The sequence below is a fragment of the Crinia signifera genome, chromosome 1 (assembly GCF_055691185.1).
Source record: "Crinia signifera chromosome 1, ASM5569118v1, whole genome shotgun sequence".
NCBI classification, from domain to species: domain Eukaryota; kingdom Metazoa; phylum Chordata; class Amphibia; order Anura; family Myobatrachidae; genus Crinia; species Crinia signifera.
The window spans coordinates 406,016,100-406,160,278 of record NC_139217.1 but is presented as its reverse complement, the minus strand read 5'-3'; the positions used below and the strand labels follow the sequence as shown (position 1 = coordinate 406,160,278).

At 43.8% G+C, this 144,179-nt stretch overlaps 1 protein-coding gene across 1 annotated transcript; it reads right to left on the bottom strand.

The window, feature by feature from the left end:
* Positions 1 to 73,379: 73,379 nt before the first annotated feature.
* SLCO4C1 (solute carrier organic anion transporter family member 4C1) lies at positions 73,380 to 134,591 on the bottom strand. Its single transcript, XM_083158445.1, has 13 exons — positions 134,073 to 134,591; positions 116,840 to 117,103; positions 112,947 to 113,141; positions 106,649 to 106,745; positions 105,107 to 105,228; positions 98,766 to 98,881; positions 95,789 to 95,933; positions 90,601 to 90,796; positions 87,406 to 87,562; positions 85,690 to 85,886; positions 79,862 to 79,926; positions 75,113 to 75,250; positions 73,380 to 73,569 (listed from the first exon to the last, which is right to left on the bottom strand). Exons 1-13 carry the CDS (start codon positions 134,482 to 134,484, stop codon positions 73,445 to 73,447), a joined length of 2,229 nt encoding a protein of 742 aa, XP_083014571.1. The 5' UTR covers positions 134,485 to 134,591; the 3' UTR covers positions 73,380 to 73,444.
* Positions 134,592 to 144,179: the final 9,588 nt, after the last annotated feature.

The window sequence follows — 144,179 nt, the reverse complement described above, 5'->3', positions numbered from 1 at the left end:
CAGAACTCACCGAAGGCATATGTGATAACCCATATAGCGGTTTCTTTTTTTGTCAAGAAGTATTTATTGGACAATTGGCGTACCGTAACTCATATTGGAAGAGTAGTGAAGACTCCTATCAAGGTTTCTTTTAGGGTTTCATCTCTGTTTAAGAATTCCTCATTAGTGGCTCAGGATATGGTGTGTAGGTAAACCAGAGAAAGACAAGAAAAACTCCAATGTGTGGTATTGAATAATATGGAGATCTAATGTTGATACTTCTGTGTCATCAATCACCTTAGGGGTATATCCTATTGTATCCACCGTCAAGTTACAGACTCTTATCAAAACAGCAGTTAACAAAAAAATTATTACTGAAGGAGAAGGGAAATTCCTGCTCAATGAGAGACCCACCCCCCCTATCATGTACAGTATATTCTACCGAAGGTACATAAGAGCCTTATTAACACCCCAGGGAGACCGATCCTTTCGGGGGTAGACTCCATTTCAGCTAACCTCTCAATGTTTATAGACCATCACCTCCAACCACTTGTGATGCTAAATCAGTCACATCTCAAAGATACAGGAGACTTTTTAAATCTTTTGAGCAACATACCATGGAGAGACAATTACTTGCTGGTAACAGCTGACGTTAGCTCTCTATACACAATTATTAACCATGGTGATGGAATTGAGAGCTTAAATAAGGAACAAGGGGTAAATAAATCTGACGAGTATGCTTTTGCATTCATCACAACATATATGGATGAACATAAAAAAGTAGAACAGGTGTTTAAAAAACATTGGAATATTATCCAAAAAGACCCGGTTCTAAATAAACTAATTCTGTCTCAACCCAAATACATTTACCGTAGGGCTCCTAACCTTCGCACAAATCTAGTCTCAAGCAACTTTTCGTCTAAAGCCCCGGCTTCACAAATCCTTTCAAAGGGCTTTTTTTAGATGTTTAGGCCTAAAAATACAAAAAGTACAGGTAACAACAAAATCGAACAATCCACAATCAATGCCTTTGGAAATCATAGCCTTTGGTGGATTAAAAGCCATTAAAAAGAATGCTCGTCTAACGGACTGCTCATTACCATTAGCTAAGGCTGAAATGAATCTCATTTATACATGTAATACCTTGCTCCCTAATGGCAGAAGTAACAACATTAGATCTCCATATTATTCAATACCACACATTGGAGTTTTTCTTGTCTTTCTCCGATTTACCTACACACCATATCCTGAGCCACTAATGAGGAATTCTTAAGGAGAGATGAAACCCTAAAATAAACCTTGATTGGAGTCTTCACTACTCTTTCTATGTGAATTACGTACCGTAATTACGTACCGCCAATTGTCCAACAAATTCATCTTGCCAAAAAAAGAAACCGCTATATGGGTTATCACATATGCCTTCTGTGAATTCGGGGTATGCTTTCTGAGCAACCTCTTTTTTTCTCACATTTATAAAGATACCTTGATATATGTCTCACTACACCTTGATTGGTGAGTGAGGTATGCTGTATTAAAAGGAAATACTGTATCTAAACTGATGCCTTTTCAAACTGTGGAAAAATAATCTACACATTGTTGTTCTTATTTATTTTTTAGTTTGTCGCCGTGCGTCTGAGTCCCCTTAGCGGGGCTTACTTCGCTCGCCCACGATGCGGGCTCGGTGGCACGCTGCGCTCACCACACTGTCTAAAATCAACTCCATGCCAACGTGGATAGTGGGGGTATGAACTATCCATGTTGGCATGGAGTTAAGTTACTTTATTTTAGATAGTTTGCAGAGCGTAGAACCCAGAAGTAGCACGGCACCATGCTGGCGCCGTGAAACTACACAAGTACCATTTTTTATACCACTGGAGTACACTTTGAAGGGTTCAAGTGAACCTGAACTTGAAGAATAGCACACCACCAGGAGGAAAAAGAAACCATTACAGGTTTGAAAACACACCACTTTAGAGTGAGTTGGGTACGCCCATTACTTTATGACACTTTGAATTTATCATCTTATTCTTGTATACATCCATTTATCCACATACTTATTTAATTTCCTATTTTATGTGCATCGTTGATTACCTAACCATTGGGAACCACCATAATACGGAGCACCTTTAATCAAAAGAATTTATTTTCTTTATTGATATTATACATTGTTATTTATTTCATCACTAAGTCATGCGCCTCCTGAAGAGTCACTTCCAAACCTTTTTTTTCTAAATTACATCTCCACCTGTGAGAGGGCACTGTCACATAGGCAAAGCTATCAGGGTGACCAGTTGTACAGGGTTGGAATTATGGCCATCCTGATTCAACCGGCATCAGACCCAGCATACAGAATAAGAATAGCAATGTAACACTGTGCCAAGTATTTAGAAATAGAGAAATTGTATTACAAGGTGCTCCAGTTTCTGTGATGGATTGCATAAATGACAGTTTCACTAATTGTTTGTGCACTGTGCACACATGCACAGAACAGGTCTGTGATTACAGCACAGAAAACAAAATGCCTCTGCCTGACTTACAGGCACAAGAGTTTGGTGGGAGGGATGCAGGCAGGGGCTTATGGAGTTTCTGGAGATGGGGGGGACAACGACAGACCTATCGTCCCCATTTTCCAGGAGTTGCCAGGCTAAGGACTAAGCCTCAAGTTCCTCTAAATTTGTGACTGCATCACAGTTTATTGCAATTTTTAATGCAGGCCCATTGTTCATTTTATTGGAAAAAAACATAGGAGACATTATTACCATAGTTGCCTATCCTCCTGCATTCAGGAGACTCCCTGAAATAACAACAATCTCCCTCTCTCCCTCATTAGTCTAGCAATCTCCCTCATTTCACCGAGCCCACATTACACAGTTACATTTTTTGGAGAAAAAAGGAATGAGAGATAGATACATTTACATTAAATCATCAGCACAGTTTCCCAGCACTTAGTATACACAAGTATAGTAACTCCTACTAACTGCTTTGGGGCTCATCTATATTTGGATATATATCATTTAGCAAGATTCCTCTCAGATGTAGCAGTGCACACCCACACATCTAGGTGCCACGTTCAATCTCTTTTCACAATCTTTCCATATATGGAACTAGACATGTCCTTTTGGGTGGAGCATAACACACCCCCTCAATGGGGCGCTGTGTCAAATTTTACTACCAACTATAATCTCCCTGAAACTAGTTTTCAAAAGTAGGCAAGTATAATTATTACACATCTACTAAGCTAGTACTATTGTACTTTATAGTGCATTATTATACATTTTATAAATATACATATATGCCAATGAAGCTTTTAGTAACTCCTATATCCAGGTTCAGTTTTTAAGTCCATCAAGTGATAAATGTGCGACAGGCCAGAATTTGCATTCCCGGGAAAGACATATACTACCCATCAGATGGTGAATTAAACTGTCACTTTAACATATTATTATAATAATGTTTCAACAGCAGAGCAATGTTTTCCATTTTTGCATAAACCATGTAATGGATTGAATAATCCCATAGAAAGTGATGGTCAGTTATTAAAAAAGTTGACATTGAGTGCCTGTGATGGATTTTCATTATCCTGCAGAAACATTGGCATGCCAATCATAAAGTAATGCAATAATTCAGGCATAAGAATTGGCTGTCTAACAAGCAGGACTTCACTCCAGGATCAGCTGTTAGAATACGATCGATAGAATACAGTATAATCTGTGCTGTAGATGGTATTTGTAACACTGGAGCCACAATTTTTTAATGCATTTTTCTCTATTACAGAAGAATCAGACTCAGCTATATAAATATACTAGACTCAGTCCAGACAGCCAATCATATTAAACTTTTCCTAACCCCTTCAAGGAAATATGTACCTCAATTACAAAGATGATGGACCTGAAGTTTATCTTAACATTCTGGATGGACAGGTAATTTTACTGTATGTATATCCATGCTGTATGTTCTCAGTGCGAGCGAATAGCTATTCTTCTGTATACTGAACTACAATAATCAGGGTTTATGAGTACAGGTAGAGTCTCCCGTATCCGGAGATCTCTTATCCGAAATATTCCAAAAACAGTATTTTTTTAGAATATTTTGGATTTTTTTTCCCACTGCCCCTTTTTCATACTTACCAAGTCCCCCCGATGTCCACGGCGGCCTTCAGGATCTTCTCCAGCGTCTTCAGTGGTCCCAGAAGTGCGATGCGCGGGTGTGCCGTTGATGTCACCGGCGCGCCTGCAAACTTGCGCAATGCACCCCTGGGACCGCTAAAGAAGATCCTGAAGGCCTCTGTGGACGCCGGGAGATGCCGGGTCCTGAGCATTTCAGATAAGGGATACTCAACCTGTATAATGTTTTTGGAAGCAGTGTTCTGGGCCTGCTCAGATCATCTGATGCTTAAAGTCTCCTGCTGGCATGGTTCATTTAGATCTGATCGTAGACCTGGTCATTTTTGGAGTCCTGTGATCAGATTTACGCCACCTCGCCAGAGTGAAAATCCACCCTGTGGAAGTCTGCAAATTGTTTAGCACAGCTTGCAAAAATCAGCTGGATTGGCAATTAGCTGCAAATCTATTCACAATCTGCTCACCATCGAATGATTTTTCCACTGTGTAGCCCAGGACTTTGTGGCTGCAATAGGCATTCAGGTCGGGGCAGCAGCTGAAGTTGCACGCCTTCCCCTTAAATGCCTCGGCACATCTGTGGTTTCCCTGACACTCCCAGAAAACAGCCGGTTATCGCCTTCAAATGCCTTTTTCCTGTCAATCAACTTGCGTGTGGCTAGTGATGGTTTTTTGCGCATGCATACTGCAAGATATGCACAGTCTATTGATAATTACCTGGCCTGCGAATTCGCAGCTGTGCGATCAGGTCTGAATTAGGCCCAATGTTTACACTCTTTTGGGAATAAGTGTGGAGTCCAGAATTGTGTAATACAACAACAGTGGACCTGATTGCCCATCTAGCACCTAGCTTTGCCCATCCTTTCTCATGTTGTGCTTTTCTTCCTGATGTAATGGTCCTGTTTGTTGTGCCAGGGGCTACAAACTGCACCTGCTTCATGTGGTTCTCTGCCGCTGTATCTTTTTACTAAAGGCTGAAGCACTGGAATAATACTTAGCTGGAATAGGAGAGACTAACAGAAGTATCCCTATACAAGTGACCTTATAGGCAGGTTATTGTTTTTAATTATCATATATTAGTGGAAAGGTTTAAACAAAATAGGAGCAAGGAATGTACTGTTCCATATAAATGAATATATTGATGTTATCATACCCTAATAGGGGTTTATCACACTAAAAGATTTTTACAAGTTATTCCCCTGATGAAGTCTCTATGAGACGAAACGCGTTGGAATATTTCTACTCGCCGTTTTATACTTGATATTCCGCTGAAGACAAATAAAGAAGTGTTGGAAGTATTCTCCTTTTGCTTCATTGGATTTGGATTGTGTACAACATATTGTATTTGGACATTAATGTTTGAAACATAGGCGCCATACCACTATTGTGTATCACAGGAGTATGATCTTTATCTCTTCCAAATTGTGTATGTACTAGTGTTTACACTGAAGAGACCCCTGTCTTGAGCAGTTTCTTTGATATTTTAAGCGATACCCGGCAGAATTCCGGGCTTACAGAAGTCCAATATCTCTGCAGGACAGAGGTTTTACCAAGACTGACGTGGTCAGCGATTTTTAAAATTATTTTCTGAAGAATTCTTCTCTATGGTACAGTTCAGATTGGATCCATATCACCCCTGATGAAGTCCTAGCGGACGAAACGTGTAGGTTTTTTTACCAAAGAAAATTGCTCTTTGATGTTGGATCACCTATTGGATCATTTGATATCCACCTGAACAAATTGTACTTTAATGTTGGATTATCCATTGAATTATGTACTAATTCTTTATTGAATGAATTTTGTCTGTGTAAAGAACCTGAACAAATAGAGTTTTTTTATATCTGTATTATTATTGAAAATTAAAAGTGGTGAAACATATAGAGCGCATTTCTATTCCTTCTTCTTTCTATCGTTCTCATTTGGTACCTTAATTAACAGCAGGGTACTATAGAAGTGCTGCCCACACGCTAGCACAGAAAAAGGACCACATCCTCCACTTTTAAGCATGCAACATTTTAAACATGTTAAACAATATACAACAATAGGAATACAGCAAAAATAATAACAAGACAATGTTTATAATGAAGGCTATGGTATTAAGTATTTTAAAATTAAGAATATGGAAGAGTAATATGAATATATTAATATTAAATATATTAATAAAATTTTACACATTTATATAATATATATATACTAGGTGATTCATCGCACCGGCGTAAGGGGCTGCGCCCCCTTAATTTGTGAACGGTTGTATTGTGAGAAATATGGTTAGAATTGTATGAGAGATGCCCTGTATTTCAACTTGAGTTATAGGTGAAATGTGTTAAATAGAGAGCATATGATTTGGAAGGGGGTGTGTATTGTATTGTTTTGTTTAGTTAAAAAGCGGTTACAGAGTAAGATGTACATTGAAAGTGTGGAGGGTACAGTGACATTTGTGGGTGTGGGGGTGTGTGTGTGTGCAATGGTATAGTAGGGTGTTTTTGAGTCAGTGGCTCCACACTGGCGGAGGTCACGACACAGGAAAACAGGAGGCTGGGTACTGATAGGGGTGTGTGGGCATAAGGGGCACTAAAGAGGAGGGTGGGGGACACTGTCTAGCGTGGCAGCACAGGAGTACAGGACGGTGGCCCTGAGTCAGTGTCTCTTCCTACTGGGTGGGAGTTCGGGTGCATGAGAGCAGGAGGCTGGGCTATAAGGCATGATAGGGGTATGTGGGCAACACAGCGTCAGCGAATCCCCAGTGGTGGAAGTTACGGTTCAGGAAATCAGGAAGCTGGGTAGTGATAGGGGTGTGTGGGCATACGGGGGACTAAAGAGGAGAGTGGGGGACACTGCAGCTTCTGTCAGTGGGTGAGGGTCCAGCGTGGCAGCACAGGAGTACAGGATGGTGCCCCTGAGTCAGTGTCTCCTCCTACTGGGTGGGAGTTAGGGTGCATGAGAGCAGGAGGCTGGGTGGTAAAGCATGATAGGGGAATGTGTGCAACACAGGGTGAGCGGGTCCTTACTGGCAGAAGTTACGGGGCAGGAGAACACGAGGCAGGGCAGTGATAGAGGGGTGTGGGCATGAGGGGTATTAAAGGTTTTTGGCTGTTGCTGAGTAGGTATAGGCATTGGTATAGATGCCATCGATGGTTGGCATTGATGGTGATTTTGCACCCTGCCATCGATAGTAGTAACATATTACTTGGATAACCATCGATTGTTGTAGCTATCGATGGTCATCCATTATATCTGACTGAATAGGCCGTGGGTCAATCAGAACTTTGTGGCGGGACTTCCGGGTGTGGGGGCGGAGCTATCCTGGCACCTTAAAAAAATTTGAAACTTGATTGGTTCTCCTTTGCCATCGATGTAGGGAAACCATCTGGTCCTCCCACATCGATGGCAAAAGTATTCAACATCGGCCATAAACCATAGATTATTTGAAATCATTGATGGTCGATGGGCATCCCTAGAACTGGAGGAGGGTGGGGGATAGTATGCAGCTCCTGGCAGTGGGTGAGCATCTCCCCCACTGGGAGGGAGTGAGCGTGCATGAGAGCAGGAGGCTGTATAATAGTGGTATGTAGGCTAGACATTGATAAAAGTTGTGGCGCTGGTGCATAGGACCGTGGGGTCACTTCTGGCAGTGGGGGAACCTGCAGCGCGGCAGCAGGGGGCCGGATTTCCCACCCAGGGGCGGCACCTGCTTGTTGTGGTACAGGATCCCCCATTGTCACGGGGGTACGTGAAATGCGGTGGTAGGGGTCCGCTGGGGGGTGGTATTGCCGGAATGGGGTCAGGGGGGTCTGCAAATTACTGGAGGGGGGTGTGTGGGGATCCACGATTAGCGGGAGGGGGCGGGGTTACGCAAATCGTGGGAGGGGGCGCGGGGGGGCTTGAATCGCGGGAAGGGGGGTCCGCAAATTGCGGGAGGGGGGTTGTCGGGGTCAGTGAATTGCGGGAGGGGGGGTTGTGGAGGTCCGTGAATCGCGGGAGGGGCACGGGGGGTGCCGTGAATCAAGGGAGGGGGGGTGCAGGGGGGTGGTGCGGGGGTCCGTGAATCACGGGAGGGGCATGAATCGCAGGAGGGGGGGTCGTGGGGGCTGCAAATCGCAGGAGGGGGGTGCGGGGGGTTCCGTGAATCGCGTGAAGGGAGGCGTGAATCGCCGGAGGGGGGGTCCGCGAATCGCGGGAGAGGTCTGCAAATTGTGGGAGGGGGCACTGGAGGGGGGGTGTGAATCGCGGGGGGGGTCCACGAAGCACGAGAGGGGGGGCGCGGGAGGTGCCAAGGGGCACTGGAGGGGGTGTGTGAATCGCAGGGGGGTTCCGTGAAACGCGGGAGGGGGCGGGGGTCCGCTAATCGCAGGGGTGGGTGCGAATTGCGGGAGGGGGGGGCGCGAATTGCGAGAGGGGGTGTCGCAAATCGCAGGAGGGGGTGCCGTGAATCGCGGGAGGGGGCAGTGGTCCGCAAATCGCGGGAGGAGGGGGTGTCACGGGGGTCCCGCAAATCGCGGGAGGGGGGGTTGTGGGGGTCCCGCGAATCGTGGGAGGGGGGTCGCGGGGGTCCCGCGAATCACAGGAGGGGGGGCGCGGGGGTCCCACAAATTGCGGGAGGGGGATCGCGGGGGTCCCACGAATCGCGGGAGGGGGGTCGCGGGGGTCCCGCGAATCGTAGGAGGGGTCGCAGGGGTCCGGGGGGGTTGCTAACAGAGTGGGGATGCAGAAGTAATGATGGATGGTGGCTGTGGAGTAATGGTGGATGGTGGGCGTGTACTGTAGCCCTAGCTGGGCGGGGGAGGTGATGTCAAGGGGGTGGAACGTTATACACATGAAAACGTTATACACAGAAAACAATGGTCCTTTACCTAGGGGGGGCGGGTTTGTGTATGCCGCTGGGCGGGAACGTTAGCTACACAGGGGATGAGTGACAGATCTGGATATATATATATATATATATATATATATAATTTGTAATTGATGCAACCATTATAAGTTTTGTTTATACTTTATTTTATTGAGCAGGTATGATTGAGAATATGACTATATAATAAAAATATACTCAATAATAAGAATTATTAATTTAGAAAAAGTGAGAAAAGGGGAGGGTTAAAGTGCTGGATTGTTCTGGAGAACTAAATAATATTATTCAGCTCTACCGGTTCATTTAATCCGTCGGGATAAATGGAGTTCATTTTGAACATCCATAATGTTTCTTGTAGTGGAATCTGTTCGATACCTATTAGTTTTAGATCTTGAGGATCTCCATTATGGAATAGAGAGAAGTGTTTTGAGACACTACACTGTTATTATTTGGTTTTTGTTCTGTGTTGAATAAAATTAAACGTTATGCATTGATTTTTCCCACATTTAAAGCAACCTACAGTTTTTTTCTGGTCTAACCAATTTTTTTTTTCTTTTATTGGGGCATTTTCACTCTTAAGGAAACTAGGAGCTAGAAGATTTTTTAAAGATTTATTTTTTCGGAAAATGAAATGAGGTTTGGGGAGGAGAATCGTGTTCAGTATACGATCCTGTTTTAAAATATTATAATTTTTTTGTAATGATCTTTTTTTATATCTTTTGAGTAGTCATTAAACACTGATATAAAAGGTAGACTTTCCCTTTTCTCAACATTCTGTGAGGGTTTTTCTTTCTTCATTTCTAATAGATCCATCCTATAGTTTGTCTCTGAGGCAGTTTTAGCTTGAGTAACTAAAGAGGTTGGGTGTCCTTTTTCTAAGAATGCTTCTCTCTTGAATGCTGCTTGTGCATTAAAGGAATTTTGATCTCCATCCTGAGATGGAGGAACTGCCCCTTTGGGACGTTATTTATCCATAGGCGATGATGTGCACTTGTGTAGTGTAAATAATTATTAGTGTTAGTGTCTTTGGTGTAATTTCGAGTGGTGATATTGTTGTCTATAATTTGTAGTGTGATGTCCAGAAAATTAATACTGGTGGGGTGATTGGAGTGTGTAAATTTTTAATTATATGTGTTGGAATTTAAATGTATAACGAATGTGTCTATTGATGAATGATCTCCATCCCAAATTACCAATAGGTCTTCTATGTAGCGACCATAGAGGACCAGCTTCACGCCCCACGCCCCCCCCACACACGAGGTGGTCTTCAACTTCCCCCATGTAGAGGTTGGCGTAACTGGGTGTGAATCTGGTCCCCATCGCGGTACCCATTATCTGTAAATATTATTTATCCAAATTGAATTGCTCCACCAGAAAATGTTGATGTAAATCTGAGAGATCATCATCACTAGACAATTTTCGTTTTATTGCTGCCACTCCAAGATTGTGGGGTGTGTTGGAGTACAAACTCTGTACGTCCAGTCTTAAAAAAGAATATGTAGGTTTCCAATTAATATTTTGAATTACACTTAAAACAAGTGTGTTGTGTCCTTTAAATGTGAATGTAACTGTGTGTCAACATAAAATGATAAATTTGAAGTGAGTGATTGAATACCAGATATGATGGGACGGCCGGGGGGGGTGGGGGGGTGATGGATTTATGCATTTTAAGGAGATGGTAGTATATAGGAATTGAGGGGAAAATTGAATAAAGAAATTTGGGTACTTGTTTCCTAGAACGGCCACAATCGGGAGTAATCGTGTACCTTAACTTAAGGTACACGATTAACGTGATGGACCCGATTTCCTTTGAATTCAGGTCCATTTTGCAGGCAAAGGCAAAATCGCGTTGATCGCGTCGGTCGCGTGCATTAACATGGTACGCAACGCGACCGACGCGATGGACCCGATTTTGCCATAGGGTTCAATGTTAAAATATTTTTAACATTGTAATCGTGTTCATCGCGTCGGTCTTGTGCCATTATAATGGCACAAGATGCGATGGACGCGATTAAGCACATTTTACATAGCTAACAATGGGAAATGGGCCAATATGGCCCATTTCTCATTGTATATGCCCCCGTCATGCCTATAAATTAATGCCCCCCCCCATTGTGAGCGGTACCCCATGATTGACGCCAACCCGAAGCGTGGCGAGCGTAGCGAGCCCGCGAGGGGCGGCGGTACGCGTCCTCCGACCTTTTCATACCCCTACTATCCACGTTGGCGTGGAGTTGAGAATATAAAGTGTGGGGAGCGCAGCGAGCCACCGAACCCGAAGCGTGGCGAGCGCAGCGAGCCCCGCAAGGGGACGCATATACCTGTGAAGTAATGCGCGTCCCCTCGCGGGGCTCGCTGCGCTCGCCACACTTTATATTCTCAACTCCACGCCGACGTGGATAGTAGGGGTATGAAAAGGTCGGAGGACGCGTACCGCCACCCCTCGCGGGCTCGCTACGCTCGCCACGCTTCGGGTTGGCGTCAATCGTGGGGTGCCGTTCACAATGGGGCCATTTGAGCCATCAGGGGGGTTAAAATTGGGGTCTGGGGACAATTTTACATTGAATCCAATGTAAAATAGGGTCCCAGGGACCCTATTCACATTTGATTCAATGTAAAAATCGGGTCCATCGCGTCGGTCGCATCGCTTGCGATTTGGTCGCATGCGATGCGATCGACGCGATTTTTCCGACCCAATCAAAATTGGTGTGGCCGTTCTAGGAAACAAGTACCGAAATTTGTATTCCTCGTTGTTTAGTATTCCTTCCATAAGAGCTCTATCTAACATTGATTTAAGTTCTGCCTGAAAAATGGAAGTGGGGTCTCTAAGGATAGGATTATAAAATTTTGGGTCTGTCAATTGTTTTAAGGCCTCCTTGACATAATCCCCTCTATCTTGTATAACTAATCCCCCCCCCCCCCCCCTTGTCTGCTTCCTTGACTACGATAGATTGGTCACTCATAAGGTGCTGAAACTCCTGGATATTTAACTTTTAAATTAAAAAATTCTTGTAATCAATTGAGTTTATTAATATTGTATTGTCTATGTAGACTAATTAAATAAATAATATTGTTATATTATTCAAACGATCCCAAAGTGTTTATAGTACTGCTTTATTATCTGTTGTTTATGTACCTATAAAAAAACCTGTTGCCCCAGTCAGGAGCAGATACATGGGGGAGAGTGGACGATTAGTGTAATTGTAACTGTATGCTGGCTGCTGCCAGCTTCAGGTGTTAAAGGTGGTCCCTCCCTACAGCAAGCCTGGGTAATTAGGGCCTCCCTCACTCCACTGGTCACACAACAGCAGAAGACAAAGGGCCAGATGCACTAAACTTCAAAAGTGATAAACAGCCAGCCAATCAGCTCCTACCTTCCATGTCACAGACTGTGTTTGAAAAATGTCAAGCAGAAGCTGTTTGGTTGGTTGTTTATCACACTCCATGTCATCATTTTTGAAGCTTAGTGTATCTGGCCCAAAGAGACTAAAGAATAAATACATGCGGCAGGGTACACTGGTGCTGCTGTATGGCCTACAGTTTGGCAGGTATGAAGACAGATGGCAGCACTGCATGTCCAAGCAGGGTAGCAGAGAGGCTTTCCTGCTTTGTATACCATTGCTGAGTAATAAGCACTGGGGCCTAGACCCAGAAGAAGTGTTATAGCATTACACTTTGTCACTGCTTGCAGCTCTTCACAAGCTATTATTGGATCACGGCTGCTGGCAAGAGTATAACCAGGGCTATTTTTCTGCAGGCTCCAGCAGGAACTGTGGTCCTTATTCTAGTTCACTCTTTCTGACAAAATACTTCTTAGATGGACAAAACCATGTGCACTGCAGGTGAGGCAGGTGTTAAGGCCCCCATACATTAGTCCGACTTGTCCTAAGGACAAGTCGGACCTGATTCCCCCCTGCAGCTCCCCGGGAGGGGGACACACGATTTGGCACTTGATGTGCCAAGTTTTGCAAATGATACATCGCATGCGATGTATCATTTGCAACTCCAGGGGAGCTGCAATGTGAAGGGAGCAGGGGGCAGGGGGACATTGAGGCGGCTGGGGGGTTGGACGCTGCGGGGGACACAGCTGCGGCAATTACTTACAGCTGAGCCGGGCAGGGGGAGCCGGGAGCTGTCTGTACCGAAGAAAAAAAAAAGCCCATACAATGAATGCTGACTGGCTGAGAGAGCGCTCAGCCAATCACAGGCTGCCCATTCATTGTATGGGCTTTTTTTTTTTTCCTTCCGTACTGACAGCTCCCGCCGGCTCCCCCTGCCCGGCTCTATGCCGCCTGTGTCCCCCGCAGCGTCCCCAGCCCCCCCTGCTCCCTCTACCGCCGCGCCGCCCCACTAGGTCCCAAGTCGGGTGGTCGGACGTGCAGCAGGTCCGACCACCCGACGCAGATCCGATGCGCACGGGACTGCGCATCGGATCTGAGGGGACATCAAAACTAGCCGATTTTGGTCCGATTTCGGCCAGATCCGACTGATCTGGCTGAAATCTGACCAAAATCGGCTAGTGTATGGGGGCCTTTACTTGTGCAGAGATAATTAGATTTGGGTGGGGTTTGGGTGGGGTTTTACACCTGCCTCACCTGCAGTGCACATGGTTTTGTCAATTGAAGTTGAAATTTTTTGTCAGAAAGAGTGAACTAGAATAAGGGCCACAGTTCCTGCTGGAGCCTGCAGAAAAATAGCCCTGAGTATAACTCTTTCATTTTAAAGCCACAGCTCCATCTTTGGTCCAACCACATATTCTGAACATTATCTCCTAGCATCCTGAGCCAACCAATCAGCAGCATTTTAGGCATGACCCTGGAATAACCGGGGTTCTCAGCTCATTGTGAAGGGGTAATTACAATTAGTAAATTTGTGTGAAATGAAATTGTCATTTTGTAAATTGACACAAAGAATTTTTGATGTTTTTGTTGCGATGTTAATATTTATCTCATCTGCATTAAAAATACAGATTGTTAGAAATATAGGAGGTTATTCTGGTTCACTCGCAAAGGCACAATCACTCTATAATGGACAAAACCATATGCACTGCACAGTGAAACCATATGGACTGATGTAACATGTGCAGAGGAACTTACAATTGGGTGGGGGGTGTCCTTCAAACTGATATCTTTATTGCAGTGTAAAAATAATGCAGCCAGTATTTACCCTGCACAGAAACAATAAAACACCCAAATCTAACTCTCTCTGCACATGTTACATCTGCCCCACCTGCAGTGCATATGATTTTGTCCACTAGTGATTGTGCCTTTGCGAGTGAACCAGAATAACCCCCATACTCATATGTTTGTACACCATTTTAATACAAGATGTACAACTTTCTCTTTTGAGACAATGCCATCTAATTACAGGTAAAATAACACTTGCTTCTTTTGCACGGTATTGCAGACACAGAACAGAGCCATTGTATATTCATCAGTTTCACAATTCCAGAGGAACACCGGACACGAAATGCCTAGGTAGATCTGACACAGCAACTCTGAGGGAGGATTATATCTGCGGACATAAATACACATTTTAAGATGAAACAAACATTAGATGAGAAAAATACATTTATTCCTGCAGTATATTGATAATCCACACAGAAGTTGCCAGATACCAGAAGCGAGGAAAGAGTATCTTGAAATAGCAGTAAATGTTATCTCTGGGTCATTAAGCAACAAAGCTAGCCACACTTAATCACATTTACTGAATAATTGAAGTCCAGTCCCTCTTTATATTTCTAATATCCTTTTTACACTACATTGATCTAGTTACAAATTGCTGAGTGGAAACATGGAGCCTGAATATAAGAAAGATAAAAGGCGAAAAGTGACGAAGATTGCAAACTCAATGGTGTTGTAGATAGCAGCACCTCAAATAATGTACATCAAAGTAACAGTATAAACACAAAGCAACAATCCAAATGATACTATCATGGTAGCAAAGGGTTCTGGGGCTTGTGTCTAATAAAAGATTTATTGTTTCATTGTGTTTTCTCATTTGCAATATTGCCTAATTTGCAATTAAATGCCTCAGAAATGTTATTTTTTTTGTCAGGAGGGAAATAAAATATTACTGTGAATGTGTACAGACACTGCATTTATAAAGATGAAGGATATCCATAGCTGCAATCTCATTTGTATGTGGTGTAGGCTGCAAGATGAAGCCAGTGAAGTGTTATGGTTCTGTTGCACAATGTACAGTATCTGGGGCCTGATACAGAATTGATCGCTGATGTGCGAATTTGCATATCGAGTGATAATCAAATGATTGCAGATGTGTACGGATCATAGCGCCCAGGTGTAAGCCCAAACCAGGGCCGTTTCTAGAGGCGGACAAGCTGTGCGACTGCGCGGGGTGCCACATGGCTTACTAGAGGACACGGAGCCATTGAGCTCCTGCTGTAGGGCTGTAGAGCCCACCACTTTCCTTCATCGGTATGTTGTAAGCAGCCCAAGACTGATGTCTGCATCTCTATGCATCCATTATGCTGCATCGTAGACAATTCTCTCATCCGCAGCCTCCTTTCTCCAACTCAGTCCTCCCATTCAATACCAAACGAAGATATGGAAGTGTTCCTCTGGCGCTTATAAATCAAATTGTCTTTTATTCTTCCATATAGGTAGATACCCCAAAAATAGATAAAAAGATACAAATAGTGCAACACTGTATGATGTTACTGTTAAGGTATTATCACAGGTATTTAAAGGATCCGTACCACAGATTGTGGTCTACTTAAGTGGTAGACAAAAGCATTTGATGGGGGGACAAACTTCTGTCACCTGCGGCTTTATATTCCTCCACGTCAGTAATCAATGACTCAGGTAAAAGATATGAGATGAAACACCATCATAGTGCAATACAATTTAATAAAATTTTGATAAAAGCAAAGTGGTACAAAGGGTACAATGGGAATGGACTCTCACCCTGCGTTTTTGTCCACAGGTAAGTGCAGACAAAATTAGCATAGATCAATCTCCACACAGGCGTCCCTGGAAATGCTATGCAGGAGTCTGGAGTCCAAAAGAATGGTCGCTCTGTAATCCACAGTCACCGACCGGTTTTGACAATGTGCAGTGTCTTTTTCAAGGTGTATGGGTAGGTTACACCCAGCTTTATTTATACCTGACCTGAGAAATTCCTATTGCCAGACATGGGTTCACTAGCCATTCTAATTGCTATCTAAATGAATGGGATCCAGCTCCATGTTTCAATATGGTGTGTAACATTAGCATATCAAAAGGGGCTGGAAATCCCATAGCCAACCTATGCTGAGGTGAGGGGGCCGGATGTAACACTTGCGTGTCATTTGCGCTTCAGTGTAAATCCGGATATTACACTTGCGTGTCATTTGCGATTCAGTGTAAATCCAAACATCACCCCCGCCTCGTCAGAGGTGGACACCTAAAAAGAAAGTGTACAATGATCCATTAAAAAACAGTAGAGACAATGTTCTCTCAATGCACAGTACTAGGAGCGGATATGACGTCCGCGTTCCATCTGCATGTCACAACTCGGATATCCGTTTAGATACTCGTCATGTCCATGCGTTCCATTGGCTTTAATTTCCACTATAAATGTAAGTGCAGGACTGCGGCACACTTCGGATGTCCTCAGAAACAAGTATTGCCAATAGATAGTTCCGGATTGGATAAAGGTCATCAGCTCCGATTTTGATATATCTCGGCATATGGTCCATATAGGGTAGTTTAGAAGTGAGTCTATTATATTAATAAAATCCTCAGAAAAAAGGGAAAATAATAATGTAGGTATATAACACATTAAAAAACATATTTAAAAGCAAGCATTATAAAAACCATTTGGTCTCAAAGTCCTTATTGAGCCCGCTAGGTATCAATGTCTGATAATTAAAAATAAAAGACATTTCTTGTTTTGCTAGTTTTTTTTTAAGGTCTCCACCTCTTGTATCAGGGTTTACCTTTTTTTAAATGAAAACATTTTTTAGACCATTAATTTTACACTGATGGTGGGATTTAAAGTGGGCTGAAAGAGCATGGGTCTCCAGACCTTTTTGGATGTTTCTTACATGCTCTCCCAGCCTTACCTTGAAGGGCCTGCTGGTTCTACCAATGTAGAACTTGTCACAGGTACACTCAATTGCATATATAACGCTGAGGGAGTGACATGTGACAAAATCTTTGATTTTATGTCTTTTGCCATTGATGTTTAATTCTAAGATTTTCATTCCAAAATTGTTTGGCACATTCTTGCAACCAGTGCAAGACTCACATCTGTAAAATCCTATGGAGGTTGTAACAGATTTCTTTGGCGATATCGGACATAAACTATGTACAAGTTTGCTTTTTAAGTTAGGGGCCCTTCTGAAAATGATATTCGGTGTATTAGGGATATCATCCCCTATAACTGGGTCTTTTTTCAATAAACCCCAGTGCCTTTTTAATATAGTTCTTACTTCTGAGTGTTGGGATGAGTAATTAGTGGTAAAGGACCATTTGAAGCGTTCATTCTCTTTACTTTTTTTTCTCTTTTGGTTTTAAGAGATCCTTCCGTTCTAATCCAGCAATTTTCTCTGCCGTGGTGTCCAATATCTTGGGATCATAACCACTTTTTAAAAAAACTAGCTTTTCACTGTACCCATCTCTACGAATATTACCAAATCCAAAAAATCTACAGAAGATGTGTTAATATCAAATGTTAATTTGATACCCCTGTCATTGCAGTTGAGGTAGGTACAAAAGCAACTGCAATGACAGGGGTATCAAATTAACATTTGATATTAACACATCTTCTGTAAATTTTTTGGATTTGGTAATTTTCGTAGAGATGGGTACAGTTAAGACCCGTAATTATATCAAGCCAACTGACTCTAGGTCTTACATTGACAAACAAAGTTGTCACCACCAACGGTGGTTGGAAACAATACCGGCAAGCCAATTCCAAAGGCTCCGCCGGAATTGTACCGATATCACCACATATCATAGCCAGGTAACAGAAATGAAAGCTAGTTTTTTAAAAAGTGGTTATGATCCCAAGATATTGGACACCACGGCAGAGAAAATTGCCGGATTAGAACGAAAGGATCTCTTAAAACCAAAAGAGAAAAAAAGTAAAGAGAATGACCGCTTCAAATGGTCCTTCACCACTAATTACTCATCCCAACACTCAGAAGTAAGAACTATATTAAAAAGGCACTGGGGTTTATTGACAAAAAGACCCAGTGATATTGGATGATATCCCTAATACATTGAATATCATTTTCAGAAGGGCCCCTAACTTAAAAAGCAAACTTGTACATAGGTTATGTCCGATATCGCCAAAGAAATCCATTACGACCTCCATAGGATTTTACAGATGTGGGTCTTGCACTGGTTGCAAGAATGTGCCAAACAATTTTGGAATGAAAATCTTAGAATTGAACATCAATAGCAAAAGGGGAGAATAGGGAGAAAAATTAGTTTCTATAGGGGGATATGAATTTAGAGATGTGGATACCTATCTATCAGGTATCCACATCTCTAAATTCGCTTCCCCCTATAGAAACTCATTTTTCTCCCTATTATTCCTCATCTTGCTGCTCTGACTAATTGCCTCCACCTGCATGGGGAATCATTGAAGTGGTATTAGCTCCATAAGTGCCTAAGACGCATGCCTAAATAATTGCTGCTGAAATCCTTGAGTAGGAACTATTCACCCTGTGCGCATGGAAAAATAATTGCCGGTCTAACAAGTTTAAAAGAATCTGCTTACTAACAAAGCTTGCTTGAATGGACGTTTTTTTCTAACCAGAGCCTAACACTAATACATATATTTGTCCGTATGCATACTATTTAAGAGCTGCTAATCATTGTATGTCACTAAAGTGATTATTTTATTCAAATCTTAAATATACCGGCTGGTGTAATTTGTATGTTATGTGTAGTTATGTGTAGTTTGTGATTATTAAATCTTTTTATGCATTTATAAATACAGTCTCATAGCGCTGTCTATTTCCATATTTTTGTCTTGATCCCTGTAGATAGTGCCACGTTACTCCACTCACTTTCCACATCACAGAGGTAATCAGCTGGTCGCAGGAGCAAGCTCCTGCGACCAGCGATTAGAACGGGGCTGAAAATGGGAGCGCGCACCCGGCGATTTATCGCCGGGGCACACTCCAATCACTGGCAATATGGTCGCCAGCGACCATATTTCCAGCGATTTCAGCCCCTATCGCCCCCGTGTGTACACAGCTTAACTCTCTCTGAACATGTTACATCTGCCCCACCTGCAGTGCACATTGCTTTGTCCATTTTGAGAACAAATTTGCACTGCGATCAGATCTGAATAAGGGCCACGGAGCGATCCATGCTAATTTATAAGTTATCTAGTCAGATTGCTTAGAAATAGCCCTCACATCCCCATGTGTATATCCCTTTACACTGCCTTCATTCATGACTCCGTTTGTGGTGGTCCTGATCCCGCCTTCTCCTGATGGACCGCCCTCTGACATATTCACCAGGCTTTTCTTCTGCGTACATATTATTTGTTAGCAAAAGTGCTTATTAATGACATTAAGGTTTTGCAGAAAACTTTAACTTTTTCTGCAAAACCAAATCCCCTCCACGAATGCCTTCCCCTTTTTCATGAGGCCACACCCCTTCTTTATGCGCACAATGGGGGGGGGGGCATTTTCAAATGTTCACACTGGGGCCCTTATTCTGATTGATGCGGACTTTACCGCGTTCTTACGGATCGCGTCTTTACGGCGTCTGCGCATGCGTGGAGAACGCTACGCGCATGTGCCACGCCTTGACTCGGTACCAGTTCGGACAAAGCCCGTCCAAAACTGGTCACCGCAATCAGTCGGGAAATAGGGGCGTATTATGGGCGTCATGCGGAATGACACATGGGCGTAGTTTCAAAGTGGGCAAAACGGGGCGGAAACATGGGCGGACACGGGGGAGTACACTTATGTTGGGGGGCGTACATTCGGAAACCACTCCGAATGCACGCGAGCAAAAAGGGCTGAAATGTGCGGTGTCCACAAGTGTACTATTGCTTTGCGGACACCACTCGTTCATGCGGTAGGCGAACGTACGCCTAATGACTACAACCATTAACACCTGAACCCAATACAATCTACTCCTTTACTCATTACTCACTAATAGGACGCTTGTCAGTGCTTTAATTGAAACCATTGCTGCTTCAAGGAAACCTTAGTAATCCCCCACATATGCTGTACTTGTCCCACACTTAAAAACTGCTAACAATTGACATGACAGAATATTAATACTAGCAATACACATGTGTATTCGACATGTACTCATGAAACCACACATTTTGGGTAAAGTAAACACATTTATTTATATTCATGTCACACTCAATGCCACTGTCATGCAATGACCATAAAATTAAACATCAAAACTATAAACAACATGCCAGGAATGCAGCAAAATAAATAATAATAAAACACAAATATAATAGCACACAGATGGACTCCAGCACCTCCTATGTGCCACTGCACATGTAGCCAGTGGGAAATGAGGAGGCTGCTGGCCCTTCTACAGCAGGGCAAGCTGCACCTGACCATTCTCCAGCAGGGCACCCTACACCTGGCCCTTCTGCAGCAGGCCAACCTGCAGCTGGCTCATATGCACCATCAGCAGACTCATTTGGAACACAACCGGGGACTTCACCAGATAGTACCATGGCCATCACTTCAAGTACAGCTGACAGTAATGCCAGGCACAAGAGGGCAACAGGGGAACCACAAAGGACATATGAAGCAAGGGCTCATCTGGTTCCCCTCAGCACGTGATTGGACACAAGAAGCTGACACACACAGCACAATGGAAGATTTGGGAACACATAACGGTAGAGATTAATGCGGCCACAAGTTCATTTCCGACCACGTTTGGCCTTGGTAGGCTCCTTGGCCTGTGCAGCAGCTCTTCGGGGACGCCCAGATGCTGGGGCAGGTGGAGCAGATGATGTGGAGGGGTTGGCTGGTCTACCCCTCCTGCCAGCAGGGAGTGTTTCCGCTGGTAATGCACCAGAAACGGATGACATTAGGACCCTGTTGCTGGTAACCAGCTCCACCATAAGCTCATTATGGTGGAGGAGGAGATCATTTTGGCGGGTGGCTTGCTCGGCCAGCACCTGAGCACTTGCAGCCATGGCCTGATGTGACTCAGCCATGGCCTGCATGCTCCCAGCGATGGACTGCTGGGTGCTGACCAAGCTCGCCAGGATCTCCTCGGTCCTACGCATCCGTTCTGATGCCAAATCTCCCTGCTGGTTGATGTCCACAAGCACCTGGGCCAAGGTGGCCAAATCGGCTTGGCCCGATGCCTGCTGCTGCACAGGCCTACCTCTGGGGCCAGGTGGCACGGACTCCTCCACCTCCTGAGCAGAGTCCTCACCAAGCGGTGGGGTGTCTGTGGGAAAAGATAAACACAATTAGGAGACATTCTACGATAATTACTTGCACAAGTTTATGGCATGACCAATATTTACCTTCCAGAAAAGACGCAAACACTTCAGCTGGGGCCTCGCTATCCATCGTGCTCACCCCCCTGATCTCCTCAACTGAGATACAGCTCTCCGCCATCTCCTCCAGGGGGGTGAGCTCTAGCCCTGATGGCATGGGGCCGGCCCCAGATGTCTGGCTGTGTTCCCACCGCTTGGTCATCTTCCTCTTCAGGTTGGTTTTGAAGTCCTGCCACCTGCAATGTAAGTTGACATATTAATACATGTCACTCCCAATGTTAGCTGTTGCAGCCATTGCTATGTGCTACATCTTACAACATGTGATTAATGTCCCATATATAATATTACATGCAACTATGATATCAACCGTTACAATACACATTCACAATCACCCTACTCTGACTCTCAAGGAAATAACATGGCAATAATGTATGTGTATCGTAACAACCTCATGTGCCATTTGCAAAATGCATATAAGCATCAATTAAATCATTACTTGGCTATTACTGGGCACATGTATGACAAAACAACTTGCCTCTTCTTCACATGGTCCGTCTCACGAACTTGTGGCGCAACTGCATTAATCTCTGCCGTTATCTGTTCCCAAATCTTCCATCGGCGTGTGTGTGTCAGCTTCTCGGATGGGCACTCTATCCAATCACGTGCTCGGGGAACCAGGATGGCCAGCTCCTGTGCTTCATATGCCTTGTTTTTTTTTGGTGGTTCGGCTGTTGCACTGGCTCGCCCCTTGCTACGTCCCTGGCCACGCCCCCTGGCACCAGTCGCTGCACTTGAAGTGCTGGCCATGGTACTACCTTGTGAAGTCCCCTGTTGTGTTCCAAACAAATCTGCTGATGGTGCAGATGAGCCAGCTGCAGGTTGGGCTGCTGCAGAAGGGCCAGGTGTTGGTTGCTCTGCTGTCGAATGGTCATGTGCAGCTTGGCCTGCTGTAGAAGGGCCAGCAGCCTCCTCATTACCCACTGCCTGCATGTGCAGTGGCACATAGGTGGTGCTGGAGTCCAGCTGGGCAAAAAGTTGCTGGAGCTCTGGGTCTAACTCTGGTTGGGAGCCAGACATGTTAGCAACAACATTGTCACCCTGTAATACACCTTTTTATACTGTTTGAGTATCCTGTTTGGCGGACATCAGCGGCAGCTGCGTTCCGTGCGTGAGCGTACGTCGCTGTTCTTTCGCGCCGCATACGGTGGCGGAAATTCCATTGTGGAAAACCTGGCGAAAGTTCTAAATGAAATACTGGTCACCAATTATAACATTGCATAGAATCTTCGGATACACCTGGGACTATTGCACAATACACATGCTATTTGCTAGCATTACATGACATTTGATTCATGACTACTGGCGTATGATGGCGTTTGATTGCAAGCTAAAAGTAGCCCATTCCCTTAGAGAATCCACGCCACAAGTCAGGCAATACTCATCTCTACTGTTATAGACAACACATGTGAGAGCCCTATAAATAGTGAGTTGCTGGTAGAATCAGTTGTCTCCAGATCACGACTTGTCAGGGTCTAAGGTAAGCTCTTCCATGCTCCTTGTAGATATGATATCCATTCACTATGTAAGTGTATGAAGGTATGCACCATTGCCTCACTGCCTACAGATTGTTGGGCCAGCAAAGTGTGTGTATCATTATTGCAACATGTCACATGTTCACTATTTCACTCACAGGTCTTAAACCTGTGTGGGTTCATCTATTGCAGGACAACATGTCCCAGCAATAGATGAAATGTCTCATAGTACATGAAGTTGGCAAAAAATGCTGACACCTTTATCTGTGTGTTTTGGACGGTGTGTATTGAGTTCATATTATTGTGTCATCATTATAGAGTCAAATGGATCTGCGTGATTACACGGGGCGGCCATCAATTGTACGTATAGAAGGCTACAAATCAGTTTGTAGTGGGATATGGCCATTATGTGCATAGGTGCATCAGTATTTATGTTCATTTCTTTATAGGTTGCAGAAGCTATTCTGCGCTACATGGAGAGGAGGCTAAGGGCACTTGCGGCTCTCCCCACTCGTCGCCCAAGGAGGCCAGGACGTGCTAGAATCTATCGCACACGGGTGACTCTGTTTGCTATGCCCGATGATGAGGTACTTACTAGGTACCGGTTACCCCCAAATGTAATTCTGGATCTGCTCAACCTAATTCAGAGCGATTTGGAACCTCTACACGGGATCACGACAGCAATTCCGCCTCACACACAGCTGCTGGCGGTGTTGCATTTCTGCGCCTCAGGATCGTTCCAACAAGTAGTGGCAGTACTTGCTGGAATATCTCAGCCGGCCTTCTGCCGAATCCTGAGGCGTGTGACGTCGGCCATGTTCAGGCGCAAGGGGCACTTCATGGCCATGACATTTTCCCCCGAGACCCTGCGCAGAAGCCAGCACGCCTTCCAACAAATTGCTGGCTTCCCTAATGTGATAGGGGCTGTGGATGGCACCCATGTACCATTTGTGCCTCCATCTCGAAGTGAGAAGATATATAGGAACCGCAAATTGTTCCACTCACTGAACGTGATGGTGGTATGTGGCCCATCCATGGAAATTCTCGCCTTCAACTCGAAGTTTCCCGGAAGTGCCCATGACTCGCATGTCATCCGACAAACCGGGATATGGCAAAGACTACAAGAGCTGGAAGGCCGTGATGCGTGGGTTCTGGGTGACTCCGGTTACCCATGTACGCCCTGGCTACTTACGCCGTACAGCTACCCAGCACCGGGCCCACAGGAGGCATTCAATGTGGCGCATGTTGCCACCAGGCAAGTGGTGGAGCGCTCAATTGGCCTTTTAAAAGGTCGATTTAGAGTGCTCCACCGCACTGGTGGTGACTTGCAATATGCGCCTGAAATGGTGTCGAGGATCGTGGGCCTGTGTGTATTTTTGCATAACATTGCTGTGCGGCGTGAGATACCCTTTGAGGAGTGGGAGGTACCATCTGAGCCGCAAGATCCGCCCATGCGCCCATCCCGCGCCCCTGAATGCCGGAGGGGATACCAGCTGCGGGACTCTGTGGCGCAAAGATATTTCAGGTACATGTTATTGAGTTGACATAACACACCCATTTTAGTCACAATCACCCCTTCAAATAAGTCCAGTGTGTTAGTTGTCAGTGTTACAAACCGACCATTAGCCAGCCTGCCCTCCTAATGCCAAAGAAATAGGAGATATTTAGCATATGTGTTTGGTTTTGGGGGAAGTTCAATATAGGTGGGAATTATTATACCTTGGACAAGGCATCTAATGTGTTTGTTATATCTTCATTATTGTAGTTGATACTATCCCTGATGACTGGTGAGTACATTGATTTATTCTATAATGTGTAGGGGATTATTTCCTGTGTTGATGTATGATTTGTTTGCATATATATATATATATATATATATGATGTTGGAATTTATGCACATGTTTCAACATTTCAAGGAGCATGCAGCCAGGCAGCCAGGCAGGCAGGCAGGCAGGCAGGCAGGCAGGCAGGGCTGCTGTATAATGCTGGTTTCCGGATACCTGCAAGTGTGTGTATGTGTCTTTTACACATAAATGTACGCATACACATATATGCATAGAGTAAGTAATGCTAACTACAGCTATGCGTTGCTAAGCTATAGCACGCGTTGCTTGGCGGAGCGCGGGCTCATTGGATTTGCTAAGTGCATACACACTGTGTTTTATATATATCAGATTTGTTCATTGCCATACATCAACACTACGGTTTTGAAGGCATGCGAATTTGTCACCATTTGTGTTGGCGCAGAGACGCTGTTAATGTAAAAATGAACAATAAAGTTATTAACACAAATAACTGTGATCAACCAATGCCACCACCTGATTGGTTGATAGATGCCATTGTCAACATGGCGGAGACACGGAGGGCAGAACCCTTCACGCATGAGGAGCTGCGAGTTCTTGTCTCCGTCATGGAGACAAGGCTGGGCCGTGCGGGGCCCTTCATAACCAACCGCCATAAGCGGAGGGCCTACGCTGCGGCAGGGCGCCGGATTTACGCCCGCACTCGGGTGCGTAGGTCCCTCGGGCAGCTGGAGAGGCGGTGGTCCGACCTCCGCAGGCGCCAGCCCCAGCTGCTCACACAACTAAGGGGCGAAATTGCGGAATGTGAGTATTTTAGCTATGAAATTTCGCACTTACAACATAGCATATATAAGCAATAAAATGTGTCTCATGATAAGTGGGTGTCCATGGGTTTAAAAGTCCATAGACTGTTATGTGTGCTTCTTCCTGGTTAACATGCAGTCATGAGGCTTTTATATGTAATGCCATAGCATTGAGGATTCTGATGCATACAATGTGCCCGATCTAATATGTGTTACACATTGATAAATGCCTGGGTTGTAATGTGGGAACAAATTACTAACCATCACATAATAATTTGAATGACACACTTTGGAGTCCATTAACAGTAAGGAGCTACTTTCCTGCATCGTTTGCCATCATTATCACCCTTCCATGTATGTCTTGTTTTGGATTAATAAATGTGCCCCAATGAGCCAACATTGACCATGATGTTTTTTTCTACCACACAGCACGAGCCCGAGCCCGACAGGCCCGTGAACAGGCGGAGGCAGGCCTGGCCCAGGACGAGGGCCAACACCCCGAGGAGGAGGTGCCGGCAAGGGTGGAGGAGGAGGAAGTTGGCCAGGAGCAAATGGTGGAGGAGGAGGTGGAGGAGGAGTTTGTGGCGGAGGAGGAGGTGTTGGTGGCGGAGGAGGAGGAGGAGGAGGAGGAGGTGGTGGTGGTGGTGGAGGAGGAGTTGGAGGAGGAGGTGGAGGAGGAGGTGGAGGAGGAGGTGGAGGAGGAGGTGGAGGAGGAGGTGGAGGAGGAGTTGCAGGAGGAGGATGTTGTGCCCGAGGAGATGGCGGAGGAGGGGGCTGAGGATGCCACAGTTGCCCCGGACACCTCCAATTCAGAGGGGGAGGAGGCGTGCCAGGCACCGGAGTCGGCGCAGATCGGTATGTTGACATAATGCATAATTCATGAAGTAGTTGTACTGGTATTTGTTTTTTAGCACTGTTGATTACAAATTTTGGGCCCATACTAATCATATAGACCCCAAAGTGGGTAGCTACAGATACAGGTACGGGTTAGATGGGGTGTCCAAGGCATCCCTTTCATCCAGGACACCTCTGAATTACACAGGTTTGTGGGATGGGTTGGAGGTCCATTTTGACTGCCACATAACCGTTGTAGTTAAACAGGATCCTGGAGTAAAGGGATGAGTGGATCATTTGTGGCTTAAATTCACCTGCTGCAAGCGTGGATTATGACCCATCAAATAGTGGAATCTATATTGTTGGTGAATGTTATTTATAAACTCTAGGATGTATGCTATAAATGGAGTATGGCCCGGCCTACCTTGGAATGGAGTCAGAAGTTGCCAGTGTCCCAGGAGCCTCCTCTACCTAAACACCCCCTGTACTTCAGTTTTTTTTTTGCCCGTCACAGAATTGTAGGTTGGTTTAGACAGAATTATGATTTTGAGGATGTGTACTGTGCATTCCTTACATTTGCATAACTCCCATGCCACGAACCATCACTGAACTTATAGACTGAGCAGATTGTGACAAGTTCTTATTGACGGAGCCCATGACCTGCTTGTCATTGGTTAGTCATGGGTGGGTTGTGACTGAGAAGAAACAATATGACTGTTATGTCTTCTGCAGAGTAAAGTGTATAGGCCACAAAATACAGTATGTAGTAAATAACTTAGCATGTATGTATATATGTGTCATATCTATTTATCTATGTGTGTCTCTATCTCTCTACATCATGGGTCCTCAAAGTGCGGCCCTCCAGATGTTGTGAAACTACAAATCCCGCCATGCCTTGCCACAGTTTTAACACTTCCTTATAGCCAAACTGTGGCAAGGCATGCTGGGATTTGTAGTTTCCCAACATCTGGAGGGCCGCAGTTTGAGGACCCATGCTCTACATAGATATATATATATATATATATACACACATGTCACCTAGCATTTGTGCAATTTATGTCGCAGTATGTGAAATGTATGCAAGAATAACATGACTAATTGTTGCCCCTTTGACATGCCCACAGATGACACCACACCGGCAGATGAGGGTGTGCATGGGGCCCTCCGGCGACTTGAGCACCATCTGCGGCTGGCGCAAGCCGACCTGCAGGACCTCAAGGACCAGCTTCTTTAATTTTGATTTTTATATTTTTTAAATTATGTTAATTGTGGCATTAATAAAATTGTTTATGCAAGTTCACAGTTGTTGGTTTTATTTGCACTTTAAATAGTATATGTGTAGATTGATTATAATCTTTTACACAGGGTGTAATACAAAGCATTGCACTTACATTGCTGTAAGGGTTAATGTGTGCTATGCATGTGTTAGGCATGCTTGTAAGGATATATTGGAATCTAATTGATTCCAATTCCAAATAAGCAGTTTTTTATGAGGATAGGTAATTGAATAAGTGGGTCATGTGATGTCTTGCAGAAGATACTTCATAGTGGGTTGTTTGGCGTAAATCCTCCGCTTACGTGCGGTAGCACCGCTTGGCTCCCGTTCGGATGCGGTATTCCCGAGCATACTCTGTAATACTCTGTAATACCGTGCCGAATCGGAGTGTTTCTCCCGCACACGCATGGTTTGTATGTCGTCCGTAAACACGCCCTGTTCTTAAAGAGTGAGTCCGTCCGAATGCGGAGGACACGTGGGCGTTTCTACGGACGATGGCCGCATGCGGCAAAACACCGTGGCGTGCGGACCGCTCCGTAAGAATGCGGGAATATCCGCACAGATCAGAATAAGGGCCTGGGAGCCAAATAGTCTAGAATCAGCCCTGGCCCAAACTGTGACATAAATAGTGTATGGATCTTCATTGGAATCACCCACACAATTAGACTGACAGGAAGTCGGCATTTGGGGGTGGTAACTGGGCATTTTCTGGGAGTGTGCAAAAAAATGCTGGTGTTTCCAAGCGTTTTAAGGAAGGGTGTGAGAAATCAGTGCCAGCCTTGGTCAGCCTGTCTGTGGCAGATGACCGGTATGGTCAGACGTACTCACATTTGCAATGACTGGAAAAATTATTTGATGGTTTGTGAATTGCATATGGATGTTCTATAGGATAGCGACTAGAGATATTTTTGCAATTTATTTGCAGATTTTCATAGGGCGAGAGGGTAGGACAAAGCGGTAGAGGGGAGGAGGAAATGGGGAGGAATGTGTTAAGTGAGAGTTGAAGGTGCAGAGTTGGTCACAGAGTAGAGACCAGCCCATAGTAACTAGCTCCTTCCCAGACATAGGAGAAGGGGAGCTGTGGGGACGGCAGCGGTGGAGAAACTGGAAAGGGTCTTATGTCCTCTGTGGCATTGCCCATAGTAATTCTACAGTGACCACACTGCACCCTGCAATCCAGTATATTAACTTTCACCACTGTTTGGGTGGGGTAAGGGGGCATGCCGACTAACACCCCATTCTGGCACTATAACTAAATAAATCTACTGTAGTAATGTTTTTTTATCACTGCTCTAAACTGGATTGCCTGGAGATATAATTTGATCTATCCAGGAAATTGGGTATACAGACATAAATAAGGAAGTGCTCTTTCAAAACCACTTACATTGGCTCAATACCAAATACGTGTCGAAATACCAAGATTATACTGTAGCTCTTGCACGCTTTTCCTTTCTAGTGGAATTACAGTATCTTCCTATCCGATTCTTGTGGACAGATACTTTCTAGTACAGGTTAGACGGGGATGGTCCACTGCACAAGACTGGGAATTATATAGTAGTTGTAGTACCAAGTGCGGCCCCCTCTTGATTGATTAACTGCTACTGTAACGAGTAGTTTAGTAAACATTCAGGGGTGTGCTGCCACAGACAAAAGGTTCAGACTGTATTGCAGAAGAGAAAGAGTAGCTTGTCTTATGGTGGTGCACCATTTATAATAATGAAACATAAAAAATAGCTTTTATTAATTGGTTAGGTTAAAAGTCTGCGAGATATAACGAACAAACATAAAACATAAATACAAGTGAGACACAAGTGTGATTTTAAAACGGCTCGTGCGGCTTCTCACTCTATTGATCTTTATCTATGTAATTCCTGACACAATTAGGTAATCCCTCTGTTGTCCAAATAGGTCTAAAGGGGACTGTGTCTTTATTTCAGATAGTTAATTGTGAACTGTAACAGTAAACATGCAACTCTGCTAGTTTTTTAATTCATTAGTGAAGGGAGTAGATACTCGTATCACTGGGGTAGTTATATGCACGGTTTCCCAGCACCGCAAATGGCAGATGTGATGCAGGTAACTTGCAGGGTGGCTATGTGCCTACCGAGTGCAATTCCTGTATACTGCGATTTGCCGGAATGAGAAAGAATTTTACTGTTTTAAACCAGCGTCTCTATACGGCGTTGCCGCTGCCGCTAATCACAGACTCTCCCGTGGGGACGAGTTCATGTAATGCCGGCTAGCGTGCATCCACCTCACACCCAGCGCCGTTGGTATTACACGCAGCGGTTGGCTGGGGTGAAAGGCAATCTGGTATCTAGGTACATTAGAGTCCTGAAAAGGACTAATAAATACAGTCACAATAATTCACAGAGTTTTAGTGAGAGCACGTCCGCACGGCCTGGTCAGCCGGCGTACGCTTCGCAGGTCAGTCCAGTCTCCAATCATTCAATTTTAAAATGAAATCATGGATTACAAATAAAAAAACTGTCTGTCACGTCTATTTCTGACTTTGGCGTCAATTCAGACCTGCTCGCATTTGGCCCCTCTGTCGTTGGCGGGGGTCTGTGCATGTGCATAGGTGCTAATGCACAAGTGCAGACCCCCACAGTGAGCATCTAATCAGCATTTCATGGGCGTGCCCACAAAAACAGTGTGCGCACCCATAGCTGGGAATTCGTGGACCATGCAGCCGGAGAGTTAGTCCTGGGCTGAATTTCAGCTGCAAGCAGCGGAAAACATCATTTGATGGTAAGTCACCATTGAAGGATTTTTCCTCTGTGCAGGAGCTTGCGAGGAGATTTGTAAGTGTACACATCCACTCACAGCATAGCGAGCAGATTCAGGTGGCAGGGGGATGTTGGTTCAACGTGGTGGTGGTAACCTGCTCACTAGGCTCTTAATAAATGTAGCGTAGCGAGCAGGCGAGCAATTAAAAAAAATGAGACAATGTAACAGAATGGGGAAATTTACTATGATACTAAAATATGACCGATGTCCGGTACAGTTTTATACAACTGGCATTGGTCGTATTTTCGGAAAAATACAATTCGTAAATATGCCGTTAGGCCTACCCTCTAGCTAATCATCAGTGTAGAATTCCGGATGCCCGCTCATGATTGGCTGGTGGGCGGGCCTAAAAACCCCCGGTCTGTGGGCGGACTGTGGGCGGGGCTAAGGATTTAAACACAGGCTTTGCTTGTGTCTACAGCATTGGTGTGGATCCGGAGAAGCACAGAAGACGGCGGGTTAATATAATTTATTTCCACAGGAACCCATATTGGATACTACATGAAGAAGAGGACAGGCCAACGAGGGATTCCATAGGTGAGTATGAGTGGATGTTTGTAGTGTGAAATAAAGCTTTACTTTTCATATGTGTCAGTGTTTTATTTAACTATTTCTACGGTTTTGGAACTGGTGGGCCCTTTAATGCCTCGCATGCTGGGACTTGTGGTTCTCCAATGTGCATTCCCATGCTGTATATAATTGAATAAAATACCTTTAAATTACAATAGTAGCCTAAGGGGTATCATAAAACAGCCATTTTTTTCTTTTACACATCTGTTTGTTTTGTAAATCGGATATCCTATTGTTTTACCTGATAAAAAAAAAGCCCCTCTTTGGCCGAAAACACATACGTTTGGTGAAACCTGTGTGCTTTTCACAAAGCAGCAGCCCTGTTTTCACTGCAGCAGGGGAAGTACAGTAGGGTGGTGCGGGCATGGTGTCACCAGAATGAGGGGTGAGACCTAAAAGCGGGCTGCACCACCTGCACCCCGCTAGTGACACCACTGTGTGATAACTCCAGTCAGTGGCGGATCCACCACAGGGTGACAGGGTTGGTCGCCCTGGGGCCCCCACACATCAGGGGCCCCCACACTCCAGGTTGCGGTGGTGGTGGCAGGCAGTGGGGTCAGGGCAGCATAGGGCAGACAGGGGGTACCTGGGGTGGCTGGACAGTCACCGGCGGGGTCCCTACGGTGGATGGGAACTAGTTCCCATCCGCCGCAGGGACCCAGCCAATGCCCATATGCCGCAGGGATCCTGCTGCCTCCCCAGCACTGGACCATGCTGCCCAACGAGCACAGCACCTCGCAGCTGCACTGTTAGGAGCGGCTGGCCCTCTGTCTACCTGCCCGGCCCGGACCCAGAGCTGCCTGATACATTACTATCTTTGATTGCTGGGAAAATGCACATGCACGGGACATGTTTTGCACATGTGACCACAGTGCAGAAATGTGAAGCCTCCACCTTATTGACATGTGGAGGTGTTCGCATGGAAGAACGATGGTGGGGTGGCTGGCATTTATGAAAATGGGGTGTTGCCCCATATGCAGGATGTGGTGAGGCCATGGTCTGCATTACAAATGCAGTTTCCTTGCTAGCAAGGCCCCTGTGACAGAGACAGAGTAGGAAGGTTGACACAAGCATTAAGTCAACAATGGGAAGGTCGGCAGTGAAAAGGTCATGAGTTCCTCATGTTTTTTTAATTTTTTGTGCCAACAGGTCTTTCATGCCCTACCATCCACTGCGGCGTGGTGGGAGAATAAAATAGCGCCCGTAGCATGGCGAGCGCATCATGACATGCGAGGGGAGGCTGTATACTTAGACAGTGTCCATTCAGGACAAAAACATGTGAAAAACTCATGTTGACCTTTTGACTCTCAACCTATTCATTGTATCCTATTTCTGGTGTAAATCTAATCCCTGCCGACCTACATTGGTCAACCCAATGACCCATACCCATCTGAGTACTACTTCTTCATCTACAAATAAAAACCCATAAATACACACACACACATACACACACACACACACACAAGCAGCAATATGAATATGAAGTGCCCACATTGTATTTCGGAAACTACATTTGTGCCCAATGATTCATTGATTGTACAGTTACATTTTCCTTATACTGTTCTAAGCTTAAAAAAGTTTTTGTAGGATTTGAAACATTTTACAAATTACTTTAGTTCAAACTATAAATAGCATATAGTTAAAATGTACTGTATAAAATGGAGGTCACAGTAATTTCCTAACCATTTCTCAAGCTGTCATCATTTGCATATCATTCTCATTCCTCATTATTCCTTCATATGTATTTTTAGTCTACACTCTGTCATATTCTACATCATAATTGAGGATAAATGGGAAATTATGTACAACTGTACTGTATATGTAATACGGTGCTTATGTCAAGTGTGATGCTTAATATTATTGTTATATCTTTTATCATATCTTATATCTTTATAATATCTTTTATCATTAAGGTCCATTTCAGACCCGCTTTGCAGCAGGCAGATACAGTATTCAGTGTTAGGGCGGGATGTACTGCATATTGCATTATGGATGTGATATTTCCCTCCACATATCGGGTGCTTACTAAGTGGCATTTATAACAATGGGATGCATCTAGAACTGAGTTTACAATTGCAATGGACAGTTTTTCGAAAAAGAGCTGACCTTTGTGCAGTGGCGTAGGGTACAGCCAGGGCACTCGGAGCAAGTTCATTTTACGGCGCCCGCCTCCCCCTGCTACCCCCCATAAATACACAAACACATAAAGGCAGTGGCTAAAGGTAGCTACTTCTTACCAATGGGCCACATTGCTGCTGGGCAGGTTAGTGATGCTTTTGGTGTGTGGGGATGATGTGCTGTTGCTGGCGCTGCTGCCCACTGAGGATTAGAAGGAGAAACAGTGTCCCTTTGAGCTGCTGTCTGTTGGGGTGGGAGGAGAGTCAGCTGCCATTGCGGCCGGCGGAGAGTGGCTGTTGACCCGGCTTACCCGCTTCCAGCTGGGGAGGATACAGAGGCAGTGTCCTGTCGCTGCCGCCTTTTAGATCGAAACTGCTGTCGGCGGGGGTGGACCGTGGGAGAAGAGGCAGGCAGCTACCTGTTGCATACAGCGGGGAGCGACTGCTGTCTCTGCTTTTGCGCCGTCCACTGGGGAGTACATGGGAGAAGCAGTGTCCGGTTCCTGCATTCTGCTGGCTCGGAGCTGCTGCCGGCGGGGGTGAGAGGAGAGGAAGGCAGCTGCCCTGCCCGTGTTTACGGTGGGAAGCGGCTGATGCCTCTGCATTCCTGCTGCCTGCTAGGGAGGGAGAAGTAGAGGCAGTCCCCACTCCATGCTCTCCCTGACTGTCTCCCTGACCGCACAGGACACAGTAGGGGGGCGCCCTGCAAACAATTGGCGCCCGGAGCACAAGCTCCGCCGGCGCTACCCTAGCTACGCCTCTGCCTTTGTGATGATAGGACTTCTGGCTTTATGACCCAGGTGTGCTTCTTTGCACACCCTGAATGGTACATGTGAACACTCTGCATATAAGCCAGTTAGATTCTGTAGATGTGTTACCTAACAGATCTAAGCACAGGAGCTTGGTACATGCAGCGATGCAGGCAAGGTGCAGCGGCAGCAGATCCGGCATCTACCCTCACCTGTACCCACTGGCCAGCAGCTCTGCTCTGCCTCCCTTCCTCCCAGTAAGTAAAAACCAGGGTCCTTAACCTGCCACAGTGCTGCTGCACTGTTACTTTAAAGTAAAAGAAAGCAAATTCCAAAGTGTGCAAGGGATTTCTGCTAGACCTTGCCCCCTCCCCCCCCCCAATAAGCTCCCGGGCCCTATAGCAGCTGCATCCCCTGCACCCTCTATAGTTACACCACTGCTTAGGTCAGTGGGCATCTTGGTACAGGGAATGAAGCCTCCTTAGTTGAACAACAGTCTGTGCAGTAACATTCACCATCTTCAGCACCTAGAACCAGCACCACCAGTTCAAACAACAATGTGATCCTTCAAACCTAATTCTGTCATGCAAATGCCTGTTAGCAGCCACATTCCTTTGTACACATCTTGGACTTGGCTCTGTGGGTCTGATTCAGCATGGATTACTAATTACAGAATTCGCAATCAGTTTGATTATCAAACAACATGCACGGCCACAGATAAAGATCCATATGCATTGCAGCTGCATAGCAGTCACAGTTTGATATGGCGTTTTTTGGAAAGAAGGTCAATGATGTCAGCAATGGCCACTTCCAGCTTGGTTCTTTAGCCGATTAGTGGAAGTCCTAAACTTACTCAGGTGGAAATAAACCTGTTTGATGGATCGGTTTTTTACTACTGGATCTGCACACACATCGCTGTTTTGCAAGAGGCGGCTATTCTTTCTGTCTGGCCTATAGCCACCCATGCACAGAAGGACACCTGAGTCATAAACCCAGAAGTCCTCTCATCGCATGGTACAGCTCTTTTCAGAAGAGTTTAACTGAAAAGTGTTTTTCATCTAGATCTGTTCCAAAACACCACCCTTCAGTGTTTTGTGTTTCGTGTTTTGGATCTGAACATAAATTATTTATTTTTGCTCCTACGCTATTATTAACCTCAATAACATTAATTTCCACTCATTTACAGTCTATTCTGAACACCTCACACCTCACAATTTTAATTTCAGGCCAAAAGGTTGCATTGGGGTAGCAGGAAAGACTATCCTAAGTGACAAAAGTGGGCGGCACAAACACACACACATGGCAAAGCCTGAAAAAATTATACGGATTTAAAATAACCCTTTCATTTTTTTTATAGTGTACACTAGACAAGCTGAGAACAAATGGTAGCAATGTTCATCAAGATATTTTCAGGCTCACTGAAATCCATGAAGTAATAGCCACTCAAGAGATCTGAAAAGAAAAGCTTCATTAATTAGCTTCTGTGACTATAATTGTAATCTATCTTTAAGATTGTGATGCAATCATTCTGTTCATAACAAATAACTTTTGATTGGGTGAGGCAAGGATGGAGGACTGAACAGAAGTTGTCTGACTGGAGGCAAAGGCCTAATGACTGTAGGTGTAGGGAGTACAGCTGCTATGGGGCCCTGAGCTGAGGCCTTTCTCTCCTGTGTAATATAAATTGGTTGGTACATAGGGGCCCTTACAAACTTTTGCTATGGGGCCTACAAATATCTTGTTACTCTTGGCTGGAAGTCTCTTAATTTTTTTCCCCTGGCATGTAAGCAGTAACAACAGTAAGGGATTACAATTAGGGATGGCCATCGTTGCAATTGCCATCGATGTTTGCCATCGATGGCAATTCTGCAACTGCCCATCGATAGTGCTAAACTATGCAATGGCTGACCATCGATATTTTTACATATCGATGGTCAGCCATTGTGTTTGATTGTGCCAATCAAAAACACGGGGGCAGGGCTTCGCGGGTGTCGGGGGGCTGAGCTATGCTCCGTGTCCCGGCACTTTGAAAAAAACACAACCAAAACATCGTTTTGCTGATCCATCGATGGGGGGAAACCATCTGGTTCTCCCCCCATTGATGGCAAACGTTTTTGACATCGGCCATGAACCATCGATGATTTAAAATCATCGATGGTCAATGGCCATCCCTAATTACAATCATACTCACCCCTCTCTCCTCTGCTCATATTGGACAGCGAAGGATAAGAGAGAAGATGCAAAGATGATTTAATTTAAACTTTTTCTTTCTTAATAAAATGTGTCAATATTCATTGAGACATCCCATGCTAATACTGTAACTACAATTAAGCAGAGTGACTTCTCATGCTCAAATAGATCTGACATGTGTGGTGAAACAGGGTTAGTTTCACCAGAGAGTGGTGTTTTTCTATGGTCACAACTGCCCTGTAAAGGGTTAAGGAGCCATCCAGCCTCAAAGAGAGTGCTTTGCAGCCAGGTAACAGAACCTGGTTCACTGCAAAGCCAGGAATGGGTCTCAGAGGTGTACCTGGAGCAGGGTGCCGGGTGACTGCCCAACAATCGGGATCCCGACAGTCGGATCATTCCATGGTAACTCACGTTACAAATTGACTCAGAAGTGTATGCCCATTTGGATGTTACAGAAAAAGTACAATGAAATAAATTACTTTTATTTTGTATTATAATTAACATTAAGGCACACTCCAAATGTAGCATAATTTTTTTTCAAACCTTATAGTAGTTTTTAAGAGATTACTGACTTTCATGTGTTTGTCCATGGTTTTTAACATACACAAATATGAAATCTCTGCTCTCCTATGTAGCATATGTTTTGAGTAACTAAATTAAAAATATGAAAGATGATGTTCCAAGGCATGGAATATGAAAAAGAACCCAAAAAAATGAAAGAACAAATCTACAGCAAAAATTTTTTTTTTTTATGATGGTAACTCACGTTACATTAAGGTAACTCGCGTTACGCTTTGCTTATATTTATACAAATAGATGTATTAAACAAATCAAAATAGAAATATTAAATAAGTTATAACTACTTTTTCACAGCTGTACAATTGTTGGTGCTCAAAAATTTTCTCAGCGCATTTTTTTGGTAACAAATTTCATCTTTGACTGATGGCCATTTCCAGTATTTCCCATCTCTTATCATGATGTTAACATGATATTCCCCTTTTCCTATATTTGTAACAATTACTGACAATACATTCCCATCATATAGTACTTCCACCCAGTCATCTAGCTTTGGGGGGTTATTCTGGTTGATTTGCTTTGATGCGAATTTGCATTCTTGCGAGTCAACTAGATCCCGCCTTGCGAATGGTGGTACGCAGGCCCACCATTCGCATGGCGTGTATGTTTGCACGGCATGCGAATGGATGTTTTACATAAATATCCATTCGCAGCCTGCAAGGGAACACCCACATCATGTGCGTGTGGAAGGCACACGCACATCTGAGGTTCCTCTGAGGGAAGTGGGTGGGGGAATCTGGTGATGTCAGCTGCCCGCCCCCCGCACCATCGGCCATTAGCATGAGAACACCCAGCATTCTCATGGGAATACCCATAAAATGCTGGGTGTTCCCGTATGCTAATGGACCGCCCCACCCCCACCCTCAAGGATGGGTATGTGCAGCTAGTGAACAGTTTGTTCGCCATGGGCGTGTGCACACTGCGTCTGCACATGGTCAGAAATGACCCTGCGCATGTGCAGACACAAAGCATTGCGAACAAAGGGGTCTGTACGAACGGACCTGAATAAGGTTCTTGGTACAAATTCATCAGTTTCTATGAAGGCAGGGACATAGGACTGAAGGGAACTTTCAGCTTTTTCAGTTGTTAGAAAGCCAGTAATTTCATTATTTAATGGTTGAGCATTTGTATTAATGGATTCAAAATCCAGTTGGTTGTTGATCTCATCTTGGTTCATTAAAAAAACTTTGACCTTTGAGGATCCATCGACAGCTTTAGCCAAGTCTGAAGCACATTGTACTTCCTATTTTTCACATTTTCCCACACTTGTTTTTTGCTACATGTTTCATAGCTTCCGCTATATATCTGTTTTTAAACTAAGAGCTCAGACTGTCTGACCAGATGTTTACATTTGTAACTGTTGAAGGCAATGCTTGCAACAAGGTGTACATGTATGGAACTACAATTTCTTTGGTGTGGACAAAGTAATCTGATACTGTTACAGATGAATGCAATTCTCCACAATGCCAAACTGCTACTGTTATTAGCTCACTTGATATTATAATTTGGAAGTTAAGGGGGAAATTTACTAATATGAAAAACCTAGTTTTTCGTATTAGTATTTTCCCTACGACTGCATACGACTGTTTCAGTCGTATGCAAAGTCGTGTTCCGGAGGGTCATTTACAAAGCAATCATATACGCTTTGTAACCCTCCGATGTCGTATTAATTCATATTAGTGGCACATATATATAACCCTCTGCTTTGTAACCCTCCGATGTCGTATTAATTCATATTAGTGGCACATATATACGGCCGCTAATACAAATTATTTGTAGCAGTCTGCACGGATCAGTCAGATCCGTGCAGGCTGCAATGTGTAAAAAAAAATAGAAAAATAAATAAATATTTAAAAAAAACAGCGTGGGGTCCCCCCCACAGCCGAAACCAGCACCAGGCTGACAGAGCCTGGAGCCGGTAATTAAAAATCAGGGAACCCGACAAATAGGGGTTCCCTGATTTTTAACAACCAGCCCCAGGCTCCTGCTCTGGGGCTGGTTCCCAAAATACGGGGGTCAAAATGAGTAGGGGTCCCCCGTATTTTAAGAACCAGCCCCAGGCAAAACCAGCCAGCAGGGTAATGCCACAGCCGGGGGGAGACTTTTTATGCAAGTCCCCCCGGCCAAAGCATTCATCCCTACCGACCAGTCAGCCTGGCCAGGGGCCCTGGGGGAGTGGGGACCCCCCCCAATAAAGGGGTCCCCCCCTCCAGGACTTACCTGACCAGGCTGAAGCCTGGTGCTGTCCCCGATGCCCCTGGGCAGTGGGCATCGGGCTGATTCAAGTGTAAAAAAAAGATTAAACTATTGTTTTTTACTGTGGCACTACAAGTGCCAGCAAGCCTCCCCAGCAAGCTGGGACTTGGAGAACCACAAGTCCCAGCCTGCTGGGCATTAAAGGGCCCGCTGGCACTTGTAGTTCCACAGAACACAAAACACACTGACACAAATTTTAAATAACAGTTTAATACACACATCACACACACACTGATACTTACCTATCTTGATCCCGTCAGTAGGTCGCTGGCTCCGGTGTCGGCGGCTCCGGTGTCAGCGGCTCCGGGGTCGGCGTCCTGTCTGAAGAAAATCCATGGTGGACCTGTGGAAGGAAATCCTACTCACCAGGTCCTCCATGGATGGTCTTGTGTCTTGTGTCTTCTTTTCCAGGGCTTATTTATTTATCTTCTTTCTTCTTCTTTACGCTGCCGGGACTTTCAGAGCTTCAGAGATGTTTCCTCCTCGACGTCTGGACTAAGAATGAATTCTAGCCAATCAGGAGCCGACTTTACTGGCTCCTGATTGGCCGCTAGGCGGCTCCTGATTGGCTAGAATTCATTCTTAGTCCAGACGTCGAAGAGGAAACATCTCTGAAGCTCTGAAAGTCCCGGCAGCCTGGCAGCGTAAAGAAGAAGAAAGAAGATAAAGAAATAAGCCCTGGAAAAGAAGACAGAAGACACAAGACCATCCATGGAGGACCTGGTGAGTAGGATTTCCTTCCACAGGTCCACCATGGATTTTCTTCAGACAGGACGCCGACACCGGAGCCGCCGACACCGGAGCCGCCGACACCGGAGCCGCCGACACCGGAGCCAGCGACCTACCGACGGGATCAAGATAGGTAAGTATCAGTGTGTGTGTGATGTGTGTATTAAACTTTTAGTTAAAATTTGTGTCACTGTGTTTTGTGTACTATTTTTTTAACTGTGGAACTACAAGTGCCAGCGGGCCCTTTAATGCCCAGCAGGCTGGAACTTGTGGTTCTCCAAGTCCCAGCTTGCTGGGGAGGCTTGCTGGCACTTGTAGTGCCACAGTAAAAAACAATAGTTTAATCTTTTTTTAACACTTGAATCAGCCCGATGCCCACCGCCCAGGGGCATCGGGGACAGCACCAGGCTTCATCCTGGTCAGGTAAGTCCTGGAGGGGGGGGACCCCTTTATTGGGGGGGTCCCCACTCCCCCAGGGCCCCTGGCCAGGCTGACTGGTCGGTAGGGATGAATGCTTTGGCCGGGGGGACTTGCATAAAAAGTCTCCCCCCTGGCTGTGGCATTACCCTGCTGGCTGGTTTTGCCCGGGGCTGGTTCTTAAAATACGGGGGACCCCTACTCATTTTGTCCCCCGTATTTTGGGAACCAGCCCCAGAGCAGGAGCCTGGGGCTGGTTGTTAAAAATCAGGGAACCCCTATTTGTCGGGTTCCCTGATTTTTAATTACCGTCTCCAGGCTCTGTCAGCCTGGTGCTGGTTTCGGCTGTGGGGGGGACCCCACGCCGTTTTTTTATTTATTTATTTTATTTTATTTATTTTTACACCGCAGCCTGCATGGATCTGACTGATCCGTGCAGGCTAAAACGAGAATACGACAGGAAAATGGTGTTCAATTTTTCTGCCGTATTTTCGTGGACAAAAGCAGCCGTATTTTCTATACGGCTGCTTAGTAAATCAGGAACCACCATTCTTTTGAATGGTGATTTCTGTCGTATTCTATCGATGGTGTAGACATTCGTATTTGTAAATACAAATACGAATGTTCCATCCCTAGGACTACGAATTGTTGTATTTTGGGAATAGAAAATCCCGAAAATACAAATTTGTAAAAAAAAGGTGTATTTCTCCCTACGAATACACCTTTTTTCTACGAATCCATATTAGTAAATTTCCCCCTAAGATGCTACAAAACAAAGATAGACAGATGGAAACCCACATTACAACATTAAGATCAATTACAGAGTCCAGAGAATATAAAACATACACCATTAAATCTATTGATGGTAACCCACATTACACATATGTTTTATTAATTTATTTGGTAATGCTAATGCATTGAATAAATGTTTAGTGGTTTTGGACTAAGTATGGTCTAATGTTAGGAAAATATGAAATCATTTTTTTTCCCAACAATCTGGCAAGATTAAACGAAAAGATAAACTTTTAGGTAACTCACGTTACACAGTTGAGGTTATGCTCATTAGGAATGTTAGAAGTCTTAATGTATTTTGAATATGGATAGTATTGTTTACTAAAAATGATTTCCAGATTGTGATCTTCAAATGCAGTTTAAAATTAGAAAATATACTTTGAATTCTGGTGTTTTCTTTCTTTCTCCATCTGAAGCAAGCCTAAAGCAACATGGTTGCCATAGCAACAATGATGCTACTAGTTAAAACAAAAAACTCTTAAAGGGAAAACTCACATTGTTGTACTATAATAATTTTCACAAATAAAAGTGTTGCTGTGAAAAAAAAACTGCACAAATTTCCATAGTTACATGGTGCACCGACAGGGGGGATCCCGACTGACAGGGGCTATTCTCCCATAGAGGGAGAATTCTCCCATTCTCCCATAGCTTTCAGCTCAAAAGCAGCCAAGTGTGTACGGGGCAGTGATGAGCGGTGAGCGCTGATGCCCGCTTCCGCATCATCGCTGACTCAGCCGCTCATCTGCTGGTATTAACAGCAGAGGAGCAATGGGGTGGACAGCTTTCCACAGTATCCTGCTATGGAAAGCCCTCCACCCTCGGGAAAATCGCTAGGATGGGTGAAAGTTGCTCAGTGTGTATGCACTAAGCAATTTTCAGCCCAGTGATTTTCCCCATCATCGCTCTGCATACACGCAAAGCAAAATCGCCCAATTGCACCTTTAGTGCACACATCATTCCAACTCCAGATGTTCTTGCAAATGTATTTGTTTGATAACTGAACAAGTCTCTGTGAAATGTACTTTGCTAGCTGGAATAGGATTACAGATTTGTTGCAATCTATTTGAAAAACGTCTATATTTGGTCAGCAATTTAGGGGGCATTTTCATCTTCAGCATGGCTCAGTTTCAGACATCATGTGTAATGCATATTTATTAGCTGCTATTCCCGAACATAATTCAGGGTCTTCTTTCTAGGTCATATTGGAACACTAGTTTCTCTGCTGGAACTTTTCCCCACTCCTAGTTTTCTTTTCATATGAAAGTAAATAAAAGTAAAGCCCCATATACACTAGCCGATATGCTCTATCTGCAGTATACCCGCAGTGTCTGCCTGTCAGCTCACGTGCAAAGGATATTAAGCATACACACTGGTCCTTATTCTGGTTGACTCGCAGGCTGCAAACTTTGCAGTCTTGCGAGTCCCCCAGATGCCGCCAGCACCCGCCTCATTGCTGGGCATTCCCAAAGGCAAATTCCCCACGACCCTCTGCATCAATGGCGTTTTTTTCCTATGGGCTGCAGGGCTGCAGCCCCCCCAGGTAAAATCCGCCACGGTATCTGCCTATAGTGAAGCCAGATGCTTGGCTTTGGCTTCAATGTGACTGGCAGTGACTTCCTATTGGAAGGTAGACCTGCCAGTCACTCAAGGCAGTCCCATTGGGAGGTGTTCCCTCCTTCCGGTATGCCTCTCTGTGCACAAATGCACAGCAGCCCCCAAAACAAGTTCTGCGCATGCGCAGTCCCGTGGACTATAGTGCGCATGTGCCGGACCCAGGAACCTAATTAAGCCTCTGGGGGCTGCAGCAAAGGCAGCCCATGGAGGGTTTTGCCAGAGCATGCACAGTATGTATGAAGTTACTGCGCATGCGCTGGCCCCGTGCAGGCACTGGTGGCCGGGGAATGTGGCGGTGGCAGCGGCAGCGGAGGGGGGCCCACTTCTCCAAAATGGTAAGAGCCACCACTGCTCTGCATCCCCCTGCCCAGACTTTTGTGTGCGAGCGCTGTGGGCACTTGCACACATCAGCTGCACATGTGCATAAAAACGGATTCAGCATGAAAAGCCGGCGGTCGGGATCCCGGCGTACAAAATCCCGATGCCGGAATCCCGAACGCCGAAATCCCGACAAGGGGGGGACGTGGATCGCCCCCCCCCCCCCTTGCGGGCTCGCTGCGCTCGCCACGCAGCGGGCCCGGTGCCTCGCTACGCTCGGCACACTAATTTATTCTCCCTCAGAGGGTGTCGTGGACACCCACGGGGGGAGAAACTGTTGGGATTTCGGCGTTCGGGATTCCGGCATCGGGATTTTGAACGCCGGGATCCCGACCACCGGGATTTAAACTGCATCCCCATAAACACCTATGCGCATGCGCAGTCACAAGGACGAGACCCGTTACATCTGTATTTATTATTGTTAGTTAATATAGTAAGTGCAGAGCCCCTGTGATATATATAATCCATGAGTAATGCAGAACAAACATATCATCAATTTATGGACATACTGTAATTAGTTTTTAAATATAGCTGCCCAAGCCTTAATCCATACTTGCCTGCTTCTTTAGAACACAGTAGAAGAGAAACTTTAGACCACTTTGGAGGCGGGGCTGAACTGGCTCATCAGTAGCCAGTAACTGTCTTAACACAGAGAAACACCCATAATTCATGGGTCCACTTAGAGAAGACTGGACTAAATTGCATGATTTGTCAATTAGTCCCACCCCCCTTCAAAAGGCCTCTGCGGCTTCACTAGGAAATGGGCAAGATACGGAAGAGCCAACTACTCTTCCTGGGCTGCAGGGAGCTTTCCCAATAATTGGGTGTCACCTACAGTTTCTGGCAGGGTAGGCAAGTATGGCTTAACCATGTGGCCAGGTGCACCAGGAGATCTACAACCCAAAAAAAGCCACATTCATGGAGTGGTAATTATGTTTAAAAAAAATTATGTTTATATATACAATACATATACAATACAGGTCCAGCTCCACAGCGTTCTCCCCGGTCTATAGCCTACAGTATATAGATAACATATCTCAACCTCAAAAGGTGCTGCGGTTGGCTATACTTATATAAAAGTCTGCGGCACCACCGCAGATTGCTTGAGGGGTAAACATCTTGGGAAAAGTACTAGTGCGTCCCAGAAATTTTCAAAGTACATAGAAGATCCTGCCTGAGGAAGGAGATGGTTTTTCCAAAACGTGTTGTTTGGATATTGCACCTTTAATATCAGCACGGACTTCTGATGTATTTTGAATACTCCTTGTCACATCCACCATGGCGTGTTTCTTAAACCCCTGTGTAGTGCTCAGCCCTAGACCCTCTGGGTACACTAAAACCATGGCGCTCACCTCTGCTCATGTCTCTAGCTTCACAGGGGTACATATGGCCACGCTGTCATCGCGTGGTGACACCGGCGTGTTGTGCTCCGGTGTCATGCAGGATATGGGTAGCATACCGCCATGTGTGTTTGTGCCTGGTCGGCGTCTGTGTAAAGGCCGGTGCTTGCGCAGCTGCGTATCATCAGGGCCGGCTGGTATCTGTCGCCCTCTCTGGCGGGTGCCATCTTCTTGGTTTCCCCTGCCTCTCCTGCACAGCTCCACCTCACTCCCTGATTGCCTGACCAATCCCGGCATAGCTCACCTGGTAAGTACTGACTGCTCAGGCTAGTCCGGCAGTCAGTACAATGATGTCCACCCCGCAGCATCATTGCTCTCATCTGGCTCTGTAGTACTCGCTACGCTCCTGAGCTTACTCACTTCTACCTGGCTCTGTAGTCCTCACTACGATCCGAGCTTCTCCCTGAAGAGATCCTGCTGGCCGTTCGCTGTTTCACGTACCATCGGACTCTGCTTACCGCCAATGTTAACCATGCAAGGTCAGGCTCTCTAAGGGGTCTCATCTTGCTACATTCCCGATGGTTACTTCCACACTTACCTCTGGCAGCAGCCACGGTCTCATACAGCAAAGGACAACTCTTCTTCACTCATCTTTCTTCATTTATTACCATTCTTCAATCAACCATCCAGTCCTTCAATCATCCAATTCTCCAATCTTCCACTAATCATCCAATCCTTCAATCTTCAACCAACCATCCAATTCTCCAATCTTCAACTGATCATCCAATCCTTCAATCTTCAACCAACCATCCAATCCTCCAATCATCCAATTCTCCAATCTTCAACTAATCATCCAATCCTTCAATCTACAACCAACCATCCAGTTCTCCAATCATCCAATCTTCCAATCTCCAAACAATCATCCAATCTCTCAATCTTCAACCAGTCATTCAATCTGCCAATCTTCAATCAATTATCCAATCTTCAATCATTCATCCAATCTTCTAATCTGCAATACAATCTTCATTCGTTCTTCGACCCATCCAATCTTCAATTCCTTCTACAACCTTTAAGTATTTAACTTCAGTTATATTCTAATTCCACTCTTCAATTATATTGCAATATTCTTCAAGTACCAAGCTTCATCATCTATTACAATAACTTACTGGAGAATTGACCATTTATATCATCATTATCACTGTTTGCAATATCTTTATTAAACCCATTATATTTTACTCTTATTGTTTACTCTATTCTGTCGTGGATGCAACCTCCATACGTCAAGGCACCCAGCTTACGATATTCTCCAGCTGGTGCTACTCCAGACGTGACACTCCTGGGACGAACTAGCACTTTTACCCGGGACTTCACTCATCAAGCCATCTGCGCAGCAGATTTTTATTTAAGTATAGCCCACCGCAGCACCTTTTAAGGGGGAGATATTTTATCTATATACTGTCGGGTATAGACCAGGGAGAACGCTGTGGTCCTGGACCTGTGTTGTATATGTATTTTCTATATAAAAATAAATTCTTAATTTTTTAACCATAATTATGATGGTATAATTCATATTTCATACATTTTTTACATATGTTCTAGTTACTTTAGAGATGGTGCTTCTCTTTCATGTATAGTGGGCAGCAGTTTTTGCGGATTTATTGCGCATCATTTGAAACACTTTACTGTAGATTTGTGATTTTTAGGGAGTAGTTATTATACCAGTCTGCTGGTATAGAACTCTGCCCTGAGTGGAAGTGCACTGATATGTGTGTATGCTGTGACTGGCATGCCCCTGTCTTCCACTCTCCACAATAATACCGTCCGCATACCACCCAACGTTTGAATTCGGGGGGCGTGGCCTGCTGCTGCTTTGCTGAGCAGAGCAGAGGCAGGCGGAGGGGGAACTCCCAACTGCCCCCCCACCGCTGGACAATGCCGGTCCCGGGTGGGATGCAGGACAGTCCCAAAAAGATGGGACTGTCCTGCGAAAATCGTGACAGTTGGGAGGTACTGTATGCAGATTTATAAGCCTTTCACATATTGCTATACCTAATCTACTATACATTTGCAAAGAGGGTACTTTGTGAATAGGTTTCCTGTATTCCTGTAGTGTGATGGATGCACCTTTTATGTTGGCAGGATTTCTATTGGGTTCTGCTGATTAATGTATTTATAAGTGTCATTTCAAAATAGGAAAAAGGGAGATCTGGAAATAGTCCATGTGTGAAAATAGTCCTTTCATAGCGATTCTCCTGCAGGCAGTGAAACCAAATTGCTACATGAGCAATGTACCCCTTGGAGAAAGCTAAAATGTGAGTACAGTAAGTCATGACATGTTACATGCATTTGGCAGTTTCCTACTTCCTACTACAATATCTTGGGCCGTGCCTATTTTCTATATGATTTAAACATGCCTCAAGGCTCTGCGATATGCTGCTGATTTGTATAATTACATTGTGATAAATGTCAGATGACTTTATTGAAAATTTCATGGGAGTGCTAAATCTAATTTTCGTCTAGTTTAATTGAGAAAACCTCCCTCGTGTGTCTGTTCTCAGAGCTTCACTCTACAATATCTCAGCCAACGTTAGCTCACGCCATTCCTGGCTTTCTAGCCACAGCTCCACGAAGAGTTAAAACAGAATGCAATAGGTATATTTATTATTATATACTGTGTACTAAAATCTGGTAGTCAAAGGTCCTTCAAAATACTTAGGCCATAAAATAAACATGAATTATTGTCCACTGGATTTTTCTCTCCCAGGCGTGGGGTCTTAGAAGGCAGCTGTGACCCGTTCTGTGCTTTTATTGGAGTGATTTATTGAGCTATGATAAGTTTGCACATTAAGTCTACTCACGTCTACAACAAACTACATAGAACTGCAATTTGTATATAGAAAATTCAGGAAGAAAAATAATGCACCTACAGGGGTTGTCAGGAGATTTCATTTCTCAGGTTAAGATGAGTAAAAAAAAACAACAGGTGGAGATGGTGGAATTTTAGGGGCTTGTGGTATTTCTGTACCACAATTTTTTTTTTTTCCTCAAGGTATGATTTAGCACAGACTGGTTCTATGGCCTGATTCAGAGCTGATCAAGCAATCGTCAAATGACTGAACATGCATACCTTATGTATTGCGCATGCACAAGCCCGAATAGCATATGGATCATAAAGGCAATGTGTCCAGAGGTTGAGTGACAGGAAGCCGGCGTGTGGGGGTGGAAATCTGCAGATTTCTGGGTTTGACAGAAAAAACACAGGCATACCCGGGAGTTTTCAGTGAGGGTCTGTGATGTCAGCACTGGCCTTGTTCATCCTGTCTCAGCCTTTCTCGTCACAGATTAGAGGAAGGGTCCAAGCTACTCACATTTGCACCGACTGAAAAATAATTTTGATGTCAATTTAGCAAATGAATGATCAGGTCGGTTTTGGGCCCCTTGTCCTTTATTTGTAATGGGATGCATTTTGCCCTTTACATTACACTTTGTCAGAGAACTCATTCTAATCACATGCAAAACCTAATCCTGACTCTTCTCACTCTTCTGATCTAATTTAGACACATTGATCCTGATTTATTTCTGATGTTTTGAGGTAAAATTTAATCCATTCTGTGGTAGAGTTGGGCAGTGGCGGATCCAGGGGGAACACAGGGGCACGTTTCGGGGAAATGTTCTGCATGTGCTGTGTGTGCTGTATGTCCCATGGCCACGAGTCACCCTGTGCGCAGTGTCAGGCCAGCTGAAGAATAGAATCGAAAAATCCATTGATACTTATCAGTCCTATTTAAATCCGTCAGTAGCGGAAGACAGCCTACATACAATCGCTGCCAAAAGCCCCCCGTAATTTTGCTCTGGATCCGCCCCTGCAGTTGGGGTACAGTAACAGTGATTTCCAGGGCCAAAATCTAGGTGGATTTTCAACATGAAATATTTCTGACCAATATGTGAAAAAAATAGATACACAGCACTATTTCTAGGGAAAAATTAATACCATCCAGGCGATTATTGTACCTCATTTTTTGCTAAAAATACATATGTCAGCCTAAGAGCAACTATTAAAACACATAATAGTGGATCGGAATTGAGTGAACAGAGGAATGTCTTTTTCAAAACTCTCGTTCCTGTGATGAACTCGTTAATAAGGACACGCTATGTGAAAGATACATTTGGCTAGTCAATCTTAGCTCTCACTAGTGTAGGATCCCATGTGGGAGGATTGAACTCATGCTGGAAGGTGGGTGTCCATGGAGAAGAGATGGATATTTACAGTTGTGATAACCTTTGTTGGTCAAGAGGTCTGGTGCAGGTGTTATATACGCTGCTGAATATGACCTCCAAATGGAAGATAACTGGAAGTCCTATAGAGAGGGGCAATTCCAGAACCTCACCTGGGGCAACACTGACACATTTCACTGGGAAAAAGCTGAGTAGGTAGAAAACACCCAAGGCAAATAACCCCATATTATAAACATAAATAATCTAGGCCAATCAATTACACATACAATTGCATATGTGAGTTGGAGTCAGACATATCTACTTAAGCAGCTTATTGCTCTTTAACCTCAACAAAAAGTTTAAAGTTGCTCGAAACTGAAGAAATTCATAGATTCATAACTAAAAAATAGGAGAGCATTCCTTACATTCCCATTGGCCCTGAAAATTGCTGAGATGTCCACAAAGTAAGGTTATGGTACTTGTCTGCTATTCTCAGGAACCACCTACAAAAAAAATCCTAAATGAAGATACAGTATGTAGAAAAATGTCCAGCTTCCCACCTAATGTATTTAAATATTGCTGCTCTGTTCAAGTAAGTAAACTATTAATTTTTTTCTCTTGAAATACTACTCAGTAAAGTCTCCTTTATGTCCCATATTAATCACAAGGAGACAGGAGGACTATATTGCCATTAGGCAATGGTTTTCTGTGGATTGCCTAGAGAATTGACTCACTTTAAAAGAAAGAGAGATGAGACAGGGTCATCTGAATGCATGGGCGTACTGCCCTAGGGCCCCACAATTCTACGGGCCTTGGAGCAGGGGTCTGCTGGTGCCTCTGGAGTTTCTTGTGAGGCTAATAGAGATTGCTCCATGGCTGTTTTGGTTGTGAACTACACAAAAATCAGATCTACCGGCCTACAGCCACACAGTTACTGGCTGTAAGCTAATGCTAATTGCTGGATGGCTGATAGCAGGTCTATAGAAACTGCAGGAAGTTATGATTTTTTTTAAAACTAGGGGCCCCAGTGCATTGCTTTGCATAGGCCCCACAATGCATTAAAAAGTCCCTGTGATGAGAACAGCACTGATATTTCAGCCTCTGTGTGAAAAGAAGCCCATTTTTTAGCGTATAGCATTCTTCATTATAAATACCCTCGTTCTGCCCAAATTCAGCCCTGTGCCTGTGCATGCTGCTGTGAATGCCCAAACATAGCATCTTGCTCTGCAAATTTTTTTGTACTCATGTAAAATCTAGGTAACAAGTACTTTTTCCAATATGTGGGGACCAGTTTGGAGTTGTTTAATAACCAATATATTAGTCTATGTTAGCAGTCTTTTTCGATATGACAAGAACACAATCTTACAGCAGCTACTGTATGATCTAAAGACCTACACAAGACAACACTGCCATCTTCTGGCTAGTAATCTGAACTAAATTGTTGTCTTTCCCTTTGTAGAAAGATAGAAACATAAAAAAACACCTCTACCTTGACAACATGGTATGCTACTGATGTTGTGCAGACTGATGTGACAACACACTTTAAGGCTGTCGTTTAAAATGTGCTACTTGAACCTGTCAGACAAGTATTAATCAACTGAGTATCATTCTTTCCCTAATTGATAAGCTATAGCTAATACCGAAAGAAAAATGAATCTAGCGCTGTAACCTAGATAACCAAACTGTAATACGGTAAGTGGTGTTAAGTCTTTCAGACCTACTGTATAAACCCTGCAGTTGTGATATTGGGGGATGCTCAGCCCCGAAACAAGAAGTGAGAGCAAAGGTCAATAAAATGTGTAAGGGAATAGGTATCAAGAAACTTCTTAATATTTATTACATAAAAGCTTGCCTGCCAGTGCAAATTTATAGTCACAAATATAGTACAATCATAAACAACACAAATAATACTCATTCTTTCTGAAGAAGCCGCTGATGCTAACCGCAGGTAGGAGACCATACTTTGAAAACTAGGCATTGACCTCACCGCACGTCACTGGCTACTATACTTGCTAAAGTCCTGGGAAATGGTGCTGGTGATTCAATGTAAATGTATCTATCTATCATTCCTTGGTTCCCCAAAAATGTAACAGTGTAAAGTGGGCTAGATGAAATGAGGGAGATAGCTAGACTCAGGGGCGGATCCAGGATAAAATGACAGTGGGGGCACCATGATAAAAGAGGGTTTGGGTTGGGGAGGGGCGGTGTTAGTGGTGCCAGTGTACATGCTAAGAGAGCGGCAGAGAGAGGATGGGAATGGGATTAAAAATAGGCCCTGGCATTTAAAATACGCAGGCCCACCATGGCGACAAAAGTGAAGGATGTAGTTGTGTGCGTGCCGAAGGCGCGCTATGGAAAAGGGGGTGTGGCCTCTCAACAGGGGGCGTGCCCTTGAGTGTAGTGTACAACACCATATACAACTTCTACACATTATGCAACAAAATACTAGACCCCATTATACTTGCCCCTTACACATGATGCCAAATGGAATGAGCTAAAATTCACATAATTCCCCATGGATTGTGTCAAAATTCACATAATGCCACACGGATTGAGCCAAAATTCACATAATGCCACATGAATTTTGCCAAAATTCACATAATGCCACACAGATTGAGCCAGAATTCACATAATGCCACACAGATTAAGCCAAAATTCACGATACACTTCATAAACAGGGACATTGTCCACCAAAGGAGCGCATTAAACATTTACACCATAATGTTTACACCATTACACGTTAAATTACACACCATTATGTCCATTATGTATTATGCCAAACACCATATTAAAAATTATGCTACATAAGTGCTGTTTATCTACATGTGCATTGCCAAGGGTTCCATGCTCATTGCCAGAGGTTCCATGCTCCTTGCCATGTAGGAATACATGCTCATTGCCAAGGGGGAATACATGCTCGCGGAAAATGGGGGACAGCAGCCAGGCAGAAGTGATAGCCACTGACAGTGGTAGAGCCTGGCTGTTTTCAGAGCACTGCAGGTCCCGGCTATTTGAAATAATACCCCTTTCACACCAGAAAATGCATTCCCAGGTTGGCCCCTTTTGCACCAGCCTAGTCCCTGCATTTTCTAGTGTGAGGGGGAGAGAAAACCACCCCTCCCCCCCCTTTAACCAGTTATCTCATTTAACCGGCTATATCTTCAGAACCAACTGACCCATTTGAATGAGACAAGTATCATATTGAAGAACTTTTGAGTGGGCTTTGAATGATTTTGGTCAAGTGAAACTGGAATGTTTGGTTCCAGAGTTATCTGCCCTCAAACAACATGAAAACATGAACAGCCATGAAATGACATTTCAAAAATAAAAAAATCGGTTTACACGCAATATCTCTGGAATCAATTGACGGATATGGACCAGCCTGGTATCATATTTAAGGCCCAGCGATTTGGAATTGAATGAGATCAACAAGCTTCTGAATCATGTCTTGATAAAGGGTGAATGCCCTAAACGTTGACTCCTGTTGTTTGGTTGACTTTATACTGATTTAACTGCCGCCGTGCAGTAATATTGAAATCTCCAGAGTGCCATCTGCCTACCTTCGTGATATATATATATATATTAGAGATGTGCACCGGACACTTTTTCGCGTTTTGGGTTTTGGGTTTTGGGTTCTGATTACCTTCAGGTTTTGGGTTCTAATGGGTTTTGCCAAAACACCCCCTAAAGGTTTTGGGTTTTGGGTTTTGGGTTTTGGGTTCTGATTTTTTTGAAAAAAGCATAAAAATGGTTAACATTGCATAATTTAGGTGTTTTTTTGCTCCTATGCTATTATTAACCCCATCAGCTTTCTTCTCCACTCATTTACAGTCTATTCTGAAGACCTCACACCTCACAATATTGTTTTTAGGCCAAAATGTTGCACCGAGGTAGCTGAATGACTATGATAAGCAAGACAAATGGGCGGCACAAACACGTGGCCCATCTAGGAGTGGCACTGCAGTGGCAGATAGAAAAACTAGGCCCCAAAGAGCACATTATTCAAAAGAAAAAAAGAGGTGCAAGATGGAATTGTCCAAGGGCCCTCCCACCCAAACTAGGCCCCAAAGAGCACATCATTCAAAAGACAAAAAAGAGGTGCAAGATGGAATTGTCCTACGGCACTCCCACCCAAACTAGGCCCCAAAGAGCACATTATTCAAAAGACAAAAAAGAGGTGCAAGATGGAAGTGTCCAAGGGCACTCCCACCCAAACTAGGCCCCAAAGAGCACATTATTCAAAAGACAAAAAAGAGGTGCAAGATGGAAGTGTCCAAGGGCACTCCCACCCAAACTAGGCCCCAAAGAGCACATTATTCAAAAGACAAAAAAGAGGTGCAAGATGGAATTGTCCTACGGCACTCCCACCCAAACTAGGCCCCAAAGAGCACATTATTCAAAAGATAAAAAAGAGGTGCAAGATGGAAGTGTCCAAGGGCACTCCCACCCAAACTAGGCCCCAAAGAGCACATTATTCAAAAGACAAAAAAGAGGTGCAAGATGGAATTGTCCTACGGCACTCCCACCCAAACTAGGCCCCAAAGAGCACATTATTCAAAAGACAAAAAAGAGGTGCAAGATGGAATTGTCCTACGGCACTCCCACCCAAACTAGGCCCCAAAGAGCACATTATTCAAAAGACAAAAAAGAGGTGCAAGATGGAAGTGTCCAAGGGCACTCCCACCCAAACTAGGCCCCAAAGAGCACATTATTCAAAAGACAAAAAAGAGGTGCAAGATGGAATTGTCCTACGGCACTCCCACCCAAACTAGGCCCCAAAGAGCACATTATTCAAAAGACAAAAAAGAGGTGCAAGATGGAATTGTCCTTGGGCCCTCCCACCCACCCTTATGTTGTATAAACAGGACACGCACACTTTAACAAACCAATCATTTCAGCCACAGGGTCTGCCACACGACTGTGGCTGAAATGATTGGTTCGTTTGGGCCCCCACATCACAAGCTGCCATTTAATATGTCCCTGCACAAACTGGCTCTACAGAGGCAAAAGGTCGTCCTCATCCTCATCCAGCGATTCCTCACCACCATCAGTATCTTGTTCTTCCTCACCCTCACAGAGTATTAATTCGTCCCCGCTGGAATCCACCACCACAGGTTCCTGTGTACTTTGTGGACGCTGGTCTTTCTCGTAGAATTGATAATTCATTTTTATGAACATCATCTTCTCCACATTTTTTGGAAGCAACCTCCTACGCTTATTGCTGACAAGGTTCCCAGCTGCACTAAAAACTCTTTCGGAGTACACACTGGAGGAAGGGCAACTGAGGTAATATAGAGCCAGTTTGTACAGGGGCTTCCAAATTTCCTTTTTTTTCTGCCAGTACTGGTAAGGACTCTCTGACATGCCTACTTGGGTGCTGTCACCCATATAATCCTCCACCATTCTGTCAATGGTGATAGCATCATAGGCAGTGGAAGTAGACATGTCAGAAATTGTTGGAAGGTCCTTCAGCCCAGACCAAATGTCCAAACTTGGTCCTTTATCACCACCAGCGGGGGGTTTAGGAAATCGCAGTTGTTTCCTTGCAGAACCAGTTGCTGGAGAAAATGAAGGAGAAGGTGCTGCTGAGTCACTTTCCACTTCAGAAGATGACAGTTTTCTAACCAGCAGTTCTTTGCACTTCTGCAGGCTTGTGTCCGCCGGAAAGAGTGACACCACGTAGGCTTTAAACCGAGGATCGAGCACGGTGGCCAAAATGTACTCCTCTGATTTCAAAATTTGTACCACCCTCGAATCCTGGCAAAGCGTATGAAGGACTTCATCCACAAGTCCCACATGCTTAGAGGACTCGCTCCGTCTCAGCTCCTCCTTCACTTTCTCCAACTGTTTCTGCAAAAGCCTGATGAGGGGAATGACCTGACTCAAGCTGGCAGTGTCTGAACTGACTTCACGTGTGGCAAGTTCGAAGGGTTGGAGAATCTTGCACAACACTGAAATCATTCTCCACTGTGCTTGAGTCAGGTGCATACCCCCTCCTTTGCCTGTGTCATAGGTGGATGTATAGGCTTGAATGGCCCTTTGCTGCTCCTCCATCCTCTGAAGCATATAGAGGGTTGAGTTCCACCGCGTTACGACCTCTTGCTTCAGCTGATGGAGGGGCAGGTTCAACAGTGTTTGCTGCCGCTCCAGTCTTTGGCATGCAGCCGCCGAATGACGAAAGTGGCCACAAATTTTTCGGGCCACCGAAAGAGTCCCCTGCACAGCTCTGTTGTCTCTTAGAAAACTCTGGACCACCAAATTTATCGTGTGAGCAAAACAGGGCACATGCTGGAATTTGCCCTGCTTTAATGCCCGCACGATATTGCAGGCATTGTCTGACACCACAAATCCCCAGGAGAGTCTAAGAGGGGTAAGCCATTGCCCAATGATTACCCTCAGTTTCTGTAAGAGGTTATCGGCGGTGTGCCTCTTACGGAAAGCGGTTACACACAACGTAGCCTGCCTAGGAAGGAGCTGGCATTTCCCAGGTCCTACTACTGGTGCTGCTGCTGTTGTTGCTGCTGGACAAGGTGATTCATCTACCCAGTGGGCTGTCACGGTCATGTAATCCCTAGTCTGCCCTTTTCCACTTGTCCACATGTCCGTTGTTAAGTGGACAGTGGGTATGACCGCATTTTTCAGGGCACTGAGAACACTTTTATGCACTTTACTGTACAGCTTCGGTATCGCCTGTCTAGCGAAGTGGAATCTTGACGGTATTTTGTAACGGGGACACACTAAGTCCATCAATCGTCTAAATCCTACTCCAGCAGTTATGGACACCGGAAGCACATCTAATACAATCAGATCTGCTAAGGCCTCAGTTACCCGCTTTGCCATTGGATGACTGCTGTCATACTTCATCTTCATGGCAAAGGACTGTTGGACAGTCAATTGCTTAGTGAAATAAGTGTTCCGACTTCCCCTCCGGGATGATGAATGACTCCCAGCAGCAACAGCAGCAGCGGCAGCAGTAGGAGGCGTAGCAATGCAGGATCCTCCAGAAGAATCCCGGATAGGAGAGGAGTCAGTCAGGCAAGTAACATGGCCTATAGGACTACTCCCAATCCTCATTGAGGAAGAAATTGACGAGGAGGGACTTTGCGGTGTAGTTGGGCACGTGGACACAACAGGACAAAGGGATTTAGTTGTCCCTGGACTGTGTACATTCTTAGCCACAGTTTCTGAACTAAACAGCAACTTATGAACGCTCTTCAAGTGACGTAGAAGGGAGGATGTCCCTAGGTGGGAAACGTCCTTACCCCTGCTTATTTGAGCTTTGCATAAGCTACATATGGCAAAACAATTGTTGGACGGTTTGGGATAAAAATAATTCCAGACCGAAGAGGTGGATTTATTGGTCTTCTGTCCAGGCATGGTGATGCCCTTTGGGATCTCACGGACAACAACTGTCTTGCCCGGTGCCTCATTTAAGCAAACCGCATCAGCATCGTCCTCCTCGTCAATTTCTCCCTCAGCACCAGCTTCATCAATATCCTCCTCCTGGTGTACAACACTGACACCTTCATTATCGACATCTGCAACTGCACTGTCTGTGATCCTTCCAGCACATGCAGAGGGTGTGCTGCGAATGCTGAAAGGAGCATCCTCTTCCCGTACAGTGATGGGAAGGTCAGGCATCGCAACCACCAACACCCTTGGACTCTCCACTGGGATTTGTGATACCATGTCTTCTTTGGAAGGCAGAGTTGTTTGCTGGATTTTTGTTGGTGACACCTTAAATCTCTTAAATTTTAAAGTGGGAGAAGGAGGAGGAGGAGGAGGAGGAGGAGGAGGAGGACTTTGATCATCTTGTGAAGCTGAGCCACTAGTCATGAACATAGGCCATGGCCGTAGCCGTTCCTTGCCACTCCGCGTTGTAAATGGCACACTGGCAACTTTAAGTTTCTCCTCCAATGATTTGCTTTTTCTTTTTAAGGGCCTTTTACTCAACTTTGGCTTTTTGGATTTTACATGCCCTCTACTTTGACACTGGGCATCGGCCTTGGCAGACGACGTCGATGGCATTTCATCGCCTATGTCATGATGACTAGTGGCATCAGCTTCAGAAGCACGACGAAGTGGCTCCTCATCTTTTCCTTTTTTTTTATCCTCCATATTTTGGATATCTAACGGTAGGCAGCGGTGTCAGCAAACTGGATACCGAGATATCAGCTGGTTGTTGTCACTATCCAGTGACAACAGCAGCAAGATACAAAAGTGGATATATATCAGTAACACAACAAGTGGCGTCAGCAAACCAGAGTTATGTACTGCGATATCTAACGGTAGGCAGCGGTGGCAGCAAACTGGATACCGAGATATCAGCTGGTTGTTGTCACTAGCCAGTGACAACAGCAGCAAGATACAATATTTATTTTGTAGATAGTTACACTGGTAGGTAACACAACAAGTGGCGTCAGCAAACCGGAGTTATTTACTGCGATATATGTAACGGCAGCAGTGGCAGCAAACTGGATACCCAGATATCAGCTGGTTGTTGTCACTAGCCAGTGACAACAGCAGCAAGATACAATATTTATTTTGTGGATAGTTACACTGGTAGGTAACACAACAAGTGGCGTCAGCAAACCGGAGTTATTTACTGCGATATATGTAACGGCAGCAGTGGCAGCAAACTGGATACCCAGATATCAGCTGGTTGTTGTCACTAGCCAGTGACAACAGCAGCAAGATACAATATTTATTTTGTGGATAGTTACACTGGTAGGTAACACAACAGGTGGCGTCAGCAAACCGGAGTTATTTACTGCGATATATGTAACGGCAGCGGTGGCAGCAAACTGGATACCCAGATATCAGCTGGTTGTTGTCACTAGCCAGTGACAACAGCAGCAAGATACAATATTTATTTTGTGGATAGTTACACTGGTAGGTAACACAACAAGTGGCGTCAGCAAACCGGAGTTATTTACTGCGATATATGTAACGGCAGCAGTGGCAGCAAACTGGATACCCAGATATCAGCTGGTTGTTGTCACTAGCCAGTGACAACAGCAGCAAGATACAATATTTATTTTGTGGATAGTTACACTGGTAGGTAACACAACAAGTGGCGTCAGCAAACCGGAGTTATTTACTGCGATATATGTAACGGCAGCAGTGGCAGCAAACTGGATACCCAGATATCAGCTGGTTGTTGTCACTAGCCAGTGACAACAGCAGCAAGATACAATATTTATTTTGTGGATAGTTACACTGGTAGGTAACACAACAGGTGGCGTCAGCAAACCGGAGTTATTTACTGCGATATATGTAACGGCAGCGGTGGCAGCAAACTGGATACCCAGATATCAGCTGGTTGTTGTCACTAGCCAGTGACAACAGCAGCAAGATACAATATTTATTTTGTGGATAGTTACACTGGTAGGTAACACAACAGGTGGCGTCAGCAAACCGGAGTTATTTACTGCGATATATGTAACGGCAGCGGTGGCAGCAAACTGGATACCCAGATATCAGCTGGTTGTCACTAGCCAGTGACAACAGCAGCAAGATACAATATTTATTTTGTGGATAGTTACACTGGTAGGTAACACAACAAGTGGCGTCAGCAAACCGGAGTTATTTACTGCGATATATGTAACGGCAGCAGTGGCAGCAAACTGGATACCCAGATATCAGCTGGTTGTTGTCACTAGCCAGTGACAACAGCAGCAAGATACAATATTTATTTTGTGGATAGTTACACTGGTAGGTAACACAACAAGTGGCGTCAGCAAACCGGAGTTATTTACTGCGATATATGTAACGGCAGCAGTGGCAGCAAACTGAATACCCAGATATCAGCTGGTTGTCACTAGCCAGTGACAACAGCAGCAAGATACAATATTTATTTTGTGGATAGTTACACTGGTAGGTAACACAACAAGTGGCGTCAGCAAACCGGAGTTATTTACTGCGATATATGTAACGGCAGCGGTGGCAGCAAACTGGATACCCAGATATCAGCTGGTTGTCACTAGCCAGTGACAACAGCAGCAAGATACAATATTTATTTTGTGGATAGTTACACTGGTAGGTAACACAACAAGTGGCGTCAGCAAACCGGAGTTATTTACTGCGATATATGTAACGGCAGCGGTGGCAGCAAACTGGATACCCAGATATCAGCTGGTTGTCACTAGCCAGTGACAACAGCAGCAAGATACAATATTTATTTTGTGGATACACTGGTAGGTAACACAACAAGTGGCGTCAGCAAACCGGAGTTATTTACTGCGATATATGTAACGGCAGCGGTGGCAGCAAACTGGATACCCAGATATCAGCTGGTTGTTGTCACTAGCCAGTGACAACAGCAGCAAGATACAAAAGTGGATACACTGGTAGGTAACACAACAAGTGGCGTCAGGAAACCACAGTTAAAAATTTAATTACTGAGTCTGCGATATCTAACGGCAGCCAGTGGTGTCAGCAACAACAACAACTTAATTATTTTTTTTTATATTTTTATATATTTTTAATTTTTTTTTTATTTTTTTTTATATACTCTGAGAGGTAGGTACAAGGTAGTGGCACTGGCAACAACAGAGGTGACTGCCTGGTAGGTGTTTACAACCATATAACAGGTAGCCAGGCAGCACAAAAACCCTCTCTGGCAGCACAATAAAAATTATTAAACCCCCCTCTGTCTGTAGTATTCTGTAGCAGGCTAGCAGCAGCAGTGACACAATTAGAGATGAGCAGGCTATAGCAATATAGAAAGAAAACCCCCTCTGCGGCAGTACAATAAACCCCCCTCTGTCTGTAGTATTCTGTAGCAGCAGCAGTGACACAAATTACAGATGAGCAGGCTACAGCAATATAGAAAAAAAAATCACTCTCCAGCAGCACAATAAAAATGATTAAACCCCCTCTGTACTTGCAGCTCTTTAGCAGCAAGCAGCACAGTGACACACACAACGCTCCAGCAAACCCCCCTCACGGAGCAATAAATAAAACCCCCCTCTCTGGCAGCACTGCTGCCTGCTCTGCGTCGCCCCACAGAATGAAGATGGCGGCGGCGGGTCCCGGCTTTTATGTAATCCGGATCTCGCGAGAATCCGACGTCACCAATGTGACGTCGGGCCTCGATTTCGGCTCCGGGCCTGCGCGGGAGTCCGCGGACGTCCTGGATCCGGATTCGGATTCAGGACGTCCGTGCGGATCCGGATCTCGGAGATCCGGACCCGCTCATCACTAATATATATATATATATATATATATATATATATATATATAATGTATATTTGTTATGCTGTTTTGTTATTAATTTGTATTTTATATATATTTTTATATTTTTATATGTAATTGATATTGTAAATTGTACTAGTTGTGTGAGTATTGTAATAAATTGTACATTATATCCTGAATTGTAAAGTGTCCATTTGAGATATTGTACCTTTAAGATCATGATTGAATTCATTATGCTAATGCTACCTAGAAGGGTATTTAAATGTTGAATGAATTACCAAATGACCCGCCTCCTGATGAAGTCATCACTGACGAAACGCGTTGGAATGTTCCTCCTGAGTGACGCAGACTCTTACCTGACGTTGCTGACGTCCATCTGTCCTGTCCCGGCTTTCTGGCTCAGACAAGTTACTGTGCTAAACATAAGGATCAGAGGAGGGAAAGAAAGACATAATTCATATACACATTAGAACAATAAAATGGTACCATAAAATATGGGGGGATAAAACCTCTCAAGAAGGCCCTCAATAAATGCCAATGTGATAGAAAAAAGATAAGTAGGATCCGCTCCATCCCCCCTTTTTTTGAATAAAAGTTTTGGGAAAAAATCGGGTTGCTAGGCAACCCCTCCAGACGCAACATGAACCAGCTCTTTTTTGCATTAGGAGGCTTGGAACGCATGCCGCCTTGTGCCCCTGTCATATCCGCTCTGCATGAAGAGGTGTGGGACGCAAGCTTGGTTGCTAGACAACCAGTCCACACACACAGCAGACGGAAGCATATCCGCTTTGTATTAAGAGATGTGGGACGCGAACCTGGTTGCTAGGCAACCCGCCCACACACATAGCGGACGTCAGCACATTACTGAAGAGAGGCTTGGAGCGCACGCTGTTTTCGTTCCAGCCTCCTCTGCTATCACTATTCCCGCCCCCCACTCACTATTGGGCAATTCCTAAACACGTGTCACGTTACCATGACTGCAGATGAATGTTTGAGGAAGCATTTCTCTGGTCACCTGACTTCTGTCCAATAGCGCTCTCCTTGATTTAATGTGTCCTTTCCATGTTTGTTTTAATTTCTGTTATTTTAATATCAAAATACATTTGAGATATTGCTTTTTCGTTTTGTTGCCTTCTATTGTTCTCTAAAAACGAAAATTATATTCGTAATAACCAATGAGATGCTTTTCAGCACACAGGTGCATTATGTTAGATAATTAAATGTAGGTATAAATACCCCCATTGCACAAAGAGCAGCACATCCTTGAAAAAGCTGCCCCTAGAGGCAATGAAACGCGTTGGAAGCTGCTCCCTCTCACAGCCCCTCACTGCCATCACTATCTTGTATGCATCAGGATCCAACCAGCCGTCTTCAATCCCCATTGTTGGAAAAATTATTTGTCCGGGACACTGGAGGTTATTCTGATCGGAGCGGCCAAACGTGCGTACGTTCACTATTAGCGTACGCTAGCCGTACGCGGCCGTTAGGGTTAGGTCCACCCACAAATCAGCCGCTTACGTACGGGCAGAAATACCGTAGAAGGGGAGTGGCGTACAAATGAGCGTACGGCAACGTACGCGGACGGCCCAGCCCTTGCACTCCGACAACAGGCGTACAACTGAGCGTACGGCGCCGTTTACGGACGTCTTTCGTCCGTCTTCCCACCGACTTCTTGCGGCTATCTGAGCGTACGCCAGCTTGCACGGATGGGTCCCTATTGTTTTCAATAGAAAAGTCAGCTTATGTCACCGTTCATACCCTTCATATATATGGACCTGCAAATCTTGCCTTTCAAATATAATTATAAAAATTAATTAATTGATTGAATTAATAAATGTGCAAAATAGTGGCCATGGGCTTAAAACATTGCTGAAACATCCTTTGTAGGTGTTAGATGTGGTTTATGTTATTGTATAATAAATACAAAACCTATGTTTGTATTAGAGTGAACACGTTGACACATGTCGACTTGTGTAGATTGAGTGTGCTACTGTGTAAAGTCTATGAAAGCACGTAGTGATTGTGTCGAACTGTTTAACAAATACCTACCTTAGCATATATAAGCAGGTCTTACAAAGATTCTTACCTTAAATTAAACAAACCTTTAAATGTAGAGAAGTATAGAAAGATAACCTTCCAATGTGTTAGAGTGCTGTGTGTGGCTTGCAGGTAGTGAATTCATGGTTTTGACTTAATAGACTGCAGCATTGCTTATTACATTCAGGTGTATGTGTTTGAGTAGTAATCCGCGTAAATTAGCTAACCCAGGCGCACGCTGGCATGCGGTATCTGTAGGGGTGGTTTGAGATGGCGGTTGGCGGCCGCCTGTTTTGTGTCCGAAATGAACGGTGCTTTAGTCGATCGTGCGGTAGTAGCACCGCTCATTTTTGGTGCACACCCCCGTGTACGCCCATATTTACGCCCATTTTCCCTCATTATTTCGGCCGCTCCCCTCAACACGCCCCTATGCCGCCCCCAATACCCGTACACTCGCGTACAGGTTTTTTCGCACGTAGAGACCCGTCCGTAAGCGTTGGTGAGTGGTCGCGCCTGCGCATTAGCGAATGTACGCATGCGCAGATCATAAAAAATCCCGGGACGTACGCGTACGGCCCGGCCGCTCCAACCAGAATAAGGCCCACTGTCACCTGGTTTTCCACATCCATCGTGATTCCTACCCAGGAGGAAATTTCATCTACCTCCTCCTTTTAAAACGGAGAACACAGCTTACTACAGCAGTCCTACATGGATACAAATCTCCAAAGGGATACACAGTGGTAACTATACCTTCATCTTTTGTGTTCTATCGAATCCAGTGGAAAACCCTTAACATCCCCAGTCCTAAAGGACTTCATTGTTCCATTCGGGACTGTATCTAGACGGCACAAATAGGAGCGGATCCTACTTATCTTTTTTCTATCACATTGGCATTTATTGAGGGCCTTCTTGAGAGGTTTTATTCCCCCCATATTTTATGGTACCATTTTATTGTTCTAATGTGTATATGAATTATGTCTATTATATATGCAATTAAATGTTTTTTACTTTGATTATTTCTCATTGGTAAGCGCTACTTCATTTCTCCATTTGCCTTTCTTCTTTTTTAGGGACCTACTCAGTCCCTTTAAGTAGCAGCTTTTTTGACACTCACCCCATATACAGCGCCCTCGGACTACCCTAGGGCAGTCCTTCCTGTTTTCTTCCGAGGGAAAGAAAGAAACTCTTTTTGTTGGGCACTTCTTATACTAATACAGCGGTTCTCAAACTGTGGGTCCTGACCCCAAAATGGGTCCCGACCTTCTCAGCACGGGGTCATGACTCCATGTTGCTGACCGTCAGGCTGATGATTTTCTAATCTCAGTCAGTGATTCAAGGAGTCTGAAAAATCAGTTGAATTGTCTGTTATGTTAGACTCCTATCATTTTGTGCCTCCACAATGCTGCCATGCACGTGCTGTCTGCTGACCACACATGTGATGTAATGACCTTCTGCAGTAATTTGCCGGGGTCCTGTCATTATTTTTCTTATCTGATGGGGTCCCAGAGCAAAATAGTTTGAGAATCCCTGTACTAATATAATTTAAATGTTAAAATATTTGCGAAAGATTAATCTTTCGCAATTGACTACATGGTCATTAAATCCACCTGTTTAATCATATTTTAGGCTATATATTCTGTAGTATACCACTCGTATAAAAGGGATAATTCGGTATACTGAATACACACTGTATGCCTTGTATGTTATGTGTTGTTCATGTCTTTTTATCCAATTAACATTTAAATTAGTATAAGAAGTGCCCCAACAAAAAGAGTTTCTTTCTTTCCCTCCTTTGATTACTATTTAAACTCTAAGGGAGTACCACCAGAAACGATATTTCCCACATTAATATTTAAATCATGAATGGGGTTGCCATATGCGTAGTATTAATATCCTCTTCTCTTTAAATTCTGGTTTATTAAATTATTATTCTGTCTGTGCGGAGTAACAATCCCCCTTTGGTACTACTAAAGATAAGGATGCCGGATATCAGAATACTAATGGGACATAGATAAGCACGCAAGCAAGAATAAGCAATTAAAGTGACCTTAGTTATTAATCACCTTATCACCAGAGGCGTAGCTAGGGTGGCTCCGGTGGAGCTTGTGCTCCGGGCGCAAACTGTTTGCAGGGCGCCCCCTGCTGTGGAAAGCCTAAGTCGAGATTTAGTAACTACTGCTGCCGCGGAAAGTGTCCTTCTCCGCGATCATTTGCATACCTTACTGCCCCCTCCCCACCCGTGCTGACTGTCTGCAGGTCCTCTATAGTCACGGCAGCGTCTCTGCTACTACCGCCTTATCTCCGCAGTGTACCAGTCTGCTGCCGCCATGTAGCGTGTGGGCCGCATCCTGAACTCCGTCCAGACATGCGCACTCTGGCCCGGCGCTTGACATGGACTAGACCCCTCTCGTGCGCTAGTCATGTCACATCGCGCACGGCAGCAGCAGACTGGCACGCTGCGGAGAGGAGGCGGTAGCAGAGACACTGCTTTGAATATAGAGGACCTGCAGATGGCCAGCGCGGGCAGTGGGGAGGCGGTAAGGTATGCAAAAATCTGGAAGACACTTTCCACGGCAGCAGTAGTTAGTACATAGGCATGTGCACGGGGGGTGCCAGTGGTGCACAGGCACCTCCTAATGGCACCCCCCACACAATTGCATGGGGGGGTGGGGGGAGGAGATGGAGCCATAACATGAGTGGATATTTATTTTGTATGTGTGTGGTGTGTGTGTGTGGGAGGGGGGAGCATAGAGAGAGAGAGCAGGGCACCAAATTACTTGTTTGCCCCAGGCGCCGGAGGGGGGGGGGAGGGGGCGCAAAGCATGCCCTTGCTCCGGGCACCGTGGCGCCTAGCTACACCGCTGCTTATCACATACTGTATATCACATATATCACATATATCGTTAAGAACGAAAGGTCATTCAAAGAAAGATTAACCACCCATCGCTCTACCAAACTGTACCAAAACATTTTCTAGCCATGAAACATACGTTACCATCTCTCTGTTATAGGATTATTGACCACATCCCCCATAACATCAGGCGTGGTAATCGGGGTCTTCAATTACTGAAATGTGAAACACAGTGTATTCACCGTCTGGATAGAATATCACCTCAATGAGAATCTTGGGGCCAAATGTAATAGGGTGAGAGTTTCAGAAAGGCCCTTATTCTGAATCGAGCGGTACGGCCCGCGTGCGGCCGTACCGCCGATGTTTTCAGTCTGCACATGCGCAGAGGTCAATCTGCGCATGTGCAGGCGAAATCGCAGCACATAACGTTTCTACGCCGCAAAGGGGGCGTATAGGGGCGTGAGGGGCTTCATACCCTCATTTCCCTATGCATACGCCCCGCGTTTCATGGGCGTTCCCATGCAAACGCGGGGCGTATGCATGGTAATGAGGCTATGACGCCAGTGATGGGGGCGGAAAGCTGACATCGCCGGATGTCAGTTCTCCGCCCCCATACAAGCTTTCACACGGACGATTGTCCGTGTGCTCTCAGCTTGCGGGAGCTGGTGGGGCGTGCGGCCCTGCCTTCGATGGTCGCCGACCATCGAATGCAGGGGGCAGCTCCCACCATGGTGGAGGCGTACGCCCCACCATTTTCATGCGGATCGCCAGCCGTCCGTGTACGGACGGCCGTGGCGATCCGTATAGTAGGCGGGGATTGGTTGGTGCGGCCGGAGCCCCGTATGCGGCTCTGGCCGCACCGATCAGAATAAGGGCCAAAGTGAGATATTTTGGGAGAGTTTTCCCATTTTTTTTAAAGCAGCAATCAATTACACTGTAAAACCAGGTTGATTTTGGCATGTCATTGATTGCTGCTTTTAAAAAAAAGGGAAAACTCTCCCAAAATCTCTCACTTTCGGAAACTCTCACCTTGTTACATTTGGCCCCTGGTATCAGTTGTATGACTAGGAAGTAATTGTGTTACATTCTTTGATTTAATATTAACTGGCTGTTATTGCCTTAGTAATTCAGCCTAGATATATTTGGATACTGCTACCAGATATTGCCTGTATTTGTTTATTAATCACTAAGGTCACCCTAATTGCTTATTCTTGCTTGCGTACTTATATCTATGTCCCATTAGTATATCTTTAGCACAGTAACTGGCACTATAATATGCGTTTATACTCTATTATGTGCGGTATTTATGTTGCTGATTTCTTGTTAGTTGTTGTTCTCGTATGTATGTATGTTGTATATAGGGTGACCAGCTCATCCCTTTAATCCGGGACACATATTAATTACACAGGTTCTGTGGCTGGCTTTCACCTGGTTTTAAACTGCCACACCTCAAGACTCCATTTCACCTGATTTTAAACTGCCACAGAACCTGTGTAATTAATATGTGTCCCGGATTAAAGGGATGAGTTGGTCAGGGCCGGTGCTATGGGGTTCGGCGCCCTCCTGCAAACTATAAATTTGCGCCCACCCAAACTTTACAAAGGGAGGGGTGTGGCCACACAATAATGCTCCCACTCCAAATTACACTACACAGTAGCACAATCTTATTCACCTAACACAGCACCAGTGCCGTAACTAGCCATTTTGGTGCCATATGTGAAAAAACAGGGACAGTGCGCGCCGATGGCGTGCGCAAAATTGTAGAAGCGTGGCTTCATGGGGAATTGGCATGGTCACATAAAAGTACCAATAACACCATAATCCCCATAACACATTATGCTTCACACCTCAAAGCCCATAACACATTATAGTAACTACACACAGTAATGCACATTATTCATAATGGCACACATCAATGGGCAGAACACCATAATGCCCATTACACATTATGCCATACACTGTAATTCCCCTTACATAATATGCCATGCACTATAATGCCCATATGACATTGACACACATTATGCTACACATAATGCCCCGAGTACTCCTGCATATGCCCACATTTGTAGAGTTGCTTATTCATAACACCCACACCAGTTGCGAAAAGTAGTTGCTCTGCTTAGTAGTGCCCACACCAGTTGCCGACAGTAGTAGCGCTGCGTAACCATATACCCACTCCAAATGCTGACAGTAGTACCTCTGCTTATACATAACACCCACACCAGTTGCCAAAAGTAGTTGCTCTGCTTATACACATGCCCACACCAGTTGCCTGAAAGTAGTACCTCTGCTTATACTGTACGTAGTACCCACACCAGTTGCCGACAGTAGTAGCACTGTGTAACCATATGCCCACACCAGTTGCCAACATTAGTAGTGCTGCCTGTACACATGCCTACACCAGTTGCCTACATTAGTACCGCTGCCTCTACACGTGCCCACACCAGTTGCCGACATTAGTAGTGCTGCCTCTACACGTGCCCACACCAGTTGCCGACATTAGTAGTGCTGCCTCTACACGTGCCCACACCAGTTACCGACAGTAGTACCGCTGCCTACACACGTGCCCACACCAGTTGCCGACATTAGTAGCACTGCATATCAACGTGCCCACACCAGTTGCTGACATTAGCAGCGCTGCCTATACACGTGCCCACACCAGTTGCCGACATTAGTAGTGCTGCCTATACACGTGCCCACACCAGTTGTCGACGTTAGTAGTGCTGCCTATACACGTGCCCACATCAGCTGCGGACATTAGTAGCGTTGCCTATATGCGTGCCCACACCAGTTGCCGATATAAGCAGCGCTGCCTATATACGTGCCCACACCAGTTGCCGACATTAGTAGCACTGCCTACACATGTGCCCACACCAGTTGCCGACATTAGTAGTGCTGCCTACAAACGTGCCCACACCAGTTGCTGACATTAGTAGTGCTGCCTATATACGTGCCCACACCAGTTGCCGACATTAGTAGCGCTGCCTACACATGTGCCCACACCAGTTGCCGACATTAGTAGTGCTGCCTACACATGTGCCCACACCAGTTGCTGACATTAGTAGTGCTGCCTACACACGTGCCCACATCAGTTACCGACATTAGTACACTCACACTTTACAATGGTGGCACTGGCAGCTCATCCTCTCCTGTTTCTTGGTGTCTTCAGTCAGCCTTGCTCCCTTGTAGCTCCGCCCTTTCTGATCCGTGTAGCCACGCCCCTCCGTCAGTGTAGCTCCGCCCCCTTTCGGACCCTGCCGATGACCATCTGATAATGAGCCAGGAGGGATCTCTGTGCCTCCGGCGCTGCTGCCTGTGATGAAGTGTGACAGGCGCAGCAGCAGCAGCCGGCAGGCACGGAGGACAGCAGAGGATGCACAGCAGGGACAGCGCCTCTCCTGCACGGCGCCTACCTGCTTTGCATCCTCTGCTGAGTGGGTAGCGCTAGCCCTGGAGTTGGTCACCCTAGTTGTATCATGTCTTTTATTGTTTGTTAGTTACCATGGTGATGGTGGTACTGCGTGCTGCGGCGTGATGATGCCAGTCCCTGTACACCCGGAAGATGGACGGCTGGGCTGTATGTCACATCTTCACAGTGGGACGTGCGGTGAGGTAAATGGCTGAAGAGTCCCTGGCAAGTACCAGAGCAAGATTTGCACACAATATATGAGCCCAGGGGTACATGCCGGCATTATGCTCAGGTGCAGCAGTATACACTGCTGGAGATTTGCTGAGTTTTAATAAGAGATGTGCAGAAAAAGTAGCCAGGCGAGGCACTGCCTCACCTGCCATAGACTTTTTACTCCAGAGTTTTGTCTATAAAAATTATTAAAATAATAAAAATAAGAATTTTTTAAAATATTCTTTGTATTTTTGATTTATTAATTAAAAATGCCGGAATATACGCTAGTATGACAGGAAAGGCTGTGCCACACCTGCCTCACCCCACCGCACGCCATCGAGTATGTTACATTTCCTTTACCTGTAAGCCTGACGAAAATAGCGATTAAATGGCATTGAAACGTTGCTCATAACACCTGAGTACTATGTATTTCTTTGGTTGTGAGTGCCGCGCCTCCCCCTGCTTTCTAGAAATATATATATAACAATCCAATTCTGCCGGTACTCGATATAGAAAAATACACCTTTGCCCTGGTGCCAAAATAGAGAAACTGTAACAATCCAAATCCCATACGGGAGAAACTGGCATATTTGTGTGTTTTGGGCTCATAGATCTAATTTTTGGGCTTGTTTACATTGCCGTATACATATGTAATACTGCTGCTTTCATAATCTCCCTGGAATGCATTTTCAAAAGCATAAAAGTATGTAAGAACCGGTTAAAATAACCTTTAAATAAATTTTCTAAAAAAATAATAAAGAAACACATAACACTTCGCAGGGGCGGATCCAGGATAAAATGACAGGGGGGGCACCATGATAAAAGAGGGTTTAGGTGGGGGAGGGGGCAGTGTTAGTGGTGCCAGTGTACATGCTAAGAGAGCGGCAGAGAGAGGGTGGGAATGGGATTAAAAATAGGCGCTGGCATTTAAAGTATGCAGGCCCACCATGGCGAGAAAAGCGAAGGATGTAGTTGTACGTGCGGCGAAGGCGCGCTCCGGAAAAGGGGTGTGGCCACTCAACAGAGGTGTGTCCTTGAGTGTAGTCTACAACACCATAAACAAACTTCTACACATTATGCAACAAAATACTAGACCCCTTTATACTTCCCCCTTACACATGATGCCAAATGGAATGAAACTAAATTCACATAATTCCACATGGATTGTGTCAAAAATCACATAATGCCACACGGATTTAGCCAAAATTCACATAATGCCAAATGGATTGAGCCAAAATTCACATAATGCCACACGGATTGTGTCAAAATTCACATAATGCCACACGGATTGAGCCAAAATTCACATAATGCCACACGGATTGAGCCAAAATTCACATAATGCCACATGGATAGAGCCAAAATTCACATAATGCCAAACGGATTGAGACAAAATTCACATAATGCCACACGGATTGAGCCAAAATTCACATAATGCCACATGGATTGAGCCAAAATTCACATAATGCCACACAGATTGAGACAAAATTCACATAATGCCACATGGATTGAGCCAAAATTCACATAATGCCACACGGATTGAGCCAAAATTTACATAATAACACACGGATTGAGCCAAAATTCACATAATGCCAAATGGATTGAGCCAAAATTCACATAATGCAACATGGATTGAACCAAAATTCACATACTGCAACACGAATTGTGTCAAAATTCACATAATGCCACATGGATTGAGCCAAAATTCACATAATGCCACATGGATTGAGCCAAAATTCACATAGTGCCACATGGATTGAGCCAAAATTCACATAGTGCCACACGGATTGAGACAAAATTCACATAATGCCACACGGATTGAGCCAAAATTCACATAATGCCACATATATTGAGCCAAAATTCACATAATGCCACACAGATTGAGCCAGAATTCACATAATGCCACACAGATTAAGCCAAAATTCACAATACGCTTCATAAACAGGGACATTGTCCACCAAAGGCACGCATTAAACATTTACACCATAATGTCCATTACACGTTAAGTTACACGCCATTATGTCCATTATGTATTATGCCAAACACCATAATGCCTATTAAAAATTATGCTACATAAGTGCTGCTTATCTACATGCTCATTGCCAAGGGTTCCATGCTCATTGCCAGAGGTTCCATGCTTGTTGCCATGTGGGATTACATGTTCATTGCCAAGGGGGAATACTATTTGAAATAATACCCCTTTCACACCAGAAAATGCATTACCAGTCTGGCCCCTTTTACACCAGCCTAGTCCCTGCATTTTCTGGTGTGAGGGGGAGAGAAAACCACCCCCCCCCCCCTACCCCCCCTTTAACCAGTTATCTCATTTAACCGGCTATATCTTTGGAAGCAACTGACGCATTTACATGAGTATCATATTGAAGAACTTTTGAGTGGGCTTTGAATGATTTTGGTCCAGTGAAACTGGAACGTTTGGTTCCAGAGTAATCTGCCCTCAAAGAACATGAACAGCCATGAAATTACATTTAAAAAATAATAAAATTGGGTTACACGCAATATCTCTGGAACCGATTGACCGATATGGACCAGCCTGGTATCATATTGAAGGCCCAGCGATTTGGAATTGAATGAGATCAACCACAAGCTTCTGTGATGCCAGGGCGGGGACTGGCAGCCGTCGGAACCGGGTGTGGGTCGGAATTGACGGGTCCCATATTATCCTATGGGGAAAAAATGTTACAGATTTGCCAGGCGATATCTCCGGTTCCCGGGGGGCCAGAGACATGGGGCTGGGCACGTTGGAAAGCCCTGGTCCTCAGCTACAAAATGAAATGACAGGGGGGGCACGTGCCCGGGTGCCCCCCCCCCTGAATCCGCCACTGACACTTCGTTTTGTCAAGACCTCATTTCGTTAACATACAGATGTAGCCAGGCTCATTCTTTAATGGACAAAATCTTGTACACTGCAGGTGGGGCAGATGTAACATGTGCAGAGAGAGTTAGATTTGGGTGGGGTGTGTTCTTCAAACTGATATCTATATTGCAGTGTAAAAATAAAGCAGTCAGTATTTACCCTGCACAGAAACAAAATAACTCACCCAAATCTAACTCTCTCTGCACATGTTACATCTGCCCTCCTGCAGTGCACATGGTTTTGTCCATTAGCAAACCAAGGGGCAGATTCTGAATCACACGCAGTGATCCAAATTCAGGCCCTGCTCCGATGGTCGAGGTTTGCGCATTACTGTGCATGTAGCAACCCAGACTGCAAAAGGTTGTGGTGAGTTACTCACTCGCTGGGCTGTTAGCTGCGGGGAGGGAGGGACGGACGGGGGAGGACAGTGGTGGTGTCGGGCCATGAAGACGCTGGGTGTTCCCATGGGTATGTGGGATGATGAACAAAGGAAAACAGGTGGTGGTGGTGCACTTGAGGGGCCTCCTGGGGTCTAGAGTTGCTTGATTTCAGTCAAAGCAGCAGTGAAAAAATGTGGATACTTAGCCACAAATTAGATAAAAACCGAAGGAAAAACATAACACTGCGCTATGATGAAAAATTGTATATTTTATTAAATAAAATTGTATATATAGCTTAATTCTCAATAAAATTGTTTAAAAAAATGTTTTTAAAAAAAATCATTGGTGGTCATGCACAGACCTTTCCACTAGATGTCACCATATACCATTAATTGATGCACATCATTACCATTGAACATAATAAATGTAATCCAAAATTATAAAAAAATGAAAAAAACAGCAATACACCAAATAATAGAAAAGGAATAAATTAATAATTCCACAACTAATATAAAATGAAGCAAGGCTCAATTTAAATGATGGAAGATGGAATTATCTCTCAACGTATTAGTATTGGTTAGATTCAGTTGGTAGACCGAAGATATGAAACTCACTGTCTGAGCTCTTTTGGTTAATGTTCCAGATTATAATTTTTGCAAAGCAGAAAGGTAGTCCTGTTAGTAATTTAAGCAACAGTGCACTGCTCAGTAAAGCAGGAACAAGTTTAAGTGAAGGGGTTGTGTGATATATTTACCACATGAATTGTCCTTCTATGTATACACAGATGATAGATCGACAGGTGGCTACCTGATTGGTTATGAAGGATTATCATTCTATATCGTTCTATACTTCTGGTACCAGCATTCTTTTGGACAATAAGGACTTCCTGGATTGTAGACCTTGATATGGCTGGAAATTGAATCAAGTCGGGAACTGATAATCCTTCATAACCAATCAGGTAGCCACCTGTCGATCTATCATCTGTGTATACATAGAAGGACAATTCATGTGGTAAATATATCACACAACCCCTTCACTTAAACTTGTTCCTGCTTTATTGTGCAGTGCACTGTTGCTTAAAATACTAACAGGACTGCTTTTCTGCTTTGCTAAAATACTAATCTGGAACATTAACCAAAAGAGCTCAGACAGTGAGTTTCATATCTTCGGTCTACCAACTGAATCTAACCAATACTAATACTTTGAGAGATAATTCCATCTTACATCATTTAAATTGAGCCTTGCTACGTTTTATATTAGTTGTGGTATTATTAATTTATTAATTTTCTATTATTTGGTGTATTGCTGTTTTTTCCATTTTTTATAATTTTGGATTACATTTATTATTTTCAATGGTAATGATGTGCATTAATTAATGGTATATGGTGACATCTAGTGGAAAGGTCTGTGCATGACCACCAATGAGTTTTAAAAAAACATTTTTTAAACAATTTTATTGAGAATTGAGCTATATATACAATTTTATTTAATAAAATATACAATTTTTCATCATAGCGCAGTGTTCTGTTTTTCCTACGTGGGACGATGCCTGCAGGGGCGGGTGGCTGATGTCACATGAAATATCTTCGTCCCAGCGCCAATAAAAGTCAGTTAAGATTAACTTTTTTCGCGAAAGCAGGAGAAATCATTTGATGATTGTGACCGTTGAGTTATTTATCCTGCAGCGGCAGCATTTGAGGGGATGTGTCTTCGTTACACATCTCCTCGCATGGTTGCGAGGGGAAATGGCAGCAGGTGGGCGGGTATTCAGCGGAGCAGCCTTTCTGGTGCTCAATAAGCTGTAATATTTGCAGTTTACTGAGTCAACTAGAATCAGGGCCCAAATGTGCTGTGTGATCAGGTCTGAATTAGGCCCCAAGTCATGCCCGCAATGCTTGCGCATGTGTGGGCTGAATGAAAGCGCCTACATGTCTCCTAAAAAAGTGGTGTTTCTTTCCCACATTTATAAACATCACCGATTCCTTTTGCCCCATTTCAGTATCTATAAGGAAGAACCATATCATATCTTTATATGATTTCCTTTATTAACAAAATCATTTATATACATCAATATGTCCATAATGGTCTATTGTTCTTTGTGTAAACTGTCCCGTCAAAGTGCTTCTGAAGATATGATCTTGGTATTGTCTTGTGTAGAGTCTGATTTACTCAGTGGCGGTTTATAAATAAAATATGCAACAAAAAGGAAAATGATTGTGATGATCTTGCTGGCCGCACCTAAATAAGAGAGAAAAAAAATCAGTTTTGCTATTAAAAAAACAAAGTAAAATACATTTAGGTCCTGATTCTGGTTGACTCAGTAAGTGCCCTCCCTGCTGCCCCGCCAAAACAGTGGCCAAATTGCACTAGTGTATGACTAACACTACTCTGTGAGAGCCCCACTGTACATACAGATGTGTGCTTACTCGTCCATACTTTTATATATATTCACCTTTGCCTACAGTATACTCATTGCCCCATATGGCAGTAGAAGTTAGGCATGACATAGACACTCCAACACCCTCCTGGATATAGGAGGTTATTCTGGTTGGTGCGCTTCCATGCAAATGCACATAAGAGCACAATGTTTTTGTACTGCACTTGCGCTGTGTGCAAGCGGCCATGGCCAACAGAGTGTTTGCCGGCTCTCGCACACAACAGTGCGGGTGGAGAGCGTGGGGCATCAGCATCGGCAGATGAGCCCATGGGAATGCATAGCATTTTATGGGCGTTCCCATGAAAATGGTGGGCGTTTCCATTTTAATGCCCCAGTGATGCGGGTGCCGGGAGCAGGCAGCTGACATCACCGGATGTCAGCTGCCCGCCCTGTCCTCGTACAGGACACATGCAAAACTAAGACACCTGAGTGTCATAGATTTGCGTGTACGCACCACATCACTCGATGGTCGGTGACCATCGGATGATGTGGGTGTCGCCCCATAAGCTGCGAATGGATGTTTATGCAAAACATTTATTCACAGCCGTGCAGGAGAATTCGCCCTGCAAAGGGAGGAGAGCGGCAATACGAGTGGCAGGTGGGCTTAAAACAGATACGAACTACGTAGCACTGCGTGTCAACCAGAATAAGGTCTATAGTACCTTCAGTAATTATTAACGTAGAATCGTAGCTGCATCCAAAATCACTTTTATTGACTTTGGGCAATTAGGATTAGTCATTTGTTGCAATGCAATAATCATAAATTTGCAGATTAAATACAACACTGCAGGGCACAAAACACTTGTATCGGTCCTCTCTTTTGCTTTTTTACCCAAAGCTAAGATACCTATTTGGTAAAGATCAATGCAGGGGTGCTTTTAGAGAGATTGAGGCATGAGTGCAGCCTCGTCTCTGCCGGAGCTGTGCCCGCCCGCCACCCAGCACAGTAGAGTCTGAGCACTAGAACGCTCACTCTACTACGCATGCGCGGATCATGGGTAAAATGGAACGGCAGCCATATTCCCAGCGATTCTGGCAGCAGTTCTTCCTTTATCACGGCACTTTGTAGGGTAAGTATTAAAGAATGGATGCAGTGTGTGCTATGTGGGCCCTCCTGGGTCTCACATTGCACCTATTATAATTACACCACTGGAACCATGTAACAAGATGCGGCTCAGCTGCACAACCTGGGGGTGGGTGTACAGTATATGGACACAGCTGGAATGTATTTTACATTTTATGTAGAATCCCTGAGGGCTCAATACTATTTTAGTGTGGTATTACATAATACTTAGAATACTGTATGACGCAACTGTGTTATTAAAACCAGTTATTGTTACTTACTGATGCCAATGAGTTTGTAAGATATACTTGAATTATCGTAGGTCCAGCATGCTCCCTTACTCCCACATTCATTCAAGTTCCATAAAATACAGCTACTGTCTATGACAACTCCAAATACTATTGGTCCTGGAATAGAACCTAAAGGCAAAAAGCTATATTTAGAATAAAAGTAGGCCTGAAGTAGACACAATGGTACTTATGTAGTAACTGGGCTGCCGATTTTGAAATCGGGTCCATCGCATCGCATCGCACCCGACCATATCGCATGCGATGCGATGCGATGGACCCGATTTTTCCATAGGATTCAATGTTAAAATGGACTGAGTCCATTTTAACATGGAATTCAATGGGAAAAAGGGGTCCTTTTCATACCCCTACTATCCAAGTGGGCATGGAGTTGGATATAAACCTGTGGCGAGCGTAGCGAGCCACCGAGCCCGAAGCGTGGCGAGCGTAGCGAGCCCCGCGAGGGGACGCAGAATACCGTCCCCTCGCGGGGCTCGCTTCGCTCGCCACGCTTCGGGCTCGGTGGCTCGCTACGCTCGCCACAGGTTTATATCCAACTCCATGCCCACTTGGATAGTAGGGGTATGAAAAGGACCCCTTTTTCCCATTGAATTCCATGTTAAAATGGACTCAGTCCATTTTAACATTGAATCCTATGGAAAAATCGGGTCCATCGCATCGCATCGCATCGCATCGCATGCGATATGGTCGGGTGCGATGCGATGCGATGGACCCGATTTCAAAATCGGCAGCCCAGTTACTACATAAGTACCGACACAATACATCATCTTGTATACAGAGAACATTTCAAAAGCAGGTTTCACCAACTATTCACATAAAGTACACATGTATGATTTATTCATTGTGTACATGGGTACTATATATATATAGTGTAGTGAGTGCTGGGTCCCCTGTGTTTGTATTTACTAGAGTGTGTGGTCACAGGCCACCGCACCCCACCCTGGTATGTGGGTGCTGTTTGCACCCCATTCCTAGGAATGGCGAGTGTGTTGGTACTTCTGTATCTATATATTTGGGTTGATTTTTAATTAACCGCTGTTACTGTGATCATAGCTTTCTCATGCACCCTAGATAAGCTAATTTAACTGAAACCTGTTACAGCTGCCCCTTTAATACTAATTCAGGTGCTGTGTTTGGGATTGTCTCACCTTATAAAAGCCATAAGTTACTTGGCAGTTGAGCATTAACCCAGGAAAAAAACACATGTTCATTTTAGCTACAGTATGATGTGTAAGCAGGTACCAGGTTCCCAAGAAAAACAGTTGCTAGTGTAGGACTTGCAGTGAAATGGGGTCCCTTGGCGATGGGCTGCAAGCTTAAATGCATTGATCAATTCATGAACTAAAACCCCATTATTTATTTATTGATTATTTGAATGTTAAGGTGAGTTAGGCCCTACATACGCAGAGATGTGTGCCAGAGATACATAACAGGAGATTCAGCACAAGAGATTTCACTCTTGTGGCTCATTTCAGACAATGAGCCACATACAGAGAGATTTGTGTCAGAGATTCAAATTGGGAGATTCAGCATGGGAGATTTCAAATCTGTCACAACTGTCACAGCCGCACATGCCATCAAACTGCACTGTATGTATATATATATATATATATATATATATATACACACACACACACAGTATATATATATATATATATACACACACACACACACACACACACACACACACACACACACACACAGTATATATATATATATATATATATATAATTTTGATGTGCAGTGATTTTTCAGATTATATATATAGTTAGATAGCACAATATAGTATAACCTTCATTTGTAGTAGCTAGATAACTATTATATCCATAATTGCTGGTGACACCGTGTGAGGAGTATAATGGACACCTAGCAGGGATCTACACGTTACACAAGCAGGTATAAATCATTTATGGAAGAGATCCGCAGCACGTCCTGCTCATTGTGCTGAAAGCTCTCCTGACATGGGGATTCCCATCCTGTTTTTCCTCCAGATTACCCTGTCCTCTCTCACTTGTGCAGTCAGCACCCTGCAGCCTAGGCTTGCTTATGGCAGAAAGCTCCTCGTTTTTATAATAATCCCAGGGGTCTTTATGCTGTGGGGTGGGCGGTGACGGAGGTTTATCAAGGAATTATTGAAATTAAAGCATAGGTGTTAGTACATATACCTTGCGGATCAACTTTTCACTTTATACACCTTCTGAAAAGCAATAAAGCCATAGTAAATGGTGCTTAGTGTGTCTTCCCCTGGTGCTTTTCTGTAATGTAATAAAGCCAGTCTAGCAGGTGGCTAATGTACTATTAGAAAACATTGCTGTAAATGAACTGTAAACTGGGGACTGCTGCTGCTGCTGCCTGGTCACTGAGCCCCTAGGCTGGATCAACAGGTTGGTGGCACAGTGTAAAAAAATATAATACTTACCAACTCCGGTGTCTTCCAGCGTCGCGTCCTCTCACTGCAGCTTCCATCTGACTGCAGAGGGCGGGCGCGGCACCCGGCAGGTCCAGGAAGCGTCTCTTCAGCTGGGCTCCGGCAGCGTGGCTTCCAGGCGGCGGCAGCGGGGCTTCCAGGCGGCGGCAGCGGGGCTTCCAGGCGGCGGCAGCGGGGCTTCCAGGTCGGCGGCAGTGGGCCTTCATCTGGGCGGCGTGCTCCGGCATGACAGTCGCTCAGATGGCCCTGCTCATCCCCGCGCCACACATGCGGGAGATGAGCAGGAGCTTTCTGAGCGACTGTTATGAATTGACTGACCGGGCCATTCTGAATCTTGTGCAGATTCAGAACGGCGGGGGCGCGCATGTAAATCGCTGTGTGGGCTATATACACAGCGATTTACATGCATTTTCAGGCATTTTCTGAGCGATTTAGTAAAATCGCTCAGAAAATGCCTGAAAATTGTGCTGTGTGTGGGGCCCTTTAGTTTGTTGTAGTGAGTGCTGGGTCCCCTGTGTTTGTATTTACTAGAGTGTGTGGTCACAGGCCACCGCACCCCACCCTGGTATGTGAGTGCTGTTTGCACCCCATTCCTAGGAATGGCGAGTGTGTTGGTACTTCTGTATCTATATATTTGGGTTGATTTTTAATTAACCGCTGTTACTGTGATCATAGCTTTCTCATGCACCCTAGATAAGCTAATTTAACTGAAACCTGTTACAGCTGCCCCTTTAATACTAATTCAGGTGCTGTGTTTGGGATTGTCTCACCTTATAAAAGCCATAAGTTACTTGGCAGTTGAGCATTAACCCAGGAAAAAAACACATGTTCATTTTAGCTACAGTATGATGTGTAAGCAGGTACCAGGTTCCCAAGAAAAACAGTTGCTAGTGTAGGACTTGCAGTGAAATGGGGTCCCTTGGCGATGGGCTGCAAGCTTAAATGCATTGATCAATTCATGAACTAAAACCCCATTATTTATTTATTGATTATTTGAATGTTAAGGTGAGTTAGTTTGTTGTAGTGAGTGCTGGGTCCCCTGTGTTTGTATTTACTAGAGTGTGTGGTCACAGGCCACCGCACCCCACCCTGGGATGTGGGTGCTGTTTGCACCCCATTCCTAGGAATGGCGAGTATGTTGGTACTTCTGTATCTATATATATATATATATATATATATATATATATATATACTGTACATATGATACCCAATTTCCTGGCATCGATTGGGACATTTGTTCACCTCTGCCATATAAATTCTGTGTAACTGGCTCAGTGTTAGTGAAGCCAGATGTAGTCTGTGACTACACTGGCTTCACTGTGATTGGTAGTAATTTCCTGCCAAAGGTCCTACATGTCAGTTAAAGACACACCAGGCAGTCCCATTAGGAGGTCTGTGACTGACAGACCAGGCTGCGATAAGTAGGAGCTGGCTTCCTGTAGGAAGCCTGGCTTTTGTGCAGCTCAATCCAGCTTCTATAGGCTGCAGTTGGTGCAGTCCATAGAAACTGGCGGTTTGTGAACGTTGCTATATATTTAAACTGCATTTTACAGTTACTATATATTTACACTGCATTTTAAGTTTTTTTGGGGCCGTTCCCACATCCCACCCGTGGCCGGCAGTGTCCCGGGAAGGGGGGGCAGTTGGGAGTCCCCCCTGTCACCCGCTGAGCAGTGATGAGTAGACGCTGTGCACCTCTCTGCACAAGTTACATCTGCCCCACCTGCAGTGCGCATGGTTTTGTCCATTTGAGAAGGAATTTGCCCTTGCCAGCGAACCAGAATAAAGGCATTAATGTATTATGTGATCACCATACACCGTGCCCTTTAACACCAACAAGCTGAGGCTTTGGCCTGGGTGAAAGTTTAGCTTCACCGTTGAGTTTGTACCATCTAACAGCTCTACACCATGTTGCATAGGTTACATTACTCTGTACAGCACAAAATGTTTTTCAGCGGTGCAGAAATTGCGCCAGCATTTGAACCTAATGCAAAATCAATGTTACAGAATAAATGGCACCAGTGATTGTAGGGTCATTTGCATAGCTCAATAAGAAAAGGTTTTCACCAGAAATTGAAACGGCTTTTTAGCTTTTTAAACCCCCTTCAAAGAGTCCTTATCGGATCTCTTTAATAGAATTCTATATATGAGACTCATCTGTCTACACATATAGTGATACATGTTTCAGGGTACTGAATATCATATATTTGCAGTTCATTGATAAGGGAGTACAATAATAAAAACAATTAGTTGCTGGGATGAAAATCATATAATTATATATTTATTGTATTTACCTAATAATCGGATAAGTGACCACTGCACTCCTAGAGCAAATGACCGCTGTTTGTCGGGTACACACCTAAAAGAATAACATATGTTAGTTCTCAAAAGATTGATAACAAAATTAAAAAGTCTATCGCTATGTAGGTATAGTTTTATTTACAATGTTACATTTTTCCTAAATTGTTATATGTGAGAATTAAATGCATTATATACATTTATATCATTATAAAAAAAAATAATATATATATATATATATATATATAGTGTTCTGGTATGTTCGGCACTCCGGACAAAAACTCTGTAAGTACCGCGGTGCCCTTATGATGTCTTGTTTAGGAAATTCTTGAACCCCTGTCACTCACGGATTTAGTAATGAAGTTTTATCAATTCAGAGTGAAATATATTACAGCATTCTCTTCAACGTTTCAAGGCCTGGTGCCTTTTCGTCAGGATGCACTTTGGGCACCATTTGCACATAACAGCGCATCCTGACGAAAAGGCACCAGTACCTTCGTGGCTACCCCCCACTCCCCTTACCCATTGAATGCATTTCTGATCTGTCTAGCTTAATTAATAAAAAAAAAAATATATATATTATTTAATTTTTTTTTTTAGGTCCGTGTGTCTTAAATAGCACCAGAGTCAGCGAGGGAAGCGCAGTGCGTGACGCGTAGCACTGCGACCCCCTGACTTCTGAGGCATTAACCGTCCGCAAGGCACAATCGTGATCGAGCATTGTGCTCCTATGCCGCATATATGATTGCGCTCTAGCCGCTACCATCTGTACTCTGTGTCACATACACAGTTAACTATACGGAGACTTATTCCCTAATATACCGTACCTAATAAAGCTTATTTAAAAGACAGTTTCTCAGAACACTAATTGAAAGTGAATACATTACTAGTAAGGGAACGGGGGTCCCACGTCTCATGGATAAAGATATCCATTTTTACTACATGTTATGTGTTTAATGACTTGTGTCTGTTATATTTTCGCTACATTTTATCTAATTAAATAAAGGTTACATTTTAATACGTATTCTTTGGGTGCACCACACAGTGACATCCCGTTTCTGTCCCCATGAACTTTTGTAGTGTTGAACTTGCAATAATTGGTGTTGCTAAACTCATAACTGACATTAATGCATATAAAGTACAGTTGGTACTTTTGAACAATGCATTGAAAATGCAATGCAAAACTGAATATTTAAAATTAGACAAAAAAAAAAACAATTATAACATGCAGATGTACCCATGCAAAATAAATCTATTGAATTCATCGGATAATTAATTAACATTTGGGAAAGTTACAGTTTCAGCTCTTATCAAGGCCGCCGACAGGGGGGTGCTGTGGGTACAACTGTCCCGGGCCCCGGCCTCTGGAGGGGCCCGGGTAGCTGCCCACAGCGGCACGGTGCCATCCCCCATACCCGCGGGTGCACACTGTCTCCCACACCTGGTGTCCCCCCAGCCAGGCACGCACAATACACAGTGCAGCCCGCAGAGCACCGAACCTAGGACACAGAGGGGCTCGGCACTCTGCAGGCTGCACTGTGTGTGTGCACTGCTCGTCTCAGGCAGGAGGAGGAAGGATTGGAATGGAGCGCCGGCAGCATGATGCAGTAGGTAATCCGCAGGCGTTGTCCCATGTGCGGGGGGGGGAGCTGGTGGTTAGCAGTCAGGCTGCAGGCGGGGCCCGGACTGAAGGTCAGTCCCGGGCCCCAAGACTCTTAGTGGCGGCCCTGGCTCTTATCATACATGTTTATGGTTTAAACAGCGCTTTTGGACCAAAATAAACAAATTCACTCCCTTTTGAATAAATTACAGATTGCTTTCATCCACAACTACCGATCAGGAGACCCCTGAGCCCAGGCTGGACGTTGTTGAAAAGGCTGCACAAATAGGAGGCACCAGCAGCCGGGAACCAGCCCACAGTGTGAGTGACCACGCTACAGTGGACTACAAGCCCCAGGGAACTGAGAATAAGTATTAACCTTGCTTTTGTGGCTAACCCGCACATACTGATGCTTAATTGCTGCTTAGACTAATAAGCCTACTAATCAGCCGCTCCCTGGGAGGGATATATTTTGCAATTAACTCTGCTTTCAGCTTCCTAAAAATGGAAATTTACCTTTTAAAAAATTTACAAAAGAGCAACTATATTGCAAAACATCATCTGCCACAGAATACTGGCCTTGCATGCCTGGTGAGAGATCAAAATACCTAATAGTTTCATAAACAGTTGAGCTTGGATCAGTGGCGGATTCAGGGGGGGGCACCCGGGCACGTGCCCTCCCTATCATTTCATTTTGTAGCTGAGGACCAGGGCTTTCCAACGTGCCCAGCCCCATGTCTCTAGCCCCCCGGGAACCGGAGATATCGCCTGGCAAAGCTGTAACATTTTTTCCCCATAGGATAATATGGGACCCGTCAATTCCGACCCACACCCGGTTCCGACGGCTGCCAGTCCCCGCCCTGGCATCACAGAAGCTTGTGGTTGATCTCATTCAATTCCAAATCGCTGGGCCTTCAATATGATACCAGGCTGGTCCATATCGGTCAATCGGTTCCAGAGATATTGCGTGTAACCCAATTTTATTATTTTTTAAATGTAATTTCATGGCTGTTCATGTTCTTTGAGGGCAGATTACTCTGGAACCAAACGTTCCAGTTTCACTGGACCAAAATCATTCAAAGCCCACTCAAAAGTTCTTCAATATGATACTCATGTAAATGCGTCAGTTGCTTCCGAAGATATAGCCGGTTAAATGAGATAACTGGTTAAAGGGGGGGTGGGGGGGGGGTGGTTTTCTCTCCCCCTCACACCAGAAAATGCAGGGACTAGGCTGGTGTAAAAGGGGCCAGACTGGTAATGCATTTTCTGGTGTGAAAGGGGTATTATTTCAAATAGTATTCCCCCTTGGCAATGAACATGTAATCCCACATGGCAACAAGCATGGAACCTCTGGCAATGAGCATGGAACCCTTGGCAATGAGCATGTAGATAAGCAGCACTTATGTAGCATAATTTTTAATAGGCATTATGGTGTTTGGCATAATACATAATGGACATAATGGCGTGTAACTTAACGTGTAATGGACATTATGGTGTAAATGTTTAATGCGTGCCTTTGGTGGACAATGTCCCTGTTTATTAAGCGTATTGTGAATTTTGGCTTAATCTGTGTGGCATTATGTGAATTCTGGCTCAATCTGTGTGGCATTATGTGAATTTTGGCTCAATATATGTGGCATTATGTGAATTTTGGCTCAATCCGTGTGGCATTATGTGAATTTTGTCTCAATCCGTGTGGCACTATGTGAATTTTGGCTCAATCCATGTGGCATTATGTGAATTTTGGCTCAATCCATGTGGCATTATGTGAATTTTGACACAATTCGTGTTGCAGTATGTGAATTTTGGCTCAATCCATGTTGCATTATGTGAATTTTGGCTCAATCCATTTGGCATTATGTGAATTTTGGCTCAATCCGTGTGTTATTATGTAAATTTTGGCTCAATCCGTGTGGCATTATGTGAATTTTGGCTCAATCCATGTGGCATTATGTGAATTTTGTCTCAATCTGTGTGGCATTATGTGAATTTTGGCTCAATCCATGTGGCATTATGTGAATTTTGGCTCAATCCGTGTGGCATTATGTGAATTTTGTCTCAATCCGTTTGGCATTATGTGAATTTTGGCTCTATCCATGTGGCAATATGTGAATTTTGGCTCAATCCGTGTGGCATTATGTGAATTTTGGCTCAATCCGTGTGGCATTATGTGAATTTTGACACAATCCGTGTGGCATTATGTGAATTTTGGCTCAATCCATTTGGCATTATGTGAATTTTGGCTAAATCCGTGTGGCATTATGTGATTTTTGACACAATCCATGTGGAATTATGTGAATTCCGTGTGGCATTATGTGATTTTTGACACAATCCATGTGGAATTATGTGAATTTAGTTTCATTCCATTTGGCATCATGTGTAAGGGGGAAGTATAAAGGGGTCTAGTATTTTGTTGCATAATGTGTAGTAGTTGTTTATGGTGTTGTAGACTACACTCAAGGACACACCTCTGTTGAGTGGCCACACCCCTTTTCCGGACCGCGCCTTCGCCGCACGTACAACTACATCCTTTGCTTTTCTCGCCATGATGGGCCTGCATACTTTAAATGCCAGCGCCTATTTTTAATCCCATTCCCACCCTCTCTCTGCCGCTCTCTTAGCATGTACACTGGCACCACTAACACCGCCCCCTCCCCCACCTAAACCCTCTTTTATCATGGTGCCCCCCCCTGTCATTTTATCCTGGATCCGCCCCTGGCTTGGATAAAGATATGCTAAAGCACTCTATGGAAACTATATGATTATACTAACATTTATTAATATCTATCCAAAAATTGCTGACTATGTAACGTTTATATATAGAAGCATATCTATATATGATATTGCATATTGTTGGTCTCTGTTTTATTCACTGTGCTTTTATGTTCTGTGCTACCGGCCGGTAGATTAATTATATGTGTATGTTTTTTATACATTAATAAATGTTTACATTTATTCAAAAGGGAGTGAATTTGTTTATTTTGTTCCAAAAGCGCTGTTTAAACCATAAACTATTTCTTTTTTAAAAGGGTGTAGTATCCCTTTAAAATAGTAGCAAGTTGGACCAAAATTTTGTTTTGTGCGCTCAGTTTACTTTCTTTTTCCCTTCTTATCATACATGCACACACACCTTGGCAATGACAAGGTGCAAACAGATCCGATACACATCCACTATTGTGCAATGAAAAGTCTATGGGCCATGAGTGCGAATATACCAAGTTCCCGTAAACATGCACTCTACTTGCGGAAATCTAATCGTGGGTATCTATAGCCACAGAATGGATGACAGAGGCTACATCTGTACATAGTTATCCTCTCATCGCACAGACACAATGGTGCTTTTCCAATGCTTTTTGTTCACCTAATGGTATCATCTGCAATTGGTGGATGATAACCTACCTATAGTCCAATCGGGGAACTCCTAGTCTGCATGGAACTGGTGATCTTCTCAATTTATGTTTTTGAATTCTCTTTTGTGACTTTTATTTCTTAATTGCCTCACTGGTCAATATATTTAATTCTATGTTTCTACATTTTACCTATTGAGTATCTCTGTGGGACACCTACATGTAATTCTTGTCTTTTGATAAGTACATTATGACATTGTACACTGATTGAATAATTGTTCATACAGCTTCAGAATTAATAAAAAAGCATATTCAAAAAATAAATAAAGTAATTTTGCAGGCTAAGAGGATACCAGGATTCCTCAGTATTCAGGAATAGATTTATTAAGCTCGGTGAAGTGATAAAGTGTCTGGTTTTTATCACCGGCCAATCAGCTCCTAACTGTTATTTTTCAAACCAAGCCTGCAACTTCACAGTTAGGAGCTGATTGGCTGGTGATAAAAATTAGACACTTTATCACTTCACCGACCTTAATAAATCTGCACCTTTATTCCCTAAAGTTTATTACAATTTCACATAAAGATAAAAACGTGTTTTATGTTTATATAAATATACAGTATGTGTTTCATTAAATCCCAAACTGTTGTTATCTCACTGTTGTTATCTCAGTCAGTTAGGAGTACAGGGACTGTGAAGATCTTACTACTAGGTGCAAAATAAATCACCCACCCGTTTAGCTGGAAAAGCACAAATTACATAATATATTTGCATGATGTCGCAAAAGAAAAGGAATTGGCATTGTGGCTTGTAAATGATCTTGTTTGCAGAATGTCTTATCATATTTTATTTTGTACTGTAGCCAATCCTATTTCTCACCTTATTATGGCCATGGTTATGGGTGTTGCAGTCATAAAGGTGGTAACAACCACTAAGAAGAAAAACGCCATAAACAGGATGAGGTTTTTACAGCTGGATTTGCATTTTCCAGCTGCAGCATCTGTCACATTTAAATGCAATGACCGTTCTGCTGCTTTCCCAACTGTTTTTCCAAGACAGGAACAATTAGAATAAATCTACAAGACAAAGCAAATAATATACTGTACTACATCATGTTAGACAAAATCTCAATGACTATCATCAATAATACAGATAAGGGCTGTCCAATGGCTGGGCATTGAGAGACATTTATTTTATCTACATGATTGGTACCAAAAGAAGTATGTTTTGGATGGCAATTTGGTAATACCATACATTCTAGATCTATACCTAACACATACTGTGCCCAATATAATAGCATCATTACCATTATCTATAGACTGTTCATAATCAATGCCTCATGCCCACCACACACCCCCAGTGGCAAGCCTAACAAACCTCATGCTCACCACACACAACTAGTCGACAGCCTGATAAGACTCATGTCCACCACACACCACCAGTGGCTAGCCTGATATACAGTACCTCATGTCCACCCCCCCCCCATTGGCTAGCCTAGTATACCTCATGCCCACCACACACAATCGTTAGATAGCTTAGTATACCTCATTAGCTAGCCTAGTATACCTCATGCCCACCACACACAACCATTGGCTAGCCTGATATACATCATGCCCACCACATACAACCAGTGGTTAGCCTGATACACAGTACATCATGCCCACCACACACAACCAGTGGTTAGCCTGATATACATCATGCCCACCACATACAACCAGTGGTTAGCCTGATACACAGTACATCACATACAACCAGTGGTTAGCCAGATATACATCATGCCCATCACATACAACCAGTAGTTAGCCTGATATACATCATGCCCACCACACACAACCATTGGCTAGCCTGATATACATCATGCCCACCACATACAACCAGTGGTTAGCCTGATATACATCATGCCCACCACATACAACCAGTGGTTAGCCTGATATACATCATGCCCACAACATACAACCAATGGTTAGCCTGATACACAGTACATCATGCCCACCACACACAACCAGTGGTTAGCCTGATATACATCATGCCACATCATGCCCACCACATACAACCAGTGGCTTGTCTGATATGCCTCATGCCCCTCACAATCTGTATTTGCATAGCCTAATATACCCCCATTGCCTTACACATAGAACCAATGGCTAGCCTAAAAAAAAACCATGTCTGCCATTCCATGAACCCCACATAAACCCTGCGTTACACATTACAGATCCATACCCAATTCCATACCCACTGTATCCAGACTGTATCCAGCATAACATATCTTATGCCCAATACAAACTGATGCTGTTGAAACACAGGTTATGCATGGCGCAGCACAAAGAGAATTTTGAATAGCAGGATCAGGAGATATATATATATATATATATATATATATATATATATATACATGTATATACAGTAATGCTTCTAGAAAGCCATGCCCTCCATGTACAGCAGCTTACCCAGCAGAAGGCAGCGGCTTTAAGCTGACAGCTACAGCCTGTGCTCACATTATTGTTAACTGTGTACACTACTGTCCCGTGCCACCCAGCCAGTTGCCAGACTTGCCAGACACAATGACCTCATTACCTGCACCGTGAGTAACATTACCTTTTCATGATTACTGGATATGGATTCTGAATGACATCCTGCGTAACATGCCGAAAAATACTGGACTCCATCAGCACCGCAAACTGGATCATAAAATGAGCGGGCACAGGAGCAGTTGCTATTACATGGAGCCACCAAATCATCACTTATTTCAGTTCTAAGGATAACATACAGGAAAAGGTTTAGTTAGTTGAATAATAATCCATAGAGCTTCACTGTTTGCATCAAAATTATGTAAACTGGGACCTCATGTGCCACCAGTGTGCTGGTGACCTTGTACCACAATTGGCAGTGTGCAGTTATTCTGCAACCCCATTGGTGTCCTGACCCACAGATTTAACAAAAGTAATTTCCACCATAAATTTCTCTACATAGTATTCATACTAAATTCCTCATACATTATTCAAACTAATAATACTTTATTAATTGTGATATATTATTAAATTACTATATATTATCCAATGTGCGCCCAGTACCCCCACTCCTTCCTCCCATTGGGGATTACAAAATCTCTGCATTGGATTCCTGAACCAGGACTTAAAGTGGACACTGCTGCAATATAATAATTTTCTATACACCCAAATGTATTATGTGTTATTTTAGTATGTTGTAATAAACTGTATCAATTTTATTGTGGATTCTCCTTCCTCAAAGCACAGTTTCATCTTTTGTTTTTATCCTGTATATGTATTAAGGGACTGACTATCCTTAATTTAAACTGCTGCTAAATTTGAATTGAGCACTCAGCTGCGCCTAGTATTTGCCATAGTGGCAACACACACTAGTTGGTTGGTTGGACTGAAAATCTGGTACTGTATGGGGGCAAATGCCAATAAGCAATTTGCTCACAAACTCAGGAGAATGGCCAAAAACATTCAATAAAATTGTTTAAATCAAATAGGTCAGACTACAGTACATTGTCTGAGAGACAATTGTTGTCCATTTTCAGAATTGGGAAACAAATAACTTAATTACAAATTACATTTGCTCCTATCCAGTACCAGGTTTTTATTCAATCCAACCAACTAGTTGGATGGTTGGAGGAAAGTTGGTCTGATGCATGGCCAGCATAGTCTTAGATCCCAGTAAAACATGCACACTGGAAGTCCATAAAAACAATATTTATTAAAAGTCTCTGTTTCATATGTAAAAAAAAAATGGTTCTAACACAAAAAGGTTTTTTTTTTTTTTAAATAAACCCTGTTTTTTTCCTGAACCCTGGCACATACTTATCACATACATGGCCAGCATTATCCAAAAAAGTCAATAATTTTCTCTTGTGTCTCATTACGTACAAGGGCCAGATGTAATGAAGCCATGTGGGATGTCAGCCAAACTCGGATGTTTTAAAGGGGCAAACATGGTTTTACCTTCTAAATTATTGCCCCCAGGCTGGAATCCTGTACCGGCGCTGCCAAACTCAGACTTCATTACTTGATTCAGCCTTATATCACAAAGAATCGAATCTCTAGCAACATATTTGTTTTGAACCAAATGGCCAAATGAGGATACCTTCTGTAAATATCACACCATATGTTCATTGCCAAACTCTGTACATTAATATGGACTTGGTGCCCCTTTCCTGCTATAATAGCATCCACTGTTCTGGAGGAACAAGACTTTGGGAATTCCACATTCCACAAGGACAGACCTTGCAATGGCAGAGGGTTTAAATTCTGGCAGCCACACTCCTTTTTGTGTAGCCGGAATTTTTCGTTTTTACAAGAAGTGCTGCAGCAGCCATCGTGCCTAATTTGGTAATCGTTGTGAATGTTCAAAAATCGTTATTTGGTGCCACAGTGCGCATGCACGAAGGCTCAAACTACGGACGCATCCCAGAAAGATGCATCTGCAGTCTGAGTGACAGTGGGGGGAAGTGGCGCAGCAATGGGTGCATTGTACGTACCATGGCGGTTTGCAGCAGCTGTGTGAGGTCACACGAAGCTGCTGCAAGCCGGAAAATGGTGGCCCTGCTACCTTAGTAATGCAATCGCATCACATTTTCTGTGATGCATTTGCATTGCTGTCTCCCACATGCATCGTGGGAAGGGACACTGCATCTGGGAGACAGTAGTCGCAATTTTGCTTTTTATGGAAAATTTGACTGAAGCTGAATCAGGCCCATTTTCCAGTATGAATTGTAGCTAGTAAAATCACAATTCTTCGGTGAATTTACACAGAGACCACTTTACAGCACCCTCCCTTCATTCCTTGCATGCAGGGCTGGATTAAGCCTTCGGGGGGCCTGGGGCACTTTATACATTGGGGCCCCTCCCACTTGTTATTACTGGCTGCAAACTGCACAGGAGAATATTACACTGTCAAAACACAGAGTAAAAACACTATAAACTTGGTCTATAGGTAACTGCAGGGGGGGGGGTTAATTTAAACATAAATATATACCACATGAAAAGCCTGTATATATACCACATGAAAAGCCTGTGTTTGTCCCTCTGTACCTTACTCTGTAGGAGCCCTGACAGGCTCAGACCCGCCTCTGATTAAAAACCCTCCCATGACAAGGCCACTGCTGCTGCTATCCTCCATGGGCCTGAGAAGCATATGATGAGCTCCACCAAGCAGAGCTCAGCACAATCCTCTCAGCCTCTGACCTCTTGTGCAAAGTCTCATGGGACTTAATCAACACCCAGTAATGCACTGCACACTTGTGCAGTCAGTGTGCCTTGGCTCCCGATGCTCAGCACCATTAATCATTGTCTCATTGGGAGATAGGTGAAGCTGTGACACTACCCCACTCCCATACATGCCAACCACAGCGGGCCCCTAGATAGAGGGGGCCCAGGGGTACTGACTCCCTTTCCCCTCCCCCCTCCCCTTAATCCGGCCCTGCTTGCATGGGAATTTACTTACCACCTAGAACACTATGATTCATCATTATCCCTCATTGTACAAGCTGGCCTATCAACAATGACTGCAGATTTTTATGTGTTTGGTACCAAATTAAATGGATAATAAATTTGCTAAGAACCACATTATCTTTAGCACAAATGCTTTCTTTTTGTTAACCATAGCTAAGTAACCATAATAACCATAGCTATTAAGCATAACCATTCTAAAACAGAAACAAAACACATGTCAAATAATATACCATAATCCAATTAATGAATAATATACTTTACTGAATGAAATGAATGTGTAAAAAGTGTATATGTAAGAAGTCACTTTCCAACTCACCCATTATAACTTACGGAGACACCTGCAAATGGTTCATTTCCACACTTTGCAAATATAAAAACGGATGTCAATGCGATCGATATGAATGACAGTATTATTGAGTACCGGATAATATTTTTACACTCAATCTTGAATTTTGAGACAATTACACCACCTATAATTTGTCCAATGGCGGCAGCTGGAATAAGTATACCACCTGAGAAGTAGAAGGGAGAAAGAAGAGTTATAAATATATATATTCAATAGTGGAAGGCAGCAGGGGAACATACCCAAATTCTTCTTTTAAAAGTCTAGTTAAATACTTAATCAAAGTATGAAATACATTTTTATCATGATTCCCAGTGTGTATAATATGTTGGCACTGCCAATAATACTCCTTTCACACCGCACCTCAAACCCTGGTAATTGCCGGCTTGGTGACGTATTGACCCGGATCGAGGTGCGGTGTGAAAGCACCAAAGCTTATAACTCAGGTCGACCCCAGATTGAGATCTGGGGTCCAACCTGGCATTGCAATGTGAAAGGGGTATAAAAGAAAATAACCCTGTATAATGCAAGGATACTACTGCTCCTCACCTCTATGGGGGGAATTCAGGTGTTTTATGCACCGGCAGCCACTAGGGCGAGCACAGCTGCCAGTGCTGATGTTACTGTTATTTTGTTCCATCATTTTGACGGACTAGTAACTAGTATTGTATAAATATCACATTTTGTAACATACAGTTTGCCTAGTACAACTTACAAAATGTGATATTTTTTGTACCATGTCTTTGAGTTTCACTAGACTAAAAGGCATGCTACTGTATTTAATAGACTATTTACTGTTTGCATTCAAGCTTTGCGATTCACATTGGACAGGTTTAAAATACTTTTATTTGTAATCAATATTTGAAGAAAACGTCTAAATATTTTATACATTTGAATGCCCCAATTTGAGATTAACGGTCAAATGAGGTTCATCATTTGAGCCAGATCCAAAATATGCAAACAAATTAGCCTTTTATGCCCCATTGCATTTTTCCTGTGCATCCCACTGATGACACTGATAAAGTTGACAAATGAACCCCTAAGTTACACCCAAAAATATGGTTTGGTCAGTTTGGTCATTTGAGTTTTTAGTACATAAAGCATTGTAGCTTGTACACTGAAACATTGCTATTCGTTCTAAGTATTTTTGTACATATAAATAGACATTGGAATTTGAATGGCAAGAGTCATAACAATACAGTCTACAATATGCAGGAATATATTTTTTAAATGTCCTTTTAATATAACAAGGGGTTGGGGGGTTCATAAAGAGTTAAACTAGATTTTATAATCAATCTAAACTTTGGTACTGATTCGGCATACATTACATTTGTTTTGTAGTTTGGTGCAAGCTGTTTAAATAGAGTAAACAAGGTAGGAGGAGAGTGCATCAGCCTAACTTTTTTTTTTTTTATGTGATGTAAATTAATACTTTTCCAAAAGTGGTGTAATGCAAAGTAAGGCATATACTGCTGTTGCACAAGGCTTCCTTTTTTGCAGTCCTGGACTTAAACTTAACTTAAGCAATAAATAACGTAACATTGCTAAATTCATGTACAACTATGAAATCTAATATAATTTTTAAAAAGTTACTTAATATAGTTATCCAAATTATATTATGTAAAAAGCTGGTAAATTCTATATATATATATATATATATATATATATATATATATATATATATATATATATATATATATATATAATGTAGCAAAGGCGTCACTCGGAGACAGATAAGTGAAAACTTCAATGCTTTATTAAGCACAAGGTAATAACCAACACCAGCGTTTCGAGCCACAGGCTCGTCCTCAGGGTACCCGAGCAAGGAACCAGCATTGTAATCAGTAGAGTGCCGGACCCTGCATCCCTCTTTCTATATATATATATATATGTAGAGCCGGTAGATGTGGCACTCGTAGCTTGTGGTATAAATGACAGGAGCCAATATGATAACAACGTTTCAAATTTAGTAATTTTTCATCAGGTTATACATATAACCTGATGAAAACATCATCATACGTATAACCTGATGAAAAATTACTAAATTTGAAACGTTGTTATCATATTGGCTCCTGTCATTTATACCACAAGCTACGAGTGCCACATCTACCGGCTCTATACTTATCTTTTATGCTGGCACCAGCTGAAGTTTTCTACGTTATTTGGAGTGCCTGACCCTCCACTCGTTATATATATATATATATATATGTGTGTGTGTGTGTGTGTGTGTGTGTCCTGTTCCCCAGCACTCACAATCCAACACAGTGGAATACTTAATTCAGTGCCATCTACGGGCTAAGCAACCAATATGCCAGTTTGGGAAGTAAGCAGCACTAAGAAGGCTTATCGATGCGGTGAATATGTCAATGTTTAATCCAACAAATGATTGCCCGTCATTTTGCTTCAACACTGGGAGCTTTATCAAATACTCATTGATAAAGCTCCTAGTGTTGGAGTGAAATGCTTCAGAGAGGAGAAGGACCATGTATCGAGAGATCCTTTCGACAGTATGAACTAATTCCACCATCCACCATACCGCTTCTGCAATCCAGTGGTCAGTGGTAGAGAGGACGAAGCTGCCGATTGCCCCAGATCCAGCATATCCATGGCATGTAGGGCCAACTACAGCACAGCTGTGGGGCTCACAGAATCATTTTCCGTGCATGAAAGAACAGCTTGCAGGTGCACTGCCTGATTGGGGACAGGTAATGTAAACTATCCATCAACGCATATTGCTACACTGTAATCTTACAAAAGATGTATCTTCTAAAATTAATTTGAATGGAGGTAACATTATAATTAAATGACAATATATCCATTAAGTGACTTTTCTACATCTTGCATTTGGAAAAAATTTCAGTTACAGACACCTACAAATGCCTTTTGGGTGAGAACACTCACAAAGTTTCAATATCAAATGATCAATCTCATTATAAAAATATACAACTTTTAATGAACACATTGCGACCGGTAGAACTGTATATATATTTTTTAATGTATTAAATAAGTATATTCTCCATGCCAATTGCCATTGTTCGTAATTATTAGCACAATATAAATGTTTGTATTGTTTATTATTCACCCATGAGCTTTATGGGTGATTAACTTGCTTCCAAGAGCCAGTATCAATATTTGTTCCTATCATAATTTGTAAAATAAATATCTTCATGGAATTTATCATTAGCGCCGGAATATAACAAAATTGTCTGCATTCATTGTCCACAAGTAAAGTACAGGAGGTACTTAAAAGTTGTCAAGTAATTGATTATTCATTTTTTTAATTGTGTAAAATGATAGCATATACAGTACAGATGGGTCTTGTCCCATCCTTGCTGGCGGGTCGCCATGGCGTCTGCGCTGGCGACCCGCCAGCAGCCACGCCAGCGAATGCACTGAGACGCGCGTGCGTCTCACGCGCACGCGCGTCTCAGTCTCCGTCGCCAGCGCGACGGAAACCCTGTCCGTCTCCGCCTCAGGGAGACGGACAGGGTTAGGGGGGGTTAGGGGGGGATGCGGGCAGGAGGTGGGGACCCCGGGTTACTGCCGGCAAGCCGGCGGGGACCCGGGGGAACGGATGGAAGCGACGTCGGAAGGGGACGCGCGCGCCTCTCGTGCGCGCGCGTCCCCTTCTCACCATCGCCATGGCGCTGGCGGGGGATGGCGGCTGGCGACGCCAGCGCCATCCCCTGCCAAGATGGGACAAGACCCATCTGTATGTCCCCAGGTAATAAGACCCAATTTTCAGCTTTTTAGAATGTTACTTAAAAAATAGCATGTCCTTATTGGCCATATTATGATATTTAAACCCCTCTGTGTTTTTATATTTTGATGACTGGAGGTTGTGCACTGATGTTACCCGAAAATAAAGCTTTTTGCTACCTTTTTCTGCAATTCAGGGGACTACATACAAAATACATTTGTACAGAGAATCAATTGCATGTTTTAAATTAGATTTCAAATTTAGATTTCATATAAAAATGGCTTGCAAGATCCACCTCACACCTATTTGGATTAATCCCTAAGTCTAGATTTGTGTTCAAGACTCATAGGGGTATAATCAGCTGCTCCTTATTTGCCAAAGTGAGTTCAAATCTGGACAGGATAAGATGGTTGAAGGGTGAGAGTGATAGATAGTCCCGTGTCACTGCTTCATAATTATAAGACCGTGAGTGCTGTCCACCTACCCCTTGCTATATATATCTATATATCTATATATATATATATAGATATATAGATATATATATATATATATCTATATATCTATATATATATTTATATATATATCGATATATATATATCGATATATATATAGATATATATTAGAGATGTGCACCGGCCACTTTTCGGGTTTTGGGTTTTGGGTTCTGATTACCTTGAGGTTTTGGGTTCTAATGGGTTTTGCCAAAACACCTCCTAAGTGTTTTGTGTTTGGATTTCTTGGGTTTTGGGTTCTGATTTTTTTGTTAAAAAAGCATAAAAACTGCTAAAATCGCAGAATTTTTTATTTTTTTTGCTCCTACGCTATATTAACCTCAATAACATTAATTTCCACTCATTTACAGTCTATTCTGAACAGCTCACACCTTACAATATTGTTTTTAGGGCAAAAGCACAGAGGTAGCTGGATAACTATGATAAGCCACACAAGTGTGAGGCACAAACACTAGACTGATATGGCACACTTAGCATACCCTCTAGGCTGATACTGCACACCTAGAATTACCCCTGGACTGATATGGCACAGGTAGCATCACCCCTGGACTGATACGGCACATTTAGCATCACCCCTGGGCTGATATGGCACACTTAGCATCCCCCCTAGTCTGATACGGCACACCTAGCATCACACCTGGACTGATATGGCACAGGTAGCATCACCCCTGGACTGATACGGCACATTTAGCATCACCCCTGGACTGATATGGCACACTTAGCATCCCCCCTAGTCTGATACGGCACACCTAGCATCACCCCTGGACTGATATGGCACAGGTAGCATCACCCCTGGACTGATATGGCACATTTAGCATCACCCCTGGACTGATATGGCATCCGTGATCTCGCGAGAATCCGACGCCGGGCGATGACGTTATGATGATCCTTTTTGAATGATTTCAGTTATTTCACAAATTTGCATAAGGAATATAAAAGAGACACTTACCTCCTAGAATTGCTGAAAAGCTTGATGTTAGTGAAAATTGGTTTTCAATAAATTTGGGAAGAAATGTTGCAAAACCAGTAGTAATAAATCCATCGGCACAGCTGGAAAATGTTAGAGCCATGAGAACAGGGTTTTTCACCATAAGCTAGAAAAAAAAAAAGTTTGTTGATGCAGTCATAGTAATTCCATTAACATTACTATAATGGTGCACTTTATGTAGTGCACACAGGCGACTGGGTCCAGAATTTTTTAATAACCCCCTTACTGGAGTCTTGTCTCAGTGATGCAGCCACTGAAAAACCACAGGGACAATGAGCCAAAACTATAGGGACAATGAGCAAACATCACAGGGACAATGGGCCTGATTCAGTTTCAGTTGTAGTTTTGAGTCAAAACGCAAAAAAAAAACTGGTTATTCCAACAAGCTGTGGGCCACCCAGCACAGGACAAGGCTACCCAGAATACTGGGTCCCTCTTTGTAATGTCATTGCAAAATTTTCCAGTTGCTCTGCAAAAACTGAATGGTTCAATGAACAGTGAAGTACTTGTAAAACAATGGTAGTCCCCTACCTGCGCAGGCTAGCATCCACCCAGTACTGTATGGCTGCCCACCCAATGCCATAAAGCTGCTCACTGCCATCACCATAGTCTTTACTAGAACATCAACACTGATGACTATATTTGTATAATCTTGTTAATGTAAAACCCTTTATACAGTATATACTAGTACAGTGGTAGCCAACCTTAGCCCTCGAGAGCTACCAACAGTTGACATTTTCCAGACAACCTAGCTGCTGCACAGCTGCACTCATTAATCACTGACACATTTTAAAATATACACAGATGGAGCTAATTAGCTCACTTGTGATTCTGTGAGGAGACCTGCAAAACATGCACTGTTGGTAGCTCTCGAGGACTAGGGTTGGCTACCCCAGTATTAGTATATAACCCCATTCTTTGGATATCTGTAACCAGGCATTGTACACCACTGTATGTTTTTCATATCATTATTCTTTATGCTTTTTTTAAAATCTTGTAAATATCAAATACCCATTAAAATATATTGTACAAGGAGAAGTATTATGAAGTATTATGAAATATTTTAATGAATGTCAATAAACTGAAATGTCCTTGATAAAGGACACATAAGTCTGAAACACGTTGGCAGAGGCTACGTGTGGACACTGGACAATACATCAGGACTGGGAGACTTACAGAAAGCATCCAGGGACGCCTGTGGTTTTGTGATCTTATGCCCTGTATGTCTGCTATTGCATAGTGGACCATTCCAGCCGGTGAGAGTCCATTGTTTACACCCATTTTTCACCTTGTATTGTTTTGTAACCAATTAAAAACGTATTTCACCATTTTGGAAGTATATCTCTCTGGTTCTTCTATGTGGAACGACTTGGAGAAGATTAAAGTATCCATTGGAGTTATATCACTCCCTCAGACCTAAAGTGTGAATAGTCCACCATTTATTTAGTGGACCAAAGCACGGGGTACGGTTTTCACCTGTGGTAGAAACTGCTTTTGAAGATATCACACTATATGTGGTTTCTTTCTCCTTTTTATGTCATATGAGTAACCATCAGAGGCATCTAGGACGAAGTGGAGTTTGGACACGTGAATATAGGGAGCGCTTGAACAACATCGAAATGTAGTATGTTGGTCATATAATATTAGAAATTAAAAGTCTGTGTGGACTCAACCGAACCCCTTGCAACTAAACAGCTCAGGGTTAATATCGGGTGAGTTGGAGCAACCACATCTTATACCTGAACTAACTGAACAGTTTATTTAACAGTACTGGAAAACATTATGAAAGGAAAACCTTGCAGTGTGTGCATGTGTGTGTGTGTGTGTGTATATGAGAACCACAGTGTGGTATTTAATTTGGTATGGAAAGCTGTAATACTTTACATCCACAGCTGTCCCTGTCATCCACTGATGTCACCATATCCCTGTCATTCACAGCTGTCACCCTCTTCCTGGTGTCATCCACTACTTGTCTTCATCACCCTCTCGCTGTCACCCACTACTTGTCTCCATCACTCTCTCCCTGTCACTGGCATCACCTACTGGTCATCATTACCCTCTCCCTGTAACCCTTTCTGTTACCCACTACTTGGCTCTGTCACCCACTGCCTCTCTGTATGTCACCCTTTCACTGTCATTTCCCACTGCCTCTCTCTCTCTCTCCATCACCCTCTCCTATCACCCTCTCCCTGGCATGAAACCACAACAGCTTCCTGTCTGGTCACACACCCTTTTTGGTTGTGTGTGTGGGAGGGGAGGAATGGGGTTTCATTTTGATCTGGGTAAGAAAACCCCTAGTTATGCATCTGTAGATTACCACACACCTGATGGCTGCTCTGCAAGACCTAGGACCCAGATGCACCAAGCTGCAAAAAGTGCTTAAGTGGAGAGTGACAAACCACCAACCAATCAGCTCCTAACAGCCATGTTACAGGTGTGGTTTGAAAAAGTATGCTTTATTGAAAGCATGATTATAATCTAGAAAATGTGAGTGTGAATATTTGTTTTCTCTATCTTCTAACTACATTTATGCTGTATCACCAGTAAAGATTGGGTGACAGCATCGTTCTGGAGTCTAGAACATTCTAGCTTTTGCCCCAGTTCCTCTTATACACCATACACCCCGAAGTAGATTGAAACTCAAAATGTCCAAAACAGAGATTACTGCATTATCTTCCCTTCTTCTGGAGTCCTCACCTCCACTCATATCACCATCACTGTGAATAAACCACAATCTCCTTAGTGATTCCATTGCCCTGCCTTGATGTTACACTTGATACCTCACTTGATACCTGTATTTGCCCCCAACTGTCCAGCGCCACAGAGCACTATGGCACTTTGTAAGTCAGAAACAATAAAAAAATTTCAGTAAATGATATTATAGCAACTTAGTATTTTTATATTGTAAACAACATATATTTGACAAGTATTTTCTTACCCAAAGTGCCAATGGAAAATCTTTAAAACTTTTACCAAGATTTTTGTCTTCAACAATATTTTCACTTCCATTGTTATGGGCTTGTGAAACCCTTTGACATTGTATTGCAGCAGTACCTAAATATAGAAGTTAGATTTTACATGATTCTTTATGAACCATATAGGGTTCTTCTATAAATAAATGAGAGAGAGAGAGAGAGAGAGAGAGAGAGAGAGAGAGAGAGAGAGAGAGAGAGAGAGAGAGAGAGAGATATTTATATATACAGAATATATTGTGAAAGTGATGCCGGCACATATAATTGCCGCCATCATATAAAGGGTTTATCATACTTATCTGACAGTACATGAATGTAATAAACTTAAAAATGTGTGTGGATTGTTTTGCCGACAGTAAATAGGTCGACCACTATTGAAAAGGGTCAACATAGTTTATGTCAATGTGGTCAAAAGGTCGGCAAAGGTCGACATGGAAAATTTTGACATGGTAAAAGGTCAACATGAGTTTTCTATTTTTTTTTGTGTCCAAAGATGTTGATATGGACACCGTATTAGTGTTTTGCATCCCCTCACATGGCTGACTGTATTTGACATGCATCGGCCATGGAACCGCACTGCTTTCAACACACTATTATATATTATGTTCTCCCTCTATGCCCACTGGGATGATAAAGTTTGAACAAACATCATGAAAAACTCATGCCAACCTTTTCCCATGTTGAAATTTTGAACCTTATAATGTGTCGACATTTCGACTGTTGACCATTAGTGGTCGACCTACAGTTTTGACATTCAACCTTTATGCTGTCTACCTATCAACTGCATACCCATAAAAACAAATACATGAATACAAGTAAACATTGTAACACATGCATATAGTCACAAGCTAGCAATTACTGTACAGTTATGAATTGTATGAGTGTAAAAAATGAGACAATGTGTAGCTTAACTTATAGAAGGCAGGGTTAAGGAGAGACAGTGGATGCAGGTAGAGCAAGTGTTGTGGTTTATGAAAGAAGAAGAGGATTTGGACACAATGGGCTAGGAGGTGCTAGGACAAGTAAGGTGTTTCACAGATTGTAGGTAGGGGAAAGTGCGAGTATTACTTGCCATACGTGTCAAGTATTTCGGATATGGGAGTGAGAGGAGACTTAAAATTGTAAAGTGTTGAAGCTGGCATATATAAGCAGATGATTGCACAAATGTATTGAATGACAGTGTTAGCAAGAACACTGTAGGTGTGGGTGAACAGCTGGAACTGATTCCTGATTAGGACAGAAGATGAGGAGCGGGGAGAGGTTAGTCTCAGCAGCATTCAGGATGCATTTTAGAGAGAAAATTGGGTTAGAGGAAAGCCATTTTGTATAAGGTTACAGTCAAGGTGGTAAATCATGAGCAAAGGCCCATGGTTAATGTTAATTCCTGAGTGAGGAGGGACCTTATTTTAGGAATGTTGACATGTGGGAGGCAACAAGACTGCAAGAGGGACTGGATATGAAAAGTGAACCTGGGGGTAGAATTGAGTATGACATTGAGATAATCAGAATGCAGAACAGGATAGAGAGTAAAGCTGTCAATTGTGAGCACGATGAGGCAAAAAAAGCACAGTAGATTAAAGTGTTAAAGGTCAGTGGAGTAAAGGTAGATTTAGGTCTCCTCTGTATGAAGGTGTAAATGGAGCCCAATGAGTTCACCAAGAGAATATGTGTACATAGAGAAGAATAGATGGTCAATAATAGATCCTAGACGAAACCCAATGAGTGGTAGGTGACATAGGAGGAGAACAATGCCACAATGGCCAAATAGTAAAAGTTGTCAAGGAAAAGAGAGTGTCAAAAGTGGCAGAGGTGTTAATGCATGTGCGATTGGAGAGGTGACCCCCTGACTTAGCTAAAACTATTTCATTTGTCATTTTAGTAAATGTAGTTTATGTAGACTGATGATGATAGATGTCTGACTGATTATTAAGGCCATGACTGAATGGGGTGACAGACAGTGGGTCAGATAAGTCATGCAAGAGTTTGGAAGGACGAGTGGAGGAGAGAGGGATTTACCTACACGAGGTCAGGATGGGACAGAGCTGTAAAGAAACGTAAATAGAAAGAAAACATGTTTTACTGTATGATGCACAATTGTTTTGTTTTTCAGTGCACACTAAATACAAGAACCATTCAGATAATGGGTCTGCTGCTTTTATCATGGGGTCTTGTGTTGAGCTTTTGATAATTAATTCTGGTTTTAATAAAAATGATTCTAAACATGCAAATTTATACCATAAGGTAATTTTCAATTGTATAATATGATTTTCAACTAAACAGGGCGGGTGCAAGGCACCGGAACGCCCCAGGCGAGTCGGGGTGGGGGCGCCCCGGTGCCGGGGGGGGTACCTGTCCTGCGGCGCTGTCCGGTGCCGGGGGAGGGGGGTACCTGTCCTGCGGCGCTGTCCGGTGCCGGGGGAGGGGGGTACCTGTCCTGCGGCGCTGTGTATTTAAAGCTGGCGGCGGAGGCAGCGGGGGTCCCTGCAGTCCATTAGAAATAACAAGCGCTATCCGCCGGGCTATGCGGAAGCGCTTCTGTTGTGAAAACACTGGCAGCACGCTGATTGGCTGAGATCAGCGTGCGCCGTGCTGCCAGTGTTTTCACAACAGAAGCGCTTCTGCATAGCCCGGCGGATATCGCTCGTTATTTCTAATGGACTGCAGGGACCCCCGCTGCCTCTGCCGCCAGCTTTAAATACACATCGCTGCAGGACAGGTACCCAGGCGGCACGGGGGGGGGGGGCAAAATGCCGCCCTCCAGTGGCCGGCGCCCTAGGCAAATGCCTAGATTTGCCTAGTGGTGGCGCCGGCCCTGCAACTAAAGTATCTTTTTTGTTCATTTTGACAAAGGTATTTTTTTTTATAAAATAATACCAGCTAAGAAAAACGGTTCTACATAAAGAGCAACCGAATAAACCTACAAACTGAAACTATCAAGCTTGAAGCAAAAAGTTAAAATGTCTGTTCAGCCTTAACTTTGACTGATTTTCTTTGAGATTTTACTGAGAAAATACAACCTGGGAAGCTCTTTAAACCTGCAACAGAAACGAGTGCAAAAATTCCTGATATAACCATAGATTTATCCATAGGCCAACTACAATAGATGATCAAAGTAAAGATATTCATACCTTATATTTAGCGTCAATTTTTTACAATAATGTACATTTTATCAAATCCGTTGCTTAAATGTATGTTTTATATGGTCCATTAATCTAAATAATTAAGGCACTACAAGCTCTGCGTTTGCTCACTAGACGTCTCCTGCTCTGGCCCGATGTCCACCCTTACCCACCTCCCTCTGGAGTGAACGGCTTTGCGATTGTAAAATACACCTGTGTGCCTGTGCAGACCCCCCCCCCACCACCACCACCACCATCGGAACGGGGCCGGATTCGTCCTGTACGGATCACTGCTGAATTAGGTTCCAAGTTATATGACACTATAAACTTTTTTAAATAATTTTATTTTACTTCAGTTGTGCAAGTTTTCTATTCCTGGTGTTAAAATAATGTCATGTAAACACCATTGTTCTTAAATATTCTAATAATGAGGTTTAATATTAATAGAGATGCTTAAACATGTCTAACCTGTTAAAAATACAATTTCATTGAACTGATGGACAAAATATGTTTGCAGTTCAACCAGCAGTAGGTCCTAAGTTGGGTTTGCCATCTCTTATATATTTGGCTACATCTGTCACTCAAAGTGTGTCTGAAGCTGTAACGCTGGGTGGAGCCTCTGACTCACATGACTGACTCACACGACAGAGAACCAGCCCAGTGAGCCCACAGACAGTGCGAGACACCCTCTGCCTCTCCATGTTACACAGCAAAGACACAGCTACTCACCAGACACACCAGGTGAGCGCCCCACACCTCCATACCTCCCAACATGACCCTCTCCAGGAGGGACAGAATGCTCTGTTTGTGGACTTCCATCTTAATTTATGATTGTCATCACCTGTTTTAAACAGGGTAATTGATAAGAAAGGTGTTTAAGCACAGGTGATGGTAATCCATAAATTAAGAAGAAAGTCCAGAAACAGAGCAATGTGTCCCTCCCCCCCCCCCCCCCATTCACGGCAACCCCACGATTAAATGGCACATGCAAAACACTGACATGGCTATGGTCGACAATGAAAAAGGTTCACATGAGTTTTTGAAGATTTATTTTTCACTTTTTCAATGTTTTCATATTCATTCTCATGTGTCGACATGGACACCAATGAAATGCCACACTTATGTCAACATTTACATGAGTTGACCTTTCTGTGTTGATTTTTTCTTGTGGCGATTCGCGGCACCCCCCAGCGACCCCCCTCCCGCGATTCACAGCACACACCCCCCCCCCCAATTTGCGGCAACTCCCGCGATTTGTGGACCCACCCCGTGACACACCCCTCCTGCGATTCATGGCACCCCGCGACCCCCCCCTCCCACAATTTGTGCCAACCCCCCAGGCCCCCCCTTCCACGCGGTACCCCCCACCCCCCCTACCACGATTCCCCCCCCCTGTCATTGCGGCAACCCCCCCGCCCCTGCGACCCACCCTCCCACGATTCACTGCAACCCCCCTCGTCCCCCCCTCCCACGATTCGCGGCACCCACACCCCCCCCCCGCGACCCCCCCCCCCTCCCGCAATTCACGGCATCCACCCACGACCCCTCCTCCCGTGATTCGCGGACACACCTCACCTCCTCCCTCCCCCCCCCGCTCACGATTCACGGCAACCCCAGGATTAAATGGCACATGCAAAACACTGACACGGCTATGGTCGACAATGAAAAAGGTTGACATGAGTTTTTGAAGATTTATTTTTCTTTTTTGAATGTTTTCATATTCATTCTCATGTGTCGACATGGACACCAATGAAGTGCCACACTTATGTCAACATTTACATGTGTTGACCTTTCTGTATTGATTTTTTTGTAGCAATTTTTTTACAGTGACAACTATTTGCAAATCAACCTACACATCATCAACCAATTCTTTGTATAATATATAACACCTGTTCTGTTTTACTATAGGTGTTTTAAGTCAGATCTTTTACTGCTACTATTACTGTTTATGTAAATGCATTCTGAATGACAGCAACATCCTACCATCCTTCTACAAGAATATATAACCAACTAGGTGATTTATCGCGCCCCGTGCCCCCCCCCCCCCCCCCGCAATTCACGCACCCCCCCCCCACAATTCACGCCCCCTCCCACGATTCACGTCACCCCCGCACACCCCCCCCTCCCGCAATTCGCAACCCCCCCCCCTCCCGCAATTCACGCCCCCTCCCACGCTTTGCGGACCCCCGCCCTCTCCCGCGATTCGCGGACACCTGCGCCCCTCCCTCCCTTGATTCACGGCACCCCCCACGCCCCTCCCACAATTCACGGCACCCCTAAGCCCCTCTTTAGTCCCCCGTATACTCACACACCCCTATCACTACCCAGCTTCCTGCTCTCCTGAACCGTAACTTCCACCACTGGGGAGTCGCTGACGCTGTGTTGCCCACATGCCCCTATCATGCCTCATAGCCCAGCCTCCTGCTCTCATGTACCCTAACTCCCACCCAGTAGGAGCAGACACTGACTCAGGGCCACCATCCTGTACTGCCACACTGGACCCTCACCCACTGGCAGAAGCTGCACAGTATCTCCCACCCTCCTCTTTAGTCCCCCTTATGTCCACACACCCCTATCACTACCCAGCCTCCTGTTTTCCTGTGTCGTGACCTCCGCCTACTATACTATTGCACACACACACACCTAAACAACATGCACACACAGCCCCCCCCCCACACACACCCACAAATGTCACTGTACCATCCACACTATCAATGTACATATTACTCTGTAACAGCTTTTTAATTAAACAAAACAATACACACCCCCTTCCACATCATATGCTCTCTATTTAACACATTTCACCTATAACTCAAGTTGCAATACAGGCCATCTTTCATACAATTCTAACCATCTTTCTCATATACAAATGTTCACAAATTAAGGGGGCGCAGCCCCTTACGACGGTGTGAAGAGCGCCCGTAGGGCGCGATGAATCACCTAGTTCACAATATGCAGTTTACTTTTGTAGCTCACGTTCCTCTATCAGGTTGGAGGTAAAGTACAAAGGTTGCTGGTTTCAATGAAAAATTCCAGAATTTACCAAATTTAGCACAAATGTTGTCTGACGTTTTCAACTTTCCTGATATTAGCATGACATTTTTTAAATTGATCTAAATTTAATTATTCAACAAACTCAAGCAATTTGTTTTGAGAATAAAATGTTCTCAGTATTGTCAGTTACTAACCTGGTAAGTGTTTTGGAAAGCAGGAGAAAGGTACAATCAGCAGCCATGTCATTAGCCCCACAATTAAAAATCCTATCCACCATGCGCCAAGCCATCGGGGGTCATTAGTTAAAAGTGGCACACTTCAAGAGACATTAACAAAAAGTAAATGGCAATGTTATCAATAATGTATTTATCAAAGAAATCAGTATTCAATATTTGATACATTTCTGATATGTAAAATATATGGGTGAGGATTGAACTGACCACCCTAATTCTAAACATAATGAGAGGTGAAACTATGCTGAGACTTGTAGTTCCACATAGAATAAAAAAGAGAAAACACAGGTGCACAAGCACATTCTAAGCACTGCTAAACAGAATAATTATGATAAACTGCAATATAACATAAAGTAACACTGAGATGCTAAGCATAAATTTGGCCAAAAGTATGGGCCAACTAACCACAACCAAGTGACCTCATCTGGTGGGCCAATATAATTTCTAAGTTTCAACTCCAGAACACAGGACCCCCCAGGCCAGTTAACCACCCCATTGCAGTCAAAAATGTTTGCTAAATTAAAATATAGAAATATACAATATAACAATTACATAAATTGTTATATATTCAAGAAATTCATCTGTCAGCGTGTAGCCTTTTAATGGCTTTGTTTTTCTTCTGACTGGTCAATTTAAAATGAAGAAAAACATAGATATACTGTAGTTGGTTTGTGCATTGTACCAACCTCCCTAGTCAGTCATAATCTATTTCTTTCCTTTTATTAAAAATGTATTTCTTAGAACCAAGTACTGTAGATTTAGTCATCTTCTTAATAATCCTTAACCTTTTGGGTGGTATGCCTGTAAAATATCTGGGTATACCACTATACAGTAGGTGCGTGCCAGTGGAACCTCCAGCTGTGCACCATTGGCGCACCACCTCTAGTGCCCCCCCCCCCCCCCCCTCGGTTGTCCCCCCCCCATCACCTCTGCTCCGGTGATGGGGGGGGGGGCGTAGGGAAGCCTATGTTCTGTGGTAGGTTTTGCTGGGGCAGGACCCTCTCCGCCTCCCTGCCCGCTGTCCTGGGTGTTTGCATCCAGCGAGCCCACTATTCGCAGTGGGTCCACTCACCCAGCGCATGCACGCACCCAGCGCATGTGCACAGCCTGTCCATCGGTCAGGCTGCCCCTCCATAAGTCCTTTTCTTCCCATCCCTTTGTCCTCCTCAAGCCACTTCTCATGTCCTGCTCTGCTTATCCTGATCCCACATCCTTTTTTATCTTGAAACTTATTTGTTGCATCAAGTACAGATGTTGATGTTAATGTTTAAATGAGTTGTCTTTAAAGTTTATCAAAACCAAAAGAAAAAAGCTAATTACTATTGCTGTTGATCAGTGAAAATCTTGAGTATATATAAGTATATTAATAAGATCTCTTAAAAAAAAAAACATGAGGGCCATTCTTAAAATTCTATTTTACATATTTGTTGGAAATTCCCACGTATTCTGGATAACGTATCCAATACCTATATGTGATATATATAGCAAAAGAACTTTACTTGCCTTGGTACTTTTTCAAAATCAATATAAATATTCAACAACTGTCCACCTATCAAATATCCAACTGCAGGGCCCACTACAGACATTCCATATGCAATACCTGGAAAAAAGAACATTCGTTGGAACATTTAATGGTTGTTAACATTATTTTGTGACAAATTGTGCTGTTAAAATATATTGTTCAAATATGTTAAACATACTCTTTTTTAGGCTTAGTGGAAATTAAATTTCCCCTTAGTAATTTCCAATGGGTGAAAAAGGATGTACTGTTGGGCTTTAACACTAATGGCTATTCAATTGCACCCCCGAATTCCCCCGATACTGTAGCTCTAAACATTTATTAAAGTAGCTTGTGAATGGGCATTAACAGGGTTAACATGGCATAATTATTTATTTATTTATTTATTATTATTCAGATCTGATCGCAGTACAAATTTGTTCTCAAAATGGGAAAAACCATGTGCACTGCAGGTGGGGCAGATCTTACATGTGCAGAGAGAGTTAGATTTGGGTGGGGTGTGTTGAAACTGAAATCTAAATTGCAGTGTAAAAATAATGTAGCCATTGTTTACCATTGACAGAAACAAAGCAACTCACACAAATCTAACTCTCTCTATACATGTTACATCAGGCCCACCTGCAGTGCATGTGGTTTTTCCCGTTTTGAGAACAAATTTGTATTGGGATCAGATCTGAATATGGGCCATAGTGCATACATATTCCGCAGTGCTTTACACAGTATAAGTGAATATTCACATCAGTCCCTGCTCCAGTGGAGTTTACAGTCTATATTCCCAACCACATGTACTTGCACACACAGACATTCTAGGGTTCATTTTTGTTGGAAGCCAATTCACCTTCCAGTATATCTTTGGATTGAGGTAGGAAACAGGAGTACCTGGAGGAAACCCATGCAAGCACAGGAAGAAAATACTAACTCCGCACAGTTAGAGCCATGGTGGGTATCGAACCCATGACCTCAGTGCTGTGAGGCAGTGTGAATGAACAGAATTCATTACATTTTCGTAAATTTGGGCATTAACAAGGACGTGGCACTGGTAATCCCAGAGTTATTGGGGATTTTTTCCCCTCCTAATGATGTAGGTGAAAAAAATCCTATAACGTCTTGTTTCATGGCTTATTGTATAGCCTGAGAGATCATTTAGCCTGCATTAATCCAGAGCCGCATTTCCCATTAGGCACGTGAGGCACGTGCCTAGGGGCGGCACATGTTTGGGGGAGGCAATTGGATGCCTGTGATATTACTGTCAGCACAAAATGTACCAATAACTGCAAAATATCCACTGTACTGTACCATATTCCATCTTAAATAGAGTGTAAATGGATAGGACATGCAGATACTGCCCCTGTAAGTTGTCCTACTTAGTAAATATGTATTCATAAAAAAAGAACATGTCACAGTTAGTGGCTTTTTTATAAATCAGGGGGGTGGGGGGTGCGAACATTATCGTTGTGCCTAGGGGCGCCCTCATCCCTAAATCCACCCCTGCATTAATCTACTGTTGGTACTTCCACTCTTCATGTTTTTGTGCCTCTGTGCTAAGCCTATCTTGGCATGTTTCAGCTGGTCACATTCCAACATCAATATCGGCTACTTTATATGTTTATGCAGAAGCCACACTAATTATACCTTTTTTTTTTATTCAAACACTTTGCATTTTCTAATAGCAAATAAAATCTACCCTAATGTTCAAAAAGGTTTTTTTTTTGTTTGTTTTTTTACGGAAACTGCATAACATTTGGTTTGGTATTCACCTACCTTTCCAAAATAGGAAAAAAAAAACTGATTTTAAACATAGGTTTCCATGCTAAATATCTGCAGTCAGTTTCTCAGTCTGGTCTGTTTCCCTACAGGGAAATTATCAGCTGTCATTGGCTGAGAACTTTTTGACCCTCCTCAGTTTCCAGCAGTATCATGACTCTGTAAAGAGCAGTACAGTACTCATCTAACAGTCAGTTAATTTATTTCCTTTTGGACTCCATCATTTATGAAGACTTATTGTACTACTTAAAGCCGGGGTGGGGAACCTCAGGCTGAGTCTGAGTGGCCCGCCCACCCGCCTGGCGGCTTTGCCAGGAGTCAAGTACAGGGGAATTCTCGCAAGAGGTCTGTAGTTCCCGCGAGATTCCTCTTAAACAACAGCAGCCGGAGACTGTCAGTCCTATTCAGTGGCAGCCGCTGGAGTGTGGGACGGCTGCAGCAGGACAATTTGTAAGAGAATTTTTTACATATGGCCCCCGAAGGATTTTTTCCCAATACAAATGGCCCTTGGCCCAAAAAAGGCCCCCCCCCCTGACTTAAAGGAAGAAGAATTGGGGATTTAACATAACACAGAGGTGGGGCTTGTGGTGCAGACACTAGGATATACTGCTAATTTTATACCCCTACTGTACAGAATTTAATGGCAAAAAAACTGTTTTAGAAATGTAAACTTGTACAGCATTTTATGCCTGGAACAGTTTGCTGCAGTAAAAATGATCCCAACTAGAACACAATACCTATTTCACACTGTTCTTTACTGTATTCTAGAGAGCATTCAATTTAGTTGGGCAGGTGGCCCAAGGCTTGGCATAGCGTTACTGTACAGGCTTAATATATAAATCTTTCCTTGTTAAATAAATTGTAGTAGTCTGCATGTGTGACACAGCTGTTTCAGCCTTGCTAAAATATAAACCAAACATGAGCATGAAAATAAGTTTTGCTCCATATACTGAGACACTGGGGCAGTTTAAGAGAGAGATTAAGTGGCAAGAGTACCAACCAATCAGCTCCTACTGTAACTGACAGTTAGGAACTGATTGGCAGATACCTTCCCACTTTATCCAAAGCATTGCTAAATTGACCCTTAAGTTGTTTATTTTTGCGGGTATGAATCATAGAATAGACAGCAACTAGGTCAACAAGCACTGGGTTGACACCACTAGGTCGACATGACTGAAGGTTGACATGCAGGAAGGTCAACATCACTGAAGGTCGACATGGGTTAGGTCGACAGGGTCATTAGACCAACACAAGCATAAGGTCAACATGGAAAAGGTTGACATGTGTTTTTTCTTTTTGTTCCGAATTTCGACACAGTCGACATGGACACTGAAACATAGAACCGCATCCCCTCGCATGGCTTTGCGCACTCGCCGTGAAATTTTATTCTCCCACACTTTGTCGACACATGTCGGCTAAAAAACAGTGAAAACCCCATGTCGACCTTTTTGACTGTCGACCTTTCCCATGTCAACCTAATGCTTGTGTCGACCTAATGACCCTTTCGACCTAACCTATGTCAGCCTACAGTCATGCTGAGCTTCCTGCATGTCAACCTTCAGTCATGTCGACCTTCATGCATGTCGACCTAGTGGTGTCGACCTAATGCTTGTCAACCTAATGCTTGTAAACTGTATCCCAGTTTTGCTTGGTCCTGAAGATAGACTCAGGTTGATGCACCCCCTGTGCTTCACCTTTTCTTTTTGAACATTGTACATGTACAATAATTGCTAGTTTACATCATAGCAGGAGATACTTTGCGGGCTGTCACCATGATTCAGTAGTCACCAGCCTAGGCTGACTTACACTGTTACAGCTTGAGCCATACATTGAAAAGATTTATTTATATTCTCTGTAGCATCTCTTTTATTCATTTCAATAGCCCATGCATTCCTATGGATACGCCTGTAGGGCAAATCCGGGAAAGCCCATTGAAATGAATGCTTATTAAAATGTAAAATAAATTAATGCTTTTAAGGCAATATTGAATGCCCAAAGTCAGCGAAATTAATAAAAATAATGATTAAATTGGTATCCTATGTTGTAAAATTAAATGTCTTTCCTCTGAAGGAACATACAAAGATTGCAATAGTACAGTAGCCTTTAACGTAAGTAACATTAGAAGGAAGATAAGAAGCACAGTCTGTTTTACAAGTGGACTCACATATTTTGAAAGCACAATGAGCTGTATAATACAGCCCATTGTGCTTTAAAAATATTTGAAATCAAACACTCAGTTATGCTTAAAGGGCTTCTGAAATGTACGTGCATGGTTTGTAACATGATACCTTTGTGGTTCTTAAACAAGTTGTTCTTGTACAAATTAAGGCTCTTTCACACAGGCTTACCAAGATTATTTGTGAGCCTGAGTGTTGGGTGTCATGATTACTTAGGGGCATGGCTATGCTCACTCATTTGATATATTACTGGGAGCGCAATCTCAGTATTTCATGGTAATGACTCTCCTGCACTCCCGGGCCAGGGTAATCTGTAACAACTACACTGGGCCGATTTGGGCCAATTTCAGTCAATCATGACAAATCGAGACGTGAAATCGGACCAAATCGGCTCAGTTTGATGTCCCCCCAGGTCCCGTACGCATCGGACCAGAGCCTGACCTGTGCGGCGGCAGCATGGTCCCAATCAGATGGGAGTCCGCTAATTGGCTAAGAGACTATGAGCTGCCTGCCCCCCACCACCACCAGCTGGCCGGACCCTGCTGCCCACCCCCCACCGCTGCAGCAGCTCCTTGGGAGTATTGCATGTAATAAACCGCATGCAATTTATTGTATGTAAAAATGGCACGTCAAGTGCCAGATTGCAAGTGAGCCTCCCGGGGAGCTTCCAGGTGGCTCTCAAGGGCTAAATGGTCCGACTTGTCCTTAAGACATGTATGGGGGCCTTTAGTGACCCTGCTTCCTCATAGGTCTGGTTAATGTGGAACTTAGGATAATAACACCCTGATGGTGCCTGGTGGTGTGTATGACTATGCTTGTCAGGAGCTTCAGGGACAAATGCAGTTCAACTTGCTATATTTCATGAGCTAATAGGGAAAAATACATACAGTACTTGTCATTAAGTGCCTTATTCTGATTGAGTCGGATGGCTCCGAATGCGGACGGACGGCCGATGGTTGGTGTTTGCGCATGTGCAGAAGCATATCTGCGTATGTGCGAACGCCGTGCACGTCCGAATATGGCTTGAATTCTGTACAGAAAACGATCGGTTGGAACAATCCAAACAGGGGGTGGAGAGGGGCATGAAGGGCTGTTTGGGCTCATTACCATATGCGTACGCCCCGCGTTTCATAGGCGTTCCCATTAAAACGCTGGGCGTACGTATGGTAATGCGGCTGTGACGCACGTGTGGGGGGCGGACATATGACATAGCCGGGTGCCAGCTGTCCAACCATATCTCTGCATTTGCACTGTGAAATGCCCAAGTGGTCTGGAGCACTCGGTGCTGCCTGACCACTCGGTCCAGCATTCGATGGTCGGCGACCATCGAATGATGGGGGAGGTTCCCACAAGTTCACATAAAAAATCAACTCGTGGTCCGTTCGGTCGGCGTCTTACCGCATTCGGACGGTGTGAGCAATCCGTATGGAAGGCGGGGCTAAGAACACTCGGTCCCTGTCCGAAAATACGCATCCGACCGATTCCACTAGAATAAGGGCCGACCGATTCAACTAGAATAAGGACCTAAGCTCATACTTAGATTACTGTATACATGCATCAATCCTAAGTGACAGCAGCTAGGCAAATAGAATAGCATGGGCAGATCGTTTTAATGCAATTTGCAACCTGTGGATGGAAAATCCTCTTTATCCGATATCATTAGGACTAGAACTCATCAGAGAGAATAATATCCCTTTCACATCGCACTTTTTAAACGGTATATTGCCATTTTTTTTCCATTTTAAAACGTTTAAGGCTGCAATGTGAAAGTGCCAGAGTTGATTTACCGGTTAAAGTTAACCGGTATTTCAACACGGTTAAAAAGCAGAGTCCTACACGTTTTAAAGACCTTTTTTTGGCAGTTTGAACAGCTCTATTTCAATGGCTTGAAACGTGTCCCTTGGGGGTTAAACGGGTTGAATGTTTGAATGGTATTAAATGATTTTTAAAACGGTTTTCACCTGCAATGTGAAAGGTCTCAAGGCTCAGACCCGTTTTAAAGTCCCATTTAAGAATACCGTGTCATTACCCATTTCTACAATGTGAAAGCAGTATTAGAGTCATAGAGTGGTGAGCACAACACTCATGTTATTTATATGATATGACTTTAATCATCTAGATGATTTTTCATCACCATACAATACTACCATACAATAATAGGGGGACAGCAAATTGGTAGATGTTGGCAGATAATCTAGAGAAAAGTAATTTTGCTCTTAATTATCTGCTCTCATCCATACCAAGGCTCATCGTAAGTATGAAATAATGTAGATCTATAACAGGCTATGAAAATGACCTAAAACAAGTATGCAGATTTTAGATATTGATAGAGTGTGATTACCTATGTACAATGAGGATTTATGTGTCGGAAGGCTGTCATCAAAAAATGCAGTTCCTAGCGTATACAAGGGAGTTCCTCCCACTCCCATTAGCAGCTGACCCAAAATAAAGACATAGAGGTAGTTTGATAGATAAGAATCTTTTTTGCCACTGCAGAGCTCCGTACTGCTGCTGTTCCCTGATGCTGCGCAGAAATCTAAAAAAGAAGACACAATGTTCATTAGACACGCAGCGAATGTCAGTCATACACTTTACACACTTTCTGAGCTTGTATATGTAATATAAAGCAATGATAGTCAACTATGAATATAAATAAATATATTTTGTCACCGAAAGAGACACCTAGTAACATATCAGCAACAGAGCCTACACAGATTGAGGGGGATATTCAATCACCGGCGTGCATCTCCCATCGGGGAGATGCCAACCGTGCTCTATTCAATGCTGTCTTCCACGACAGCATTGACCAGGGTATCTCGGTAGAACGAGCCCGACATCACAAGCTGCCAGACTCGTTCTGCCGAGAACAGCCGGGAAGTGACGAGCTGCCGGCTGCAGCTCTCCTCTTCCCGGCCGCAACTCGCGGCCACGCCCCCTTCTCGCTCCCCGGCGGGCGGGACATTGAATCCCGCCTGTATGTTCTCGGTCGAGCTGACCAACAACGGACTGGTCACGGCGGTCGAGCAAGCTCGACTGCTGTGACACTCACATTGAATACCCCCCTGAGTCTCCCATATACGAACTGATCGCAACCATAACATATTATGGATATCAGATTTTTCTATATTTTGGAATATTTGCATACCGTAATGATATATCGTGAATATGAGACCCAAGCCTTAAATCAAAATGTAGAGCACACCTTATACTCATATTCTGAAGTTAATATTATTAAATATTTGTAAAAATTTTGTAAATGAAACAAATTGTGTATGCCCTGAACTAACTGTCATTATCTTAGTCACTCTTAACATATTATATATTTCAGAATATTCCATATTTCTGAAAACAGAAGGCGCAACCTTGCATTTTAAAACGTTTTACCAGCTTTAACAACAAACCTGACAATAAAGGAGGAAGGAGCTGGGGCATTGCATGATGGCTTGGATGACCATTTAATATCCTAGGGCTGCCTATTGCCCATCACTGCTGTTAATTATTAATTGATTATATAGCATACAAATACTTTTACACTATGGGGAGCACCATAGGCGTGCGCAGCACATTTTATTAGGGGGTGCACCATCAAAGGAGTGTGCATAGCTCCACCTATTGGGTGTGTCTAACACCGCCAATCAGGCATGTCTTCCATCATCTATTGGCACTTGCTACAATATAAAAAGTCTCTCAGCCAGACCAAAATCTCCTGCCTATTTCAGTTTTAATCTTCTAATTACTCTGTGTAACAGTACATGCAAATACAGTCATAAACATATATGATTGACGCAGGTATTTAGTGATATGACAATGGTCTAGATCAATTAACTATGCAAACACACATATAATTGATTGATGGGTGCTTCTTTAAATGGAATATAGTTCTAAAAAGCAAAAGTCTTTGGTTAAGGGTATTGCTGGTATTGTTAGCAGCAGAGGTGTTCATAAGGGTGGGGTACAGCATTAGGGGGTGCCTGTGCACCCCTAACACTCAATGTGCGCACACCTATGGGGAGCACCAAGTCTGTTTTTTTTTTCCTGAACTCGTCTTAACGGAATGCATATTCAGATCGGATGTACTTAACATGCGACAGGGTGCAAAATGATATGCGGTATGCCTCTATTCTACATGTCATTGTGGTTATATCTGCATACAAAATGTTATGCTACAGTGTTTCCCTGCCAAACACTGAAACATTAACTGGTATGCAAATACAGCTGCAAGTACATTCAAAATATAGGCTTTCCACATATTTTAATCAGCAGAAGCTGCTTGTGTGTCCTGTTCACATAGAATAAGATAGATTTTCTAGATGATAATCTTCAACAGTGACATACAGTACATGCCATTTTTTTGAGAGAACAAAGTATATATTTTATGTGTAAGGTTAGAAACATTTTTAGAAAATGCTTATTTGTATGTCCCACTTTATAAAGCTGTTTTGTGTGAGAATTTCTATCTCAGACTCTAATACATCGGCCGAGTTGTATGTTCAACATGGGGACACATCTAGATAAGACTTTTACGGAAGACTGTGTAAAAATCTGACATTTCATATAATTGGACCAAACTTGGCTCCCATTACGTTGTCAGAATAGATTTTATTTAAAATGAGTGATAGCCTGGTATGTGGGAAATACTTGGTGGTGCTTTAATTTATTGAATTGGTGTAAACAGCCTAGTAGTTTACTTGTTTTTTTATATGTACAGTATATAGCTGTGTACTCGGGGGCTGAAATCGCTGGCAATATGGTCGCTGAGTGACCATATTGCCAGTGATTGGAGTGTGCACCAGCGATAAATCGCAGGGTGCGCATTCCCGTTTTCAGCCCCTGAATGGTCGCTGGTCGGAGGAGCATGCTCCTCCGACCAGCGACATCCCCTTCCTCTTCTCCCAGCAGGGTGTCATTTTCATCTGCGACCATCTCTAGTTTACAAAGATCGATTGGGTATGAATACATGTATTCATACCCATTCGATGTGAAATGCGTCCGGTAAATTAGCTTTTGCCATATTTATATATGGAAAAGTCAGCTGAATTGGGTTTACGAATGAATACACCATGACTGGAACATGGCCGTATATGGCCATGATTTCTATGGTGATGTGCTAATTTACTATCATTCATAGGGCTGATTTTTGGACGGTAATTTCAAAATACGACTGGAATATACTCATTTTCCAGGCATATTTGGCTGAAGCCTGCACTGATCACTCAGATCTGTGCGATGCTTCTCAGTGTAAAAAAAAAAAAATAGAAAAATAAATGAAAAGAATGGTGTGAGGTCCCTCCACCCAGCAAATACCAGTCCTGGGCTCATTGAGCCAGTCCTGATTGTAGAAATACAGGGGCAAAAAATACATAGGGGTCCCCTGTATTTCTATAACCATCACCAGGCTCTTGGCCCGGTCAGAATCCGATCAGTGTGTAATGGGCTTTTTATTGTATGGCATAATGTGTAATGGGCATTATGGTGTGGGGCATATTGTGTAATGAGCATTACGATGTGTGATTTATATGTTCATTTCCTAGGGATTCTTGCTCGTTGTCAGGGGTTTCATGCCCATTGCCAGGGGGTTACATGCTTGTTGCCAGAGGGTTACATGCTTGTTGCCAAGGGTTTAGTGCTCAAAGCTTGCCAGTGCTGCCAGAATCTTGTATGTCCGGGTAACACTATGCTCTTTTTTTGAGCTGATGTGTGTCAGAATTTGGTATTTCATGCCCTATCATCCACTAGGGTGTGGTGGGAGAATAAAATAGTGTGCCTAGGGTAACAAGGCACCGCAAGCCAAAGCATGGAGAGTGCAGCGAGCCATGCAAGGTCATTCGGGTAAAAAAAAAGTGAAAAGCCCATGTCATCCTTTCGACTGTCGACTTTCCCCATGTCGAACTAAAGCTTGTGTCGACCTAATGATCCTGTTGACCTAAACCCATGTCAACCTTCAGTCATGACGACCTTCATACATGACAACCTTCAGTCATGTCGACCTTCATGCATGCACGAAGTATTGGTGTCGACCTAAGCCTTGTCGACCTAGTTGTTGTCTATACAATGATCCATACCAGTGGCCACATCAATGCTCCAATAGTGAATAAAACATGCATTTACCTTGATGAATAGGCCTTATTCACAATTTATTGTCTTTTTGTGCTAATAAACAGAATAAATATAAATTTTCACAATTAATTAAATGTTCAATAAATGTGGAAAAATCTAATTTTATTATTATCTTACCGTTATATTTGTTCCCAAACTCGTACTTTCCAGTAGTAAAATGAGGCACTGAAAAAACTATTGCTCCCAATCCAATCATTAGAGCTGAAAAGGCAAGCCATCTTGGTTTATGTCCTCGTTGTCCATAAAAAGATACAAAAAGTGACAAAACACAAAATGCAATGTCGTAGCTGGCCGAGATTACCCCGGTAAGGGAACTATTCAAATCAAAACGTTTCTCAATAGTGGAAATAACTACATTTACCAAGCCATTCACAGCAGTACCTGAAAAAGAAAGGCAAGGATTAGTGCAAGTACAGTAGCAGCAGTTCTACAAATATTATGGTGACATTTAGAACATTTTTGTAGAGCAATACATGGAGAGAGATACAGGTTGTGCTAGAAAAATTACAGAAGCTGATTGATTGATTGATTGATTGATTGATTGATTGATTGGTACTTTATAACACTTAATTTTATCTCTCTACGAGACTTAATAAATCTCCCCTTTAATTTTGTAACAAGATATTTAAAACATGTATTAAAGTTAATTTTCCTTGTTTAAAAAAATACATATTTCTACAACTATGAAATTATATTGTATCAAAAGTATCACAAGTACTGTATTTGCAGGTTTCTGCGTTATTGCCAAATTTACCAGTTAGCCATTGTATCACATAGAATACACTAAAAGTAATGGGAAAGTGATCTGTAGTATTCTTCCACGGCATACTCCACTCATGCATGTCTGGTTAGCACACCGTACATGCATACTTACCTACTCTCCCGGAAGTTGCGGGAAACTCATGCTTTTTGGGGTAGCCCAGTGGCGTTTTCTACCTATGGGCTTGCAGGGTAGCAGCCCCCCCAGGAAAAATCCACCACTATGTGAAGCCAGATGCAGTCTGAGAAGAGATTGCACTGGTTTCATTGTGACTAGACATTGTGACCTATTGGAAGTCCAACCTGCCCGTCACCCAAGGCAGTCCCATTGGGAGGTGTTCGCTCCCTCCAGGATGCCTCTATGGGCTGCTAGTGGCAGCAGCCCATAAAAACAGTTTCTGCGCATGCGCAGTACCAAGGACGATACTCCGCATGCGCCAGACCCTGGGACTTTGAATATGCTACAATGAACTGCTGCCGAAGCAGCCCATAGAGGCTGGGGGGGCCAGTGCATGCACAATATCGGAGAAGCTACTGCACATGTGACGGTTCCGCAACAGGGGTCGGGACCGGAAGCATAAACCATCAGCGATGGCAGCGGAGGGGGGAGGCAGCTTCACGGCAGCCCCCCTCCTCCACAGAAGTAAGAGCTACCTCTGGGGTAGTCCCTCACATTTCTGGAAGAGTGAGAACTCCTCCTGCATGCAACCTGCTTCCTATTGAAGTGGGCAGATTGAGCTGAGAGTCACTGGTCCTCAGAAGAGTCCAGGGCTAAAATGACGGCGAATCGCTGTGCCTTTTTGCAGGTAGCCGCTTTCGGAAACACGCCTGTAACAGCTTTGCCACCCCGTTTCCTCCCTGGAATATTCAATAAAAATCTGTTTTGCATCTCTGTATGCAGACAATTAGGGGACAAGAACTCTAGTGCATGTGCAGACTTTAGATATCTTCTTATTTGCATGTGACATTGACATTGCGTCCACGGATGGCTCGAGAGGAGGGGCTGCAGCACAGTTCAAAATTCAAATAGGGGAGCCCCACCAACTGTCACCAGCTGCCATTCCAAATTGATGCACTGGCAGTTGGTGTGTTTCCCCTATTTGAATTGTGCATTGTGCTGCAGACCCTCCTCTAGAGCCGCCACTGATTGCGTCCACCTCTGGATCAGGCTTTTAATGTGCAGATATGGATGCATTGTATTAGCTTACTACTGGCCCCCATACATAAGAGGATGGGTTGAGGAATTGGAATTAAGTCCCCAATCCATTTTCAGTTGGGATCAGGGATTGTGCATTTGTAACATGTTTATTTTCTCTGATTCTCTGCAATTCCCCAATGGATCACTAATTACCGGTGGATCAGTGGTCTGGCAGTTGGGGATTACGGTCATTACAGTGGATGATGTATGGGGCCTTAAGTGTAGGAATGCTTGTTCACTGTTGTTCTAACAAATATCTAGCATCAGTGGCCCCCCTGCCACCACCGCTTTTCCTGATACCTGCCAGCAGCGTTCCCGGCGCATGTACAATGATGACAGGTGCCGGGACTGGCGCAATTCCAGTACCAAACTTTGTACTGCACTTGCGGCCAGCTTCTATGGACTGCTTCAGCAACAGCCCATAGAAGTGAAATCACGGTCCAGGCACCTGTACGATACAGACGTCAGGGACCAGCGCATGAGCAGTACCGACTTAGGTACTGCGCATGTGCAGACCTCGTATTTTATGGTCTGCTGCGCAGCCCATTGAAAGGCGTCCCGGAGGGAGAGAACACCACCCAATGGGACTGCCTTGGTGACTGGCAGTGGCAGATCAGACTTCAAATAGGAAGTCACTGCCAGTCACAGTGAAGCCAGTGCAGTCTCACAGACTGCATCTGTCTTCACTACAGGATCGGATTTTACCTGGGGGGGGGGGGGGCTGCATCCCTGCAGCCCATAGGTAAAAACCGCCACTGTCTAGCATACTGTATATTTTTACCTCACTATTTTTTCTCATTATTGTATCCTTGTTCAATGAGCCTGTTCCAAGTAAAATTAGTTGTATATGTTGGCACAGAGCATTCTCCCCGTGCTAGTGTCTTACATCCACTGGGAGATGAACCATGGTAATAAGCTTCCATAAAAACAAAACATATAATCATGCTGTACATTCAGCACAACAAGCATGTAACATAAACTAAAGGGAATTCAAGTATGTTTAACTGAATGGATCCTTTATTAATACAATGTGTAATAAAGCAAAGTAAATTGTAAAACGTCACGCAAACCGGCAGATAACTAAGCGTACTGCATATACACAACGGTCAACAAGGGTGAGATTCTATGGTTTGCGCTAAATGCGCATGTTTTATTCGCGCACCACATCGCCGCAAATCGCACTTTTAAAAATCGCACTTTTCAGTCAAAATATTTAATGTGATGCGCATTGGAGGCTGAAAAGTGCGAAGAGGGGCGATTTGCGGCGAAGTGGTGCGTTCTATTTAGTCCTGAAAATGTGCGATTTTCATGTCTGAAAATCGCACATTTGCAGGACAGCGCAAAGTTTTAAAAAAAAACCGAGCGCTGGGTCCCCTGCCCGAGTATAACCTGCCCCGGGCTCACTGAGCCGGTGCTGGTGACATAAAATCAGGGTCCCCGACAAATCGGGGTCCCCTTGATTTCATGAAACCAGCACCAGGCTCAAGGTCCGGCGCTGGTTCCCAAAATATGGGGGACAAAGTGACTAGGGGTCCCCCGTATTTTAAGAACCAGCACCGGACACAACCAGCCAGCAGGGTAATGCCACAGCCGGGGGAAACTTATTATATAAGCTCCCGTGGCCAAAGCATTAACCCCCTGGCTGGTCAGCATGGGCAGGGGTCCTGGGGAAGTGGGGACCCCCCCAATGAAGGGGTCCCCCCCCCTCCAGGACTTACCAGCCCATGCTGATAGTCCGGGGCTGTCCCCGATGCCCCTGGGCGGTGGGCATCGGGCTGATGGCTTGTGTAAAAAAAGAAGTCAAACTATTGTTTTATACTGGCGAACTATGAGTCCCAGCAAGCCTACCCGGCATGCTGGGACTTGGAGAACCACAAGTCCCAGCATGCGGGGCATTAAAGGGCCCACTGGCACTTGTAGTTCAGCAGTACAAAAAATAGTTAACAAAAACACACTGACACACTGTAAAAAAAAAGTTTAATACATACAAAACACACACACACTGATACTTACCTACCTTGAGCCCGTAGGTCGGTCCCTGGGTCCTGGGTCCGGCCTCCGGGGCTCCAGGGCAGAAGAGTCCGGTTCCGGGGCCTTGGTCCTGGTTCCGGGGCTGGTCCTGGGGTTCCGGGGCTCCTGGGCTGCAGAATCCGGGGTCCGGGATCCGAGGTAGTCCCCAGGGGTACCTAAGGAAGCAAATCCAACTCACCTGGTCCCCGGCGACGACCTCGGAATCCTCTCCGATGACAGAGTTGCTCCAATCTGGTATCCGGCTCGCAGGACTTTGACAGACGCTGAGATGTTTCCTCCTCGGCGTCTCTGCACAGAATGATTTCTTGGCCAATCAGGAGCCGAGAAAGTCGGCTCCTGATTGGCCAGAAATCATTCTAACTAGAGACGCCGAGGAGGAAACATCTCTGCTCTAGATGCGCAGAGATGTTACTTCCTCGGCGTCTGTATTCAGAATGATTTCTGGCCAATCAGGAGCCGACTTTCTCGGCTCCTGATTGGCCAAGAATCAGCCGCACACACAGCCCGCAGAGCTGGGTGCCACAGGTGCCATGTGAGACTTCTACAGGTGGGCTCCCTGCATCCCGCCACCTGGCTCTGCGGAGTGCACAGGAAGCCCAGTGCCATCCACTGGAGGCTGAGGGGGGAACCCAGGAGCAGAGCACATAAACAGCTTTACCTTATGCCCGGAGCAGGAGCTGCAGGAAAAGGGGATTTTATGAAAGTGTGAGATCAGCGGGGGGGGGGGGGGGGGGGGTTCCCTTTCCTGTGCTGCCCAAGTAGGGGGGATGACAGGATGCCTCAGTTGGAGGGAGGTGGATCGAGGAAGGCTCAGTAGGGGGGTGGTGGCTTGGAGATGCCTCCGTGAGGGGGGATCAAGGATGCCTCAGTGGGGGGGGGGGGTTGGAAATGCCTGGGGAGGGGGGGGGGGGTTGGAAATGCCTGCACAGGATGCTTTCACACCACATAAATGGCATAGAAATGGTAAAATACCGTTTCAGATATGCAGTGTGAAAGGGGTTAAGAGCTGTCTGACCCATTTTTAGAAACTTTTAAAAATACCGTCCGTTTTTGCGGTCTAAAAGCAGCATAATTTGTAGATTACAGGTCTACTGTACAACAAGGGTTTTATTTAGAGATAAAGTAAAAATAATATGTGGGGCATAGGCATCTGTATTGAGATTTGAGTGTATCTTAATCATCCAGCCACTAAATTAGGATTACTGTAGTAAAGGGTGGCAGCTGCTGACTTTGGACTGCAGTTTTTCTCCTAAAGGGACAGATGCACTAATTAAATATTAATTGGAAGGTGCACCTAAAGGGATAATGGGGGTTATTCAGATCTAAAGCTGTGTACGCACGGTGCGATTTGCACCAGCGACCAGCAATTGTTAGCCATAATCAGAGGAGCATGCTGCTGCGACCAGCGACCATGAAGGGCAGGCAGCGGGAGTGCGCCCCCCGCGATTTATCTCCCACAGCACAGCACAGCACACTGGCAATATGTGCTGAAATCGCCCCCTTGTGTACACAGCTTAACTGCATGGCTGCAATTTTGCATTCCCTGCAATAAAATTTAGCTATTTTTTTCATTACTGCCCCTACGCAATTTCATTGACAGGAAGCCGGCATTTGTGTGTGGTAATTGTCCATTTTCTGTAAGTGCCAGGAAAAACGTAGATGTGCCCAGGAATTTGGAGGGAAGTCTTGTGACATCAGCTCCGATCCGGAACAGCCTGTTTCTATGGCACCCGCTGAGTAAGTCCTGGGCTATGGACAAAGGCACACACTGGAAAAATCATTCGCTTGTGATCGACTTGTGTATGGATTTGCAGCTAATTGCCGATACAGCTAATTTTCACAAAGCCGTGCTCGTATGCACTACTTTCAGTTTAGGCTCTGGTGCGATGCGCATGTGAAACACCTAGTACATGGGCACCTTTAGGCTTGTCCTACACTACAGGGATTCATACCTCCCAACTTTGCCTGAGCTGGAGGCGGGACGTAGCTGTGCGCGGCGTAGGCGTGCCGGATATTTCGAGGGGCGTGACCTAATTTCGGGGGCATGGCCTATACTCGCGGCTCTCCCGCGAGGCCACGCCCCCATTTTGCCGCTATGGGGGCATGACCCAGAGGCTCTGTGAGCCTCTAGCCATGCCCCCAGCCCCCTGGCATGCGCACAGCGTTTATTCCCCGCTGCTTAGCAGCGGACAGGGAGGACTCCCAACAGCCCCCCCTCACCACGGGACACTGCCGGCCGCGGGAGGGACAGCGGGACAGGCCCTGGTAATTGGGACTGTCCCGCTGTAATCGGGACTGTTGGGAGGTATGGGGATTAGCAGCACTACTGGTCCAGGTAGGCCTTATTATCTCATAGGGAGGCAAGTCAGGATACCAAGGGGCCTTGGAGAGATAAAGTACCAGCCAATAAGCTAATTGCATTTAACAGGCTATCTGAAAAAATGACAGGAGCTGGTTGGTTGGTATTTTTACTCTGTCCGCTGTATCTCTCTCCAAGACTAATTAAATTGATCAACTACTTTAATACCTACTTTATCGGTGATGTTTGAGAGTAGGCCTCCATCTAGGCCTGCTTGGTTTGTATTTGCAGATGACCTCAGCATGCTTTCTTTGCCATTATGCCTGAATTTTGTTCCCCGCCATTTAAGTCTCCTAATGAATATTTTTATTTTTGTTCATTTGGGTTTCTGACATACCTGTATGTTGACATGGGCAGTCTGGCATCAGCCGTTATGCATTTAAGAAAAAGGGGTGTGTCCCTAGGGGCACCTAGGAGCGCGGGGGGCACTGTGCCAGGTGATGTGTATCACGGATTTAAGAATAGGGCAAGGCTGCTGCTTCTTTAGTTAAGAGGATGTGTAGCCTCTTATTAGTAGGAGAAACAAACAGGGAGTGACTTAATCCCAGAATATGGGACGCTGTCACTTTAAGAAGCGCAGGTCTGCCTTATTTTTTACAATATTAATATACACAATTGCTATAATAATAAATTTGTATTTATTAAAAAATATACATATTATTATGAAGTGCACTTCAACATATCAATCAATAGTACATAAAATCCACATACATGACAAACAACAAATAACATAAATGGCTGGCTGGGTGTTATGAGGCAATTTGGCAGGCTTTATGGCATGATAATAATTCTTTGTTTAAGATTTATAATCCTTGGTATAGTTACCTTACCAGTCCTGGTCAAAGTCAGTGTTCTCCAGCAATAGATTTATGGATATGGATGCCTCCTGAAGCAGATGTAATTCTTAAACAAAGAATTATTATCATGCCATAAAGCCTGCCAAATTGCCTCATAACACCCAGCCAGCCATTTATGTTATTTGTTGTTTGTCATGTATGTGGATTTTATGTACTATTGATTGATATGTTGAAGTGCACTTCATAATAATATGTATATTTTTTAATAAATACAAATTTATTATTATAGCAATTGTGTATATTAATATTGTAAAAAATAAGGCAGACCTGCGCTTCTTAAAGTGACAGCGTCCCATATTCTGGGATTAAGTCACTCCCTGTTCGTTATGCATTTAGGTGCAACTCTTTCCCCACAAACCATAGCTTCCCCTGAAAAATGTATGTTATTTCAACAAAGCAAATCAGATGCACATCGTGATTGTTTTAGCACCAGCGATATATTACAAGAAAATTTCTTGATATAGACATATTTGCCAGCCCCTGTAGTACAGCCCATCAGGTAAATCCCAAAAATAAAATAAAAATAGCACATCAGACAGAAGGGCTTCCAGGCAGCTGCCGTGGCATACAAGGGATTGGTGCGACTTATGGCTCAGACAAGTTGCAGTAGTGTATGGTGGCCTTAACAATGATTATTATTTACATCAGGAGCTAATTCAGCCCCAAAAGCACATTAGCAAAATTTGCAAATTGCAACTTTTGTACTGTACACATGCACCGGAGCAACTGTGCGTTCGCATTGCAAAAAATACATCTACCGCCACATACATCATTGCTGCAGTCACGCCAAACAGCCGTCCCAACGAGCCAGATCACATGAAAATCTTATAACTTTTTTTTTTTACAAAAATTATATTAATCGCAACGTGATACAACTAGGATGCACATATGGAAGGTGCTGATTAAACTAATATATGATTCAAGCACATACGTGCCTACCCTCCTAAAATGGGCGGAAGGCTCCTGAAAATCGCGTGGCCTTCGCCAGGAAGGTGGACAAGTCTCCCGCATGCTCACTGGAGCCCCCGCATCCCACTTTTCCCATGAGACAGATGCCAGAATTTGCAGCTCTTCGTGATGGAAGGTTACAATGACAGAAATTGCATTATTTTAGCCGTGCCCCCTGTGTGCAGTATTTAGATGGAATGGAAAGGGCTTGGTGACACCAGCATTGTCTCTGCCCTGCCGACCTGCAGCAGCAGTGTGTATGGGCCTTAAGATGTATTTTCATCAAAAAGATGCCAGAGTTTCATGGTAGGGACCTATAGATCGATGTTTTGGGCATCGATAGGGGAGGGTAAAATAGTTTAATGCCATCGATGGACAGCATCCGATGGCAATGTTTTTGTTCCCCCCCCGGCCAGTTGGACAGTCAGTCACACAGTCCGTCTCCTGCCTACCACTGTATTCATAAAAAATTACACCCTAAGGACAGTGGACCCCACCCTGTCATGGGCCCCGCACAGTCCCATCACGTACCATGCCCCCCTCTGTTAGTCATGCTGGACCACCCCCATCCCACTCCCTCCTGAGTCCCTCCTCGGCTCGCCCCCCAGCGGTTATGAATACTGAGCATTGACATATTTCAATGTTGAGTATGGAGTACGGTGAGCGTGGAGTATGATGCCTGCCGGTGGTGCCCGGCCGGGAGGTGCGTGCATGCACAGAAGAAACTTGAACTAGATATATCTAGCTAAGTGATGGCGGAAACTAAAGATGGCCTGTGATAGAATAGTTGATAGCCATTGCTATAAAGGCCATTGATGTTAACCATCGATGGGAGATATGTCGATGGCCATCCCTACTGTTTGGGGCCACTGCAGCACTTATGTATGAGGACACATCTGTATAAAGGTTCTGTATCTGTAAGCACAATCATAACCTCAAATTCAACTTATGTATTCAGGAAAGCACCTGCTGTTTATACACTCGGAGCATAAGCAACTTGCTGAACTATTTCTAGCTCCCGCTAAACCAGTCTAGTAACAACCTCTGCACTAACTTAATATGAAAAAAAGCTACCGTACAAGGTTGTCAGGAGCTTACTGGATTAACATAACACAGCAAGCTTAACATAATGAGAGATGTTTTATGGTAATTAATTAAAGCATACAGAATGAAAATATTGTCCAATGTGTACAAATAAGAATAATTATATTAAATGACTTCCTCTTAAAACATTGCAGAGCAAGAAAAGCCTGAAAATGAAAGGTGTTTGTGATACTCTAAAATATCTGACTGGTTATAAAAACATATAAGACAATCTAAAAATATGCGGAAAACAAAGACACGCCTAAATGACTCATTAAACTGAATTTGCATAAACACTTTGCATTGTGCATAGTTTGCAATTATAATACAAGTAATTAGCAATTATTTAAAACACACTGTTTCCAAGCAAGTAATCAGATATTCCCAAAGTCATGTGCAGAGAGCCTGGCCAGGCCCAGGTATTTGTCTGGGGGTGTGGTCTAATCATGCGAGGTGTGGCCATGCACCCTTAAATTAAGTCTGATGTGTCCAGGTTTCTTCCACAGTTTTCAGGATAAGATGTGCCACTTGTAGAGAAGCACGGAGGTGAGTCTCCCTGCTCAGTTTGCAATACAGTAGGTGCGCAATGTCATTTTTAAAAGGATACAGATAGGACACATTGGGGCAGATGTATTAAGCCTTAACAAGAGATAAATGCAAGGGTGATAAGGAGATTTAAACATCCAGCTAATCAGCTCCTTACTTACTTTTTTCAAACACAGCCTGTAACGTGGCAGTTAGCAGGAGATTGGCTGGATGTTTATCTCTCTTTATCACCCTTGCATTTATCTCTTGTTATGGCTTAATACATCTGCCCCATTCTTTGGAGTATTCGCTGTTTTGCAGGAGGTCACATTGTTTTCAGGTGTAGTATAAGTCGACATTGCCTAGGTTGACACCAAACACCGAGAGGTCGACAGTGACAAAAGATTGACTCCAGCAAATGTTGACACAGAAAAGGTCAACATATTAAAAGGTCAACATGAGGTTTCACATCTGTGTGGTGCCAATGTTGACACCTGAACATGTGGACCCACAATTAGTGTCCCGCTTTGCTCACCATGCTTTGTGCCTGGTGCCTTGCTCCAATACTCCTTAGCTCAGCACACTTTGCCAATCCATGTTGGATGGTTAAGTATTGAAAAGTTTAAAAAAATTCACAAAAATTCCTCATATTATTAATATTATTATTATCTGACCAAGCCATCCCCACAAGGCCACACACCCTTTGAGCATCTCATTTTCAAAAGTTTAAATATTGGGGAGGGATGTTATGGGGCTGTCCTAAAAATAAGACCAGCGAGTGGCACTGTGGGTCATGAAATGGAGGAATTAGAGAGTGCTCAATGTGGCCATGCCGACCTTAGTGTTAAGGCTTTGACCAACTTCATGACACGCCCCTCTTTCTGCATATGAGAGTGCTCAGGCTATGGTATATAGTTCCATGGTATATCAGCATGATGGTACATACTCTTCATATGTGTATTCACTACTTATTCACATACTTTTAAATATGTCTGTGTGAAAAACAAGTGGTTATGTACCATTAATATTCCCTTTTATGCTATTAATGTATGTGTAGCATTTTAGTTCCATTTCATGGTGGGGAATGATCTCACCTTTGTGGTTTATTATTGCCTTGTGTTGGGAAGACTTTTCACAGTTGCTTTGTTTTCATGCTGCTATGTTTCAGCATTATGCACCCAATCATTAAAATCCAGTAGCAAGCAAGTACAAAGCACTATAATTAACATAACCAGTTTAGTAGCATAATATAATATATCAAGCCATGCCCTGACTTAGCCTCCTTTGAGGCCACATTTAAAGTAGGGATATTTTGCTGTTAAAGTCTGCATATAGATTAGCTGTAAATGAAGAGATTCACAATTATTTAGTGCATCTATTGCAGCCTTTATTGTGACTGCTAATTATAACTTACACTGTAGGCAGGTACACGGGTTTTATTTCATGGCTCAACTGCAATGACATTTTAAGTACCAGCCTGGATTTCTGGCCAACTCGATCTTCAAGTGTTTACCCAGACAGCACTCACCCTCTCTACACCTAGCTTCATTGATGGTGTCATTAAAACAGGGTGGAAAAAATGCATACATGTTTATGTCACATATCAACTAAGGGCCTTATTCAGATAATAAATACAAAATATCTCTCGATGCAGAATGACCTGAAAGCACTTAAACCAGGGTTGCCAACCCTCCCAGAATGGGGTCACCCTTCCGGCACCCTTGAAAGGGAGGGGTGGGGCTAAAGATGCAAATTGTGCCATTTAGCCCCGTCCCCTTTCAAGAAGATATGCAAATTGTGGGATTTGCAGTACTGGCGGGTAGGGCTTGATGATGTCTTCAGCAAGCCCCGCCCCCGAAGTGCTGCTGAAGAGGGGACTGAAAGGAGACTGAAAGTAGGCAACTCTGACTTAAACATTTTGCTCAGTTAGCCTTATAAAGAAGACATTAGAGGCTGCATATATTATCAGCTGTAAAACTGTGGTCAAACCTCAGAATACTTTTTAGGGGTTTGTTGCATAAAAGTGATCAGTGATAGATTGCTAGGGTACTGGTATGCAACAAACTCCACAAAATGACCTTGTTCCAAATAGGCAATATATTGTAATCAGCAATATAATTGTACTATCTGGAATTTAATCAAGGATCCCGGGGAGGGGTGGGGATGGTGTAGCGAGCAGGGATCAATTAAAAATACCGCATTTGCATGTGCATTACACCAGATGGTATTTTTCATTGTTCTGTTTTTTTTTTTTATGAAGTGTGGACACACCTCCCAGATTTAGCCACACAGTACCCAGACCCTGTGGATTTCTCAATGGCCCTGTGTCTACTATAAGTACATAGGGGGTTATTCTAGTTCACTCTTTCTGACAAATTCCTTCTTAGTTGGACAAAACCATGTGCACTGCAGGGGGGCAGATGTAACTTGTGCAGAGAGAGTTAGATTTGGGTGCGGTTTTACTTCAAAGTAAGATCTATATTGCAGTGTAAAAATAAAGCAGCCAGTATTTACCCTGCACAGAAACAAAATAACTCACCCAAATCTAATTCTCTCTGCACATGTTACATATGCCCCCCCCCCCCTGCAGTGCACATGGTTTATTCCATCTAAGAAGGATTTTGTCAGAGTGAACTAGAATAAGGCCCATAGTGCAGGATGTGAGTTGTCTGATTGCTCTTTAAATGCTGCAATAGATCAGCAACCACAAGTGCTTTGTTCACACTGTCCTTCCTGTAATTTAGGAATGTATTACTGACTTTCATCAGTGATCAGAGTCCATACATGCACAACATGTTCAGACACTCTGCATTTTTAGCAAGGTAGCCAGTGCCTAAGGACACTACTACTGTAGGGGTTATCAGAAATGTAACCCTCAGTGACTTGTTTTGAAATAAGTCGATTTTCACACAATCATACCACATCCCATTCTTGGTTTTGATGTGATAAATTACAATTGTGAGGTGACAAATTATCTACAGCTCTGTGAGTTGTATTAACAGTAAATTAGTAGCATGAATGGTAAATACAGTATGGGCCTTATTCTATTTCACTCTTTCTGACAAAATCCTTCTTAGATGGACAAAACCATGTGCACTGCAGGTGGGGCAGATGTAACATGTGCAGAGAGAATTAGATTTGGGTGAGTTATTTTGTTTCTGTGCAGGGTAAATACTGACTGCTTTATTTTTACACTGCAATATAGATCTCACTTTGAAGTAAAACCCCACCCAAATCTAATTATATCTGCACAAGTAACATCTGTCCCACCTGCAGTGCATATGGTTTTGTCCATCTAAGAAGGATTTTGTCAGAAAGAGTGAACTAGAATAAGGCCCTATGTGAGAGAGTAAGAATGGTGTGTGATGTGGATACTGTGAGGTAAATGCACAATAGTTTGGTTATTACAATATTGTGTTGGTTTGCCCCTTCATATGTAAAATACACTTCTGTTATTCATTTATCATGTATCTTATTAATTTAAGTAAAATAAAAAAATTAGTGAGGGAACCCTATCCCTCCCTACACTATTAATCCTTCTGCATTCACATCCAACTGTTCGGGTGCAAACATTGTTGCAATTTGTGTTTTGTTTTTTTCGTTTTCTAAAAAACTTCAGTTGAATGCAAATCGGACATTACTGCTCCAGCACTGAATGCACAGAACAACATAAGGATATTCATCCATGTTCTTAGCTGTTTGCGCTCTTGAACTAGTTCTAGATACAGTATGCCTGAAGAACTCTTCATAAACTACCACTCTGCCAACACACCCACCCTGATATTAACCATCCTGTTACCATCCAAATATGCCCTTCTCTGTATCCTCCTCATTGTTTCATGCACTTACCACTCATAGCGTATAATTCAGAAATCTATCTATTCCCAATAGTTTACTGACATCTCTGATGTTTCCAGACCATTTTTCATTTTAATCAAATGAGCAGTTTTATCATATTAATATTTTTATTATTATTATTATTATTATTATTAATTGTTCTCAGGGTGTATCACAGCTTTCTAATATTTCAAAACAGCAGAATGAATGTAATAAATTGTGAATGTAAAATACAGAGAAAATTATACCAAACAAAAGCTGAGAAAAATAAAATATATCACATACAGAGAAAATTATACCAAACAAAAGCTGAGAAAAATGAAATATATCACATCATTTCATAAACACGGTGGGCGTTCCCCTGCAGACGCAGGCAGGGCGATGCCTGCTTGGGGCAGGTGGCTGACATCACATGACATCAGCATCCGCTCAGAATTCAGCACTCTACGGGCATAATAAAAGTAATTCTAGACTGACTTTTATTAGTGAACGACCATCAAATTACTTTTCAGCCAGGCGGCCACATGCAGGTGGATATGTTACCGTACACATCCCCTCACATGTTACTGAGGGGATTCCCACTGCGGGGGGGACACAGATGTAAGGCTGGGCGGCGTGCTTCGTTTACCTCTACGCTGGGCTGCAATTACACACAGCCTAGCGGACAGGTCTGAATCAGGCCCTTAGAGAATAGACTGCTAGGATGTAGGCTCTGTGCAAGCCCACTTCTCGCTGGCAGTGGCCGCAGCACTGCAGACTGTCAGATTTAACTTATGGTAGTGGTGAAGCCAATGTCTGTGCCTTCCAGGAGCAGGCAGGAGATCGCTATCTGAGTAATGAAGCATAGGTCAGGATGGTGATTCAGTTCTGTGTCTCCAAATACAGCCCTCTGATCTGACATGCGGGCAGGAGACATGTTTTTCCTTCAGACGCCTCCTGCATGCATTAGCATATTTTTACACAGCAGCTGCGTCCAAAACTCAGCTACTGTACAGAACCGTCCATCTCCGAATGAGCCGCACAGCTCAGCAAAACATATAAAAATAAGAATAGCTCTTCCCTCGTGTTGTCAAAGCCCTCTTCTCTTCACATGTCACTCACAGCTCACCCATACTCAAACACTCAGTGACCATCTTCGTCCGCATACCCATCTCCATCATTGGCCACAAGCCTCTAGTATGTTGATTGAGTCCTCACTACTTATATTTAAGTTGTAATGTGTATAGAACTGTGGCGCTCTTTATTTGTACTCTATTTTTTTTATTTATTTAATGTAATACTGTTTTGTCTCCCTGTACTGTTCCTTTGTACGGCGCTGCAAAACACTTGTGGCGCCTTATAAATACAATTATAATTATAATAATAATAGCTGTCAGCAGTTGATACTCAGTCAAGCAAGTGAGTAGCATTGTTTATTTGCTTTCAAGCGTCGTGTAAGTATTTGGTAACATGGCCTTTCCATACAAATCATCGACACTTGACAGCTAATGGAACCATGGGAAGCTACAGCAAGTGTTGTCCCTCTGAAGATGATCGGTGCAGAAGAGATGACGGGCACAGTACAACTTCTCTTGTTTGCAATTTTCAGTTAATAACATTTTACATATCATTAGCAACTCTGCATTTTTCGAAGTAACCTTTATAATGTTAGGGTTACTTAACTAAAGCCCTGTACACTCGGGTGACCCATCCTCCATGCTCAGCTCAGCACACAACGCGGTACACCCACGATGCACCCTGCTATGCTGTGTGCTGAGCGATCGTACAGTGGAGATTTGCCTATTGTTTATAGGCAAAGTGCTGCGATCTAGCAGGAAAGCTAGTGCAAACACTGGCTTTCCCTGCGGGGATAGCGACGTGCGGGACTGCACATCGCCATCACTGCAGGGCATACACATAGAGCGATCCCTGCTCCTTTTCTAAGCAATCTAGTCAGATCGCTTAGAAAAGTGGCTGAAATTGCCCCATGTGTATGCTGTTTTACACAGAAGTTATGTATTTATTATTTATTAACATTTGCTAATATAGCGCCATATTGGTAAATTGGTAAATTGGTAAATTGCACTTTAACATGTACAGTAGTTCACAACCTATGGTACAATCATGTAGCCAAATTAGGGGTCTATATATTAATGGAATAAAACACTTTAATCCTTTTTAGCTGGTGAAAGCAATCCATGCATTATCTCGATATACTGTATACTGTCCAGAAATCACAGATTTCTTTACCTCATGTACCTGCAGTCCACACAGATCACAAAGGCAGTTATGCAGATTTGTCATTTATAAATTGGATCTTTTACTCAGAAAAGAATGCCCCCCCCCCCCACACCCCACCCCCTGAATAGAGGTTTAAGGTATGCTCTAGACCAGGCCTGGCCAACCTGTGGCTCTCCAGTTGTTGTGAAACTACACATCCCAGCATGCATTGCTACAGTTTTAGCATTCTCTAATAGCAAAACTGTGGCAAAGGCATTCTGGGACCTGTAGTTTCACAACAGCTGGAGAGCTACATGATGGCCAGGCCTGCTCTTGACTTTAAGGGTGAAATGTAATAGGATGAGAGAATCATAAAGTGAGAGATTTGGTAAGAAATCTCCAGGTTTTTTTTTAAATGTGGCAATCATGTACAGCAAACTGGTTTTGCAGTGTAAATGATTACCGGTTTTAAAATAACTGGAGATTTTTTACTTTCTGATTCTCTCATCCTATTACATTTCACCCTAAGTTCCTTCCCTTCTGTTCTCACAGCCCACTTCTTGTATTTCAATTACAGCTCTTTTGCTCACCTACCATCTATACCTGCATCAAAGCTTTAAATGATACTCTGTAAACTGTAAAGACTATTTTCATTCATTATCTCTGGAATCTTCAATCCAGGTAACATGACTAGATATTGAACATCAACTATTCTCAATCTAAGTGCTTCAAAAATAAAAACCAGATAGAGGACTCTTTAGATAAATATTGAACTATTTTATCATTTAAATTGATTTGCAAAGATCTTCAGTGATTTTGAGGGATCACACAAATATCACACTTTTTTTAGTCCTAAAATGTAGTTATGTTAAGTAATACAATCCCACTTTTCATAACTACTTTCCTAGTGTTACAGATGGAGCAGCTCCTGGCGACAGAATCGCCATTTGCCACCTCGCACCAGCCAATGGAAGGGGGGTGCGCACCCCGTTGCGTCTGAGCCCTCCATCACCCACTGCTGGTCCTCTGCACCTCCCTGCAGCTCCCACCAGTTGCCCTCACTCCCTACATATCTCCCTGAAGCAGAGGTGGGCAGGGAAGCTGCTCCCAGCGGCCTTGCTGACGGGGACACGCAGCATGTAAGATACTCATCAGATGGAGCTTCTGTCTGGCAGCCTGCACCAGCTCAGCACATCTGGCGACCCTGCAGGCTGGCTGGCAGGCACTCCATCTGTATATATAAAAAGCTTTAAATATCAAAATGATGCATACACACATATAAATAGGAAACACCTTGCTATATCCTACTGTATGAATGAACTTGGTACTGTAGTTTGCATCCAGATATTAATAAAAATGAGTTACATTCATTTGCTTTGTTATTCTTTTTCCTACAGTTAGTAAAGCTGGCAATGAGTGCAGCTGTATGCAGCATTGATCTATCTAGTGCACAATATACTATACACTACATATGATCATGTACGTTTGCATGAAGGCTGCAGATGTGACAAGTAATCAGGAATCAGGGAAGGAATAAATGCACTGAGAACGCACCTTGCATAATTGCCAGCAGGCTGTACATCAGTAAATATCCTTTGGGATTGTTACAGCATTGCAGGACCCTTGGTGTAAAACTCCCCCATCCACAGGGTCCCTCTTTGAACTCCTCTTTGTCATGGTGGTCCTGAGCTGGATCCTCTTTTACCACTACTTTTCCATTATCTACTGTCTTCAAGCCCACTTCAGCAAGAGAGGTGAAGGCAGGGTTGTCTATGCCTTCATCCATGATGTAGACCTCACTGATTAGCCTGGGGGCAGAGGGTCTCAGGTGATGTTTGAAAGATTGTTGGCTTGGCAGCAGCTCCTCGGAGAAGTTATCTGTACATGTTGCAGCTGTCTCTTTCCTGCTGCTGTTGGGTATGTGAAGCAAGACTAGATGATCTCTGTCAGACATGAGTTGTGTCATTTAAAGGTGGAGAATCCTTTTTTTTTTTTTGGCTCCAGTTTGGAATGACTTCACCCTTCGGCCCGTGCACACTTTCCTCCTCCCTCCTGTGCATCCCTACCTACAGCATGGATAACATGTCAGCAATACATACACACCTCTTCCCTGTATACACACCTCTCCTCCATACACACACACCTCTCCCTCCCTCCTGTGCATCCCTACCTACAGCATGGATAACATGTCTGCAATACATACACACCTCTTCCCTGTATACACACCTCTCCTCCGTACACACACACCTCTCGCTCCCTCCTGTGCCTCCCTATCTGGTAGCATGGATTACTTAGCAGGTAGAGCCTGCTCTTCCTGTCTGCCCCCTGCCTGGTGTGCATCTCCTGCTACAGACTGCTATTTTTTTCTAAAATAAAAAGTAGAAGTTGTGGTTTTCTTATTTTACACATTCATTTGCTGGAGTTGTTACAATCGTCAATTCCTCTGACTTTCATGTGACTTATCTATTAATTATTGACACTATTTTATGCAACAAAAGCAAAGATCACATTCTTATGCCACTGGTGCTGAGGAATTTTACAATGAGTTCTAGTAAGGCAATATATCCTGTCATAGCTGCAAGTTGCAGAATGTCCAGTGACAAATACAGTCCATCTGTAAAGTTTTCACAGCGCTTCTCTTTTTCTACATTTTGTTACGTTACAGCCTTATTCCAAAATGGAATAAATTCATTTTCCCCTATAAATTCTACACACAATATCCCACAATAACAGAGTTAATAAAAAGTTTTGGAGAGATTTTTGCAAATTTGTTAAAATTAAGAAATCGCATGTACAGATGGAGCCGGACTTATTTTTGCTGGCGAACCGCCAGCAGCATGTTGCTGGCGATCCGCCAGCAACACGGCGCTCCATCTGACTGAGACGAGCGTGCGTCCCCCACGCACGCGCGTCTCAGTATCCGGGCGGCGGGTACTGTCCGCCTCCCGCTGGAGGGGGCTGGGGGGGACTCGAGGACACTGCGGGGGGGGTGCGGTCGCCCAGTGTGGGCACCGGGCGACCGAGGGCAGCACCGTCGGAAGGGGACACACGCGCACCTCGTGCGCGCGCGTCCCCTTCCGGCATACAGAAGGCGCGGGGCAGGGGATGGCGGCTGGCGTCGCCATCACCATCCCCTGCAAATATGAATCCCGCTACATCTGTACATAAGTATTCACAGCCTTTGCACAATACTTTGTTGATGCACCTTTGGCAGCAATCACATTTTTGAATAGGATGCCACAAGCTTGGCACACCTATAGTATCTTTGGGCAGTTTTGCTCATTCTCTTTGCAGCACCTCTCAAGCTTCATCAGGTTGGATGGGAAGCGTCGGTGCACAGCCATTTTTAGATATCTCCAGAGATGTTCAATTGGATTCAAGTCTGGGCTTTGGCTGAACAACTCAAGGATATTTACAGAGTTGTCCTGAAGCCAATCATTTGATATCTTGGCTGTGTGCTTAGGGTCGTTGTCCTGCAGAAAGGTGAACCATCGCCCAAGTCTAAAGTCAAGAGCATTCGAGTTTTCATCCAGGATATGTCTGTACATTGCTGCATTGATCTTTCCCTCTATCTTGACTAGTCTCCCAGTTCCTGCCACTGAAAAACACGCCTACAACATGATGTGGTCAACACCATGCTTCACATTAGGGATGGCTGTGGCAGCTGGTGATCAGCAGTGCTTGGTTTCCTCCTGGCATTTGTGCTAAAGAGTTCAATCTTTGTTTCATCAGACCAGAGAATTTTGTTTCTCATGGTCTAAGAGTCTTTCAGGTGCATTTTGGCAAACTCCAAGTCAAGCTGCAATGTGATTTTTATTAACGAGTGGCTTTCCCTCTGGCCACTGTACCATAAAGGCCTGATTGGTGGATTGCTACAGATATGGTTATCCTTCTGGAAGGTTCTCCTCCCTCCACAGAGGAATACTGTATCTTTGACAGAGTGACCATCGGGTTCTTGGTTACTTCCCTGACAAGGGCCATTCTCCAGCTCTAGGAAGCGTCCTGGTCTGAACTTCTTCCATTTACTGATAATGGTGCCACTCTGCTCATTGGGACCTTCAAAGCAGCATTTACTGTATTTTTCTGTACACTTCACCAGATTTGTTTCTCGAGACAATTCCTCTGAATTCAGGTTTAGTTTGTGCTCTGAGATGCACTGTCAAGTGTGGAACCTTATGTAGACAGGGGTGTACCTTTCCAAATCATGTCCAATCATCTGAATTTACCACAGGTGAACTCCAATTAAGCTGTAGGAACATCTCATTGATGATCAGTGGAAACAGGAAGCACCTGAGCTCAATTTTGAGCTACACAGCAAAGGCTGTGAATATATAGATACAGGTTGAGTATCCCTTATCCAAAATGCTCGGGACCAGGAGAATTTTGGATAACGGATTATTCCGTATTTCGGAATATTTTAATATTTCAATGATGTACTTTGAAGTATCTTGCATTTATGCTGTATAAACACATAATATACACACAAATATATTTTATTACCACATAAAATACACACAAATATATTTTATTTGTTCAAAAAACAAGGTTTCAAAATGTGAAACAAAATGTGTGTACTATCTCAGCACTGAATTTGAATGCCAAGCAATCATTGTCTTGCACATATATAGTGCCAGTTACATATCATGTCCCCAGTGATGCTGTTACAAATGTCCCCAGTGAGTTTTTAGCAAAAAAAAAAAAAAAATTTCACTTTCTGGAATGTCTGGTTTTCGGAATAATTCGGATACGGGATACTCAACCTGTATAGATATAGATATAGAGATAGATAGATAGATAGATAGATATAGAAAAGGGGGTGACCCTAGTTGCACCACTAAAACAATAATCAGCTACTTCTATGAATCTCCCCTGTTAGTGGGAGATGAAAATCAGAATAGAAATAGTAATAGAGAGCGCTTTCGAATTCCACCACCTTTAAGAGATTAGACCAGCACAGGATCAAATATTTCTCAGTCAGATCAGATACAATTCAGATCAGATATCAATTCGATACTTTTATTAAAAATGCATACAATTTTTTATGACATCCGTTTGATTGCAGTTCACATGATGATAAACAACATAGCTTAAACTCCAAACCCTAAGCATTTTGTCTCGAAAGACTTCATCAGGGGTAAACGAGTATGTGGTATGTCAATCCTAAATGTAGGATGTCTTAAAATACCATATATCGATAAGGTCCAATTATGAGATGTTTTACACTTGGACACAATTTTCAACGTAGAAAAGAGTGGGTATGGTCAGTGCTTCACCTCCAACTCTTAGTATGTAATGCCCAGTAGCCATACCATCACCACCCCCCAAACATCTGTTATCTGTCAGTCAGGCTGTGGCTTAGGATGCAGAAACCGTTCTGCACATGCACAGTGGCCCCACCATTGGACTTCTACACTAACCATCAGGTTAGCATACAAGTCTGAATCAGGCCTTTTCTTAATGTTTTCCCTGTATCTATAGGAAGCGATTTTAAAGCTAACTTCCTCTGTGTAGTTTTTTTTGTCAGGTTTGAATTTACTGACATTTATATCTTGGTGCAAAAATGATCAAGTGTATATATAACTTTTTCTATAATTTAATGAATTCACCAAACTAGAAGTTGTTACTTGCAATTATTTGTTTTTATGTGTATCTATTGTTTTTTTTTTTTTCTTTTTTTTGAGTTTTTGGGTTACTGGGCATTTCTTTAATACTGTATGTCACTTCTGCTACTGTCAATTATAAGGCTTAGTCGATGACTACACTCTATAATGGTATCAATATAATAAAGAGAATAAAACATTAATAGTAACAACAGTCAGCAATAAAATGTTAATATTTGTCAATCTTTAACTTTAATTATTATTTATTGATTTTAAAATAGTTTATACAGTACAGGGTGTTTCAAAAAGTTGGACCCAATTTCAAAGCAATACATTTCAAGATGGCAACATGTTACAATTACACAAACATTTAAATGATTTATCAAAGTTTGTATAAATGCTTTATGTGCCCTCCACCTGCTGTACGGCAAACTATTTGATGGATAACCACCGACCAGTCAAACAAACCCCCTTTTTGTTGATAACCATCGATAATGTTAGCTATCAATGGTCATCCCTTATATTTGACTGAATGGTCCGTAGGCCAATCAGAACTCGGAGGCGGGACTTCCGGGTGTCGGGAGCGGAGCTATGCTTCGTGATCCCGGCAACTTGAGAGAAAAAAAGGAAACATCGTTTCTCCTTTGCCATCAATGTAGGGAAACTATATGGTACTCCCACATCGAGTATTCGACATCGGCCACAAACCATCGATGATTTTAAATCATCAATGGTCGATGGACATCCCTAGCCTGTATAAATTTGGGTGCCCTGTGCCAGAAAGAGAATTGGTACCCACCAGTGACAGCTCGTACCTTCTTGGGGGAGGGGGGCTGCCTCTGGCCGCAGTGGGGGTACCGGGATTCAGGCACCCCCTCGCCCTGTCAACGCCGCCTCTGCTGTAGCCGCCTCCGCTGTAGCCGCCTCCGCTGTAGCCGCCTCCGCTGCCTCCTCTCCTGGGTCCCCGGTGCCTTTGCTTTGATGACAGGCGCCTGGACTGGCGCATGCTCAGTACAAACATCTGTACTGCGCATTCAGCCAGCTTCTATGAGCTGCTTCGGCAACAGCACATAGAAGGAATCTTGGTCCCGGCGCCTGTACAATACAAATGACAGACGTGTGCGCAGTACCGATATAGGAACATCTCCCAATGAGACTGCCTTTTTGACTGTCAGGTCGGACTTCCAATAGGAAGTCACTGCCAGTCACTGTGAAGCCAGTGCAATCTCACAGACTGCATCTGGCTTTACCGGGGGGGGGGGCTGATTTTACCTGGGGGGGCTGACACCCTCTTCTGGCTCCATCGCTCTCACATGAACTCACCTGCAGAGCCGTACAGGTGGCCACCCCTCCCTTTAGCTCTTTCCTTCTCTGGGGTCCTGAGCCTGCCACTCACAGTCACAAGCTCCACCCCAGTCTATATGAGGAGCTGCTGCAGGAAGCCTGGCTGGTACTGCAAATTGTTCTGTGATGGCTACTTGATGAGTAGTACCGATTAGTGTGTGTACTATATGTGTGTTGTCTGTACTGTGTGTATATATGTGGTAATGTGTGTGTGTGTATGTGGAGGTGTGTGTGTATAGGTTGCAATTTGTTTGTTTGTGTACTGTATGTATGTGTGTATATATGTGTGGTGGTGGGGAGTGTATGTGTTTGGCCCCGGAGCCTGTACAATACAAATGACACATGTGATGGAGTGTGTGTTGTGTGTACTGTGTGTATATGTGGTGCATGTGTACTGTGAGAGTATATATGTAGTGGTGGTGGTGGTGTGTGTATATATGTGGTGTTGTGTGTATTTATGTGGTGGTGTGTGTTTGTGTACTGTTAGGTATGTGTGTATATATGTGGTGGAGTGTGTGTTCGTAGTGTTTACTATGTGAGAGTAGTGTGTGTGCATATGTGATGTGTGTGTACTCTGTGAGTATATATGTGGTGGGGTGTGTACATGTGGTAATGTGTGTGTACTGTGTTTGTGTATATGTGGCAGTGGTGGATGTGTGTGTACTCATGTGTATGTATTATAAACTGCTATATGTGGTGCTGGGTGTGTGTACTGTAAGTGTATATGTTGTGGCGTGTGTATATACTGTCCCTGTTTGAAATGAGTACTGTGTGTGTTGATGTGGTGGTAGGCAGGGGTTAAAATGGGATCGCATGGGGCATAATTGTGTTGCATCCATTGTGGTTCATTCCACCTTCGCCAGCTCACTGAGCTCATCCATGGGACAATGGCCCCGATTCCGGTTGACTTGCAATACAGCAGTTTTTTGCTGCTTTGTGAGCCAACTAACGCCACCAACACGAACGCCCCCCCCCCCCCCCCCCCCCGCTGGATGGCAAATGTCCCTGCAGGCCTGTGACTGTCCATTTGCAGCCTTGTGAGATTTCTCAAGCTCTCGCTAATCTAAGTCACTCCCTGGTGACTCAGATTGGCAGCACCCTGCTCTGAGAACAGGGCGGGCATCTGACATATGGTGATGTCATCCGCCCGCGGTAGGCAGGAGGCCACCCCCCGCTGCGATCATGCAAGACTATGGAAGTCTCAGGGAGCGCCCGCAGTAAAGACCTGCACATGCGCTTATTCGCTTTTGTACAATCGCCATCAAAATCGCAAAGTGTGATACGGGAATCCAACAGTAAGAATGCTAGAGGTCAGAGTAGTGACACCGACATTCTGAGAGTTATGGTGTGTACACACGGGTACAATCCAGCATGAGATTTTTACTATGTAGTCAAAATCGCATGCAGATCGCACAGGTTTTTTACCTTGCGATCCCGATGCACACTACCATGACAGCACAAATTGAAACCCAGATAGTTGGGGCAACAATGACTATATGGTGGAAATCTAATGCAGATAGCATGGACTGTATGTACAGTAAATAGCACATGAGTTAGCAAAGATTGCATAGCAAGTCGAATAGCAAAAGAATCTCACAGTGTGTACACACACCATAAGAATACATACATTTACTCATAAGGAATACACCCCTTTTCACATTATTTATCATGTTAATAAATTGATCCCTATAACAATACACTGCTTCCTCACGTTACATTTTTGCATTGCCTCACCACACTACAGGTGAAATGTAATAGGATGAGAGATTCAGAAAGTTAGAGATTTGGTAAGAAATCGAATTTTTCTAAAGCGGCAATCATTTACACTGCAAAACCATCCATTACACTACAAAACCTCTCACACTCTTTAACTGCACTGCCTCCCCACACTACATCACTACCCTACCTTATTACCCTACATCTCTGCACTGCCTCCCCACACTACATCACTACCCTACCTTATCACCCTACATCTCTGAACTGCCTCCCCACACTACATCACTACCCTACCTTATTACCCTACATCTCTGCACTGCCTCCCCACACTACATCACTACCCTACCTTATTACCCTACATCTCTGCACTGCCTCCCCACACTACATCACTACCCTACCTTATTACCCTACATCTCTGCAGTGCCTCTCCACACTAATGCCTGGTACACACCAGGACGACTAGGGTCCGATCCCATCAATCTAGATCCAATTCCGACCAATTGGATGTAGATTGTGTGGTGATTGGGCCCTTTTCTGTCCTGGTGTGGACTGATACCGATCTGATAAACGGTCCCGCAGGTCGGTCGGTCGTTATTCAGATCCTACCTGCAGCAAGTAGGATCGCCAGCCGGGTGCGGGTCGCCATCGGATCGGTCCCGCTCACGGTGCACATCGTGAGCGGGTCGTGCCCCCCCGCATCATCGTGAGCAGGTCTGAAGAAACACTGACGACACCCTCACAATGTGCATCGTGAGCGGGTCGTCGTGGTGTGTACCCCACATAAGAGCCAGATGCACTAAGCTTCAAAAGTGATAAAATGGAGAGTGATAAACCACCAACCAATCAGCTCCTGCCTGACATTTTTCAAAACCAGGAACAAAAGAAGGAAAGACTCTCTCTTTTTTTGGGGCACTCTTGGACTGTGATTACATGCTGTAATCTATTTGAACATCTGTCGGGATGTTTGTCAGTGTATCAACAATATGTTGAGCGTTAGGTGTTGCGACACAAGCTTAAGAATGATACAGAGTGTGTTACAACACTCTTTAATGGGAGCCTTGATGTGGGGACAGTGTCATTCGTTGGGATTTGCTGATGAGGGTACTAGTTACACATAGGGGAGTGGGGTGGATTATTCCATCCCAGGGTATGGTTACATTTTAAAATTTAGCTTTTATTTGTTCTCCATAAAATAAATACTAGACAAAACGTTTTTAGGCGTTCACACACAAACATATAAACATACTGTATATTGAGTCACACTCATTTATCTGTGCCCTGTGGGCACCAGGTCCCCTTGTTCAGTATTCAGCAAGGGTATTTATTGACCCGGTTTATGAGAATCAGGCCTGTTAGGTCTGCCTCTAGACAGTCTGTCACGGGTCTACTGCTGTCGGGTTACCAACGGACACCAGTTCCCCTTGTTAAGTATTCAGCAAGGGTATGTTTGACCTGGTATAGATAGTCTGTCACGGGTCAGCTGCTGTCAGGTTGTCAACTGGTACTGCAAACCTCCCACTTAGTAGGTTTTTAAGCCTTATAGTGTGTTTGCTGTCCCCAGTGTGGTTATGTGACAGGTAGGTAGCTTGTCGACACCGGGTCTCACAAACTGTCAACACAAACTGTCATCACAAAAAAAGTGGGTACACATTTTTGCCCCTTGATAGGCAGTTATAGTCCCGGCATCTACTAGAGTATGTCAGGTTAACAAATAATTTTGACAGTTACAGTTCTGACCATACAATGTATCCAAGCGGTTACAATATCCTTGCAGAGTGTTATGCCAGTGGGTATAGGTTATCTTTTATAAACAAGAGGATATATAGGCTTACAGTGGCCTTACTATCATGTTCCCAAGAAAGATGATATGTAGTTTTACAAAAATCTGGTATCTTCCACAATGTCTAACATCAATTGTATGCTCATTGTGGGAAGAAGATGAACAAATTTGATAAAGGTTTATACTGCTTTCATCGGCAGCTACTTAATCAACATATTTGTCTGTACATCTTTCATAAATATATTCTGTACATTTTGTCATTAGTGTGTTTGCCGCCAAGCCGGCAGCCTTCACCGCGAGTATCTATGTGAGGTAAGTCTCACTTCCTCTAGTGGTTAGCCTGCTGTTGCTGTGTGATTTGTACTAGTGATGTACACCATAAATTTATTTCACTTGCAGGTTAATGAGACTTTGTGCAAATAGTTCCCGCAATATGGTGGGATAGGGGATGGGGAGAAGGGAAAAATTGAGTGGGAGGGGGGAAGAGGGGTTAGGGTGGAGAGAGAAGGGGAGAGAGGTAAAGGGCCTGTATAGTCTGGGTTGGAGATCTGACTGTGCCCTGTGGGCGTGGGTGATCCCAACCGACTTTATATACCCGTGACAATGGTGGGATTGTCTGGTTCGAAGCTGGAAAGTCCCCTTTCCCTTTTGACAGGCTGCCCTTTTCCAATTGTCAGCTGCCACCAGGTGATAGTGGGCTTTTGTGGGTATTGTGGGGGATGAACCCTGCCTGGTAGGGAGTCAGGTAAAGAATTGAGAGGGAAAGGTCTGTGTTACCCTTTAGTGAAAAAGCGGCTGCTGCCCTGCTTTATATACCTGTCGCTCGGGGCGAATAATGTATGTGCCTAGGAGAGGTCACCCGTCTCCTATAATACTTTCTGACGCCCCAAGCTAGTTACCATCACTTTAGTTGGTGGACTTTGTAGGTATGGCGGGTGAGCGGGCTTTGTTGGACACTGACAGGGGTTTGCTGCACAGAGCTGTTAGAGGGATACTGCTGTCAGGATTATGTGCCAGATTCCCCCTGAGTAGACAATGTCCAGCGCAGGGTAGGTTACTGGCCTTAGGGCCTGATGAGTGATCCCTGAAGGAAGGTATAGTACAAGAGGGTAAAGGTACAGTGCCGTATTAGGTGCGCTGCTGTCCTCCACATGTATATATTTATACAGTGGTGGAGGTTGAGCGGCACCTGTCTGAGATCCAGACAGAGCGGGTATCAGG

Excerpts from the sequence above, each read along its gene's own strand:
- SLCO4C1 (XM_083158445.1), bottom strand. The coding sequence starts at position 134,484 with ATGACACAACTCATGTCTGACAGAGATCATCTAGTCTTGCTTCACATA. Across the intron at positions 117,104-134,072 it reads CCTGCTGGCAATTATGCAAG|GTACTGCTGTGAATGGCTTG; the intron begins GTGCGTTCTCAG and ends TTTCTTTTTCAG. Across the intron at positions 75,251-79,861 it reads GTCACTTATCCGATTATTAG|GTTCTATTCCAGGACCAATA; the intron begins GTAAATACAATA and ends TTTTGCCTTTAG.